Source organism: Lithobates pipiens, unplaced genomic scaffold (genome assembly GCF_037356315.1).
Source record: "Lithobates pipiens isolate NorthernLeopardFrog02 unplaced genomic scaffold, aLitPip1_a1.2 Scaffold_10, whole genome shotgun sequence".
Lineage (NCBI taxonomy): Eukaryota > Metazoa > Chordata > Amphibia > Anura > Ranidae > Lithobates > Lithobates pipiens.
In genome coordinates this window covers 25223018-25361617 of record NW_027507686.1, presented here as the reverse complement: position 1 = coordinate 25361617, position 138600 = coordinate 25223018, and the positions used below count along the sequence as shown (strand labels likewise).

Below are 138600 nucleotides of genomic sequence, written 5' to 3'. Positions count from 1 at the left end.
AATCGATATCCAGCTGTCACATGACCCCGGCTCTCTCCCAGCCTGTCTGCAGGGAAACATAAGCAGGAGGAGCTCGTAGTCCTCTGCTGCTGGTCACGTTAAAAAAGAACAGCCTTTGGAATAGGGAGTTCATCATTAATATCAATAAACTTTTAAATTGTCATACAAATATATATTTGAAATGAAATCTTTATTATATTGTGGCAATAACATGGCGTGGGCAGATTTCTGCAGGTCACATGCTGTGTCACGTCCCTCTAGCCTGTGGATTAGAATAAAGCCCCATACACACCATCAGATTTTCTGCAGATTTTTTTCCTTCAGATTTACCAAAACCATATAATATGAGGTCAAACCTTAGGAGTTTCCCTTTGTTTGCAATCAGGCAGGCCTTGCACTACATGGTTTTGGTAAATCTGAAGATAAAAATCAGCAGAAAATCTGATAGTGTGTATGGGGCTTTAGAGGGAGGTGAAGCCTCCATCAATCTACAAGTAATATTCCACTCCCGTTGTGTTTAGCTGGTTAGTGGACATGGAAGAGGAGGGAGAGAGTCATTGACCACTGTGTATATGCCCACATGTGTGACTCTGTAGTCACATGGGTTGCCCAGATGCGATAGGGAGGAAATGCTCTGCATAGAAACTCACTGAAAACTGAGCATGTGCAGAGCTGCCACCACAGCTGCAAAATCCCTAGTAGCATTGGGGACATGGACAGAAGGGGGAGATAGAGAGCAGCAGGATCAACCAGGAGTTTTGCAGAATGTGGAAAATGAATTGCATAGTGACTGAGTGAGTATGAGCAGCATGTAATACACCATTTATTGATATGTTTTTATGATGTGGATTTAGTGACAATTTAACCCCAAAGAAAACATTTATTACGCTCCCAGGTAGTAAGGATAACTTGCCAAAATGTGTGGCAGTGTTGAATTGAAGTCCTGATAAAGTCCTGATATTCAGTCATTTTTTCAACTTTCCATCTCTTAAATCTTCTGCTCTTGATGTTGTTTTAACTTTGGATAGTAAAATTTTTTTTTTCCAGTAAATCCCTTATACAGCCCACTGCATGTTTCTTGTCTGGTCATTGGCCTAGGCTTATGACATCATGCACAGTGCTCTATCTCACTCTCCTGAGAGTTTGCCAGGAAGGGAGGGGGGATGAGTCATAAGAGGGCCAATGAGAGCTGCAGAGCTGGAGGTGTGCCTCTGTGTGTCTGTGTAAATCCAGGAAGTGAACAGGCAGCGGCTTCAGCTGCCCCCAGTTAAAATGGCTGCAGCCAGACTCAGTGGAGGGAGATTTCTGCAGCATATTTGGCAAGTACAGAATCACAGTATATATAAAATAATATGCAAAGTGGTCGGAGGGAAGCTTCAGAACGGCAAAGATGTTTTTATTACAAATTATGTGAGCGGACTGCAGTTCCTCTTTAAGGCCAGGACAGGTTCTCTTTAAACAATGTAATACACAGAGAGATCTGAAGATTTCACAGTCCCATAGAAGTCTAAAAAAATCTTTAATAAAGAGCAGAGTTTTTTGAACAAGCCATAACACCATATTTTTGGGTTTGCGATACATAAAAATATTCACAGTATTTTACTAGGGGCTTCCGCATGATTCTGTAATTAAGTGACCCTGTCTCTAACTCAAAAAAACTAAAATTAAAATCAACAACCCAATACCACCCTGTGAAATATTAGGGGTAATTCTCACTTTTGGATTTCTGAATCTTTGCTCTCTTAAAGAGCTCTGGGTGCCACTACTCACTGACACCTCCTGGCTTGTCAGATAGAGCGCCCCCTGGATGCTGTGGTTCCTTCCACCAATCACTATGGGTCAGTGGGAGAAACCACAGCATCCAGTGGGTGACGTGCTTTTCGAAAACACTTAAAAGTGCTGGATAGTGGCAACCAGTACCGGGGTGAGAATGTGGAGTGGCACTACCTCCTACACTGCTAACGCATTATGATGTACAATGGACGAATAGATCCTTTCTCCAGCTGCCCACGATTGGCATGGGGTCTTCATGCCAACCGATTGCATGCTTTCTAACAGCTGGGAGTTTTTTATGGTGGCTGAGGCAGAAAAAAGGGGGGTGTTGGAGCCCACCGTAAACACCTGCTGGTTGCCATCCACTGATCTGGAGCGTGCATGGGGAGCACAGCTCTCTATGTGGCACCACCAACACCCCACTCCCATCCCCGTGTGACAGTGCTGTTCCTGTAGTGGCTGCCCCTCCTGCCCACCCCTTACCCTGGCCCTGATAACAACATCCAGACTTCTTCGAGAGAACATTGAGCCCACGTTCACACTGATGTGATGTGGGTAATGCACAAAATTTGGTGCATCACACTACATAGCAACTGCACAGCGTCCATGCGTTCTGCTGCGGGTGTCAATGTTAGATTAACGACACCCCGAAACAGATTGCAAAACGTAGTGCAATTGCCAGAATTGTGAATGCCCATGCAATGCGATTTAGGTGCAGAAAAAAAGGGACCTGCACCATTTTGGATGTGGTGCCATTTGAGTCATACAAAATGTATGGCTCAAATTGCACTGCACATATACGGCATGTGATGTGTGCAGGGATGCGGTGCGATTCCTGTGCAAATCAAGTGCAATGTTCCGCAAGCACTAGTGTGAACTCAGCCTGAACATACCACCTGCCAGAAAAGCGAGTATAAATCTTCTGTCTTTATGGGGTAGCTCCACTTAAAGCGGTTGTATAGTCCTTTTTACAACTTTTACCTACAGGTAAGCCTATAATAAGGTAGGTAACTGTAGGTAACAAAAATATCTCCTAAACCTGGACAGTTTAGGATATTCCCCTCGCAATGCGCCGCTGACTGCAGTGGCGCATGCGCACAGGGGATTCTCGGCTGAAAGTCCGGCACACGCCGGAACCTACCGGGAAGAAGTCTCCCATGCGCATGAGCGGGAGTGACGGTATCGCGGCTCCACTCACAGCGCCGGAGCCGCGATACCCGGGAGACACGCCGAGGGAACATGTCAGCTCCCCCGGCGTTCATCGGGCGAGATGTCGGGGCCTCGTTATAAGATAAGTATTTCATAATGAGCTAGTATGCGGTGCATACTAGCTCATTATGCCTTTTCCCTTACAGGTATGAAAAAAAAAAAAAACCTCAAGGACTTTACTACCGCTTTAAGGACCAGGCCTCTTTCTGAGATTTGGTGTTTACAAGTTAAAATCAGGTTTTTTTGCTAGAAAATTACTTAGAACCCCCAAACATTATATATATATTTTTTCTAACACCCTAGAGAATAAAATGGCGGTTGTTGCAATACTTTCTGTCACACCGTATTTGCAGAGCGGTCTTACAATCGCACCTTTTTGCATTAAAAAATAAGACAACAGTAAAGTTAGCCCGATTTTTTTTTATATTGTGAAAGATGATGTAACGCCGAGTAAACAGATACCCAACATGTCACGCTTCAAAATGCCATGCGCTCGTGGAATGGCGACAAACTTTTACCCTTAAAAATCTCCATAGGCGATGTTTAAAAAATTCTACAGGTTGCATGTTTTAAGTTACAGTGGAGGTCTAAGCTAGAATTATTGCTCTCGCTCTAATGATCGTGGCGATACCTCACATGTGTGGTATGAATACTGTTATCATATGCGGGCGCTACTCACATATGCGTTCGCTTCTGCACGCAAGCTCGGCAGGACGGAGTGCGTTAAAAAAAATATATATATTATTTATTTTACTTTTTATTTTTACATGGTTCTTTTGAAAAAAAAAATTGTGCCACTTTTATTCCTATTACAAGAAATGTAAAAACATCCCTTGTAATAGAAAAAAAGCATGACAGGACCTCTTAACGACTTCAGCCCCGGAAGATTTGGCGGCCGAATGACCGGGCAATTTTTTGCGATTCAGCACTTCATCGCTTTAACTGATAATTGCGCGGGGGTGCGACGTTGCACCCAAACAAAATTGACATCCTTTTTTTCCCCACAAATAGAGCTTTCTTTTGGTGGCATTTGATCCCCTCTGCGCTTTTTATTTTTTGCGTTTTAAACAAAAAAAGGGCAACAATTTTTAAAATAACACAATATTTTGTACTTTTTGCTATAATAAATATCCCCATTTTTATTTTTTTTTTTAAAAGCTATTTTTTTCTCAATTTAGGCCAATATGTATTCTTCTACATAATTTTGGTAAAAAAACAAAACAAAAAACGTAATAAGCGTATATTGATTGGTTTGTGCAAAAGTTATAAGATCTACAAAATATGGGATAGATTTATAGCATTTTTAATATATATTTTTACAAGTAATGGCGGCGATCTGCAATTTTTATCGTGACTGCGACATTATAGCAGACACATCGGACACTTTTGACACATTTTTGGGACCATTGGCATATATACAGCGATCAGTGCTATAAAAATGCACTGATTACTGTAAAAATGTCACTGGCAGGGAAAGGGTAAACACTAGGAGGGCGATCAAGGGGTTAACTATGTTCCCTGGGAGGTGATTCTAACTGAAGAGGGAGGGACTGACTACAGGAAGTGATGGATCGTGGTTCCTAGGTACTAGGAATGCACGATCTGTCACTCCTCTCAGAACAGAACAGGGAAGTGTGTGTTTACACACACTCGTCCCTGTTCTGTGTCTCCTGCTCACGATCGCTCATGGCTGGTGGTCATCGCAACAGTTGGCCACGAGCATCGGCACCTTCACTGTGCAGTGGGCGTGCACGCCTGCTATCCTGATCTCGCGAGCCAACGTATAGCTACGACAGTTCGCGGGATTGTGCCAACCTGCTGCAGTATAATGACGGCGGCTAGACTGCAAGTGGTTAAATATGAGATCTTGGGTGAAAAAGACCTCAGATGTCATATTTAAACTAAAATGCAATTAAAAAAATTTCTGTTTGAAAAAAAAAAAAAGTCCCTTTAAGAGCTATGGGCGGAAGTGACGTTTTGACGTCACTTCTGCCCTGCAGTGGCATGGAGATGGGTGGGGGCCATCTTCCCCTCACTCATCTCCATATCTAACAGGGAGAAGGATCCAATCGCCACCCCAGCTGCCGGCAGCTCTGGTTAGTGGCGGAGGGCACCGGACAGCGGCGGTCGTTTCCACATTTATCGGAAACGATCCAATCTATTTGCTAGCTAGGTCAAGATGGCACCCACTCAGCTCTATGCCCTTGGAGGACCAGAGTTACCTCTGACGTCTCTTCCAGTTTATTTTTAATTTTTTATGTCAGTGTCAGATCTCTCAATAAATGTTATGCTTATTTCTGTTACAAGGGATGTTTACATTCCTTGTAATAGGAATAAAAGTGATCAGAATTATTATTTTTTTAATATAAATAAAGGGACAGTGTAAAAATGAAAAATAAAAAGTAAAATAAATAAGAAAAAAAAAGTAAAGCGTCCCATCCCTCCGTGCTCGCGCACAGAAGCGAACGGATACGCATGTCGCGCCCCCCACATGTAAACGATATTCAAGCCACACATGTGAAGTAGAGCTGCACGATTAATTATTAAGAAATGTTATTTTTTTCCCCCTTGCGATCTTGACAAAGCATTTTCCCGACTCTTTCTATGCAGATAATTCTCTGCTGAAGCCGAAAGCTGTAAAAAAACAACAACAAAAAAAAACAGGCAGTCTGCCAAGCATCACAGCATTCCTCAGCAGCGGAGCTAACTATAAGTGCTCATGCACACGGACGTTTTAAAAAACTGGCTGCAAAGCTAGCTCCGATGCCTGGAAAAATTGTTGTTAAAAACTTGATTTTTACCGCGTTTTGCATTGGCGTTTTTGCGCGTTTTTTAGCGTTAGCGTTAAGTAGCGTTTTTTAAGAAACACATCTCTTGGCTATAGCACTCAGAAAACAAAGAAAATATGTTGCGCGTTTATGCGCGTTTTTGCGCGTTTATGCGCGTTTCCCGCGATTCGCGTTTTTACAGCTCTAGCTCCACGCCACGGAACGCACTGGTCCTGGGTTTTTTTTACAGCTTAAAAACGCCTATGCCATTTGCAGCTCAAAAACGCCTAGGTGGGCATGAAGCCACAAAAAAGCTCAAAAAAGTGGCTGTAAAAACGAGGCCTCATGCACACGGACGTTTTTACAGCCACTTTTTTGAGCTTTTTTTGCAGCTTAAAAACGGCTGTCCATGTTAGTCTATGGCTTCATGCCCACCTAGGCGTTTTTGAGCTGCAAATGGCATAGGCGTTTTTAAGCTGTAAAAAAAACCCAGGACCAGTGCGTTCCGTGGCGTGGAGCTAGAGCTGTAAAGACGCGAATCCCGGAAAAACGTGCAAAAACGCGCAAAAACGCGCAAAAACGCGCATAAACGCACAACATATTTTCTTTGTTTTCTGAGTGCTATAGCCAAGAGATGTGTTTCTTAAAAAACGCTACTTAACGCTAACGCTAAAAAACGTGCAAAAACGCGCAAAAACGCCAATGCAAAACGTGGTAAAAATCACGTTTTTTAACAACAATTTTTCCAGGCATCAGAGCTAGCTTTGCAGCCAGTTTTTTAAAACGTCCGTGTGCATGAGCACTTAACATTGTAACATTTTGTCCTTTAAATTAAGGGAATGAACTTTGGTGTGTAAATGAGGAGAGTTTAACCACTTAAAGTTTTAGCCCTTGTACACACGGTCGGAGATTCCGTCGGAATGTTTCCTATCGGACCGGTTTGTCGGATATTCCGACTGTGTGTGTTCTGCATCGGACTGTTTCCGTCGGAATTTCCGACAGACCAACTTTTCCAACTTGCCGGTAAAATTTTCCAACAAAATGCTCCTATCGGATATACTCCCATCATGTGTAGCCTACTCCGACGGACAAAGTGCCACGCATGCTCAGATCAAATTCCTAGGCCAAAGCTATTGGCTACTAGCCTGAATGTAGTCCCGTCGTAACGAAATAACATCATCACGTTATGTACAATCGGACACTTTAATGAATAAAAAAACAAAACAAAAAACGAAACAGTAAAGCTAGCCAAATTTATTTGTATTTGTCGTGATCTTTATTCTAAGCTAAAAAAAATCATGATTCTCATTTTGCCCAGAATCGTGCAGCTCTACTGTGAAGTCTAGCAATAACTCCAGTGCTAGACCTCCTCTGTAACGCTAAACAGGTAACCTGTAGACATTTTTAAAGTGTTGCCATCTTGCCTATGGAGATTTTTAAGTACCATAGTTTGTCGCCATTCCACGGGTGTGCGCAAGTTTAAAGTTATGTATCCATTTATTCATCACTTTATATCTTTCACATTATACAAAAAAATTGGGCTAGCTTTAGTGTTTTGTTTTAATTCATTAAAGTTTATTTTTTCCTAAAAAATTGCATTCAAAAGACCGCTGTGCAAATAATGTCACGTAAAATATTTCATATTACTACAATTTTATTCTCTAGGGTCTCTTCTAGTAAATATATATATATATATATATATATATATATATATATATACACACAGTGCCTTGCGAAAGTATTCGGCCCCCCTTGAACTTTTCAACCTTTTGCCACATTTCAGGCTTCAAACATAAAGATATAAAATTTTTATTTTTTGTGAAGAATCACCAACAAGTGGGACACAATTGTGAAGTGGAACGAAATCTATTGGATTTTTGAAACTTTTTTAACTAATAAAAAAATGAAAAGTGGGGCGTGCAAAATTATTCGGCCCCCTTGCGTTAATACTTTGTAGAGCCACCTTTTGCTGCGATTACAGCTGCAAGTCGCTTGGGGTATGTCTCTATCAGTTTTGCACATCGAGAGACTGAAATTCTTGCCCATTCTTCCTTGCAAAACAGCTCGAGCTCAGTGAGGTTGGATGGAGAGCGTTTGTGAACAGCAGTTTTCAGCTCTTTCCACAGATTCTCGATTGGATTCAGGTCTGGACTTTGACTTGGCCATTCTAACACCTGGATACGTTTATTTGTGAACCATTCCTTTGTAGATTTTGCTGTATGTTTGGGATCATTGTCTTGTTGGAAGATAAATCTCCGTCCCAGTTTCAGGTCTTTTGCAGACTCCAACAGGTTTTCATCCAGAATGGTCCTGTATTTGGCTGCATCCATCTTCCCCTCAATTTTAACCATCTTCCCTGTCCCTGCTGAAGAAAAGCAGGCCCAAACCATGATGCTGCCACCACCATGTGTGACAGTGGGGATGGTGTGTTGAGGGTGATGAGCTGTGTTGCTTTTACGCCAAACATATCGTTTTGCATTGTGAGCAAAAAGTTGGATTTTGGTTTCATCTGACCAGAGCACCTTCTTCCACATGTTTGGTGTGTCTCCCAGGTGGCTTGTGGCAAACTTTAGACGAGACTTTTTATGGATATCTTTGAGAAATGGCTTTCTTCTTGCCACTCTTCCATAAAGGCCAGATTTGTGCAGTGTACGACTGATTGTTGTCCTATGGACAGACTCTCCCACCTCAGCTGTAGTTCTCTGCAGTTCATCCAGAGTGATCATGAGCCTCTTGGCTGCATCTCTGATCAATCTTCTCCTTGTCTGAGCTGAAAGTTTAGAGGGACGGCCAGGTCTTGGTAGATTTGCAGTGGTCTGATACTCCTTCCATTTCAAAATGATCACTTGCACAGTGCTCCTTGGGATGTTTAAAGCTTGGGAAATCTTTTTGTATCCAAATCCGGCTTTAAACTTCTCCACAACAGTATTACGGACCTGCCTGGTGTGTTCCTTGGTCTTCATGATGCTCTCTGCGCTTTCAACAGAACCCTGAGACTATCACAGAGCAGGTGCATTTATACAGAGACTTGATTACACACAGGTGGATTCTATTTATCACCATCAGTCATTTAGGACAACAGTGGATCATTCAGAGATCCTCGCTGAACTTCTGGAGTGAGTTTGCTGCACTGAAAGTAAAGGGGGCCGAATAATTTTGCATGCACCATTTGGGGGTTCTAAGTTAAAATTAAAATGTAATCTTGTAACCAAAACGTTTTGGAAGACCTCTGCGCAAATACTGTGTGACATAAAATATTGCAATGATCGCCATTTTATTCTACAGGGTCTCTGCTAAAGATATATGTTTGGGGGTTTAACATATTTTTCTAGCAAAAAATACTAATTTAAACAAAACATTTCCGGAAAAGAAAATGCCAGTGTCCTTGTCACTTCCTGTGCACTGAACTGAAATCTCAGACAATTTTATCAGCCTTCCCAGTAACCTTCTGTAAGCAACAAATCAACCTCCTTCCTATGCAATGGAGATGAGAAGAGGGGGTGATGTTTGTAGTCCAATTCAAGGGAGCAGCCTAGGATGACAATGGCACTTCTCCACAGCTACAGTGCACTGAATGAGCATTGTCACCCTAGGACAGAAAGTGTGTTACTGGCAGGATCACCAGGTGAAAAAAAAAGAAAAAAAAAAAGAAAAAAAGAAAACGAATGCTGCCATCACATCTATGGATTGGTAATCTGCAATATATGGCATATATGTTTATACTTTAACTTTTTAAAGCTGAACTCTGGGCACAAAAACTATTTAAATATACATTCCCCACTAATCACAAAGGGTATAAATAGACTTTGCATGCACCAAATGCCCAGATATTACCTTGTAAAAATGGCAACGACATCGTTACTGTGCTGTACATAGCCTGTGCAGAGAGTGGAGCTGTTGGAGGGTCACAGGCTCCGCCCACTACAGTCTGCCTGCAAATAACTACAGAAGGGGGCGGAGACAAGACCAGTCCCTCTGCACAAGGAGAGAGAGCAGCAGTGAGCGGTCTTTTTTATAGGAAGTCTCACACTGAATTACTGCACAGATCTGGAAGAAATAAACAAAAGCACACCAAGATTCAAGAAAAATACACATGATGAATGGATTTAGACAATATTTGCTCATCTCAGAGTTCAGCTATAAGTCTGCGACAGAGTCACTATAATGCACCATATAGAAAGTCAGTTTTAAATCAAGAAAATGATTCCGTTGATACATTAAAACAATTGTAACTAACGAGGAAGTCACCGTTCTGAAACAAAGTATCTTGCTTTATGGAGTCTGCAGTTTGCTACAGTTGTCTACTTGAGACTCCAAACAGACACATTTTTTTACAGGTTCCTGGCAGGATGGGAATATGGGAGCTTCCACTACACACCATGGAGCTAAAACAAGCAGATGCACATTTGGTGTACTGAGACTTCACTGGCTGCATGCTTGATCCATGTCAATGACTCAGCAAGTAAGGATGGAAGGGTAAGGATGACAGCTCATGGCCTTCCAAAAAAACTAAAATGCTCTCCCCTATTTATGTTGAGACATTGAAGCTGGCCATACATGTTAGGATCTGGTTGTTTAAAACTGTCAGAGCCCCATGTGATCTTCTCTACACCAATCAAGTGCTTTAAGCTGAATTTCAGGTATGTCTCATCTTACACAGTTACTATGTTCCAACTTGGACCTATGTACTATAACTATGTATATGACATACCTGTGGGATCCCGGTGGATGCTGGAAATCAAATTAATAGGTACAACTACCGCTACCGTGTCCTGAGCGCATGGATTCCAATGCGGAGGGGCTGTTTTTTTGAAGCACTAATAAGCTTCAATATAGGGTGGGCTCGGGTTCCAGAGAGTGCGCTCCAAGCCCACCCAGGTGTGTTACAGCAGTGAATGAAAATTCGCTGTTGTAATACTGATCCTCCTCCCAGCCAATCAGGAAGCCAGTTTTGACACTGGTCACCCGGTTGGCTGAAAGGACAGGCGATCCTATTGGACACCTAGGATGAGGAGGGGAGGAGCTGGAAGCCGCCATGGAGGAAAGGTCACTGCACCACCCTGCCTGCCACCCGCCGCCGCCAATGGAGTAAGTGCTGGACCGACCGGCAAACAGTGGGGAGGTGGGTGCCGCTGGGGGGGGGGGGGTGCTGCTCAGGGGGTGCCACTTGGGGGGGTGGTTGTTTGCCACTCCCCCCCAAAAAAAACCCAGCCGCCACTGACCACTACTACAGTGATCTCGGTTCCATGTCCTGTGCTGAGCAGCTTCTCTGCAGCATTGTGAACACAGGAGGTCGGCCATTTAGAGGATGCTTTGCATTTTCTTAATAAATGCAAACATTCTCTGATTGGATGAGGTGGGGATGGTGATGTCACCAACCTGTTTCTCCACCTTATCCAATCAGAGAACACTTTGCATTCATTAGGAAAAGCATGCAATACATTCTCTAAATGGCACCTGTGCCAAGTGACCAACCTCCTGTGTTCACAATGCAACTGGGCATCAGCTTGGCATGGGATCCAGAAGCTAGTGAAGATCGGTGTAGTAGCAGTGTCTATACAGTGATTTCCAGCTTCTAGAGGATCCCACAGGCATGGTGCTCAATTTTTGGGCAGGGGGGCAGGAATCAAACCCCCTCACCAGGTCTGCACTTACCCCATCCAGGTCGTGGCTTCCCTGGCTTCTCCTCCAAGCTAATCTGGTCTTAAGATCCGCCTCCTGTACTGATTGGCCGGGAAGAGAAGCCAGAAGACAATTTCGAATATTGATTCGCTAATGTCACACATGGGTGGGTTCGGGGTGCAGTGCTCTGCACTTTGAGCTTTTTGAAGACAATTAGCGCCTCATGCTCTAATCATGTGCTTCAAAAAAAGAAAAGAAACCTATGAGTCCGGCGCCCTGCGTGGAGATTAGGGGGGCGCCGGCCATGCTCCTCTTATGGACTGGCCGCTGCTGCCCACAGGTATGATATATGCATTGTTACATTGCTCCAAGCTACACCAATGTAACTATGTAATAATATCCATACCTCCAATTCTTGTTTAATCATCGTGTTGGAGGGGAATCTCACTATTCCTGCCCGCTGTCATCTTTTATCCAATATTCTCTCATTTATTAGTGGGATTATATTAAATTATATTTAAAGACAAATACATTATCTTTAGGGGGAAGGGGGGTGAGGTTGAAACCTCTGTCAGGAATTTTTTCCTACCTACATCCCATTTGGGAGATTTTCCTTCCCATACCAACAACAAGTCATATTAGTATATCTCTTCAAAACAAAAAAAGTTTGGGGTTTAGACACACCCTAAGCACAGACTGGCACAGAGCATGGTCAATATTATCCGATACACTGTGGGAAGGACGACAGTTGGCTGTGGCTAATGCTAATACCTGTCTCTACTTCAATTACCCCAGAGCAGCCAACTGGAAGCAAACTGTCCTCAATAGATATGCAGACAGACACCTCCAAGGTTCTTCTATGCAGAAACCTACTCCATCTACTTTATATGCACACTTCTGCCCCATCCTGGAAATGTAGGCTTCTAAGCACTGCAGAGTTCAGGGTACTGTAGAGTTCTAGGTACTGAAGGATCTTGGGCACTGTAGGGTCTTAGATACTGTAGGATTCTAAGTATTCTAGGGGCCTAGGTGCTGTAGAGTCCTAGGTACTGTAGGGACCTAGGTACAGTAATGTAAGATCCTAGGTACTGTAGGCTTCTGGGTACTGTAGGGACCTAGATACTGTAGGCTTCTGGGTACTGTAAAGTCATAGGTTCTGTAGGTTTCTAGGTACTGTAGGGTCCTGGATATTGTAGAACTAGGTACTGTATGGTTCTGGGTATTGTAGAGTCCTAGCTACTGTAGGGTTATGTGTATTGTAGAATCCTATGTACTGTAGAGTCCTGTGTGTTGTAGGGTCCTAGGTACTGTAGGACCCTGGGTATTACAGGGTGTGACGTACTATAGGGTTATAGGCACTGTAGAATCAAAGGAACTGTAGGGTCTCAGCTACTGTAGGGTCCTGGGTAATGTAGAGTCCTGGGTACTGAAGAGTCCTAGGTTCTGTAGGTTTTCAGGTACTCTAGGGTCCTGGATATTGTAGAACTAGGTACTGTAGGGTCCTTAGTATTGTAGAGTCCTAGGCACTGTAGGGTCCTAGGCACTGTAGGGTCCTAGGTACTGTAGGGTTATAGGTACTGTAGAGTCATAGGATCTGTAGGGTCCTGGGTACTGTAGAGTCCTAGTTACTGTGGGGACTTGGGTAATGTAGGGTCCTAGGTACTGTAGGGTCCTGGATATTACAGGGTCCTGAGAATTGCATGGTCCTAGGTACTTTAGGGTTATAGGTACTGTGGAGTCATAGAAACTGTAGGGACCTAGGTAATGTAGGGTCCTAGGTACTGTATCGTCCTGGATATTGTAGAGTCCTAGGTACTGTAGGGTCCTGGGTATTGTAGAGTCCTAGGTACTGTAGGTTCCTGAGTATTACATGGTCCTAGGTACTGTTGGATTATAGGTCCTGTAGATTCAAAGGAACTGTAGGGTCTCAGCTACTATAGGGTCCTGGGTAATGTAGGATACTAGGTACTGTAGAGTCCTAGTTTCAGTTGGGTCCTAGATACTGTAGGGTTCTGCTTACTGTAGGGTCCTAGGTACTGCAGAGTGCTGGGTACTGTATTTTTCTCAGAACAAGGTAACAGGACAGTTTAGGCATTTTTCATTTTCACATGCTTGCTTTAAATTTCCAATTTTTCTTGATTTTTACTATTGAATCGTGAATTAATTCCACATCTTTAAGGCTCTTACCATCAAGAAACCATTCCTAAACCTAAGCTATAATTGTTATTCCTTTATGCTCGACTGATGTCTCTTTGTTCTTTGTAAAGTACTTGGAGTAAAAACACATTGTCCTTTGCTTCCGTGTAAATGCAGAAAGTAAATGTTTACTGATGACAAAAGGTAAAAAAAAATGTCTCTAGGAGTGTTTATGAAGTGGCGGTCAGGTGAGTCCACTACTGCTTACCTTTCTAAATAAATGTAATGTTTCCATTGACAACTAGATGAGCAGCCACCCACTCTCATTGAAACAACTTGGCAGTAGTAAATTTGGCTACTGATATAAGCAAGTTCAGGGCCGGTGCTACCACTAGGCAAACTAGGCAGCCGCCTAGGGTGCACTGCTGTCTTGGGGGCGCCCGGCCACGGGTTTCCCTCAGCATCTGCATGCTCTGCAGCATGTAACTAATTCAGTCTCAGGCAGCTGCTCCATCTGGCCGGTTGTTAAAAAAAAAAAAAGAGGTGCAGTGCAACACTGAAGCCAGCGCTAGAGGAAGCAGAGCTGATGCTTCCTGTATAGCACCGCCACTTCTCACATGGGCAGGGCAAAGGGGGTGGAGTCAAGGGTGGAGCCAATGGGGGGAGCAGCAAAATGAGGTTTCTCCTAGGGTGTCAAAAATCCTTGCACCACCCCTGAGCAAGTTGCACCACTGATTCTAAAGGAGGTGCAAGCTTTGTCAGTGGGGCAGTGGGGGGTGAACATTTTGCCATAGCCTACAAATATGTACAAACTCATACCTCCTTCTGTTTTGTCCTCCGGCAATATGAGGTCCAGGGACCTGTCATTGATGCATCTCCCACCACTGCCATCTCCTCTGTCAATTCATTCAGGTCCCACGACGATCATCTTCAACCACTGGGTGGCCACTGATGATGTAACCTTTGCGCACGTGCACAGGCATCACATGATCCCTGACACCTGGCCCATTCCTAGCACTATAATGCGCATGAGCTTTACAGTGTAAACACATACATACCAAAAAATCTTCTAAGAGAAAGTGGAAGGAGATTTTTGACAGAAGAGACTTTCATGTCCCTTCTGCCAAAAATGTCTACCTCAGAGCAGTTTATGAACACACAGGGAGAATATCAGTCTTTTTACAAGTTGGCATAATTCATTTTACAGAGAAGAGGAAAATGCACTTTATGGCCAACAGTTTGTAGTCACCTGACCATCACACCCTTACTATATGGCCAAAGGTATGTGGAACTCCCTCCAAATGATGGAGTTCAGGTGCCTCCACTGCAGGGTACTCTTAATATTGTAGACCACTGTGCTCTTCCAACCAGTTTGGAAAAGACCCTCTTCTGTTCCAGCATGACTGTGCTCCTGTGTAGAAAAGCCAGCTCCATAAAGAGGTGGTGTGACCAGTTTGGTGTGGTGGAACTTGAGTGTCCTGACCTCCACCCTACTGAACACCTATGGGATGAATGGGAACATTGACTGTGAGCCAGGCTTTCTCATCTGACATCAGTACCTGACCTCACAAAATGGGCACAAATTTCCATAAACACCCTCCAAAATCTTGTGGAAAGCCTTACAAGAAGAGTGAAGGATGATAATGCTGAGAAGTAGGATGGGGAAACTCCACAATAATTCCCATGGTTTTGGAATGAGATATCCAACAAGCTCACATAAGTGTGACGGTGACGTGTCCACAAATTCAGGCCATGTAGTGTATCAAAGTAGCAATAATCTTCTAATATAATCAAGCTAAGCAGTAACATCCATTGCAGATGCCCGATGAAGGAGCAAACATGCTCTGAACGCGAGCTTTGCCATGCCCACCTGTCGTTCACGGGCTGAGCTGATCCCCCCCAGCTTTCGAGCCTCGGAAACCACTGGAGCAGCCAGGACTGCAGATCATCCCCATCCAGTTGGACGCAAGGGATTCTCGTTGATAAAATATACACACATGCCTATTAAATCTACTCAAATGTGAGGTGAACTGTATTTAATAAAACATGCTGGTTTAACCCTATGCTACACTCAGATTGGCACCACTCTCTTTTCCTTTCCTTCCACTGCATACAGAGTCATCTTCTTCTCGAATAGCTGGCTGACAAATGGATACCAGTCAGAACCTATTCCATAGGTCTGGCTCTAGTAGCACATGGATCCATTGCTCCACATGACCATTGTTGAACTATTGGACTTTTAACCCAATATCCTGGTTTTGCATCACCAGCTGTGGACCCAGCCCTCTATATACACCCTATCCTTACATGTTCATCAATGTCAGCTTTGGGCAAGTAACGTAGATATTCCCTTAGAGTCATCTTCTTCTCTAATAGCTGGCTGACAAATGGATACCAGTCAGAACCTATTCCACAGGTCTGGCTCTAGTAGCACATGGATCCATTGCTCCACATGACCATTGTTGAACTATTGGACTTAACCCAATATCCTGGTTTTGCATCACCAGCTGTGGACCCAGCCCTCTATTTAAACCCTATCCTTACATGTTCATCAATGTCAGCTTTGGGCAAGTAACGTAGATATTCCCTTCCAGATAAGCCAATAACTTCCCACACCTTCCGCCCTAGTCAAGCTATCTGCCCATCTAACCATACTAAGGACTGAAAATAATACAATAAAAATGTAAACAAAGAAAACAGAAAGTAAAGAAATCCTAAATAACATGAGAAAAAAAAAAAAATTAAGAATTAAAAATTAAGGCAAACCTTCCAAAATCCAGTAAATTATAGGCAATGCCAGATGTGTGATTTCCAATTGGACTGGCAACTTTTAAAATAAAACAGTTGCAAATTACGGTGTTCAGTGCAATCAATGCCACCATCGCAGAGAAAGATAAGCATGCCAGTGGATTTTGTGCCACATTAGATGCTACGTTTTCTTAGGCCGGGGGTAAACTCCATGGTCCTATTAAACAGCCGGCCATAACCTTTGTTGGTAGAATCTTGTAGGAAAAGCAAAACTGGCACAAGACTCTAAATTCCAGGTAGGAAATGAGGACAATAAATCCAGAAGACTAACTACTTGTAGGGACTGCAAGAACATGACAAGTAGATGGTGTGAAGATGAAGAAAGGAAAACCACGAGCTTTCATTCCTTACATTTATATTAATATTCGCTGCCTTTTCTTAAATAGCCGCCTTTCTCAACCAGGGTTTCACCAGAATTTGTTAGGGGTTCCATGAGCATAGATCTCCTGCTTGACTACCAATGTAAAAGGACACTACATTTTTTGCTGTTTGCATTTCAAATTCTGCGCTACAAATTATTTTAAATCATCAAAATATGAAAAGTGAAAAAAGTGTATAGTCCTTATAAATGTAAATGAATAGTCCTTAATAAAGAGGCATAATGAGATATTCTTCTTGCCACAAATTGCAGGTGAAACACATCAGACTCCTTTCACCATAGAGGCTGACCACCGACATAAAGACAAGATGTGTGCTTACCGTATAGCCAGGACCCCCTAATTAAAGGCAGGTCTGGCAAGCTTTGGGGAATCCCCCTTTAAATCAACATTCCGGTGTGCAGTCTTGAAGCAGGGGTAGGTACAGCCTTAAGATAACCTCCACTGGACATCCAGAACTCCCATAAATGTATATGCAAGTAAAAAAAGAAGAATACCGTAAAAGCCTTTCAAAACCGCTAATTTATTCAATAATAAGAAATACACTCATATAGATACACCGAGATTGCGCATATCTCCAAAGAAAATCCAGCAGGAAAACAATGGCGCCTGCCGTCCCTTTCCGGTGAGATGCGATGACGTGACCATGCCGCTCCCCACTTCGTGTTTCGTCACAACAGGACTTCTTCCGGGGCACCTATACCTACCCCGGCTTCAAGGCTGCACACCAGAATGTGGATTTAAAAGGGAATTCCCCCAAAGCTTGCCTTTAATTAGGGATTCCTGGCTATAGGGTAAGCGCACATCTTGTACATATGCTGGTGGTCGGCCTCTATGGCGAATGCAGTTTGATGTGTTTCACCTGCGATTTATGGCAAGAAGAATATCACATTATGCCTCTTTATTAAGGACTATTCATTTGCACTTGGGACTATACCTTTTTTTCACTTTTCATATTTGAGTTTTGAAAAATTATTTGTAGCGCAGCACTTTTTACACTTACATATTTTGTGTGACCAATATCTCACTTATGTGTTTGCAGCTTAGACACTATATTGTTAGCTGACACTAGGTGCAGTATTTTTCACTTTTTTTTTTTGCACTTCTTTACTGAGCGATTTTATTATTAATTTCATTTCTTGATTACTGTAAATAATTTTATTTTATATGGAAGGAGAGTGTTAAAAATATGATCTGCTATGACTGCCATATAGGCTAAATATTCCATATTCCTTATAGTCTTTTTTTTTATTTTTACAATTTGTATGTACAATTTACTGACCATGACATTTAGCAGGGGTTCCCCTGAAAATTATTTTTAAAATTCCTCCATGGTAAAAAAAGTTGAGAAAGGCTGGGTAGAAGGGTAATCCAATTTACTTACGTACCTTCTGCTTTTTTTTTAGATGGAACAGCAATGGACCCCGATGAAGAGAGTGCAAGACTCCCGAAACAGTTTGGGTTCTGCCGTTTCATTTAGGTGTGGAGACAAAAGGAACAAGAGAAGCACCTCTAAGTGTAGACTGTTACATAACTTAAGGTTATGAAAAATCTGCACAGGATTAAACACCTCAAAAGGTACAATCAATACATGAAAATGCCTAAGAGATAGTACTATATATATATATATATATATATATATATATATATAAGAGTTGAATGTTCAGGAGAACAGTAATATAAGGGTTAAAAAAATTCCATCAGTCCATACACCAGGGCTAGCTTAGTAGTGGCGACTTTCAATGAGGATTTCGTAATCGCTAAGCCTTTTAGTCTCTTATATCATATGAGCTGTTCTACCTGTGAATTTATTTTACCATGTAAGTCTACAATCAGAGGTGCTACTCTTGTTCCTTTTGTCTCCACATCTTCAGAGTCGGCTTCTGCTCCTGAGAAAAGCTAGACCTGGTGTACGGACTGATGGAATTTTGTTAACCCTTATATTACTGTTCTCCTGAACCTTCAACTATACCCTCTGGGTCATATATGTACATTGCAGGGATTATAACAAACCTTGTTGCAGCTTCCTACCTTTTTTTGTTCTGAAGAAATCCCTGTGTGTTTGTCTGTGTCCATGTGGTAAGTAAATCTAATGAGAGTGGTTTCATAATTATCAGCTGCTGCAACTGCGGGGCTCTAATGAGGATAATTGCTGGGCCTGCATCTCTTTAGATGTGATTTCCTATTGGGAGTATCCAACAAAAATGACATTTTTATTGAAGGGGATGTCTGGTATGTAATTTGTACTTTAGTGTAGACTTATGGCAAAATCAGTCAGCCAATCCCACAAGCAGGAAATGACATATCTGGGGGGGAGCGTTCTGAACACATTCTACAGAACCCCTCCAGGTAGCCATATTGCATTTTAAGGAAAATTACAGAACTGCAGATTGAAAAGGAAAGGTAATTTTTAATAACATTCAATTACAATATGGCTTGTGCCACAATTGTATACACTATATTATCATTTTTTTATATTTGCTGTTTTTTTTTTTTTCCCTCGTAAAAGTGGAGTTATGCCCCATACACACGGTCGGACATTCCGACCACAAAATCTGTTGGATTTTTTCTGACAGATTTTGGGCCGAAACTTGTGTTGCATACACACGGTCGCATAAACTTGTTGGAAAATCCCATCGTTCTGAACAAGGTGATGTCAAAGACGTACGTTGGGACTCTAGATGGGCCACAGTAGCCAATAGCTTTAGTTTCTTAGTTTATTCTGAGTATGCGTGGCACTTTGTCTGTCGGAATTGTCTACACATAATCGGAATTTATGCAATCGGATTTTGTTGTCGGAAAATTTTAGATCCTGCTCTCAAACATCGGGCGTTGGAAAATCAGACGGAAAAAGTCAGATGGAGCCCACACACAGTCGGATTTTCTGACAACATGATCCGATCGCACATTTTCCTTTGGAAAATCCAACCGTGTGTATGGGGCATAATGCCCCATACACACGGTCGGACATTCCGACCACAAAATCCGTCAGATTTTTTCTGACGGATTATGGCCGAATCTTGTGTTGCATACACACGGTCGCACAAAGTTGTCAGAAAATCCAATCGTACGGAACGAGGTCACATACAAAGCGTACGGCGGGACTACAAAGAGGGCAGTAGCCAATAGCTTTCGTCTCCAAATTTTTTCTGAGCATGCGTGGCACTTTGTGCGTCGGAATTCTCTACACACGATCGGAAAAAGTCAGATCGGATTTTGTTTTTAGGAAAATTTTAGATCCAGCTCTCAAACTTTTTCCGTCGGAAATTCCGACGGAAAAAGTCCGATAGAGCCCACATACGATCGGATTTTCTAGAGCCCACACACAATCGGATTTTCCGACAACATAATCTGATCGGACTTTTTCCATCGGAATTTCCGACCGTGTGTATGGGGCACTACCCTTTCACCGTGTAACCATCTACACTTCAAGCCACTTCTCTTTTATCTCCACAACTTCAGAGTCAGCTTCTATTCCTGAGAAAACCTAGCCCTGGTGTATGGACTGATTGGATTTTGTAACCCTTATATTACGGTTCTCCTGAACCTTGGACTATCTCTTAGCCATTTTCATCTATTAATTGTACCTTTGAGGTGTTTAATCCTGTGTGCCTATTGTCTTGTTTTTTTCATAATCTAAGCCCTTGTACACACGATCGGAGATTCCGACAACCAAATCCGTCGGAGTAATTCAGACGGATTAATTCTGGAAGAGGTCCGGAAGTGATGTTGCATACACACGGTCGGACTAAGTTGTCGGAAAATCCGATTGTACATAACGTGATGACGTTATTTCGTTACGACGGGACTACGTTCAGGCTAGTAGCCAATAGCTTTGGTCTAGGAATTTGATCTGAGCATGTGTGGCACTTTGTCCGTCGGAGTAGGCTACAGATGTTCGGAGTATGTCCGATAGGAGCATTTTGTCGGAAAATTTTACCGGCAAGTTGGAAAAGTTGGTCCGTCGGATATTCCAACGGAAACAGTCCGATGGAGACCACACACAGTCGGAATATCCGACAAAACGGTCCGATAGGACACATTCCGTCGGAATCTGCGACCGTGTGTACAAGGGCTTAGGCCACACAGGTCTTCAGCATTTTTTATGGTCATTTGGAGACCGTGGGAGCTCCACTGTTCATAAGGTTGAGCACACGTGGTCCTTCTTTCTTTATCTTCACAATATTTATTTATTTTTATGTGACAGGGCCATAGATTTTTCAGAATGATTGGTGCCAAACAAAGCAGTGAAAGCTCCCATCTTATATTGCCCTATATTAGTTCCTAATCTGCAGATAATTGCCCTAGTAAGGGTTAAAAAGAGCCTCGGCACTAAGGAATCAGTGACATCACCGGCGGCAAAAAAAAATAAAAAAATGAGGAAGCAACTGGCAACTTCTCCAGTGGATGAATTCACAAAATGACTGCCTACACGACTGCCGCACACATGGAAGGGTCAGTCCTTGTAATGGGTTCATCGTCCTCGCTAGCCTCCCCTCACCATCCTCTATCAGAGTGCCTTTTCATCTTGCTTTTTTTATTCCTGTCGTCGCCTCTGTTTTTCATCACGCAAACGCAAGCAGAGACGCCGGCCACGGTCTTGGGAAGGTCGGACCCTTTCATCCATTTTTTCCTGTCCTTGTCGTAGACTTGAACCATTCTGGAGAATGTGGTGTTCTCCCAGCTGTAGCCACCCAGGATGTAAATCTTGCCATCCAGGACTGCCACTCCGGATTCGCTGTTGGGCTGAAGAAGGGGAGCGATGCGCACCCACTGGTCACACTGGGGACTGTAGCACTCCACGCTGTGGATGTCAAAGCGCTCCATGGAGTTCTGGTTGTCATCGCTCCCCCCTATGGCATATATGCATTCGTCCAGAGTGCACATGCTGTGCCAGCCCCGGGCGGTGATCATGGGTCTCCGCTCTTCCCAGACGTCTGCCCGGGGATCGTAACACAGCAGGTTCTTCCTGTAGGGGCCGATCTGGTAGTCGTGTCCTCCGGATATGTAGATGAAGTCTTTGTGGACGGTGCCTGCATGGCCATACGTGAATCTGAAATATGAAAGAGATATGGCAACATTGTAACAAACTCCATATATTAGACCGCTTCCTGTTTATTGCCCCTGGCAGACCCTACTGCCACTCCCTGTTTATTGCCCGTCATCATACATCTGCTTGCCCACAGTTCCTGCCAGTTGACAGCAGATTATATGACCCTCCCCGCCCCCTTCCCGACCATGGCCAGCAGTTGGAGGTAGACAGAAGCCATCAGCAGAAGAACCCAAAAAGTCTTATTAGGACACCAGTGGGAAGGATGTTTCTTTTGAACTTCTAGATCTGTAATATGAGGAAGAGTAAGAAACTCTCTCAGACAACTGTTAACACTTCCAAGTCTCTTCAAAACTCAAAGAATATGTTACCCAACATTTCCTATTCCTGATATGTGCCTGTTGTACCATGTAGTTGTCTTAAAAAGTTTCCTGTTCTCTCTATACTGCTTTCTTTGTATGAAATTCCTGGAATGTCTTAAACACTCACAAACAGTATGGCTGTTCTTTTGATCTTTTGAGAAACCTCAGCCCCTGTGTCCACCCTCCAGACCTTTACTGACGCATGTGGTTTTCCGCCATACTGTTTGTGAGTGTTTAAGACACATTGTATGTATTGTTTTTTGATAAAATATAAAAAGGATATTTCTGTATGTATGTATGGATCTTTTTATATTTAGCAGCATATGATACGTTGTAATTTCGTTCTGAGGAAGCTACACAATTAGCGAAACCCGTTGACCAGCGGATGAAATACACATACCTCCATATTTTGTAATTGGAGCACATATATAGTAGTAGGAGGTATATGTATAGTGGTCCCAGTTGGAATCCATGTATCATACTGCAGTTTTATTGTTTTTAAAGAGGAAGTAAACCCTGATGAGTTTACTTCCTCTTTCATTCCCTGCAAAGGTAAAGCATAATGGACTACTATGCATCGCATAGTAGTCCATTATGTGTCACTTACCTGACACAGGAGCCAGCGATGTCTTCGCTGTCCCCTGTAGTCCGGCGCATCCATCTCCTCAGTGGGTCTCGCTGCTCCGCCGCTGTCATTCGGTGAAGCCGCGATGACGTCACTCCTGCGCATGCGCACGGGAGCCACCACTCGCCGGCATATCGCCGTTGACCGCGGCGTGCTCAGTGCACCTGCGCGCCGCTGTCTACGGTGCATGCGCCGTAGACAGCAGTGCCTGTCTTTCGGCAAATATCTCCTAAACCGTGTAGGTTTAGGAGATATTTCTTGGACCTACAGGTAAGCCTTAATCTAGGCTTACCTGTAGGTCAAAGTTGGTTGTAAGAGTTTACAACCACTTTAATGAACCATTTACGCATTTGCATGATTTATATATATCTGTATAACAAATATTAAATATATTTTTTATGAATTGGACTCGTGTGGGTGCCAGTAAAGTCCACTAGCAGCAGGACTGGTTCTTGCAAACCATACTTATACTAGAGATGACATGATCACCTACTTAAAAAAGGAAACAAAAATTGTATTTATAATGTTTTTTTTATATCTATACACAAAATGTTTTGCCTTTCATTTCTATTTTAAACTGAATGTGTTCACAAATACTTTAAATAAAAATTATTTAGCTGGAGTTGGGTTCTAAGCCTGGCACCTGTATCAAAGGGTCCCACTCCCGGCTTGCCTTGCTCCTGTGCCGCAGACCCGCACACAAGGCTCCGGCCACTTCGCTCAGCTCCCTTGCACCATAAAAATCATGACACGTTCAGGCACCGCCTCCGCCAGACCGCCGGCGCCACCTGAACACACTGTAGCAGGCACTCACATGGTCTCGGCCAGCTTTGGAACTGCGCAGTTCCAAGCCGAGAGTCACAAACATATTTTTTCCCTTCCAACTTTCTCCTGTCACTGGCATTTACTGGCAGGAGAAAAGTGCCTGTTTTTTACTGGCTGGCAGTAAAAATGCTGACGTTTGGCAACACTGGTGCTTATTAGATTGCACCATAATAGCATTGTAACAGGAAAAGGTTCCACCCCCTTGGGTCTGATTAGGTATAACAAGTCCAGGGCTCTAGGCTTGTGATAGCATCTTGCTTCCTATTTCCCTACCTTGCCTTGCTGTTCCTGCCCTCCTTGCCTGGTCATTGAATTGTCCTGTCACTGAACCCTGCCTGGAATACAGACTAATCTTTCAGACTGCTGCCTGCCTCTGACTTCAAACTGTTCCTGGATTCTGCTTTTCTGCTGCCTGCTCTGACTTCAGGCTGTTTTTGGATTACGCTGTAACTGTTCCTGTTACCCTAAGGCAGTGGTCTCTAAACTGAGACCCTTTGCTTGTCTTTATCTGGCCCCCATTACTCCCACTGATACACAATTGGGCACTATCCCTCTCAGTGACACCAACAATGGGGAACTATTCTTCAAAAAGACACCAACAGTGGGGCACTATACCTCCAATACCAATGACAGGGCACTATTCCCACTCCTACTGACCAGAGGTGCAATGTCTTTTACCACTGAGCAGAAAGTCAGAAGCATTGTTTACTCCCACAGTAGCCAATCCTCAGATGATGTCCTATCATGACGAAACGTGCAGGGAGGAGCTTGTGTTACTGACATCATCACGTTTTCCTCTTCGGAGGAAATGGTTTACAGGGGACAGCGAGCAGAAGAAGTCTTATGAGACGCCACTACTGAGATTTTCTGTGATACACTACGGATAACAAGCTATATTCTGTAAGTGCAATCTTTTTGAGCGTATAAAATTTTACTCAAATACTACACTATGGGAGCCTCTCTTGTTTATGTTTTCTGAGTGTTACCGATCCAGGATTGCTCACACACCAGTATAGGTTTTTTGGGAGCTCGAATTCCCTGGGCTTGGTGAGACCAGCTTGTTGGTCTTTTAAGTTGGTAAGGAGATTATTTGCTCACTTTGGGTGCTCAGCTGCTTGGAGGAGGGACTCTATTTCATGAATCTATGTTGTCAATTCACTCAAGATTCAATATTATTATATTAATAGGACTGTTCTTTTATTTTACACGGTTTAGGAGATATTTGCCGAAAGACAGGCAAATGTGCGCCGTAGACAGCGGCGCGCAGGCGCACTGAGCGTGCCACGGTCAACGGCGATATGCCACGAGTGGCGGCTCCCATGCGCATGCGCAGGAGTGACATCATCGCGGCTTCACCGAATGACAGCAGCGGAGCAGCGAGACCCACCGAGAAGATGGATGCGCCGGACTACAGGGGACAGCGGTGACTTCGCTGGCTCCTGTGTCAGGTAAGTGACATATAATGGACTACTATGCGATGCATAGTAGTCCATTATGCTTTACATTTGCAGGGAATGAAAGAGGAAGTAAACTCATCAGGGTTTACTTCCTCTTTAATTTCCTTTATTTCATATTGGGATATTGTGTGTTTAGCGCTGCACCCGCTTTTTATTTCCACTATTTTGAGTTTTGTATTCTAAACTTTAAGCGCTGGCTGCTTATTTTACTTGATTCTCTCAGGCTTTCACACCTTTTCTAGAGCAGCGTTTGGCCTCTTGGCTGTTTGAAAATCATTGTTTACTCCCACTGATGCTGGGCATTTAATACTTTTGAGGCACCACAGTCCGGTCCCCATAAATATATGAAGGACAACAATCTGGCCTTTTGTTTAGAAGGTTTGGAGAGCTCTGCCCTAGGGGAACGGGGGGGCTGCTAAAGGTGTCAAACTTACCAGCAAAAGCTTCTGACCTTAGCAGTTGGGCAAGCGTTACAGGCCAGATATGGTCCTTGTATATTAGAAAGCAGGCAGAAAAGCATCTGCACAGAGATAGTCCACCAGGACTACACCTATACAAACTGATTCAGTGCGCCCAAACCCCACTACCATTTTATAATCATTGACTAAGCCCTTTGCAAGCATCAACTGTGGTTTACCTGGGGAGCTCCGACACGTAGGTCCAGGCATCCAGTCGAGGGCAGTAGATTTCTACCGAAGACATGGCCCCGTTTTCATTCCTCCCACCCACCGCGACCAGCTTATCACTCATCGAGGCCAGGTAGAAGTCAACTCGAGGTTGGTTCATGGCAGCCACCTAAATGTATGAGATCAATAAAATGTGTTACTTTAGATCAGCGTAAGCAATCGACTCATCTGCAAATTCTTGATTTTTTTTTTACATTAGTCAAATGGGTCGGAGGTCTTTACCATCGTGGGGGGTCTGCAAGGAACATTTTTCCTTTTTTTTTTTTTTTTTTAATTCTCCGCATTTATTTGTTGTGTGTACACATTCCATGGATTTCAGCTGACTCATGGCTGACATTGGAGACTCAGACCTCCCCAGATTTATTTGCTCAGGATGATTCACTTTCAGTGCCATGACCCGGGCTGTGACTTATATACTAGATAGACACTATGCTGAAAAGAAAACTCCAAACTAAACGCCTAAACTCGACTGACGCTAATACCAAGAGAATGTTTTAAAGCTAATAGATTTATAGGACTGCAACTAACGATTATTTTCATAATCGATTAGTTGGCCAATTATTGTTTTGATTAATTGGTTAATAACCTTAAAAAAATAAGGTTCAGAAATCAAGTGAAAATTTCAACCAACATTCTTTCATTCAGCGAATGTACAAAGATTTTTCATCTGAATATTCTCACCTGAAAATTGATCCGTGTGGCCAGCATAAGGCTCGGTACACACCTATGCAGTTTTTTGCTTTTGATCTTTGTTTCTGCAGTGCTTTTTGCTGTGCGTTTTTGATTTTTGCGCACGTGATTTTACTGCAATTTGCGTTTTTTGCATTTATTTGTTTGGGGCAGATTAAAAAACACAAATTGCTGCAAAAACGCATTACATGCTTTTCTGCAGCTTCTCCATTGAAGTATATTGAACCAAAAAAGCACCGATTTGCGTTAAAAGTCCCCGACCCTTTCCAAATATGCAGCGGCTGAAAAAAGCTGTAGTGCGTTTCTGCAAAAAGCATCAATAAACTTATAGATGTGAACCAGGCCTAAGACGTTTAGTAACATAATGGGGTTAAAAAGACAAAAATTTGCCTTTTATAGTACAAAAAAGCAGATAATCACCACTGGAAGGGGTTAATTTTTTTACTGTAGAACAGTGAAAGTAATATTTACAGTGATTAAATATTTGTACTATAATGGGCTAATTTTAGTTTTTTTTTCTAACCCCATTATGTTACTGGCCGATTAATCGATTATGAAAATAGTAATCGATTATTTTCATTATTTTCGATTAGTTGTCGATTAATCGATTAGTTGTTTCAGCCCTATAGATTTATAGAGTAATGCACGCAGTCTTGTGACAACACCCCCCCTCCTCCCCCCCCCCCCCACAGCTTCTCTTATACTGAAGACCTAATAGACTCTGTGTCACCGACCCCCCCCCCCCCCCCCCAAAATTTTTGGACATCAATTGGCCTTTCTCCTCACCACTCTGAGCTCTTCGTGTAAATCTAAGCACCTCTCCCCTACCTGCCATCAGCTTACAGAGCAGCCAGTCCCACTGCGAGCCTGATTTGCACTTGAATTAAAAAGATTTTATGACCATCAGTAGACTACAGAAGTAATCTAAAGCAGTTAAAGCCCAACTCCAACCAAAATGTTTTCCTTTTCTTTTGTTTGTAGGTGGAAAGTGAAGGAGTTTTTATTGTAGTCTGTTTTCCTATTGCTGATACTGATGCTGATGTACAGCAGAAATATCCAAATATCTGGAATTATGTGTGTCCCCGTTGGAAAGCTTTCTCATGGCCTTCTGTCCTGAGGATCGGTTGGCTGTACTTCTCCTGTGGATCACAGGAGTCCAGTTCATTCTGCACACCTGTGATCCGTTTTCAGCAGACAGCGGGCTGAAGTCCGCTGTCTGCTGAAGTTACAGTGCCAATCCAGGCTCGGGCACGATCATGACAATGGAGTCGGGATCCGCCCACATGCCTGGGCGGGCACATGGCCCAGGCTCTCAGCAAAACCGCCCCTCCACAGCCCAGCACTCCAGTGAGCCTGAGGAGATGGGGGGGAGCTGTGAGAACTGAGTGATCAGCGCTGTTTGATCACTCGATTCTCAATCTAAAGCCCCATACACACTATCTGTTTTTCTGCTGAGTTTTCCCTTCAAATTTACCAAAACCATATAATATGAGGTCAAACCTTAGGAGTTTCAATTTGTATGCAATCAGGCAGGCTCTTGCACTACATGGTTTTGGTAAATCTGAAGGAAAAACTCAGCAGAAAAACTGATAGTGTGTATGGGGCTTTAGAGGCGCCGGGGACAGATGCAGAATCAGACTGATGCTGCATCCAGCTAGGTAAGTATGTAAAAAAAAAAAAACACACTCCTCTTTTAAACTGACCACAGTATAATGGATCAGCAGCCATGATCACTGTGGTCAGTACACATAGAGGGACAAAGGAACAGGCAGGATTAGTAAGGTAATTTACAACATAGAATGGGACAAATGACACTGTAGAACAGGGAATTACAAATAGGGGACCTCCAGCTGTTGCAAAACTACAAGTCCCATCATGCCTCTGACTCTGGGTGTCATGCTATGCCTCATGGGACTTGTAGTTCTGCATTAGCTGGAGGTCCGCTAATTGCATATCCCTGCTGTAGAAGTGTATCATGCTTTAAAGGACCAGAAGCTTTTTTTTTTTTTACCTCTTTAATATGTTAATTTCCTATGATCATCAGCTCCATCTAGTGGCAATAATATACATAATTTACTGAATTACTTAAAAGAAAAGTCCAGCCTGAGCTTGTTTGGCTATACATCTCCTATGGATCACTGGAGTGCAATCCGTTTTTCACTCCTGTAACCCATTTTCAGCAGAGAGCGTCATCCCGTCTATGGAGTCTGGATCCACCCGGTGCCTGGACTGACACCCGCGAGCCGCTGAGAGCCTGAGGCAGCCACTTCACCCCCTGCACAGCTCAGCGCTCCAATGAGCGAGGAGGAAGAAGAGCTGAGAGCTGTGAGCCCTTGTACACACGGTCGGAGATTCAGACGGAATGTATCAGACCATTTTGTCGGATAATCCGACTGTGTGTGGTCTCCATCGGACTGTTTCCGTCGGAGTATCCGACAGACCAACTTTTCCAACTTGCCGGTAAAATTTTCCCACGAAATGCTCCGATCGGACATACTCCGATCATGTGTAGCCTACTCCGACGGACAAAGTACCACGCATGCTCAAATTCCTAGACCAAAGCTATTGGCTACTAGCCTGAACGTAGTCCCGTCGTAACTAAATAATGTCATCACGTTATGTACAATCGGATTTTCTGACAATTTTGTCCGACCGTGTGTATGCAACAGTTTCGGACAAAATCCGTCGGACAAAATCCAACGGATTTGGTTGTCAGAATGTCCAACTGTGTGTACAAGGGCTGACTGTCAGGCTCCAGCTCTCTGCTCATGGAGCTCTGAAAACCGAGTGATCTGCGGTGTTTGATCGCTCGGTTTTCAGTGCAGAGGCGCCGGGCATCATGAATGGGGAAAAAGTATGGTAGGTAAGTATGAATGGGGAGAAAAAAAAAATCCTGTACTTCTCTTTATCATCAAAGTATCACGTTATGGCTATCAAATGGAGCTGACAGCCATAGAAAATCAACATATTAAAGCTAAATACAGTCAAAATTAGTTAGGTCTGGGTGAATGCTTGTGACTGTTGTGCAATCATTTTTTTTTAGAGACTCCTAAGTATACTGTGCTTGTGTTGAAATTATAATTTATAATAGTTTTTCTCTGAGAAAAAAAAATGTGTTAGGGACCAGTCTGCTGTCTTCCTAGAATCTTGTTGCCCAAAAACCTGGCCTATTTTTCCAGAAAACCCCCTATCTTTGGTCACCAGCAACAAAATCATCTCACCTGGATCCACTGACCACAGCGAGGATCAAATCTGTAGAGAATGTTGGAGGCTGCGTCACCGCCATCATCGATTGAGAAGCTCCCACCAGCGACATAGATGAAGTCACCCAGGGCCGTGACACAGTGGTGGCTCCTTCTTGCCGGCAGTCGAGTCTCTGAGAGCCACTGTTCCTTCTGAAGGTCAAGGCTGTAAACATCATCGCTGAGCTCAAGGCAGTGTTCAGAGACTTCCCCGCCTATGAAGAGCAGCCTTTCTGTTCCACTACGAAGAGAGCTGCGGATGTTCTGGAGGAGCGGCTGGGCAGCCACATTGGAATGGTAATGGATGGCTTCATCCACCAGGCCCTCGCAGCTGGCGTTTTTTGGCAGGAGCGATGACATGGCAGGTTTCACCCGTTGCACAAGGTCGCTCTTGGAGATAAGTGAGAATCGGATGTTCTGCAGGATCTGATAGGCTTGGCCCTCTCGATCGGGGTTGTGGGTCAGCCACTGAAGAGCGGACTGTAGGAGTTCATGTTCGCTGACGTGCTGAACCCGGTTGCTCGCAAGGTACTGGCACAGCTTCTGGACACTGACGTTCTGCAAGTAGTCATTGGTGAAAGCCATACTGCTGTAATTGTTCAAGATGAAAGAGTCGATGTAAGACCCAAGCCGATCAAGACTGTAAATGGAGGCCATCTCCTGTAGATAGAGGTAATTCTCCTCGCTGACCTCGCTCTCCAGATATTCGCAGCAGAAATCCACCACTTTCCAGACTTGAAGGAGATGGGCCGTCTCCAGAATGTAGTCAATGTTGCCGCCATCTAAGGTCAAGTCGCTGCTGTACAGGAAGTCGACGACAGCTTTGAGGCCAATATAGGAGGCCCCGACCAGCTCCACCTCGGTCTGGTGGGCTTCCTTCATGCCAATGGTGAACATGGAGTTGAAGTAGTCGCTACATGCGGACAGAACATTTCTGTGGGCTGGGACTCTTTGGTCGTCGGCCACCAGGATGACATCACAGAACAGTCCCTTTTGCCTTTGCTCGTCCAGGCTGTGAAGGATTTTTCTGGAGTTGTCAGGCCACTGATACAACTGGAGGAAGAAAAGTCACCATTAGATTGTAAGCTCCTTGAGGGCAGTGAATGTATAATATACTGTATATGTGAAGCGCTGTGTAAACTGACAGTGCTATATAATTACCTATAAAAAACAATTAAATAAATAAGTATTATAATATAACAAAAATGGAAACTGAAGTGCCAGGCTGCTGTTAAAAGGTCAGGATATGACTTTATCTCAATAAAAGTCAGGGGGACAATCCAAGAAATCGCCAACGCATTTCGGGGGTCCAAAAATGCCCCTTCATCAGGGCTATAAGAAGATTAAAGCGGGATTCCACCCTAAAGTGGAACCTCCGCTGATCGGATCCCTCCCCCCCTCCGGTGTCACAATTGACACCTTTCAGGGGGGGGGGGTGGAGATACCTGTCAGGTATTTTCACCCACTTCCGGGCATAGACTCCCGTGGGAGTCTACGGCATTTCCTGCCCTGCCGCGCTGTCTGCTGGGACACACACGGGTCCCAGTGACAGCGCAGAGATTTCCTATTGCGCGGCGCGGCTCGCGCATGCGCAGTAGGGAACCGGGAAGTGAAGCCGATTCACTTCACTTCCTGATTCCCTCACCTAGAATGGTGACTACAGCAGCCGAGAGCCGAGCGATCGATCGGCCTCAGCTGCCGGCATCGCTGGAACCCGGGACAGGTGAGTGTCCATTTATTAAAAGTCAGCAGCTGTAGTATTTATAGCTGCTGGCTTTTAATATTTTTTTTTTTGGAGGAATCCCTCTTTAAGGACATCTCTATAGCCATATCATCATGCTATAGGGTTTGTAGAGGATTCTTTACAGTACCGTAAAGAACCCTCGGTAAGAATGTGGAATTCTTTTCCACGAGCTGTGGTTTCAGCAGGGAGCATGTATAATTTCAAAAAACTATTAGATAGGCACCTAAACAACCACAACATACAAGGATATACAATGTAATATTGACATAAAAGCACACACACAGGTTGGACTTGATGGACTGGAATTGTCTGTACTGGCAACCACTTTTCCCCTTTCATCTTCTACCCTGCACTGGCACATTGAAGGTGATATTGTTCCTGGGGCTGATCTGTATGAAGCCTCTATGTGTACAGAACAAAATGGAAAATGGTTTTTCTTCCTCAACAACACACTATTATCAAAATAAACCCTTCCATTTTCATTACATGGGGAAACACAGAGAGGCCCCAGACTAAGGGCCGGTTCACACTGCGGCGCGAGGCGAGGCGACACGGCTCGCCTCGCCTCGCTCCCGCAAGTCGTCCCCATTGAGTACAATGGAACCGTTCTGAGAGGAGCGACTCGAGTCGCTCCGACTCAGAAAAAAGGTTCCTGTACTACTTCGGGGCGACTTCGGGGGCGACTTGCATTGACTTCTATGCAGAAGTCCTCTGCAAGTCGCCCCTGACCCCCCCTGCAAGTCGCGGCGAGGAAGTCGGAGACGCCTCGCCGCGGCTCGCAGTGTGAACCGGCCCTCAGTGCAGTATGATTAGAACTCAAATTGATTAAAAACAAGACAAATGGCAACTCGCATCTTAGTTGATAAAAAGGGCATGTAGGCAGAGGCGGCTGGTGCTCAAAATTTTTTTGGGGGGCGCAAACAACTGAAAAATTTAACTGTTAGGACTGCAAATAGCAATTTATCAGGTGATTATGTATCATTACTGCTAGATAAAACTGTGCCCATCAAATGCAGCCTCACTGTGTTCGTCATATGCAGCCTCACTGTGCCCACCAATTGCAGCGTCATTGTGCCCATCACAGTAGGCCAATCACATCCACATAATAAAATAAAATAAAACCACTATAATGTGTCCTCATCAGCATTCCCCTTTACATCAGGTGTCCTCATTAGAGTCCCACCATTCACCAGGTGTCCTCATCAGAGTCCCCCTTTACAGCAGGTGCCCCCCTATACATCAGGTGTCCCCATCAGAGTCCCCATATACATCAGGCGCCCCCCTTTACATCAGGCATCCCCATCATCAGAGTCCCCGTTCACATCAGGCATCCCCATCATCAGAGTCCCCCTTCATCAGAGTCCCCCTTAACATCAGGTATCCCCATCATGAGAGTCCTCCTTCACATCAGGCATACCCATCATCAGAGTCCTCCTTCACATCAGGCATCCCCATCAGGGCATTCATTCATTTCATTGCCTAGAATATTAACTTATTCTGGCCATTGAAATTAACTCTCTTAAACGTTTTATGCACCTAGTATTAAAACATGATTACACGTGTTTAGCTATGGCAGGCATTTTTTTAGTAGTAAAACCCTTCTCTTGTTTTTTTTTCTGCCTTCAAATGACACAACATTAACTCCCATCACTGGTGTCAGTGGATGCAATAATAACCCCCAGCAATGGTGTCAGTGGATGCAATAATATCCCCCAGTAGTGGTGTCAGTGGACGCAGTAATAACCCCCCAGCACTGGTGTTGGCGGACGCAGTAATAACCCCCAGCACTGGTGTTGTGGACACAGTAATAACCCCCAGCACTGGTTTTCCGTGGATGCAGTAATAACCCCCAGCACTGGTTTTCTGTGGACGCAGTAATAACCCCCAGCACTGGTGTCGGTGGATGCAGTAATAATCCCCAGCACTGCTGTCGGTGGACGCAGTATTAACCACCAGCACTGGTGTCGATGAACGCAATAATACCCAAAACCTAAAACCCAGCACTGGTGACAGTAGATACAATAATGACCTGAAAAATTTAAGGGTTCATTCACATGAGGGGAGTGCTAAAACCCTGCGGTCAAGCTACATTCTTACCACCCTCAACCTCTCCCTGCTTTTGCAGTAGAGGGAGTGACTGGGGGGAATACACATGCTGCAGCCACTGCAAGAAATATATACCCATTGTTAGCATAGTTTGGCCACACTGAGCATTTTGCCCATCCACGCTGAGCTTTATTACTGAAGGGTGTGTATTGGTATGGAGTGGTGTCCAAAGATGTACATAGGTAGGTGGTTGCAGTGGCATGGCACCCCCTTGTTGCAGGTCTACTACATTGGGCCCAACTTCTAATCTTGCATGCAGGCCCACTCTATTCTGAAAACCCTCTGATATACACACATAAATAAATATGAACCCTGACTCTGGTCAGTCCAGCTTTGCCACACACCAATCAGATTTTCACCACTTTCTTTATGGATAAGACAAGTTCACTTTAAGGACTCCAATATCACACATACGGCTCATACCGCACCTTTGATGATTCGCTGATCTTGTGAGGCCGCGATAACCGGCTTTGCCTGGATCCTTCCATGGTCAGTTCTATGACACCCTTTACCAAAAAGAGACAAAAATAAAACCATATAAAAAATTGTTACAGAAGCTCTTTTCTTCTACAATGCCTTGAAAAAGTATTCATACCCCTTGAAATGTTTCACATTTTGTCATATAACAACCAAAAACGTAAATGTATTTTATTGGGATTTTATGTAGTAGACCAACACAAAGTGGCACATAATTGTGAAGTGGAAGGAAAATGATAAATGGTTTTCAAATTATTTTACAAATAAATATGTGAAAAGTGTAGGGGGCATTTGTATGGCGCCCACCGGAGTCAATACTTTGTAGAACTACCTTTCACTGCAATTACAGCTGTAAGTCTTTTTGGGGATGTCTCTACCAGCTTTGCACATCTAGAGAGGAACATTTTTGCCCATTCTTCTTCTTTGCAAAATATCTCAAGCTCTGTCAGATTGGATGGAGAGCGCCTGAACAGCAATTTTCAAGTCTTTCCACAGATTCTCAATTGGATTTAGGTCTGGAATTTGACTGGACCATTCTAACACATGAATATGCTTTGATCTAAACCATTCTGTTGTAGCTCTGGCTGTATGTTTGGGGTTGTTATCCTGCTGGAAGGTGAACCTCCGCCCCAGTCTCAAGTCTTTTGCAGACTCTAATGGGTTTTCTTTTAAGATTGTCCTGTATTCGGCTCCATCCATCTTCCCATCAACTCTAACTAGCTTCCCTGTCCCTGCTGAAGAAAAGCATTCCCACCACATGATGCTGCCACCACTATGTTTCACGGTGGGGATGGTGTATTCAGAGTGATGTGCAGTGTTAATCTTCCACCACACATAGCGTTTGGCTAAAAAGTTAAATTTTGGTCTCATCTGACCAAAGCATCTTCTTCCACATGTTTGCTGTGTCCCCCACATGGCCTCTCGCCAGCAGCGGCCGTTGGAATTTTTTTTTTGCGGGGAAGGGGGGGGGCGGCAAAATGTATGCCAATCCCCTGGTCAGTCGGTCGGTAGAAAAATAACAAAGCAGGAGAGTATAACATGTTTGTTATTTTTAAAGAGATTTTACCAAAAATATGTAGAAGAATACATATCGGCCTAAACTGAAGAAAAAAAATCGTTTTTTAATGTATTTTTGGGGGATATTTATTATGGCAAAAAGTTAAAAATATTGCTTTTTTTCTTTTTCAAAAGTGTCGCTCATTTTTTGTATATCGCGCAAAAATTAAAAACCACAGAGGTGATCAAATACCACCAAAGGAAATCTCTATTTGTGGGGAAAACAGAACGTCAATTTGGTTTAGGTACAACGTCGCACGACCGCGCAATTGTTAGTTAAAACAACGCAGCGCCGAATCGCAAAAAGTGCTCTGGTCAGGAAGGGGGCAAATCCTTCCGGGGCTGAAGTGGTTAAACCCACAAGTGCTTTTTTTTTTTACCACTACTATTTCTTTATATTGGCTTTTGGAATTTATAAATGCAGCAATTAAGAAATAAGATGAAAACTTTAGTGCTGGAAAACACTTTTTGATAGATAAAAAGTGCATTTTATATACAACTATATAGGTCAGAGATCAGAGGAAAATGAGGAGGAAAGAGGAACAGAGGGACATTGCTCCAAATCAGGGACAGTCGGGAGCTATGTGCTATAATTATATTGTGCCCAAAAAAAAAAAAAAAAAAGGTTGCGCAATAGCATTAGATGCAACCCCTCAACAGGCCATGAGATGTCGCCATTGACACAATCTATACATTCTATTTATGTACAGTTCAGCTTTTCCTGCAGCCATTGCAGCTAATAGCCTTATCCATAAGCGACCCTGAGAAGGAGGATTGACCCCAAATAACACCCTAAACCCTGTCTGATTCCTCTCCAGCCAGATCTCTTCCTGTTGGCATGGCAGGCTGTCACACTGTATTGACACTTGCTGCACTGAGAAGCACTAGCAACACAGTAACATTCTAATGATCACAATGTATCCAATGCCCAGACACAGAGACCACCCAGCAGGATGGCATCTCCCTACCTGCAACAAGGGGGAAGGGGGCTGATCTGGCCTTGCCAGGCTCTCCAGTCTAGAAGATGATGATGATGATGGCTGATTGCTGCTCCAGCTCTCTCTTGCAATGCATTGTCAGGATGCAGCTGCAAGCTCTGATCCTCATGTTTAATAAGCTGGGGGTGCTTGTGATGAGGGCTGGGAGGGGGGAATGGGGGGTCTTGCTCCCCTCATTCACTCCTTTGTGCTCATGTCACAGATTCCCAGTAATGCTTTGCAGCTCTCCATTGCACAGGAAGCAGATGGAACCACTGCAAGAGGGAGCTCCAAGCCAGCTGCTGCCCTCTCACAGGCTGTCATTAGCCATGCAGGCTCCTCCCAGTTTTTGCAGAAGAAGCAAAAGAGGAAAAAAAAAAATAATGACCTGCCCCATCTGCACTCCCAGACTGGCAGTGGAGGGGTTAAATCCCTGTAGGGCTGCAAGCTTCATTCATAGCAGAAGTGAGAAGGAGTGAGGCAGCAGCTCAGTCCTCCTTAAGCACCCCTGGCACCTACCTGCCCTGAGCTGGTTAAAGGATTTAAAGCCAGGACTTTTCTGCAAAGCTGCTGTTTTCTGCCTCCTGTTCAGCCTTTTTTTCCTGCAGCTTAACCGGTCATCACATCATGGCAACCAAGATTGACAAGGAATCCTGCCGAGAAGCTTACAATCTAGTCAGGGACGACACCAATGGCATCAGCTGGTGAGTGGTCCTGGGGACTGGGGGGGGCACCCATTGCTTGAGTTTAGACTTTCTACAGTTCTTAAATTTAGGAGTTTGCTGCTGCACTGCAGTCTAGTCAGTGGCTTGGCCCAAGAGCTTGCAATATGTTAGCATGATACAGTATACATGGCCTAAAGTATAGTAATGAACTTGTAGAGAATGTGGAGCTATAAGTCCCAGCATGCTCGGTCAGTCTCAGTTCAGGAGTTTATGATAATATAGAATGAGAAAGATAAACTCTCCTATTTTTTAGTTTATAGAACTCTGACATGCCACACTGCTGGACATAGTATGATACTACTACATCAGTCTCTGCACCAGAGGAGCTTACACTCAAATGCCCCCACCGCTATTATTATTATACATTTATATATCTCTGAGATATGCTGCAGTGCTGGACATATTATCATTTAACTACTTACATCAGTCTCTGCACCAGAGGAGCTAACACTTTAATGCCCCCACCACCACGACTACAATTATTATACATTTATATAGCTCTGACATATACCATAGTGCTATATAGAGACACATCAGTCTCTGCACCAGAGGAGCTTACTCTCCAATTTCCTACTTACACCAGTCTCTGCACCAGAGGAGCTCACACTCTAATGCCCCCACTACTACTATTATTATAAATGTATATATCTCTGACATATGCTGCAGTGCTCGACATATTATCATTTAACTACTTACATCAGTCTCTGCACCAGAGGAGCTAACACTCTAATGCCCCCACCACCACTTGTACTATTATTATACATTTATATATCTCTGACATATACCATAGCGCTGTACAGAGGCACATCAGTCTCTGCACCATAGGAGCTTACTCTCCAATTTCCTACTTATATCAGTCTCTGCACCAGAGGAGCTCACACTCTAATGTCCCCACTATTACTATTATTATAAATTTATATATCTCTGAATATGCTGCAGTGCTGGACATATTATCATTTAACTACTTACATCAGTCTCTGCACCAGAGGAGCTTGCTCTTCAATTTCCTACTTACATCAGTCTCTGCACCAGAGGAGCTCACACTCTAATGCCCCCACCACCACCACTACTACTATTATTATACATCTATATATCTCTGACATATACCATAGTGCTGTATGGAGACACATCAGTCTCTGCACCAGAGGAGCTCACACTCTAATGTCCCCACTACTATTATTATTATACATTTATATATCTCTGACATATTCCGCAGTACTGTACAGATTTTTATAGCTCTGACATATACCTCAGTGCTGTACAGAGAACACTGAGCCAGTCACATCAGTTTCTGCACCAGAGGAGCTTACATTCTAGTTTCCTACTAGTCACACACTATTATTAAACCACTTTCACACTGGGGTGGTGGGTCTGTTGGCGGTAAAGCGCCGCTAGTTTTAGCGGCGCTTCACCGTTGTTTTAGCAGCTCTTTTTGGCCGCTAGCGGGGGGTGCTTTTAGCGGGCGAAGAAAGGGTTAAAAGTGCCCATGTTGCAGCGCTTCCAAAGTGCTTTTCATGCGCTTTGGATGTGCTGCCCATTCATTTCAATGGGCAGGGGCGGTGAAGGGGCGGTGTATACAGCGCTCCCACACCGCCCCAAAGATGCTGCTTGCAGGACTTTTTTTCTGTCCCGGAAGCGCCGCCCCACCCAAGTGCTTTCACACTGGGGAGGCATGAGAGGCGATTTTTTTCAGGTGCTTTACAAGCACTATTTTTAGCATTAAATGCCTGAAAAGCACCTCAGTGTGAAAGTTTTCTAATTATACATTCATATAGCTCTGGCATATTCCATAGTGCTGTACAGAAGACACAGAACTATTCATATTAGTCTCTATTCCAGAGGAGCTTACACTCTAATGTCCCACCACAGGCACACTATTATTATTATTATACAAATATATTGCTCTGACATATACCGTAGTGCTGTACAGAGAACACTGAACCAGTCACATCAGTCTCTGCACCAGAGGAGCTTACACTCTAATGTCCCCCCACAGACACACATTAGTATTATTAATAGGATCTATAGCTCTGACATATTCCATAGGTCTGTACAGAGAACCCCAAGCCCTTCACATCAGTCTCTGCATCTGCACTTTATAATTTCCTACCACACTATAATATTGTATATTTATATAGCCTTGACATATACTGCAGTGCTGTACAGAGAACACTGAGCCAGGCACATCAGACTGCACCAGAGGAGCTTACACTCTAATGTCCCCCCATAGTCACACATTATTATTATACATTTATATAGCTCTGACATATACCACAGCGCTGGACAGAAAATACTAAGCCAGCTACATCAGTCTCTGCACCAGAGGAGCTTACACTCTAATATCCTCCAACAGTCATACACTATTATTAATATACATTTATATAGCCCTGACATATGCTACAGTGCTGCACAGAGAACACATCAGTCTCTCAGAGTCACATAAGTCTCTGCACCAGAGGAGCTTACACTCTAATATCTCCCTGAGGTCACACACTATTATTATTATTATTATACATTTATATAGCTCTGACATATTCCATAGCGCTGTACAGAGAACACAGAACTATTCACATGAGCCTTTCTGAAAAATTAAAGAGCATTTAGTGACATGTTATAGTCGTTATCAATTGCAATTTGATGACTTTTTTCTTTTTTTTAGGGTAACATTTAAATATGACGGCCCCACGATAGTTCCTGGAGATCAGGGCTCAGACTATGAAGACTTTGTAACTGCCTGCACAGGTAGGTGAAGCTGCCATAGCCGGTGATTGTATATAACGGGAGATATATGTAATGCATGGAATGGCTGTAGCTGTGCGTTGGGGTTGACTGGGTGGGGGCAGGGAGGGGCAAGTTTGGAGCAGGACCTGGGGCTATGGTTTTGGAATGTGCAGCATGATATGTATTGACTTGCCTAGCTCTACCCTAATGGAGAACTGGGCAGCCGCTGACCTAGATGTATCACTGCAATGACTATATCCTCTGTACATGATCCAGGTCATATGCAACCCCAGAATCCAAGTTGGAGCAATTCACTATAAAACATCATTTGATAGAACAACCGTAGACAATAAAATAAGTAAATGATCTGATAAAACTCTACAGGAAGTGTCTGAGGTCAAAAGTCCAATTAATGTACCTTTTAATCTGTTTGTTAAGCTTCCAGGAAGCCAGATTCAGCAGACCTTTCACACTGCTTTTGGATGGGTCGGCAGCATTTCAATGACCCTTTTCTATTGTGCGCTGTCCTAGCCCATTATAACCTGCTCAGCTTTCCACTTTAATGGAGGCACTGCCTCTTGACGCTGTTCTTTCTGAGAGGGCGGAGCAGGAACCAGGGAACACATGGGCTGAAATCCTCAGGACTGTTCAGACAATGAGCAAACTGGTGACCTCATGGCAGGGCTGGGACAAGGGGTGGGCAGGAGGGGCGGCTGCCCTGGGCACTGTAGCATCATGTGAGGTGGGGGGAGGGGGCACCATGAGGAGGTGGGGGAGGGATTTGTGTTGGGTGGGGGTATTCGGGGGCAGCTGGGGATAAGAATTGTTCTAGGAGGGGTGGTGTGGGGGTGGGTGGTAGGAAAGGGGATTTGGGGGGATTTGTGTTGGGAGGGGGAAGGGGATGAAGTGATATGGTAGTGGAGAACTGTGCTGAGAGGGGAATTAGTTCTTTTTTTTTGGGGGGGGGGGGGTAGGGGATTTGTGCTAGTAGAGATAATTGGAGGTTATTTGTGCTAGGAGGGGAAAATGGGGGGGGGGATTTGGAATAGGGGGGCGAGGATGTCTACCCGGAAGGTATATTTGAGGGGTAGAGAATTTGTGTTGGGTGGGGGTATTCGGGGGCAGCTGGGGGTAAGAATTGTTCTAGGAGCGGTGGTGTGGGGGTGGTAGGAAAGGTGATTTGGGGGGATTTGTGTTGGGAGGGGGAAGGGGATGAAGTGATATGGTAGTGGAGAACTGTGCTGAGAGGGGAATTAGTTCTTTTTTTTGAGGGGTAGGGGATTTGTGCTAGTAGAGATAATTGGAGGGTATTTGTGCTAGGAAGGGAAAATGGGAGGGGGCGGATTTGGAATAGGGGGGCGAGGATGTCTACCTGGAAGGTATATTTGAGGGGTAGAGGATTTGTGTTGGGTGGGGGTATTCGGGGCAGCTGGGGGTAAGAATTGTTCTAGGAGCGGTGGTGTGGGGGTGTTAGGAAAGGTGATTTGGGGGGATTTTTGTTGGGAGGGGTAAGGGGATGAAGTGATATGGTAGTGAAGAACTGTGCTGAGAGGGGAAATAGTTCTTTTTTTTGGGGGGGGGGGGGGTAGGGGATTTGTGCTAGTAGAGCTAATTAGAGGGTATTTGTGCTAGGAGGGGAAAATGGGGGGAGGGCGGATTTGGAATAGGGGGGCGAGAATGTGTACCCGGAAGGTATATTTGAGGGGTAGAGGATTTGTGCTAGGAGGAATGATTTTTGTGGGGGGGGTTTGGAATAGGGGGGCGAGGATGTGTACCCAGAAGATATATTTGAGGGGTAGAGGATTTGTGATAGGAGGAATGATTTTTTGGAGGGGGGGATTTGTGCTGGGGGGATTTGAGGAGAATCATAGAACGACGTCAATAGACGCCCTTCCGGAAATGTGCAAGGCCGCTGTAGCTGTCATTCGGCTATAGAGCGGTTGTTGAGAGGTTAAAATGACTTCTAAAGTGACATTATCATTCGATTTTAGTGATCAGAGGTGGGGACAATCTTAATGTGTGATTGCCTGTATAAAGTGTGTAGAAGCTCCTGAGCATGACAACTCAGGAGCATGATTGGGAGACAAGGAGAGAGCGTTGTCACCCTATAGCAGGAAGTGCCTGAACAAGCACCTTCATGGTAGGATCACCATGTATTATTCTAGAAAAAGCTGCAGATTTATGAATATTTTAAATGACTTCTAAAATGACATTAACATGACATTGTAGTGATCACTTGAAGTGGCCATGCCTGTGGAATGGGTGTTGAAATTATTATTATACAGGATTTATATTGTGCCAACAGTTTGCGCAGCGCTTTACAACACGGGGGCAGACAGTACACTTACAATATAAATCAATACAGGAGGGATGCGAGGGCCCAGCTCATTAGAGCTGACCACTTCCTTCGGAAACCCTGTGTGACATGGTGACAACACAGGAGCACAATTGGGAGACACGGACAGAGCGTTGTCACCCTGTGACAGGAAGTGCCTGATCATGAACCTTCATAGCAGAATCAACCTGGTGCTTACTGGTATACCGATTAGAAGAATTTTTTTTTTCCAGGTAAGTTGAGCTCAGGGAGGCAATAAATCATAAGGAAAGGGAGAAAGGATTATTTTATCAGAAGAATGATAGATGGGTATTATAGTGACAGAGCCAACAAAAGGTTCCTGGGCTGGTCGGGTCTGGGAACTCGGATCAGACAAAAGCAGTGAAAGGTGAAGGAAGTGCGAGATTTAGGTGGGGCCAATTGTGGTCATTGTGATTCTGTGGTCTCTCTTCACACAGCGGGGAAGAACGATTGAATGGTTTTACATTCCACATACAGCTCACCTTTCCTGACAGTATTGTTCATTATTTGTAGATATTATATAAACCCTTCCATATAGAGAGTGGCCTCAGGTGTTATACAGAGATTAAACAAATTCTCTTACATAAGTTGTACCTGTTTATCTGCAGTCTTCTCTTCTCTGCATCTGTTCAAAATCATGAATTTTTAAAGCTTGTCTGAGTGTGTAGAAAAAAAGGGGGTGGAGATCAGAAGTTACACTCTGCAGAGCTCAGTGAAAAGAGCTCTGAGAGCTGATTGGAGGGGAGGGCCACCCCACCCCCCCCCTTTACACAGCACACTGGAACAGAGATGAGGCTGTGTCTATGCACCAGAGGAGCTTACATTTTAAAACATTAATAAATAGATATTATTTATATATATTAAAAAAAATTATAAATAGATATTATTTTTAAAAACATAGATTAATCAATATTATGTATAAAACATTGGTAAATAGATATTATTAAAAATATATATAAATACATTTTATTTATAAAAACATTGATGAATAAATATGTATTTATAAAAACATTACTAAGTAGGTATTATTTATAAAAACATTGATAAATAGGTATTATTTATAAAAAAACATTTGATAAATAGATGTTATTTTTAAAACATTGATTAATAGATACTATGTATAAAACATTAGTAAATAGATATTTAAAAAAAAAATTATATATATATATATATATATATATATATATATATATATATATATAATATGTATAAAAACACTAATGAATAAATATGTATTCATAAAAACATTGATAAATAGATATTATTTGTAAAAGTGTTAATAAATGGCTATTATTTATGAAAACATTTATAAATAGATATTGTTTATAAAAACATTAATAATTAGATATTATTTATAATAAAGCGTTACTAAATAGATATTATTGATAAAAACATTGACAAATAGATATTATTTTTAAAAACATTGATTAATCGATATAATGTAAAAAAAATGGTAAATAGATATTATGAAAACAAATATATAAATATTATTTATAAAAACATCAATGAATAAATATTTTTTAATAATATTTACCAATGTTTTATACATAATATCGATTTAATGTTTTTTGAAAAATATCTGTTTATTAATGCTTTTATAAATAATATTTTGAAAAACATTGATTAATCGATATTATGCATAAAACATTGGTAAATTTTATTTTAAAAAATATTTAAATATTATTTATAAAAACATTGATGAATAAATATGTATTTATTAAAACATCAATAAATAGATATTATTTATAAAAAGATTAATAATTAGATGTTATCTATAAAAGTATTAATAAATAGATATTATCTAATAATTATTAATCTTTTTATAAATAATATCTATTTAGTAATATTTTTATAAATACATATTTATTCATCAATGTTTTTATAAATCATATTTATATATTTTTAAATAATATTTACCAATGTTTTATACATAATGTTTTAAAAAAAAAATAATATCTATTTATTAATGCTTTTATAAATAATATTTTTTAAAACATTGATTATATCGATATTATGTATAAAACATTGGTAAATATTATTTATTATGTAAACAATATATAAATATTATTTATAAAAACATTGATTAGTAAATATGTATTTATTAAAACATAAATAAGTAGATATTATTTATAAAAACGTTGATAAATAGGTATTTATAAAATTATTAATAATTAAATATTATTTATAAAAACATTGGTAAATAGATATTATTTAAAAAAAAATAAAGAAATATACATTTATAAGAAAACATTGATGAATAAATAATTATGGAAACATTAATAAATAGATATTACTTACGAAAAGATTAATAGATATTATGTATAAAACATGAACAGTAATGATTAGATTTTGTTTCAGAACATGAAAGTAAAAATGACAAATTGTTCATTTAAGTGGAATAAGAATGTGGTCCTGTTCCAGCGATCTGATTGGTCCATTAATGTGTGCACTGGGGTATGCAGAGTTTGTCTGATAATTAACTGAAGCGTCCCTCAACCAGTGTGCTATATTAATCTCTTCCAAGTACGCACAATTCTCCTCTGCGTCTCCCATGTGACATCATTCTAATGTACCAGAAACCCAACAACACAAATCAAATGTGCAGCTGGATTCTTTTTTTTTCATTGCGGAGTTTAGTGAAAGTGGACCTGTCATCACATATACAGTGCAGAATGCTGAGCAATGTGTTAGTGTTACCCTTGCAGTAATTATTACCTCTCGCAGAGATCACAGTACTGTCCCTGACAAGAAGGACGGCACCATCTTTGCTCAGGCATCATTCAGAGTCACCATCTAATTCCTGTACTGAGATGCCGGTGTTTCATCGGATTTGGCGACCCATCAGATTTTGTAAGGGAAGTGACGTTCTGTCGCCGCCATCTTGCTACACCCCACACTCGTCCACATTCCGCTGCCGCCATCTTGCTACACCCCACACTCTTCCACAGTAAGGATACAGTGAGAAGGCGGCAAACGGACATATTTTTACACCCACCGGAGCCTCTTTCCTCCACATTTGTCCCTCAAATGTAGTTGTATATAAAATGAACTTTTTATCTTTCCAAAAGTGTTTCCCAGAGCTAAACTTTTTATTCAAAATCTAAATTGCTGCATTTGTAAATTTGAAAAGACAGGAGTAGTAAAAAACGCCTTTGTGGATTTAATTAACCTTTTTTTTGGTTAATTCTCCTTTAAGGGGGTGTGGCAGGAGGCGTGTCCTATGCCTACATACGTTTGCTAGTAGGTGTCCCTCATTCCCATCTCAAAATGTTGGGAGGTATAAGATTAGGTGACCCGTCAGATTTTGTAACGGAAGTGACGTTCTGTCGCCGCCATCTTGCTACACCCCACACTCGTCCACATTCTGTCACCGCCATCTTGCTACACCCCACACTCGTCCACATTCTGGTGGCCGCCATCTTGCTACACCCCACACTCGTCTACATTCTGTCGCCGCCATCTTGCTACACCCCACTTTCGTCTACAGTAATGCCCCATACACACAATGAGATTATCGGACGAATCATCGTCCGTTTTTTTTTTTTCATGCTAATCTTACGTTGAACCTGATGAATTTACTAAAGTCACGAAAATTCTAGTACGACACAATATATATTCGGAAGTGATGTCATGTGTTGTAATGCATTTGTATTGCATTTTCGAACGACAGCTGTATCGATCAAGCGAAAATCGTACGATCTGGCATCGTACGAAAAAAATTTCCATGCATGTCCGATAGAATAATATCGGATGAACTGTCCTAATCGGCTCTCGAAAGCTCTGTACTAACGATCTGATTATTTTACGATCAATTCGAATGCGGCATTTTTCGTACAGTTTTCGGATTGTGTGTACGGGGCTTATGGGATACAATGAGAAGGCGGCAAGTGGACATCTTTTTACACCCACCGGAGTTTTGCATTCCACAACTCAGCTTATATAGTGAAATACGGTATTTAAAAATCTGGTGAACTGTTTAGATGTTGAATTTTAAAAGCAGCAGCAAGCCTGCTGATCTCACAGAACACCGCTGCTTTTAAAATTCAACTTTAAAACGGTCAGATGTATTTTTAAATACTAAATTTCTCTATATAAGTTGAGTTTACTGGTAAAAATAAGTGTGAAATGGTGGGTGTAAGAAGATGTCTGCTTGCTGCCTTCTCACTGTATCCTTACTGTGGATGAGTGTGGGGTGTAGCAAGATGGCAGCAACAGAATGTGGAGGAGTGTGGGGTGTAGCAAGATGGCGCCAACAGAATGCAGATGAGTGTGGGGTGTAGCAAGATGGTGGTGACAGAACGTCACTTCCATTACAAAATCTGACGGGTCGCCTAATCTTATACCGCCCAACATTTTGAGATGGGAATGAGGGACTTCTACTAGCAAACGTATGTAGGCATAGGACACCTAATCTTATACCTCCCAACATTTTGAGATGGGAATGAGGGACATACGTTTGCTAGTAGAAGTCCCTCATTCCCATCTCAAAATGTTGGGAGGTATAAGATTAGGCACCCCATCAGATTTTGTAACGGAAGTGACATTCTGTCGCTGCCATCTTGCTACACCCCACGCTCGTCCACATTCTGTCTCCGCCATCTTGCTACACCCCACATTTGCCCACATTCTGTCGCTGCCATCTTGCTACACCCTACACTCGTCCACAGTAAGGATACAGTGAGAAGGAGGCAATCGGACATCTTTTTACACCCACCGGAGCCTCTTTCCTCCTCATTTGTCCCTCATTTTGGTCTGATTTATATAGTTGTATTAAAATGAACTTTTTATCTTTTTTTTGGTTAATTCTCCTTTAGGGGGTGTGGCAGGAGGCGTGTACCTACGCCTACATACGTTTGCTAGTAGAAGTCCCTCATTCCCATCTCAAAATGTTGGGCGGTATAAGATTAGGCGACCCGTCAGATTTTGTAATGGAAGTGATGTTCTGTCACCACCATCTTGCTACACCCCACACTCATCTGCATTCTGTTGGCGCCATCTTGCTACACCCCACACTCCTCCACATTCTGTTGCTGCCATCTTGCTACACCCCACACTCATCCACAGTAAGGATACAGTGAGAAGGCAGCAAGCAGACATCTTCTTACACCCACCATTTCACACTTATTTTTACCAGTAAACTCAACTTATATAGAGAAATTTAGTATTTAAAAATACATCTGACTGTTTTAAAGTTGAATTTTAAAAGCAGCGGTGTTCTGTGAGATCAGCAGGCTTGCTGCTGCTTTTAAAATTCAACATCTAAACAGTTCACCAGATTTTAAATACCGTATTTCACTATATAAGCTGAGTTTACTGGTAAAAATAAGTGTGGAATGCAAACTCCGTTGGGTGTAAAAAAGATGTCCAATTGCCGCCCTCTCATTGTATCCCATAAGCCCCGTACACACAATCCGAAAACTGTACGAAAAATGCCGCATTTCGAATTGATCGTAAGATAATCAGATCGTTAGTACAGAGCTTTCGAGAGCCGATTAGGACAGTTCATCCGATATTATTCTATCGGACATGCATGGAAATTTTTTTCGTACGATGCCAGATCGTACGATTTTCGCTTGATCGATACAGCTGTCGTTCGAAAATGCAATACAAATGCATTACAACACATGACATCACTTCCGAATATATATTGTGTCGTACTAGAATTTTCGTGACTTTAGTAAATTCATCAGGTTCAACGTAAGATTAGCATGAAAAAAAAAAAACGGACGATGATTCGTCCGATAATCTCATTGTGTGTATGGGGCATTACTGTAGACGAAAGTGGGGTGTAGCAAGATGGCGGCGACAGAATGTGGACGAGTGTGGGGTGTAGCAAGATGGCGGCGACAAAATGTGGACGAGTGTGGGGTGTAGCAAGATGGCGTCGACAGAATGTGGACGAGTGTGGGGTGTAGCAAGATGGCGGCGACAGAACGTCACTTCCGTTACAAAATCTGCTGGGTCACCTAATCTTATACCTCCCAACATTTTGAGATGGGAATGAGGGACACCTACTAGCAAACGTATGTAGGCATAGGACACGCCTCCTGCCACACCCCCTTAAAGGAGAATTAACCCCAAAAAAAGGTTAATTAAATCCACAAAGGCTTTTTTTTTACTAGTCCTTTTATATTAGCTTTTAAAATATACAAATGCAGGAATTTAGATTTTTGGATAAAAAGTTTAGCTCTGGGAAACACTTTTGAAAAGATAAAAAGTTCATTTTATATACAACTATATAGATCAGACCAAAATGAGGAGGAATGAGGGACAGAGGGACATTGCTCCAAATCAGGGACAGTCCCTCAAAATCAGGTACAGTCGGGAGGTATGCAATCTGATGAAACACTGGTTTAAGAGACAATACATGTAAATCTTGGCCTCTATGCAGTTCTCGAGTGACACAGATCAGCTCCCCGCTGCATCCTCTCACCTTGTGACATGCTACAAAGTTACAATGTACAGTCTGATCATTAGAGCAGGAGAGACTGAGGAACTGCTTCCTCCTGCCTGCAGCAGACTGATGACATCATCTCAGCCTAGGCAAAGACCCTAGGCCGGAGCTCAAGGACGTCTTTTTAACGAGAAAAGGTGGAGCTTATCTATTAAATAATACTGTTGCTGTATATGTTATCAAGTCAGGAATTTATTCCTACAATCTTGTAAAGTTACTGATCTAGGGCCACTAGATGCGGGGCTGTTCAGAAGGAAGAATGATTGAAGCCACAGAGATTCAGTGAATGGGGGACCCCTGCACAGTAATGAACAATCTACGCCACGCTGCTGGAGGATATTGATTCACCGTTTTCTGTTGTAGTACAGAAGTTGGCGATGTGCAGAGTACGATGTATCCTGTGAGCGAGCAGAAAAAGGAAATGTCATGATGAGGAAATTGTGATATCCGACCCGAGAACTCCACAGGATGGTCCCCTGTGCAAGAGCCCCAGATTATCATCACTAATGGCTCAGTGTTCTCTGTACAGCACTGCGGTATATGTCAGCGCTATAAATAATAATTACAATACTTCTATTCATTTTAAACAGATATAAATGTATATTAATAATAGTGTGTGACTGTGGGAGGGACATTAGAGTGTAAGCTCCTCTGATGCAGAGACTGATGTGACTTGGCTCAGTGTTCTCTGTACAGCGCTGCGGTTTATGTCAGAACTATAAAAATGTATAATAATAGTGTGTAGTAGCAGGAGAATATTAAAGTGTAAGCTCCTCTGGTGCAGAGACTGATGTGACTGGCTCAGTCTTCTCTGTACAGCACCATAGTATATGTCAGAGCTATATAAATGTATAATAACTATAGTGTGTGACTGTGGGTGGACATTAGAGCAGTGGGGGCTGGCACTCCATCTTTTTTTTTTTGGGGGGGGGGGGGCCAAGCCCAACCTTTTTGAAGCCTCCGGCTCTAATCATGTACTTAAAAAAAAGTGGAACTTTTTTTTGCAAAAATGCGCCATGTGGAGATTGGGGAGGGGGCGGCGCCCCTGTGCCCGCTATGAACCAGCCGCCAATGCATTAGAGTGTAAGCTTCTCTGGTGCAGAGACTGATGTGACAGGCTCAGTGCTCTCTGTACATCACCGTAGTGTATGTCAGAGCTATAAATAATAATTACAATACTTCTATTAATTCTAAAAAGATATAAATGTATATAATAATAGTGTGTGTGTGTGTGTGTGACTGTTGGGGGGGGGGGGGGAGGCATTAGATTGTAAGCTCCTCTGGTGCAGAGGCTGATGTGACTGGCTCAGTGTTCTGTGTACAGCACTGTGGTATATGTCAGAGCTATATAAATGTATAATAATAGTGTGTGACTGTGGTGGGGACATTAGAGTAGTGGGAGCTGGTGTTCCATTTTTGTTTTTGGCGCCCGAGCTCAACCTTTTTGAAGCCAATTAGAGCCTACGGCTCTAATCGTGTACTTTAAAAAAAAAAAAAAAAAACCTTGTAGAACTCTGTGCGCCCAGTGCCCCACATGGAGATTGGGGAGGGGTTGGTGCCCCCCCTATGGTCCGGCCGCTGCTGCATTAGAGTGTAAGCTCCTCTGGTGCAGAGGCTGATGTGACTGGCTCAGTGTTCTGTGTACAGCACTGCGGTATATGTCAGAGCTATATAAATGTATAATAATAGTGTGTGATTGTGGTGGGGAGTCTGGGACATTAGAGTAGTGGGAGCTGGTGTTCCATTTTTGTTTTTGGCGCCCGAGCTCAACCTTTTTGAAGCCAATTAGAGCCTATGGCTCTAATCATGTACTTAAAAAAAAAAAAACTTGTAGAACTCTGTGCGCCCAGTGTCCCACATGGAGATTGGGGAGGGGTTGGTGCCCCCCCCCCCCCTATGGTCCGGCCGCTGCTGCATTAGAGTGTAAGCTTCTCTGGTGCAGAGACTGATGTGACTGGCTCTGTGTTCTCTGTACAGCACCATAGTATATGTCAGAGCTATATAAATGTATAATAATAGTAGACTGTGGGGGGACATTAGAGTGTACATTTTTGTTTACATATATATAAAAATAAATAAAAAAAAGAATATGTAAATAAGCAAAAACAAAAAGCTTTACTTCAGCAGATAACAAAACAAGGCTTTTTGTCCAAAAGCATAAATAGAACTATATACAAAGAAACATAATTGTATTAATGGACATTAGAGTGTGAGCTCCTCTGGTGCAGAGACTGATGTGACTGGCTCAGTGTTCTGTGTACAGCACCGCGGTATATGTCAGAGCTATATAAATGTATAATAACAACAGTGTGTGTCTGTAGGAGGACATTAGAGTGTAAGCTCCTCTGGTGCAGAGAATGATGTGACTGGCTCAGTGTTCTCTGTACAGCACTGCGGTATATGTCAGAGCTATATAAATGTATAGTAATAATAATAGTGTGTGACTGTGGGGTGAACATTAGAGTGTAAGCTCCTCTAGTGCAGAGAATGATGTGACTGGCTCAGTGTTCTCTGTACAGCACTGCGGTATATGTCAGAGCTATATAAATGTATAGTAATAATAATAGTGTGTGACTGTGGGAGGACATTAGAGTGTAAGCTCCTCTAGTGCAGAGACTGATGTGACTGACTCATTATTCTCTGTACAATATTTTGGAATATGTCAGAGCTATATAAATGTATAATAATAACACCAGTGTATGATTGTGGGGGGGGGGGGGGGGGTTAGAGTGTCAGCTCCTGTGGTGCAGGGAATGATGGGACTGGCTCGGTCTTCTCTGTACAGTCATTTATGATTCGCACACTTTTACCGCACTGCAAAGTCAGGAAGGTGACTTCACTACATCCTGATTCAGCTTCTTGTCTCTGCTTACTGGACAGGACGGCGAGTCAGAAATGCGATGAACAAATGCGATCCACATAAATTCAAAGTCTGATAAGCGAGTTGAAGGCGTGACACCGGAAGCTGTAAAGCTCAGTTTTAGTGTCACACTTTGCAAATCATAAAACTGGCCAAACAGAATTCTAAATGAAAACAGGCGGAAGATCTCGCATCAGATTACTCTTTTTTTATAAATTTTATTTGCAGCCAGCCCCAGAAAAGGGTGACATATGATGTAGCGTGAAATGTTATTTTGCGTGTCTGAGTGCGGAGAACACTCGTACACAATCCTCATAGACGCAGGCTGTAATTACAGTGATTTCTCTGCGTCTCCTGATCCGTAGGGTGTAATTATCGCACCCCGGGGGAGCAGAGTGGCAGGTGAACGCTGGCGGATAACAGCAGGAGAAAAATGATTTTGTGCCGTGTTTGTGCACCGATGATGTCACCTGTTCGGCCCCGCCGGTGACACCCGCTCACCCCGTCCCCTCCCCCACTCCCATATCCAATCTTTTCACTCTATTGACAGCGTCTCCGATGGGACAGAGAAAAGGACGAATGTCCATTGTCTTCGTCAGATCTTCGCATCACCAGAATGGGAATCGAGTTTCACTTTGTGTGTTTGTTTTATTTTCTGCTTATTGTCGGGAATGAGATCTCCATTTAAAAGCAAACATTTCGAATGAGTTTATGTTATCCATGTCTGAGATTTTCTTGCTCATTCAGGAAGGGGGGGGAGGGGAGGGGTGGGGGGGTGGGTTTAGTTTTATTTTTCAGTGCTGACTCACCAGAGTTTATGTAAACCAAACCAGTCATAGAGAAAAAAATTCAATCTGACCTCCGGCCTTCCCTTCAGTCTTGCAAAGTTGTACGGGCTCCTCTCCTGGACTGAAATGGCTTACTCTGATTTCACCGCACACTGTGAGCTTCTCACAATGTGCATTAGAAGCTGCAGCAAGTCAGATAGAACCCCACCTCATTTCCTGGCTGGAGGACATCCAGCATCATCTAGCCCAGGGAAAGGCAACCTTAAAGAGGTGGAGCTCTACCTGAACAGCACGGGAGAAGTCAAAGATCACCAGGCACAGTGTCACCTTCTCACACCTGATTAAATCGCATTGCACGGCAATCATGGGTTTAAATCAGGCGGTGAGGAGGCAAAATATTGCCTCCTCGCCCCCTGTCTGTCAAACACACTTGGATCACTTTTCAGAGGAGCAGCACTTGTGAATGAGCCCTTAGTTGCATTTAGGAGGAGCACCCTTAAGTTGCGGGATGGTAAAACCTTGCGGTTGATTCACGGATTTACCACCCCATAATCCCTACCCCCTTCAGCTGCTGAGGCAGCAGCCAAATGTGTACACATGCCACAGCAGGAATTTGGTGGGTGCTACCGCCTGTCAATCCCGACCCATTAACCGCTTGCCGACCAGCCACCGTCATTTTACTGCGGCTGGCCGGCATGATCCCGCAAAACCTTCATGGCTATACGTCGGCTCGAGGGATCGGGATAGCAGGCGCGCGCAATGCTTGTGGCTGGCGGTCGCGATGACCACGGCCACGAGCGATCGCGCGCACGAGGGACAGTGTGTGTGTAAGTGTGTGAACACACAAATCCGTGTTCTGTTCTGAGAGGAGTGACAGATTGTGTGTTCCTACCCACAATGCAGGTCTGTGCGTCGTCCTACCCATTGAAACAGTGCACCCCCTGTGTGGATGATCTCTTTTATATGTAGCTGTTTAGCGGGTAGCAAAGCAGTTATACTGAGCTCCCTCTAGTGGCTGATTTACAAACATCTTTATTTAATTCAATAAAAAAAAATATCTCAAAGCAAGCTTGTAACTATTCAGAAAATGTAAACAAAAATAGAAAATATAAACACAGTATAAAGTTCATCATTCAACCTTCATCGTCATATGTGCTAAGTAAAGGTACATTGTAGGTTATCGCTCATCTGAGAATACATACAGAGCTCTGAATAGAATGATATCAAACTGTTGTTACATTTTGCAGAAATTGCTCGCTTGTTCTGCAAATGTTTGCTGTTTAGAGAAGTATTTTGCTTGAAAGATTACTAAACTGAAGCACACTTCTTCATCTTCCAAAACTACATTGATTAACTCCTCCCAGTCGGTCGTATGCATATATGCGGCCTCTCAGCGGGTGGTCCTTAACGCCCAAGAGGCCGCATATATGTGTACCTAAATATAAACAGAGCTGTGCCAAGAGCGTGCGCCCTGCGCGCTCCCCGCACAAGTACCAGCAGCAAACGGAAAGCTCTCAATCTCTACTTGCAATCGGGAGCTTTGTGATTATGTGAACGCTGTGACAGCCAATCACGGCAATCAAATGATCAGAAACCCCACCCTCGCATAGGAAACCCCTGAAAGGGCTGGGAGGCGCTGGCACCAAAGGGATAAGCAGAATTTTGCTTTAAATTGAAGAGATTACATAAATCCATTATCATATAAAGTAGCCATAAACCCTATAAACATTTGCCGTTTTATATTAATAAATGCATCTGAACCGCAGACTGTCAGCAGCCTCTTTGCAGCCACTTCCTGTCTACATGCACTCCAGCATTGGCTGTGTGGCATTTCTCAGGTGGTGACAATGGTGGACCGTGTCTGTGCAATGTGTTGAAATGGCCATTTGTAGTCTCCATTGGAAGCCTAAGGGCCCCTACACACGATCGGATTTTCCGACGGGAAATGTTCGATGACAGGCTGTTGACAGTAAATCAGACCATTTGTACGCTCCATCGACATTTGTTGTCAGACTTTCCGCGGACAAAGATTGGATGGCAGGTTTTCAAATTTTCCGCGGACAAATATCTGTTGTCGGATTTTCCGACAACAGACTAATATATTTTCATTCCTCCTGATTTGGAGGAAGAGTCTTAGCAAAATAAAACCTAATATTGCCATTGACACATCTAGTAGAAGGGTATAGATGAAGAATGGGCGTTCCTATTGTAAATATTATCGGAAACCCTCCATACTCAGCTAGGTATCTATTCAGCCCCCTCCATCCGTCAGAAGGACATATGACTCTCTTAGCCCTTGTACACACGGTTGGACATTTCGATGGAAAATGTCCGATCGGACCGTGTTGTCGGATAATCCGACCGTGTGTGGACTTCATCTGACTTTTTCTGTCCAACAAAGTTTGAGAGCTGGATATAACATTTTCCGACAACATGATCCATTTGGACTTTGTCCGATCATTTGTAGAGAATTCCGATCGGACAAAGTGCCACGCATGCTCAGATCAAATTCCTAGACCAAAGCTATTGGCTACTAGCCTGAGCGTAGTCCCGTCATAACTAAATAACGTCATCACGTTACGAACGATCAGATTTCCCAACAAATTAGTCCGACCGTGTGTATGCAATACCAGTTTCGGACAAAATCCGTCTGAAAAAATCCAACATATTTTTTTGTCGGAGTGTCCGACCGTGTGTACAAGGGCTTACAATAAATTTTGCATTTTATTCGGAGTTCCAGTTTAATCCAGAAGCTGTTTTGCATTAAAAACCAGTTTATGGACTGGGAGACATCACCCGTTATCTCTTAAAATGCCTCGGAGTCCCAAGGGATGTGATCATCCACCGCAGGTTCCTGCCTGTCAGAGCGGCATGCGCGGACTTGCAGCCTCCTTGCTGAGCCAAAGGTTTACATTCTTTCCATGGAAAAATCTCACCAAGTTGAACGTATGAGGGACAGATGTGATCTTCTGAAACAGAATTCTGGAGCCCAAAATCTAGGTGCGCAAAATAGCGAATATTTTCTTCCTTTTTTTACGGGTGCGTGGGTGACCTCGGTTGGATGTAAAGCTTAAAGCCCAACTCTAGGCCAAACTTTTTGTTGAGTGTTGAAGGTTTCAGGCTCTACAGTTCTGAACTTCTGGCATTTTTTCTTTTTTTTTTATGCTGCCCTCATACCCTGGTGGCACAATTCCACCAACCAACTCCAGTGATGGGGCACCATTCCCCCTATTGGTATGTGAGCAGGTGGAAGTGCTTACACACCTGTATTGATTCCCCCTACTGACACCATCAATGGGGCACTATTCCTTCCAATAAAACCAATGATTGGGCACTGGTGGTGGGGCATTTTTTTTTACTCTCATTGGCTACAGTCCGGCCCCTGTAAAGCCCGAAGGATAGTAAACTGGCCCCTGGCTTAGAAAGTTTGGAGAACCCCGAGATGGATGATGCTGGACACCCGAGATGGATGATGCTGGACATCCGCCAGCCAGGAAATGAGGCGGGATCTATCTGACTTGCTGCAGCTTTTAATGCACATTGTGAAAAGCTCACAGTGTGCACTGAAATCAGAGTAATCCATTTCAAGACAGGAAAGGAGCCTGTACAACTGTGCAAGACTGAAGGGAAAGCCGGAGGTCAGATTTAAAGTGTCTGTTACCTAAACATTTAATATTTCTGATATGTTCCTGCTGTCCCATGTACTTGTATGAGAAAGTCTCCTATTCTCTTTGTATTGCAGCCTTTGTGTAAAATCCCTGGTATCCCTGCCAGTCCCTCTGCTTTTCTATTAAAAACTGACCACACTAAGCAGGAGAGCACACTGCGGTCAGTTCTCTAGCTGTGCTGGAAACTCAGTATGCTCTCCTCCAATGATCAGACTTGTCCTGACATGCCCCCCCCCCCCCCCCCAGCCTTTCAGTGGGAAGTTTAGTGTGCTGCTGTTTCTCCTCCCCCAGCTCTTATGCAGCTGAGAACTGAGGGAATGTGATCACTTATAAAAAAAAAGGGAAAAAAGGAATTTATAATGTTTTTTTTTAAATATATCTATACAAAAATGTTTTGCCTTTCATTTTTATTTTAAACTGAATGGGTTGTTTTACAAGGTGATCGTTTACAATCACTTTAAGTTTTGTACTCAGAAACAACCCCCCCCCAATGTTTAGAGGGCACCCTGTGTTAATTTTCCTTACCTTTCCTTCCTGTTCTGCACTGCAAACTCTTGAATATGCCCCTACTTTCAGCTATGAGACAACACATGCCACACCCCTTCAAAGATTTAGGCACCAGTCACCAGGCCTGAGTGCTGCCACGTGGAAGCAAGGGGCGTGTCTAGCAGCATGTAGGTACCTCTAGGGCGTGGCCAGTGCTTGCCTAGAATATTCACAGAGGCTGTAGTAAGGATCTAGATAGAAGAACGGAGCCGTGAAGGCAGGTCCAAGAAAAGGAGGGTTCCTCTTATACCTTTTTGGGGGGTCGTTTTGGGATTATATATTTTTTTGATCTTGGTGAACAGATAGAAATGAAGGACGATTGGAAACAATCATGCATCTCCTTGTAATATATTAATTTTGCTGGATTGCTGGCAGGTTGAATCACGTCCCAGCTTCTTATTGCTCTCCAGTGGATAAATCTCTCCACCAGAGTTCTGGCTCCATCCAGCTGCTGCCTTCGGCCATGACAGAACTTTGAAGTAGACCCTACAAACAAAAAATATCTGTTGATCCTTCATGAAATCCAGTTAGCTGAGAACTCCCATGTTATGGAGATGAGGAGAAGGGGGGAGAGGATCCTGTAGCCCTGAAAGAAAAAAATTATTTAGCATCCATGGGACTTTTTGGAGGTAATCAACACACACAAAATAGCCACCCAATGACAAAGCCCTTGTGGGTGGGGTGAAACGTGTCAGTAGACAAGGTTAGTTGGTGGAGACGTATAGGCTGAAGCCAATCTTCACTTTTTTTGTCATGGTGGCTGGTTGGAAGAGTGGGGTCTCCTCTATCTACTACATTCACTGCTCTGGATGGGCACACTGATACGCCCGTGGATCCTGAAAATTGACCCCCCCCCCAGCTTTGAGTGCCATTCTAAGCCCACATGGCTCACCAAACCACAATATCTTTTGGTGGACTGTTGTCAACACCCCATTTGGAGAAGCCTTTGTGGACCCATGGATTAGTGAGGTGGCATTGGTTTGGTGAGCGATGTGAGCCTGTTTGCCTCTGTTTACTTGTGGTGTCGCTGAGTCCTCCTTTCTCTCTGTTTTCACAACTTTCCATAGTGGTAACCATCTGTTGACACCGTTTTTTTTTTATTGAAATATTTCTACAAAGCTGATTTACACCATGTCAGTAGCATCAACTCCTGAGGAAGTGGATTACTGTTGACGAAACACGCTGAGAGGTGATGCAACCTATCGATCTTTTGAACTGGCAAATTTACTGTTGAACATCTGTTAAAGAGATCTTCTTTAACCACTTGCCGACCGCCTCACATATGAGTGGCACTCCTGTTGCGGATCACATACCTAGTACATGATCCAGCACTTCCGGGTAGGGGAAGAGCTTGCGCCAGCTGTGCTGTAATTAGTCACAGAACAAGACAATCAGGGGGTGCCGGCCAATGAATGACCCACTAATCGGCGAGGAGGAAGACAGGACAGAGCTCTGACAATGCAGACAACTGTCTGCATGAAGTTTGCATGTTCCCCCAGAACTCGTGTGAGTTCTCCTTGGTTCCTCCAGTTTCCTTCCATACTCCAAAGAAATGATGGTAGGTTAGTCGGTTCCTTTATTAATTGGCCCTAGTATGTATGTATGTATGCATATGAGATATAGACCATAGATTGTAAGCTCCTCGGGGGCACGGACTCCAGTTTCCTCCCATATTCCAAAGATATGCTGGTAGGTTACTGTAATTGTCTCCTTTCTAAACTGGCCCTAGCATGTGCGTGACATTTGAGACCTTAGATTGTAAGCCTTTGGGGCATGGATTCCACCTTCCTCCCACACTTCAAAGATAGGTTAGGCAGGCCATAGACAGTGCAAATTTCTTTCCTGCAACCAAATTTGCATGATTCCCCATCAACAAGGACAGTGCAGACAGGGGAAGTCCTCCTGCCGAGCCATTGTCTGCTCCCAGCGGGGGGCGGGCAGGGGAAGACAGTGATTATCGCTAGCAGCCACTAGCGATAATCGCATGTGAATTCGGCAGTCTGGTTGTACTCAAGTTGATCGATCAACTTGGTACATTCAGCCTTCCAACACATGATTCGATTCAAACCATGAGTCTTAATCGGCCCTAATAAATATTATGTACGTGACATAGGGACCTAGATTGTAACAGTGGTGGCTGGTGCTCCGTTTTTGGGGGGCGGGAGACAAACCACCTGCCAACTCCCACCCCAGTTTGGTTGGTCCACCATCAGTCAAACCCCCCCCTCCCCCGTGACTTGCTCGTCCGCCCACCAGCCCTGCACTTACCCCATCTAGGTTTTGGGCAGCTTTGGCTCCTTCCTGCATCTCCTCCTCTGCGGCTTCACCCTGCGTCTCCTCCTCCTCTGTGGCCTCACCCTGTGTCTCCTCCTCCTCTGCGGCTTCACCCTGCGTCTCCTCCTCCTCTGTGGCCTCACCCTGTGTCTCCTCCTCCTCTGCAGCTTCACCCTGTGTCTCCTCCTCCTCTGCAGCTTCACCCTGCGTCTCCTGCTCCTCTGCAGCTTCACCCTGCGTCTCCTGCTCCTCTGCGGCTTCACCCTGCGTCTCCTCCTCCTCTGTGTCTTCACCCTGTGTCTCCTCCTCCTCTATGGCTTCACCCTGCCTCTCCTCCTCTGCGGCTTCACCCTGCCTCTCCTCCTCTGCTGCTTTACCCTGCGCCTCCTCCTCCTCTGCGACCAATACGGTCGCTTCTCCTCTCAGGCAGTCAGGTCTTAAGACCTGCTTCCTGATTGGCCAGGAGGAGAAGCAGGAAGACAATAGTGAATATTGACTATTCTCATTCAACTGGGTGGGCTCAGAGCGCAGTGGTCTGCGCCCTGAGCCCACCCTATTTTTTAAGCCACTTAGAGCCTCAGGCTCTAATCATATGCTTAAAAATAAAAAAACTCTAATTGAAATCCATTGTGTCCAGTGCCCTGCATGTGGATTAGGGGGCATGGATTAGAAGGGCGGTGCCCCTGATGGAGCGGCCGCCACTGGATTGTAAGCGCCTTTAGGACAGAGACTGTGTAAATTGCCATTGCTATATACATGCCTGAAGTAAATCTTGAATGCAAGCTTTATAGCACACATTGCACCTAGATCCAGCAGGCTTTTTATAGTGCCTCCGGGCAAGATGGCAACTTTTACGTGCATCATTTAAGGTTGTACAACCTCGAAGGTGCTGGAACAAGTGAAAGCGTTGGCCTCATTTTCTACTGCTGATTTGGGAAGCCTGGCAATCATACAGATTGACCCACCAAGGACCTGAGCTTTACAAGATGAACGCCCGGATGGTTATAAGACCATAGAGGGGGGGGGGGGGGGCTTACAGGTTTTCAGCTTCAGCCTCCGGTTAAATGCAGATTGTTCCTGATTGACTGCGGCGCACCTTGCGCAGAGCGGTGTGTGGGTGAGAAGGATTCTTTTATCAGGAATGTTTAGCTGCTTAGAACAGAAAACAGCTTGGGTGAGAGAGTTCACACTTTCTTTTATACGTTCACCAGGCAACCAGATCCCGCAACGAATAATACGCCATAGAAAAAAAACGGGTTCTGCGCACTGACACCCTGTCTACCGATTCATCATTAACCCTTTCCCCGGCATCCCCCCCCCCCCCCCCACCAGGCCAAAACCCTCTCTATTGTGTCCTGAGAGGCCTCCAAATTCCCCCGGGAAGTTCCAGTGTCACTCCGCTCCTCCGGGAGAATATTAATTAAATCCTGTTGCTGGCTGTTGTGTCATGCTGCGAATCTGAAGAAAGTCTCCCCAGGCAGGCAGATCACATCTCCAGTCTGTTCCCATATATCTCCCTTCAGAAGCCGCAGAACACTTGTCAGCGGGATTGGAGTGGTTGTAAACCTCAGACATGAAATCTGAACAAAGCATATCCCTCTATAGTGTGTGCTTGTGTCAATCCAGAGCACTGAGTGTCATTTCTGTCTGCTGCTTCATTCCTCTGCTATCAGCATGAATCACTTCTAAGTTTTCCTGACACCAAGAGAAAAATGGTGACAGGGGAGGGCCCTCCAGCTGAATTGACAGCCTCAGCTCTGTTCCTGTGTGCTGTGTGAAGGGGGGTGTGTGTCCCCTTCCTCCAATCATCTCTCAGAACTCTCTCCTGGCCATGCTCTGCAGAGTGTGATTTCAGTTCTCCGCCCCCTTTTTTATGAACTCTCAGACAAGCTTATAAGTTCAGCACTTTGAAAAGTGGCGGCTGGTGCTCAATTTTCTTGGGGGGGGGGCGCTTCCCCAGCCAGCCACGACCTCTAACCAGCTAACCAAACTCCCCTCCCCCACCCCCGGCGCTCGCTCGATTGACGTTCCCCCCCACCCCCATCATTCGATTGCCCATCGCTCACCTGTCGCCCGCCAGGCCACTTAACCCATCCAGGTCGTGGCTTTGGTGGCTTCCCCCCACGTCTCCTCCCAAGTCCCGGCGGTCACTCCTCCTTCAGGCCAATCAGGACTTAAAACTCCCGCTTCTATTTTTCTGGGAGGAGAAACAGAAAGGCATTAGCGAATAATAATTTGTTTATGTCACACAACTGGGTGGGTTCGAGGGGCAGTGCTCTGCGCCCGAGCCCACCCTTTTTGAAGCCAATTAGAGCCTCAGGCTCTAATCACATGCGCTCTGCATGAGCGGCCACTGCTGACTTTGAAGGGATGAAGAGAAGAGAAGACTGCATAAAAACAGGTACAACTTATAGGAGCATTTGTTTCATCTTTGTGGACCATCTGAGGCTAGTCACTTCACTGAGGATATGTAAAGGTCTATGACCACTTTAACTGCCATCTCTTTATCCTGAGAAGAATTCAAAAAGGCCAGGGCCAAAACCAAACAAAGGTCCACGTTAAGATTTTGGGTTAAAAGCCAACCCATTTCAGGGGTAACATTTTTAAGAGTGAGTACTCCAATGCGTTTGAGGAGGGAGCCAAAACTATTTGCATACATTCCAACATGTTTTGGGGGTAAAAATTATAAGAGGGAATACCCAACACCTTTTGAGGGAAAGGATGATATGAGCCAACATTCCAATGCGTTTCGGGGTAAGAATTAGAAGCTTTATAAGCCGGCACCAAACTGGCCAGTCATCCTACATAAATCCTTATGTCAACAAATGTGATTTATGGATTTTCTTCAGAAGCTTGGTGACTTCAGCTATTAAGTGTTTCCTAAGAGCTCCATTTGAAGAGGACTCTTCAGTGTTGGTCCCCTTCCAGCTTTGTTCCCCGGCCTGGACAGTCCTAAAAGAGTGTATTAAATATACATAACAGGACTGCTCATCTATATTTATATCATTCTTAAACCACATGAGGTCGGAGCTTAACAAATGCAGGTTTGATTCTGCCTGAATGTGGGAAAGGTTTGGCTCTTTCACGTGGCTTGGCTCCGGTGGCCGGATCATGAGTTAAAGGCTTTAAAGTTACGGGAGGAGGTTGAAGGATTTACAGTTTTAAACATATTTCCAATAATAGGATAGCCCAAGGCTTTGTAATGTCTGAGCCCTTATCTTATGCAAACGATATTGGTTTTTTTTTGTTACCTTGGATGCTCATAGGGTGAGAGACAGCGGAGATTGGACTATGTGAGTGTGGTGATTTTTACATTGGCTGGTCAGATAGTGAGAGACAGGAAAAGGGGGCCGAACTGCGTGAGAGGCAACAGCAGGAGGCCGAGCTCTGTGAGAAGCAGCACTGGGGAACTTATCTGTGCCATAGGCAGGAGCAAGGGACTGAGCTGTGTAGGAGTAATATAGGAGGCTGCGGATGGTGGCTGAGAGAAAAGCAGCAACAGGGGGCAGAGCTAAATGAGAGGCACCAGCAGGAGGATCAGCTGAGTGAGAGGCAGCAGGGGCAGGCTAAGCAGTATGAGATAGCAGCAGGAGGCTGAGCTGAGTGAGAGGAACCAGTAGGAGGCTGAGCTGAGTGAGAGGTAGCAGCAGGAGGCTGAGCTGAGTAGAGGTAGCAGCAGGAGGCTGAGCTGAGTGAGAGGAACCAGTAGGAGGCTGAGCTGAGTGAGAGGCAGCAGCAGGAGGCTGAGCTGAGTGAGAGGCAGCAGCAGGAGGCTGAGCTGAGTGAGAGGAACCAGTAGGAGGCTGAGCTGAGTGAGAGGCAGCAGCAGGAGGCTGAGCTGAGTGAGAGGCAGCAGCAGGAGGCTGAGCTGAGTGAGAGGCAGGAGGCTGAGCTGAGTAGAGGTAGCAGCAGGAGGCTGAGCTGAGTGAGAGGTAGCAGCAGGAGGCTGAGCTGAGTGAGAGGCAGGAGGCTGAGCTGAGTAGAGGTAGCAGCAGGAGGCTGAGCTGAGTGAGAGGTAGCAGTAGGAGGCTGAGCTGAGTGAGAGGAACCAGTAGGAGGCTGAGCTGAGTGAGATGTAGCAGCAGGAGGCTGAGCTGAGTGGGAGGTAGCAGCAGGGGGGCTGAGCTGAGTGAGAGGAACCAGTAGGAGGCTGAGCTGAGTCAGAGGCAGCAGTAGGAGGCTGAGCTGAGTGGGAGGCAGCAATAGGAGGCTGAGCTGAGTGAGAGGCAGCAGTAGGAGGCTGAGCTGAGTGAGAGGCAACAGTAGGAGGCTGAGCTGAGTGGGAGGTAGCAGCAGGAGGCTGAGCTGAGTGAAAGGTAGCAGTAGGAGGCTGATCTGAGTGGGAATCAGCAGTAGGAGGCTGAGCTGTGTGAGAGGTAGCAGTAGGAGGCTGAGCTGAGTGGGAGGCAGCAGTAGGAGGCTGAGCAAAGTAGGAGGCAGCAGCAGGCTAAGTTGCATGGGAGGCAGCAGTAGGAGGCTGATCCGAGTGGGAATCAGCAGTAGGAGGCTGAGCTGTGTGAGAGGTAGCAGTAGGAGGCTGAGCTGAGTGGGAGGCAGCAGTAGGAGGCTGAGCTGAGTGGGAGGCAGCAGTAGGAGGCTGAGCTGAGTGGGAGGTAGCAGTAGGAGGCTGAGCTGAGTGGGAGGCAGCAGTAGGAGGCTGAGCAAAGTAGGAGGCAGCAGCAGGCTAAGTTGCATGGGAGGCAGCAGCCTGGGGCTGAGTTGTGTAAGATGTGCTCACAGAACCAACAACACTACTGTGTAGGTAGGTAATTTTAATTATTTTACCACCTCTGGAATGGAATCTTCCAGTCCTGGAAGTAGATACTGACTTTGGATGATGACTGAACAAAAATGGCTCCGGCCTTCTATACAGACCAGTATCTAATAGCGTTGTCAGGGGGAGTATGTACACTACAATGGAGTCTACCAGCATGTACCTATACATTTTTTTTTTCTAAAGCACCTCCAATACCCCAAGGGCTGAGAATTTCATTTAGGACCCAATTATCATCAATTATCAATAATACAAATCTTTCAGCTCCAAATCGGAGCCCTAGCCCTTCCTGTCTTCACTGCCCAGCTAATGGTCATTGAGGTCACCCATCGCATTGACCAATGGCTGTGGCACGTTTTTTGATCTCGCTAGCAGCTTTTCGCCTTCCCATTAACAGGTGCAATTTAATCCCGCTATTTATCAGAAATGTACTTCTACTGTAACAGAACACGGCACAGTGTGAGCGTGTGTGGGTAGGCACCTTCACCTTGTCTCTCTGTTTATTTTTAGTGTACCTCCAGAAACTGCGCTATTATTCTGCTGCTGAGAAACTTTTTTTTGGCCTTTTTGTAGTCATACAAAGAGTGAATGTGCTTCATTATCCTCAGACTGGGTTCTTGAGGCGTCTACATGTTCCCCTTACTATCAATATCTGGCCTGCGGCATTTAGGTGGAAAAGCAAGGTTTAGAGTCACAATAAAAAATACCTTTAAATATTTTATTATTATTATTATTATTATAATACAGGTTTTTTATAGCACCAACCATTTGCACAGCACTTTACAATATTAAAGTGTCAGTAAACCTATAACAGTAAAATAAGTCTGTATATGCAGTAAAGCATGCTTGTTATACTCACTGTGGAACCTAAGGGATTAATCCTACGTTTAAAAAGGCTGTTTGATCCTTTCTTCTCTGATCCTCCCCTTCTTCCACTGTCCCCGGTCCATCTCCTGAAAAGACAGAGCCTTTGGAGTCACTCTGCATATGCTCAGTTTGGTGTGTATTGCTAGAGAGTTTTTTTTTTTCTTGGGAGAGTGTATGTGATTCTCACAGGGCCAATCAGCACTGTCCAGACAGAGGGTCAGGGGTCCTACAGCCTTATAGGACAGTCAGAGGAGAATGAAAACTCCTCCTACAAGCTTTATCCAGACACTAGACTTCTATATACTGCTGATGAGAAAAGGTATAAATAAAAATAAAATGATGTGATGTCCCCCCAAAATCCATACCAGACCCTTATCTGAGCTTGCAGCCCGGCAAGTGAGTCCCCCCCCCCCCCCCCCGAACCATACCAGGCCACATGCCCTCAACATGCCCCCCCACCCCAAAGCACTTGTCCCCATGTTGATGGGGACAAGAGCCTCTGCCCAACATCCCTGGGCTGTGGTTAAGGGGGTCTGCAGACCGGGGGGCTTATCAAAATCTGGAAGGCCCCCCTATGTGTGTGAATGTGTCTGGGGTACATAGTATCCCTACCCATTTACCAAAAAAGTGTAAGATTTAATAAAGACATTTAAATTTAGTTTTTAACAATTCCTTTATTAAAAAATGAAAAAACAATGTATCCCGATGTAGATCCATCATCAATCAGCCACCACCGGACCCAAAAAACAAAAAAGAAGAAAGTTTCTGTGGTCTGCCCGCCACATCCATGTGACATTTCTTAAATAGCTACAAGGCACGGGCATCCGGCGACGTCACCTGGTGGCACCACGCCCCCTGTGATGTTGGTGGACCAGCATTCATCAGGTCACTGCCTTTTTTTGTAATAGTGGGCGGAGCCATGCACTATTATTTCTTAATGCCCTCTGAACCAACCGTACATCCAGAATTACTGGATATTAGCTCTGGCACAGCCTAATGTTAAAGAGCTGTCTATTCCAAACTGCATGTAGCTGTTCACAGCTCATTGGCCATCAAATGAAAGAGGAGCTCCAGGCACCCCCCAAAAAAATACTGTAGCTGCTGACTTTTAACATTAGGGCAATTACCTGTGCACGGATCCAGCGGTTCCCTCACCCGAGCCGATTCTTCGATTGGCTATCGATTGCTGGCGCCACCATCTTGATTAAGGGAAACCAGCAGTGAAGCCTGATGGCTTCACAGACGGTTTCCTACTGTGTGCAGTGTGTTGCGAATCGCTTGCAGTCTTCTGGGACCTGTGTTGGGTCTCAGAAGGCTGCAGGGGAAGGAGGGTGGAGTCGAACTTCCAGCTCAGTGTCAAAACCAGGTGCCAAATGTGGCAGTGGAGGGGGGGTATGAGGCAGACAAGCGGAGTTTCCCATTTTGCCATGCCACCATGCCATATTACAGGGGATCTCAACATGTTGCCCTCTAAGCCCTCTGATGTGGCCCTTGACCTCAAACCATGGCAGGGCATTGCCCATGGACGGTGGGTCAGCAAGCTTAGATCTCGATTAATAGGTTGCCAACCTGCCATCCCGGAGCATCACCTGCCGTTGTCCTGCAGATTAGCTGCACTGAGCAATAGACTTACTGTTATATCCTACGGGCACTTTCAGAAAGTGCACCACATCTGCAAAATATATTAGAACTCTATGGCAAAGCGCAGCTAACCCGCAGGGCATCAGTGTGAAAGCAGCCTTATATAGCACTCTGGATAATAAGGGCTCATTTAAGTTTGCGGTTTGGGAGGCGGTAAAACCTCATATATCATTGCGGCCTGCGACTGCTTACCAAATCACTTAAAGCGGAGTTCCACCTGGGAAAAAAAAAGTTAAAAGTCAGCAGCTACAAATACTGTAGCTGCTGACTTTTAATACATGGACACTTACCTGTCCAGGGAGCCCGCAATGCTGTCACCCGAAGCCAATCTTCGGATCGACTCACAGGTGCTGCCGCCGCCATTCCTGGTGAGGGAATCAGGAAGTGAAGACTTTCGGCGTCACTCCTGGTTCCCTACTGCGCATGCGTGAGTCGCGCTGCACATTCAGAATGGTCCCTGCTGTCTTCTGGGACCTGTGTGTCTCCCAGAAGACGGCGGGGGGGGGGAAGGAGGAGGGGCCAGACATGGCATCGTTTTCTGTGGCCATCTATGCCCGGAAGTGGAAGCAAATACCTAGATTTGACAGGTATCTCCCCCCCCCCCCCCTGAAAGGTGGCAAATATGACACCGGAGAGGGGAGGAATCCGATAAGTGGAAGTTCCACTTCTGGGTGGAACTCCACTTTAAGTGGCCCTCGCTCTTCAAAAGGTTGGGCACTCCTGCCATATGACTTTCTGGCACTACCTAGATTTCTCACCACTAGGGGCAGTGCTGAGTCTTAGTTAAATTTTAAATGTTGCAAGCTGGATATGCAGTTTGTGAGTGTTTAAAAAAAAAAAGACATTTATGGCATGTTATGGCTTTTTGTTTAAAATAACCTGTATTTGCATGTTCCCTGAACATTCCTAAACCCATTAGACACAGCCCTTGTCAGCAAATCGTATGCCCTTGAAATGTGCACTGTGGATGTAACTGGCTTCATTGGATACAGGATGTTCTTAATGGTAATCCAGATGTCTTCCTGTCCCTGGATGACCCTTGTCTTGTTTGTGCCTGAACCCCCTACAATGGATTGTCCAAAACACGATTCCTCGCAGTGATAACCTGAATATTTCCTGTATACAAATTCCTCTGCACTCAGGCACAAAACTCCTTTATTTTTTTGCTGCAGTTGCTTTTCTTGCTGAGCTGACAGTGTCCCGGAGACGCTTCCCAACCAAAGTTGCATGACAAGTCCTTCCCAACGTTTTCCAATGATAACCATTCATATATGGGCGACTTTAATCCTCATGCACACTGAAGCTGATAAACGCAAGTCTTTGTGAGTTTGGGCGTTTTTTTTTTAACAGCCCTTAAACTCCTCTCTTTGTTATCCTATGTGTCTATACACACACACACATGGATGTTTTTTGAAGTTTATCAGCAGGGGGGTTTATGGGCTGTTGTCTGAACACCCTAAAATCGTGTTTTTCGCAGTTCTTCTGCCCAGAAAAAACGATGAATGCTAAAAAAAAAGCAGCGTTCAGCATTTTTTACATTGCAGAGCTGAATGTAATCTGGGTGTAATAAAAAAAAAAAATGCTCAAAAACGCGTTTAAAAACGCTATTAAAAGCGTGTTTTTAAAACAGCGTTTTCCTGCCAGCAATCTGACGTCCAGAAATACTTTTTTGAACGTCCTGTGTGTATGGAGCCTAAAGGGGTTGTAAACCCTCAAGGTTTTTCACCTTAAAATGCATTCTGTGCATAAGGCCTAACCTTTGCAACCCCTTTAAAGTTGCAGCAACTTCATAGTAGTTCATGCACTACTACTTTGGAAGGAGCAGAGTCCTCCAGCAGTGCAGAGTGTTTCAGGAGAGCAGAGTTAGATAAAGAAGCAGAGTCCTCCAGCAATGCAGAGCATTTTAGGGAGAGGAGAGTTAGATAGAGGAAGGGGTAGATTCCAGCAGTGAATATTATTTCAGTGAAAGGAGAGGTAGCAGGCTGATGAACTCATGGTTCCGTCACTGTACTCTCTCTTCCTATTGGTTTTTATTTTTTGGGCTATAAACAAAAAAAAAAGCAACAATTTTGAAAAAAAAAAAATATATATTTTCTGCTTTCTGCTATAATAAATCTCCAAAAAAATAAAAAAATAAAAAAAGAAACATTTCTTTCTCAGTTTAGTCTAATATATAATCTATGATATATTTTTGGTAAAAAAAAATCCCAATTAGTATATATTGATTGGTTTGCACAAAAGTTATAGCGTCTACAAAATAAGGGATAGATTTATAGCATTTTTATGAATATTATTTATTTTCACTAGTAATGATGGTGATCGCGATTTTTTTTAGCGGGACTGCGGACAAATCAAACACTTGACACTTTTTTGGAACCATTGACATTTATACAGCGATCAGTGCAATCAAAATGCACCGATTACTGTATAAATGACACTAGCAGGGAAGGGGTTAACACTAGTGGTGATCAAGGGGTTAAAGGTGTTCCCTGGGAGGTGTTTCTTATGCCCCATACACACGGTCGGACATTCCGACAACAAAATCCATCAGATTTTTTTCTGACGGATGTTGGCCCAAACTTGTTTTGCATACACACGGTCGCACAAAGTTGTCGGAAAATCCGATCATTCAGAACGCGGTGACGAATAACACGTACAACAGGACTATAAAGAGGCCAGTAGCCAATAGCTTTAGTCTCTAAGGCCGCGTACACACGCGGGGACTGTTCGCCCAACTTTGTCCGGCAAACAGTCCGCTCAAAATTAGCATGGACGGACATGGCCACACACGACGGACGAACAGTTTGCTGAAACCGTGCGCGATGACGTGAACGGCACGTACGACGGGACGAAAAATACGACGTCCTATACACTGCATTATAACTTTCGGCGTGTAAATCCTTTCTGAGCATGCGCGGAACTTAGTTTGACGAACAAGCCTACACACGAGGGGACTGTTCGCTGAAACAAAGTTTCAGCGGACAGTTTTTCGGAATTTCCGAAAAACCTTGTTCAGCGGACTGTTCGCTGAAACTGTCCGCTGAAAGCCCACACACGAGCGGACTGTTTGCCGAAACACTGTTCAGCGGACAAAGTTGGGCGAACAGTCCCCGCGTGTGTACGCGGCCTTAGTCTATTCTGAGCATGCGTGGCACTTTGTCGGTCAGAATTGTCTACACACGATTGGAATTTAAACGATCTGATTTTGTTGTCGGAATTTTTTTTAGATCCTGCTCTCAAACTTTGTGCGTCGGAAAATCGGACGGAAAAAGTCTGATGGAGCCCACGCACGATCGTGTTTTCCGACAACATGATCCGATCACACATTTTCTGTCAAAAAATCCGACTGTGTGTATGGGGCATAACTGTATGTGGGCTGGACTGACTGGAGGAGGAGAGAGATCGCTGTTCCTAATCACTAGGAACAGACAATCTCACTCTACTCCCCTGACAGAACGGGGATCTGTTTGTTTACACTGGCGGATCTCTGTTCTTCCTCTCTCTGGAGCGATCGCAGGTGGCTGGTGGTGGACATCTAGTCCGCTAGACCAGCTGGTTGGTTCCCCCGCTAGAGAATGGGCCTCTGCCCACAGATCGCCATGTACGTGCCCGACGCACAATGACAGCGATTCGCGCAGCCGAGCCAGCCTGTCACAGTACAACTGGTACTGGTCGGCAATCGTTAGACCTGCCTGGGGTTCAGCTTTAGTCAACACATACCAGAATGAATGGGTGTGTTAGATTTACCAAGCACACTGATTGAATTATCAAGAGGGAATTGTGAAATCTACAATAGGCTTCCTAAAGAGAACCTGTCATCTTTCATCAGATAATGGACATATCTCAGTGACAGAATGCCCTGCTTGGTTCCCAGACCACCAGTGCCCCACACAGCCCCAGGAAGGAATGCCATGTGGAATTCCCCTTTAATAAGAACGATACCAGGACCCTTTCCTCCTGACACTAAGCTGCTTTCCTGGCCTTGGATTCTTGGCAGGAGATTGTAAAGATTTAATACAACATGTGCCGGTTGTGTAATTCCGAGCCCTGGGGTCTGTACGGCTGCAGAGGGGAGGAGGCCTGCGTTGGCCGACGATCCCCTTTTTTCTTTTTTTCTGAAACATTTCTGCTTCACTGCCAGAAGCGCAATGTTAAAAAATATCACTGAACATTCTCTGCCAGGGGTGACGCTTCCATCATGGCTGCACTCACCCCAGATTGGTGCCAGATCTGGGCAGGGCCCGTGGCTCCGCTTGTACCAAAAGGATGGAAAGATATTGTATAAGATCTAATGTTATTCCAAAGACTGATTTAGATGCCAACCCAGTCACTAAAATAATATATAGTCTTTGGGATGTTAATGTCATTTTCAGTCTTTTTAAATCTGCCTTGAAATAATTCCTGGTGATCCTGCCATGTAATTAGTCCGTATGTTATCACTTCCGCATAGGTGACAACACTCTGTCCTTGTCTCCTAATTTCACTTCTGCGTTGTCACATTGGCTCATAGGTGTGCGCAGCTTATTGCATTAGGGTGTGCACCCCAAAGCTCAAAAACACATGCACAGTAAAGCAGAGGACAGTGTCAGTAGAGCAGAGGACGGTGTCAGTAGAGCAGAGGACGGTGTCAGTAGGGCAGAGAACGGTGTCAGTAGGGCAGAGGACGGTGTCAGTAGGGCAGAGGACGGTGTCAGTAGGGCAGAGGACGGTGTCAGTAGGGCAGAGGACGGTGTCAGTAGAGCAGAGGACGGTGTCAGTAGGGCAGAGGACGGTGTCAGTAGAGCAGAGATTGGTTTCAGTAGAGCAGTGGATGGTGTCAGTAGAGCAGAGGATGGTGTCAATAGAGCAAAGGACGGTGTCAGTAGGGCAGAGGACGGTGTCAGTAGGGCAGAGGACGGTGTCAGTAGAGCAGAGGATGGTGTCAGTAGGGCAGAGGATGGTGTCAGTAGGGCAGAGGACGGTGTCAGTAGGGCAGAGGACGGTGTCAGTAGGGCAGAGGACGGTGTCAGTAGGGCAGTGGACGGTGTCAGTAGGGCAGAGGATGGTGTCAGTAGGGCAGTGGACGGTGTCAGTAGGGCAGTGGACGGTGTCGGTAGGGCAGTGGATGGTGTCGGTAGGGCAGTGGATGGTGTCGGTAGGGCAGTGGACGGTGTCAGTAGAGCAGAGGACGGTGTCAGTAGAGCAGAGGATGGTGTCAGTAAAGCAGAGGACGGTGTCAGTAGGACAGAGGACGGTGTCAGTAGGACAGAGGACGGTGTCAGTAGGGCAGAGGACGGTGTCAGTAGGGCAGAGGACGGTGTCAGTAGGGCAGTAGACGATGTCAGTAGTGCAGGGGACGGTGTCAGTAGGGCAGAGGATGGTGTCAGTAGGGCAGTGGACGGTGTCAGTAGGGCAGAGGACGGTGTCAGTAGAGCAGAGGACGGTGTCAGTAGGGCAGTGGACGGTGTCAGTAGGGCAGAGGACGGTGTCAGTAGGGCAGAGGACGGTGTCAGTAGGGCAGAGGACGGTGTCAGTAGGGCAGAGGACGGTGTCAGTAGGGCAGTGGACGGTGTCATTAGGGCAGAGGACGGTGTCAGTAGGGCAGTGGACGGTGTCAGTAGACGGTGTCAGTAGGGCAGTGGACAGTGTCAATAGGGATAAGATTGGTGTCGGTCGTTTTTTACTTTTATTAATTAATAAAAACTTTTATAAAATATATAAATAAAAAATTAAAACTGCATCACACAAGGGGATTAGGGTGTGCCCAGGCCTGTGCACGCCTATGCACTGGCTTCAGATGGAGACTATAAGTGGCGGTTTGAATATAGATTGCATTGCCATCATCAGGAAACCCGCCCTGAGAAATGCCATGATGCCATTGCTGGTACCAGTGCTGGGACAAAGTCATCCAGTACCCAGTGCTAAGATTCCAAACTGCACCATCCCCCCTGCTCATGATGTGCAAGCTTAGGGGAACCTACACCCTGCATTCACTTGCTTGTCAAAACCACTACCACTGTCACTACTCCTGTCAGCCTTGCAACAGAAGGAAGGCACCCCTAGTAAACCATTGTGCCCAGGGCAGCTGGCCCTCCTGCCCACCCCTCATCCTAGCCCTGGAGTAATGCGATGTTATTAAGAACAGCCTTCCCTTCTCAGTCTGAAGCCGATATCATTTTCTAAAATTGCTTAAAAGGTTTTGCTTTATTGCATCCCTAGCAAATCATGGACTGTTTAATAAGTTATTTAGTTACATAGTAAAAAAATAGATACATGTCTAGCAAGTCTAACCAACAGCAAAAAATAAATAAATAGACAATCTCCATTATCAAATCTCTATGCCGACTGCTGTGAAAAAATACATGTGGATCCTGCCAGAAATCTTGAGAATAGGTAACTTCCTGCCTGATAACTGCCTATGCTACAGTCTTAAAGTGATATTAAAAGCAAAAAAAAATGCCATATATACCTGATCTGTGTAGTGGTTTTGCACAGAGCAGCCCCGATCCTCCTCTTCTTGGGTCCCCCGCCAGCACTCCTGGCCCTTTACTGCTCCCAAGGGACCAATAGCAAGCAGCTTGCTATGGGGAGCACCTAAGCATGCCCGCTGCTCTGTGTGTCCATTCAAACATGGAGCATGACTCGGTCCCACCCCCACTCCTCATTCCTCACTGGCTGTGGTTGCTGTCTCAGCCAATGAGGAGGAATAGACCCAGGAGAGCTGCCGCTCTTGTGTACATTGCTGGATTGAGATGGGGCTCAGGTAAGTATAAAAGGTGGGCTGGGGGGGGGGGGGGGGCTCCACACAGGTTTTTTTTTTACCTTCGAGCATAGAATGCAAGAAGGTAAAAAAATCTTGCTTCTTTACAAGCACTTTAATTAGTCAGCATTGTTATCAGCTATCTCTGTGGGCGGCAGAACATCTCCCCTGTGTTATGGAGAAGACAGGGGGTAGTTCTGTAGTCCTGCCCTAGCTTGACAAAACTGCTCTGTCATATATATTCAATGCACTGAGCAGGGATGAGCTCGGCATGTTCACATACCAGTTCAACTCAATTGAGCTGTCCAGCCAGGAAGCTGCCACTATGCACCACCAATTAAACATCCGAGGCATTGTGCTGGGAAAGGAAAATTTCGGGGATGGCAGGATGTAGGAATTGTTCTAGGAGGACAAATTCGGCGTGGTGGGCTAGTAGTGGTGATTTGTGTTGGGACGGGGGATGGGGGAAGAGGATTTGTGCTAAGAGGGGGGATTTTGTTTTTTTTTACTATAAAAATAAAATGGTAGGGGAAATATTTTTGGGGGCTACCCGGGCTAGGAATTTGTGCTAGTAGGGATGATTTGTGCCAGGAGGGGAAATTTGTAGGGTGGGGGATTTGTGCTAAGATCAAGGATTGGGGGAGGGGAATTTGTGCTGGAATGGGGGGATTTGGAGTGGGGGGGAAGAGGATTAGTGTTAGGAGGTGAAATTTGTAGGTTGGGGGATTTGTGCTAGGATCCAGGATTGGGGGAGGGGAATTTGTGCTGGAATGGGGGGATTTGGAGGGGGGGATTGGATTTGTGCTAGGAGGGGAAATTTGTAGGGTGGGGGATTTGTGCTAGGATCAAGGATTGGGGGAGGGGAATTGGTGCTTTGTGCTGGAATGTCGGGTGGGGGGGGGGGGGGGGGGGTTGGAGTGGGGGAAAGATGATTTGTGCTAGGAAGGGAAATTTTTAGGGTGGGGGATTTGTGCTAAGATCAAGGATTGAGGAGGGGAATTGGTGCTGGAATGGGGGGGGGGGGGGATTTGGAGTGGGGGGGGGGAAGAGGATTAGTGCTAGGAGAGGAAATTTGTAGAGTGAGGGATTTGTGCTAAGATCAAGGATTGGGGAGGGGAATTTGTGCTGGAGTGGGGGGATTTGGGGGCTTTTACTATAAAAATAAAATGGTAGAGGAAATATATTTTGGGGGGGAAGGCTAGGAATTTGTTCTAGTATGGATGATTGGGGGGTATTTGTGCTAGGAGGGGAAATTTGTAGGTCTGTTCTGTAGGGTGGGGGATTTGTGCAAAGATGAAGGATTGGGGAGGGGAATTTGAGCCGGAATGGGGGGGTTTTGGAGTGGGGGAGGCAGAGGATTTGTGCTAGGAGGGAAAATGTGTAGGGTGGGGGATGTGTGCTAGGATATGCTGGAAAGGGGGGGGGGGGGGGGAATTTGGAGTAGGGGAAGATGATTTGTGCTAGGAAGGGAAATTTGTAGGGTGGGGGATTTGTGCTAAGATCAAGGATTGGGCATGGGAATTTTTGCTGGAGTGGGGGGATTTTGGAGCTTTTACTATAAAAATAAAATGGTAGGGGAAATATTTTTTTGGGGGGGGCTAGGAATTTGTGCTAGTAGAGATAATTGGGGGGTATTTGTGCTAGGAGGGGAAATTTTTAGGGTGGGGGATTTGTGCTAAGATCAAGGATTGGGGAGGGGAATTTGTGCTGGAAGGGGGGATTTGGAGTGTGGGGGGGCAGAGGATTTGTGCTAGGAGGGAACATTTGTAGGGTAGGGGATTTGTGCTAGGATCAAGGATTGGGGGAGGGGAATTTGTGCTGGAATGGGGGGGGGTACCAGTGGGGGAAAGAGGATTTGTGCTGGGAGGGGAAATTTGTAGGGTGGGGGATTTGTGCTAAGATCAGGGATTGGGGAGGGGAATTTGTGCCGGAATGGGGGGGGGGGGTTGGAGTGGGGGGAAGAGGATTTGTGCTAGGAGGGGAAATATGTAGGATGGGGGAATTTGTGCCAAGATCAATAATTGGGGGAGGGGAATTTGTGCTGGATGGGGGGGGGGATTTGGAGTGGGGGAAGAGGATTTGTGCTAGGAAGGGAAATTTGTAGGGTGGGGGGTTTGTGCTAAGATCAAGGATTGGAGGAGGGGAATTTGTGCTGGAATGGGGGGATTTGGAGTGGGGGGAATAGGATTTGTGCTAGGATGGGAAATTTAAGGGTTAGCAGATTTGTGCTATTAGGGGGAGATTTATTTGCGGATGGGGGGCAAAGATTTGTGCTGGGAGGGGGGATTTGTAGGAGGAGAGGGGACTTTGCTTAGGGGGCGAGCATGCAGATTAGTGCTCGATTTCTTTATTTTTGGGGGGTCAATTTGGCATGTTCGCCCTGGACTCTACATGACCTTGTCCGGGCGATGGCTGCATGCATACCCACCCCTTGTATAAGTGTGACTACATAGTGGGGATTGGCTCGCCCGCTTATGATTGGTGGATAGTGACAGCCTCTTGCCTGGATAGTTCGGGTTCAGATTAGGATCCGAATGCCCCTCAGTGTGTCCCTAGCAGTGAATGAGCGTTGTCACCCTAGGACAGGAAGTGTGTTATTGGCAGGATCACAGGGTAAAAAAAGCCAAAAAAAAGAAAAAGAAAATGAATGCAGCCATGACATGAAAAGATTGCTAAGCAGAAATCTGAATTTTGTTCTTGGGTTTGGATCCACTTTATCCCATTTGCAGGGTGCTGAGGATCCAATTTCTTGGTATTTTTATGCTGGGACTGATTCTAATCCCCTGATTATGGCAGGCTCGCTCTCCCACACAGCTCTCTGCTCAGGGAGGTAATTGTAACTTCCTGTCTCAATATCTACAGAACACAAACGGGTACAAATCTGGAACGTTCTGGCTGGAAATACACTTCCGTGCAATATGTGAACTCTAAGTATGGCAGATTATTTTCTCAGCAAGAGGAATTTGTATGCTGGAAGTCCGCTATAAAGTAGTCATTGGAGCTGCTAAATGCTACAAATGAACAAACGTGATTCCTTTTACTTGGAGGAAATTTGTATTTTTCGAAACTTTTGAACAAAATGACTTCTTAGGGTTTGTAACTTCTTCAAACATTGATAATCCGCCGGCACAAAATATCATCCATAGAAGAGAAGGAAGACCTGATTGAAAAATGACCATGGACTTTATATACTCCTCTGTATCTAAGTCATATTACATATAAACAGAAATAGGATATACAGTAGCTCTTATTTTTATATTATAATAAACACGCGATAATGAGTATATCTAGTACAGGGGTCTCCAAATGTGTACTGATTGAGGAATAAGCTCAGAAGATGTCTATGGTGGTCTTCACTGCTGATGTAAGGGGGAACGCTAATGGAGACCATGGTGTAAGGGGGATGTAGAGCAGGATGGGAACTGTCATGTAAGGGAAGACTCTGATGGGGTCTCTAATGTAAGGAAGACTCTGATGGGGTCTCTAATGTAAAGAGGACTCTCAGGAGGTCTCTGATGTAAGGAAGGCTCTAAAAGGGGACTGATGTAAGGGAGGATTCTGGTGCAGACCCTGATGTAAGGGAGGGCTCTGATGGGAACTGTGATTTAAGGGAGAACTCTAAAGGGAACCCTGTTGTAAGAGATGACTCTTATGGGGTCTGTGATGTAAGGAGGGCTCTTATGGGAACTCTGATGTAAGGGGGGCTCTGATAAGGACTCCGGTGGGGTCTCTGATGTAAGGAGGATTCTGATGGGGACCTTGGGGTAATCTGGACTCTGCTGGGAACTCTGATGTAAGGGAGGACTCTGATGGGGTCTCTGATTTAGGGATTACTCTGATAGGGACTGTGATGTAAGGGATGGTCCTGATGGGGACTGTGATGTAAGGGATGGTCCTGATGGGGACTGTGATGTAAGGGATGGTCCTGATGGGGACTGTGATGTAAGGGATGTCTCTGACGAGTACTCTGATGGGGCCTCTGATGTAAGGCAGGACTCTGATAGGGACTTTGATGTAAAGAGGACTCTGATGGGAACTGTGATGTAAGGAGGACTCTGATGGGAACTGTGATGTAATGGATGGCTCTGATGAGTACTCTGATGTAAGACAGGACTCTGGGATCTCTGATGTAAGACAGGGCTCTGATGGGGATTTTGATGTAAGGCAGGACTCTGATGGGGATTTTGATGTAAGGCAGGACTCTGATGGGGATTTTGATGTAAGGCAGGACTCTGATGGGGATTTTGATGTAAGGCAGGACTCTGATGGGGATTTTGATGTAAGGCAGGACTCTGATGGGGATTTTGATGTAAGGCAGGACTCTGATGGGGATTTTGATGTAAGGCAGGACTCTGATGGAGATTTTGATGTAAGGCAGGACTCTGATTTGAACTGTAATGTAAGGAGGACTCAGAGGGGTGTATACAGGGGAGAGTATACAGAGGAGTGTATACAGAGGGGTGTATACAGAGCAGTGTATACAGAGGGGTGTATACAGGGGAGTGTATACAGAGGGGTGTATACAGAGGGGTGTATACAGGGGAGTGTATACAGAGGAGTGTATACAGAGGGGTATATACAGAGGGGTATATACAGGGGAGTGTATACAGAGGTGTGTATACAGAGGGGTGTATACAGAGGGGAGTATACAGAGGGGTGTATACAGAGGGGTGTATACAGAGGGGTGTATACAGAGGGGTGTATACAGAGGGGAGTATACAGAGGGGAGTATACAGAGGGGTGTATACAGAGGAGTATACAGTTCGCTGTATTCTTTCAAACCATTGTCCTCCTTGTTTTCTGAATATTTACCTAAACTTCCTGGTAATCAGGGGGCTCCTCGGTAGAAGCTCAGCTCAGCAGGCACAGAGGACACCTCCCATCCTTTTGTAAATGTCAGTACAGAGGTTGGAAAATGTCAGTTGGGTCGGTCACCATGTTCTGCCACTTAGCAGGAACTCATCGCTTGAAATGTTCCGATGCGTCTTGTGACTGCACAATGGCTGGACGGTGCTTGTAGTTCGGTCCGTCCTCCGGTCACAGTGACCCCATAAAACACCATCATCTCCCTGTCCATATACTGTATACCAGTGGATGTTTGTAGCACCTGCTTCATATAAAGTGGATTATGTGTTTATATATTTATTTATTCTTATTTATTATAGAAAATCTAGCAATATTTTTTGTTATGGTTTATAGTGATTTTTTTTTTAAGGCGATCTCTGACCGACCGTCTCTTTCTGTTCGATTGCAGATGATGTCAGACTGTTCGCTTACGTTCGATTCACCACTGGAGACGCCATGAGCAAGAGGGTCAAGTTTGCCTTAATCACGTGGATCGGAGAGAATGTTGGTGGCCTACAGAGAGCCAAAATCGGCACAGACAAGTCGCTGGTGAAGGACATTGTGCAGGTCAGTTCTGGACCGTGAATGGTCAATCAAAGCTTATTGTTATCATTACCATAATGGAGCTCACATACACCTCAATGTTCATCGATCGAATTGCTCCAGTCAGAAACCCAACTATGAGCAAGAAGCTCATACTTCAGTCCCAAACCGCAGGACACAGTTAACCCCATCCACAGTCCTCCCCCCGGTGACTGGACTGTCCCACCAGACCCCAAACCCCTCCATCAGAGTGGCATTCCCAACCCCCCCCCCTCCAAATATGCCGGGACCGCCCATTTGTTGTCACCAATCGCTGTATCAAAAGCCTTATTTAGTTACTTCTCAAGTGAGGGTGACACTGAGATTCCGGGACATGGTCCTGGACACAGCGTCATCGGGACTGAGAATGAAGATGCAGGACTGTCCCGACAAATCAGTGACAGTTGGCACCCATGGTAGCTTTCAGTCAGTCTCAGTCTATTTTTTGACACTGGGTAATAACCAGCCAGGAAATTTGCTGGTTTTTGTAAAGGTATAACAGCCTATCTAATCTGGGGCTGCAGTAAAAAAAAGTCAGGTGACATAATGTCAACACTGTGTATGTGAGTCACACAGTGTCACAGCCTGGGAAACACTATTAAATATAACCTGTGCCCCCTCATATCAGGTGTGCCCCGTTACATCAGATGTCCCCATCAGAGTGCCCCCTTACATCAGGTGTCCCCATCAGAGTACCCCCTTACATCAGGTGTCCCCATCAGAGTGCCCCCTTTTATCATGTCTCCCCCATCAGAGTGCCCCCTTATATCAGGTGTCTCCATCAGAGTGCCCCCTTATATCAGGTGTCCCCATCAGAGTGCCCCCTTACATCGGGTGTCTCCATCAGAGTGCCCCCTTACATCGGGTGTCCCCATTAGAGTGCCCCCTTACATCGGGTGTCCCCATCAGAGTGCCCCCTTACATCGGGTGTCCCCATCAGAGTGCCCCCTTACATCGGGTGTCTCCATCAGAGTGCCCCCTTACATCGGGTGTCCCCATCAGAGTGCCCCCTTACATCGGGTGTCCCCATCAGAGTGCCCCCTTACATCGGGTGTCCCCATCAGAGTGCCCCCTTACATCGGGTGTCCCCATCAGAGTGCCCCCTTACATCGGGTGTCCCCATCAGAGTGCCCCCTTACATCGGGTGTCCCCATCAGAGTGCCCCCTTACATCAGGTGTTCCCATCAGAGTGCCGCCTTACATCAGGTGTTCCCATGAGAGTGCCCCCTTACATCAGGTGTCCCCATGAGAGTGCCCCCTTACATCAGGTGTCCCCATCAGAGTGCCCCTTTACATCAGGTGTCCCCATCAGAGTGCCCCTTTACATCAGGTGTCCCCATCACAGTGCCCCCTTATATCAGGTGTCCCCATCAGGGTGCCCCTTTACATCAGGTGTCCCCATCACAGTGCCCCCTTACATCAGGTGTTCCCACCAGAGTGCCCCTTTACATCAGGTGTCCCCATCAGGGTATCCCTCTTAGATATGATCAGTTATCCCCATCAGGGTGTCCCTATCAGAGTCCCCCTTTACATTGATTGTCCCATAAGAATGCTTGGCCAGTCCATCACCTTCACCCTCAGCTTCTAAAGCAAGGCAGTGGTCATCTTGGAGGTGTGTTTGGGTTATTTATCATGTCGGAATACTGCCCTGCGGCCCAGTCTCTGAACGGAGGGGATCATGCTCTGCTTCAGTATGTCAGGTACATGTTGGCATTCATGGTTCCCTCAATGAACTGTAGCCCCCCAGTGCCGGCAGCACTCATGCAGCCGCAGACCATGACACTCCCACCACCATGCTTGACTGTAGGCAAGACACACTTGTCTTTGTACTCCTCACCTGGTTGCCACCACACACGCTTGTCACCATCTGAACCAAATAAGTTTATCTTGGCCCCATCAGACCACAGGACATGTTTCCAGTAATCCATGTCCTTAGTCTGCTTGTCTTCAGCAAATTGTTTGCAGGTGACCCCCATGTCATTTTTTTGGTGGGTGGGTGGTGGACGAAGCCACAACCGGGCACCCACAGTTACAATGCCGGTGCTGCAGAGAGGAGGGGGAGACGAGTAAGGCTTCGCCCCCCCCCCCCCCCCCCGCATCGCTGAACCCTGGGACCGGTAAGTGTCCAATTATTAAAAGTCAGCAGCTGCAGTATTTGAAGCTGCTGACTTTTAATTTTTTTTAGTTTTTTTTTAAGCGGAACTCCGCTTTAAGCCCGAGAACCGGAAGTGGTGTCGGAGGTCGCTCTGGTCCTCCAAGGGCATAGAGCTGAGTAGGGGCCATCTTGCCCTCACTCGACTTTCTGCCTATCTAGCAAATGAATCGGATTGTTTCTGGGTTTACGGGCGGCTCCGGTAAACGCGTAAATGACCGGAAAGCAGTGAGAGGCGGGGGTGGGGGCACCTCTCCCGCCGCCCCTAAAAGAAAAAAAAAAGCTAGCTGCTGCCATAACCTGGTATTAAATGTCAAAGTAACGATGTATATATATATATATACTGTGGGCGGTCAGCAAGTGGTTAAGCAAAGTCGCTGGATTGGAGCTTAAGGGCGGCTTTTTATTTATGTATAGGAACCCAATGCACACTGTGCACTTATCCTAACTATACAATGATTACAGAGGCCAATACATTGTTTCATTGTTTTTTCCTCTAAGCCCTGATGAAGGGGGTGGAGCTACAGCCCACAAAATGCGTCGGGTTTGTAAACAGTTTGCCATTAAAATAAACTTGTATCTGGGTTGGAATATCACAGTGGTGGCACAGCAATCGTAGATTCACATAACAATGTATCAGAGCCATTGGAAAGCCCCCAGCAGCCAGGTCCGCATTCCGCAGCTGGCATTCCTTCTTTGTGACGAGCGTCCGGCGCTCTCTCCTTTGGCACAACGAGCCCGCAGGTCAGAGTGAGTGGGACAAGAGGGCCGGATTCATAATTAAACCTCTCTGGCATGGCCGGACCTCAATAGCAGCCAGTGTTCCGACGTGAACAAACAGGCGCTTGTACTGTGTCCGCGGAATGCATTGTTGTGTCCGTTGTGTCAGGCTTAACGCCGATCTCACAGGACAAGCTGCCCCGCTTTTATGTCTTGCCATTTAAAGGGGGACTCCAGTCTGAGTGAAGAAGCAGGATACTATTTTAGCATGAAGGTATTCCAGAATCAATGACTGTGGGGGTGATTTACTAAAACTGGAGTGTGCAAAATCTGGTGCAGCTGTGCATGGGAGCCAATCAGATTCTAACTTCAGCTTGTTCAATTAAGCTTTGCCCAAAAAAAATAAAAAAAAATGGAAGCTGATTGGCTTCAATGGAGAGCTGCACCAGATTTTACATGCTCCAGTTTTGGTAAATCAACTCCTATATCTTCTTCTAATTTACTAATTTCATTTTTCGTCTTCTAATTTTTTCTTCTAATTTACTAAAACACGGCTTCTCTAGTATTTTTATTATAGCATTTTTTATTTTATTTTTTTGATGATGGAAAATAAGGATTTATCACAGCTGAATTTACTACATGGAGATAAAATACCAGTCCATACAAAATAAAGGTGTCAATAGTTAAAGCTCAAATCCACACAAAATGTTTCAGTGTTGGATAGAGTAGAGAAGGATTAGATCCTCTGTCAGCTTTTTTTTTCTTCCATTGGCTGTGTCCCTATTGGGAAAATTCCCTTCACTTCCTGTCCAAGTGATTTTGTCATTTGTCATTTTGACAGCTGGGAATTGCTGTAAGGTGCAAGGGGGGAGCAGCATTGGGGTAAAAGCACAGGATGTGCTACATATGCCCTGTGTACTTTCATAAAGTTTATTTGGGGCATTTGTAACACTCCCAGTGCCCACTACTGGTTAAAGCGGATCTTCACTGCATCTGAGCAACACAAATCAAAACACTATTTAATACCTCACCTCTTGTCACAGTGACAACCAGAATCACGAGGTGCCACAGGGCAGATAATGTAAGGAAGAAATCTCCCCATTGCAGACACATGAGAGAAGCCCCAATCCTTCCCCATTCTACAGTGCCTTGAAAAAAGTATTCACACCCCTTGACATTTTCCACATTTTGTGATGTTACAATGAAAAAGCGTACATTTATTTTATTGGGATTTTAAATGATAAATGGTTTTCAATTTTTTTTTACAAATAAATATGTGAAAAGTGTGGGGTACATTTGTATGGTGCCCCCCGGAGTCAATACTTTGTAGAACCGCCTTTCACTGCAATTACAGCTGCAAGTCTGTTTGGGGATGTCTCTACCAGCTTTGCACATCTAGAAAGGGACATTTTTTTCCCCATTCTTCTTTGCAAAATATCTCAAGCTCTGTCAGATTGGATGGAGAGTGTCTGTGAACAGCAATTTTCAAGTCTTGCCACAGATTCTCAATTGTATTTAGGTCTGGACTTTGATTGGCCCATTCTAACACATGAATATGCTTTGATGTAAACCATTCCATTGTAGCCCTGGCTGTATATTTAGGGTCGTTGTACTGCTGGAAGGTGAACCTCTGCCCCAGTCTCAAGTCTTTTGCAGACTCTAACAGGTTTTCTTCTAAGATTGTCCTGTATTTGTCTCCATCCATCTTCCCAACAACTCTGACCAGCTTCCCTGTCCCTGCTGAAGAAAATCTTCCCCACAACAAGATCCTGCCACCACCATGTTTCACAGTGGGGATGGTGTGTTCAGGGTGATGTGCAAAGTTAGTTTCCGCCACACATAGCGTTTTGCTTTTAGGCCAAAAAGTTCAATTTTGGTCTCATCTGACCAGAGCACCTTCTTCCACATGTTTGCTGTGTCCCCCACATGGCTTCTCACAAACTGCAAACTGGACTTCTTATGACTTTCTTCCGCCAATGGCTTTCTTCTTGTCGCCACTCTTCCATAAAGGGCAGATTTGTGGAGAGACGACTAATAGTTGTCCTGTGGACAGATTCTCCCACCTGAGCTGTGGATCTCTGCAGCTCCTCCAGAGTTTCCATGGGCCTCTTGGCTGCTTCTCTGATGAATGCTCTCCTTGCCCGGCCGGTCAGTTTAGGTGGACGGCCATGTCTTGGTAGGTTTGCAGTTGTGCCATACTCTTTCCATTTTCGGGTGATGGATTGAACAGAGCTCCGTGAGATGTTCAAAGCGAGGGATATTTTTTTATAACCTAACCCTGCTTTAACCTCCCTGTTGGTATTCCCAAGTGTGGCTCGGGGTGAATTTTCAGTACCAAAAGCGGTAACCCCGAGCCACAGTCGGGATCACATCACAGGATCCAGGTACAGCTTAATTACCTTTTCCCCAGGATCCTGCAATGTCTCCCGGCTCTGTGTGCGAGCCGCGTCTCCGCTCGATTCACCACAGCGCCGAGCTCTGTTCCCTGCGAGCGTTGCGGCGCACGGGGACGGAGCACGGTGCCAAATTCAAAAAGTGAAAAACGTACAGTACACGGTGATCTTACAGATTACATTACTTTATCACATTATTTCTCATCCCTTTTGTCCCTAGTGGTTTGTCCAGTGCCCTGCATGCAGTTTTATATTATATAACAGTCATGGCGAACCATGGCTCTCCAGATGTTTTGGAACTACATTTCCCATGATTCTCTTGCACTCTGCAGTGTAGTTGAGCATCATGGGAAATGTAGTTCCAAAACATCTGGGGTGCCAAGGTTCGCCATCACTGTTATATAATCTGTTCTTTCTGCCTGGAAGCTGGAGATTGTCCATAGCAACCAAAAGCATCCCTTTACATCAAAAGTGGTTTCAGACCAGCTAGAAAACAGCGATAATAAATTATAATCACTTGCAGAATTGAGCGATAGCGATTTGTGGGGAGGTCCGTCATCAAACACTAAAAGTAATGACAGCGACAATTCTGCAACTGAGCAAATTTCAGTGTTTTTGATTTGATTACATTATTGAATCATTTTTATTATTATATATTTGTTTTAATTATTTATAATATTATAATTTATGATTTCGTGTTTCAAACGTTATCATACCCAGGGTGTCTACTAGACTCTTGTTTGGACAGATTTAAGCGAGTTATTCCTAAGAATTACAGGCCTACAATATAAAACGCCAAATTTCAATGCGAAACAACGTACCGCTTGAAGCATCAAAAATCTGAAATAATCATACCGCCAGGGAGGTTAAAATTCTCCACAACTTTATCCCTGACCTGTCTGGTGTGTTCCTTGGTCTTTATGGTGCTGTTTGTTCACTAAGGTTCTCCAACAAACCTCTGAGGGCTTCACAGAACAGCTGTATTTATACTAAGATTAAATTACACACAGGTGGACTCTATTTACTAATTAGGTGATTTCTGAAGGCAATTGGTTTCGCTAGATTTTAGTTAGGGGTATCGGAGTAAAGGGGGCTGAATACAAATACACAATAAACTTTTCAGATATTTTTTTTGTACAAAAATTTGGAAAAGCATTTATCATTTTCCTTCCATTTCACAATTATGTGTTGGTCTATCACATAAAATCCTAATAAAATACATTTACATTTTTGGTTGTAACATGACAAAATAGGGAAAATTTCAAGGGGTATGAATACTTTTTCAAGGCATTGTATGTAAAGCCCCATACACACTATTAGATTTTCTGCAGATTGTTGTCTTCAGATTTACCAAAACCATATAATATGAGGCTAAACCTTAAGACCCCTTTCACACTGCCACACCCATAGCGTCGGCGATAAAACGCAGCTATTTTTAGTGGCGTTCTACCGTCGGATTTTCAGCGCATTTCGGCCACTAGCGGGGCGCTTTTATCCCCCCCCCGCTAGCGGCCGAGAAAGGGTTTAAACCGCCTGCAATATCAGTGTTTTGCATTGCAGCACTGCCCCATTGATTTCAATGGGGAGTAGCGGTGGAGGAGCGGTAAACACACCGCTCCAAAGAAGCTGCTGGCAGGACTTTCCCTGATGTCCTGCCAGCGCACCACTCCGGTGTGAAAGCCCTCGGGCTTTCACACAGGAGACAATGGTGCAGAAGTTTGAGGGCGGATTGCAGGCGCTATTTCTAACGCTATAGTGCCTGCAAAACACCCCTCGTGTGAAAGGGGTCTAAGAGTTTCAATTTTGTCTGCAATCAGGCAGGCCCTTGCACTCAGTGGGGGGACAAGGTCATCCAGAGCCCAGGGCAAACATGCCAAACTGCACCCCCCGCCCCCAAGGTGTATGGGCATTATGCGTCATCAAACCCCCCCCCCCAAAAAACTGAGCACTAATCTTTTTCACCCCCCTAAGCATAAATTCCCCCTCCTCCCAGTGCAAATCTTACCCCCCCCAAATCCCCCCCAATTCAAGTGCCCCCCCCAAAAAAAATCACTCCTCCTAGCACAAATTATCTACCCCTAAGATTACTCCTCCCAATAACCCCACTGCAAATCCCCCTTCCAGCACAAATGCCCCAATCATCCTTCCTCGCACAAATCTTCTTCCCCCATTCCTTCTCCCCCTAAACTTTAGCATACCCCCCCCCAAATTTCCCCTCCTAGAACAATACTTCCTGCTGCCCCCCAAATCCCCCTTTCCAACACAAATCCCCTCCCCCCTATTTCCTTGTGGTGCCCCCCCCCCCCCCCCACCGCCCATGATACCACAGTGCCCAGGGCAGCCGGCCCTCCTGCCCACCCCTTGTCCCGGCCCTGCTTGCACTACAGGGTTTTGGTAAGTCTGCAGACAAAAATCTGCAGAAAATCGAATAGTGTGTATGTATTTAGTTTATCAGACTAAAAACAATAATGCTGGCAGGAAATATTATGTTGGTGAAAAACATATTTACAAAACCCAAAATTATTATTTTTTTTTTTATCTTAGAATTTTGCCAAAGAGCTGCTCATCACCGAACGCAAAGACCTGGAAGAAGAATACATCAAAAACGAGCTAAAGAAGGCCGGAGGTGCCAACTACGACGCCCAGGCAGAATAATCTCACCGCGCTGCTTTTTACTAGAAGACCAAGAAGTCGACCGCAACAAAGACAACCGGAAAAACCGACAGAAGCTGTGATAAAAGAAACTGGTTATTTCTTTGCATATTTCTCTTCCCCCTCCCCCGCCCCGTCTGGACTCTTATATCTCGGTCACAACATCTCAGTTGACATTATCTTGGCGGTCACGCTGGTTTATCAGCAGACGCGCGTCTGAGCCTACGGCCTTTGCGATCGACAGCTTCGCCGCGGGTTCTGCGACTCCAAGACAAAACACAACGAACTCCTGAAAAGATTATTTTGAATTTTCTCTTGACTCTCCGGGGGAATCGCCATTTCCGCAGACTGATCGCCGCTTGTTCTTTTTGTTTTCTGGAATGTTTAAAATCTTGTTTAAAAAGTTGCAAAATTCTCCATGATGGATTGATCGTTGTTTTGGGAACTTTTAGTAGCTAAATAGAGCCAAACCGGTACCTAAGATCCCCACACACACTGTTAGATTTTCTGCAGATTTTTGTCTTCAGATTTACCAAAACCATGTAGTACAAGGACCTGCCTGAATGCATACAAAATTGAAACTCTTAAGGTTTGACCTCATATTATATGGTTTTGGTAAATTTGAAGACAAATCTTCAGAAAATTTGAGGCTTTAGGCTCACCATCCACATTGCAATCTAAGCATCCAATCAAATTTAGATCTAAAACTATGCAATATTAGGACCTGCCTGAACCATCTAATCAATAGACATGTGTACTGACAAAAAATTTGTTTATTTTCATTTCATTTATTTTTCTTTGCTTTTTTCGGAAATTCAAAAATTCTGAATTTTCGAATTTGCAAATTTTCCAATTTCCAAATTCCGAATTGTCAAATTTTCAAATTTTCGAATTTCCGAATTTCCATATTTCCGAGTTGTCAAATTTCCGAATTGTTTTTCAAATTTTCAAATTCGGAATATCGAATTTTTGAATTCTGAAGTTCCAAATTTTTGAATTACGAATTTTCGGAATTCGAAAATTTGGAAATTCAGAAATCTGAAAAAAAAAAAGAGGAAAATCAGTAATATTCAAAATAATAACTAACTAATAATAACTACTATTAAATTATAGGCATTGGAATTTCCTTTCAAACTTGGCTGTTTGTGAACGTAACGAACTTCTGAATTTTGAATTTTTTGGAAATTTAGAAATTAAAAATTTGGGAATTTTCAAATTTCCGAATTTTCAGATTTCGGAATTTTCAAATTTCGGAATTTTCAAATTTCGGAATTTTCAAATTTCCGAATTTTCAAATTTCCGAATTTTCAAATTTCCGAATTTTCAAATTTCCGAATTTTCGAATTTTCAAATTTCCGAATTTTCTAATTCTGAACTTCCGAATTTTCTAATTCTGAACTTCCGAATTTTCTAATTCTGAACTTCCGAATTTTCTAATTTTTGAATTCTGAACTTCCGGAATTCGAAAATTCGGAAATTCAGAAATCTGAAAAAAAGAAAGGAAAATCAGTAATATTTGAAATAATAACTAATAATAACTACTATTAAATTATAGGTATTGGAATTTCCTTTCAAATTTAGCTGTTTGTGGACCTAACAAATACAAAATTTATCTGATGTTATGAATTATCCGAAATAACGAATGCCGCATCTAAACAAATGGAATGGAACAAATTAATAATAAATAATAATAAAAAAAAAGGTTTTATTATTATGTTAGTTGTTATTATTCGATCGTTACGTTCCATTCGTTTAGATATGGCATTCGTTATTTCAGATAATTCGTTCAAATACGTTCACTAACAGCCAAATTTGAAAGGAAATTCCAATACCTATAATTTAATATTTATTATTAGTTAGTTATTATTTCAGATTTTCGAATTTTCAGATTTTCATTCTTTTGAATGTTCAGATTGTGATCTGAATTTCCGATGTCTACTAATCATTTTATATCCAATCAGCTAGGCCCTTACAGTACATAGTTGGTAGACTAAAAAAGGAGGTTGTACAATCAGATTGTATTGTGTATGGTGAGCCCAGAAGAGCTCACTGTACAGACGTCCTACGGGGCTGCAGCACCTGTTTCCTGCGCTGCAAATGGGTGGGTACCTGTGGGTGGGTACCTGTCAGGCTGCCATCCAGCAATACATCTAACGCCACAGGTACCCACCTCTTGTCAGAGCACAAAGTAAATGGAATCATGTCAATCGGGCACCAGTGCAGAGTCCAAAGCTATACATTAAAGTGGGACCTATCATCAGATATATTTTTCATGCTAAGTAATGAGTCGGTGTAATACTTCCAGGTGTTCATTCCCTCTCACAGAGATCTATAGGCGTGTGCACAGGGTATGCCAGGTGTGCCTGTGCACACCCTAATCATGCTGGTGGTGCAGATTCCCCCTGCCCCCCCCCCCCCCCACAGAGCTGCTGGCTTCCCTCCTCTCCCCCTAGCTGCTGTGGGGGGGGGGGGGATGTTTCAGGATGGGAAGAGGGGGAGGGTCATTTACAGTCCCTTCCTTTTCCGAATGAACACAGTGAAGGATCTGTAGCAATCACTCACTGTGTTCATTCATAACTGAAGCATAGTAAACTGTGTTTACTATGCTTCCGTTTGTGAATGAGCAGGAGTCCGCTCAGCGCAGAGCACTTCCCATCTTAGCTTTGGGGTGCCCACCCTAATGCAGTGATGTCGAACCTTGGCACCCTAGATGTTTTGGAACTACATTTCCCATGAGGCTCATGCACTCTGTGGTGTAGTGGAGCATCATGGGAAATGTAGTTCCAAAACGTCTAGGGTGCCAAGGTTCGCCATCACTGGCCTATTACATTAATGCAGTGATGGCGAACCTTGGCACCCCAGACTACATTTCCCATGATGCTCAACTGCACTACATGCAAAGTACATGAGCATTATGGGAAATTTAGTTCCAAAAAATCTGCGGTGCCAAGGTTTGTCATCACTGCATTAATGTAATAAGTCACTGATGGTGAACATTGGCACCCCAGACATTTTGGAACTACATTTCCTATGAGGCTCATGCACTCTGCGGTGTAGTGGAGCATCATGGGAAATGTAGTTCCAAAACGTCTGGGGTGCCAAGGTTCACCATCGCTGCCTTAAAGTGGTGTTGCCACCAAAAAATTAAAAGTAATTAAAATTCATAAAAAAAATAAATAAAAATAATTGACAAAAAAAAAATTTTTTACTCACCTCTAAATACCGGTTGCTAGGGGGTCCCTCGTAATCTGCCTTCCTCATTGCCCAGGCTGGTGACATCACTTCCCCTCGCGCCGCACATTCACCTGGGACCTGTCATGTGTCCCAGGTGACTGTACGGCGTATCACGGCGCCCTGCGCCGCTCGCGCATGCGCAGTGGGTGCCCGGCTGTGAAGCCACAGCCGGGTGCCCACAGTATGCATGACGGCGCCGCGAGCGGAGCGGGGAGCGAGGGGGGGGCTTCGTTCCCCCGCATCGCTGGACCCTGGGGCAGGTAAGTGTCCGATTATTAAAAGCCAGCAGCAGCAGTATTTGTAGCTGCTGACTTTTAATTTTTTTTTTTTTAGGGGGTACCCCACTTTAATGTAATAGGTAAATAGGCTGTGCACAACTATGCAGACGTCACAGCCTTCACCTGCTTTTCTCTCCAGAATGACAGCGCCATCTTTTGTTCGGGCATCATCCAGGGTGACCGAGTTGCCAGCTCAGAAGTGACACAATCTCGTAAATCCCCTGGCTGCGTTCACAAATGACTGACACAGTTCAGCCCCTTGATGCAGCCTCTCACCTTGGGACTTGTTAAAAAAGTTACAATGTTGCAGTCTGACCACTGGGGGAGGGGTGTGGCAGACTGAGGAAATGCTTCCTCCTGCCTGCAGTAGACTGATGACATCAATGCAGCCTAGGGAAAAAACACTGGACTGAAGCTCAAGGACGGCTCTTAATAATAAAAAAAAAAAGCTGAAAAATGATCGTGTTGCTGTGACATCGATCGTGCAGACTTGTGAAGTTGATGACAGGTCCACTTTAAATTCTATAATATACAAACTTGGCAATTTTTACCCACTAAACTCCCACTAAAAGTGGACCGACCCTTTAAGTTAAGTCCATGGAGCACAATTTGAAGTGGCCACATTATCATTTTACAAAATCGATACAGTTTTCATGTTGCCACCCCGCCCCCGCCTCTAATTGAATTGACTGGTACACGTCATTTGACTTTTATTTTGCACATTTATAGAAGATTTGCGTGTTGATTTTTTCTTGATTTACTTTGTCTCTGCGGCCCGAGAGTCTGAGTCCAGAGGACAGCTTGATTTAGCCGTGTCGCCTGCCACACTGTCCTCCAGCTCCTGAGTTTGCATAACTGTATCATATAACTGAGCTCTACTATGGCGGCACGTCTACGCATGCGCAGAGGCACAAGGGTGGAAACAGCACAAATAAATAGCATTCATTAAAAAAAAAAATCCAAATTTAAGAGAAGGAGGCGGGGCAACATGAAACCGTCTTAACAGTGAGGGTTTGCTTTATGGAGATCTCAGCTCTTTGCGTAAGTCGGGACTGGTCCTCTTAGAGAAGGAAGTGTCACCAGCACACCAGGATCTCCAAAATTGGGTCCAAAATTGTAATCACATAGTATCAAAAAAATTAATTGAAGCCACGTTTCAGAGTCACCCAGGACCCCTTCATCAGACATGTGACCTTACTGATGAAGGGGTCCTGCGTGGCTCCGAAACGTGGCTTTTATTCATTTTTTTGATACTATGTGATTACAATTTTGGACCCAATTTTGGAGATCCTGGTGTGCTGGTGACACTTCCTTCTCATGATTGCAGTCGGTTCCATCCGTTGGTCATTTTGGCGCCCAATTTAAGATACAGCCGTTTGTGCAGGTAGGTGTGCGTTGGGAGTATTGCATTGGTGGTCCTCTTTTAGGGGATGAGGACCAAGGAAAAAATGTACAACATATAATCCAATCCTCATCTTAAATCACTATCCTGCTTCTCCCCTGGAGCTCTTTAATATTTCTCGGTAATCTTCCAGACAGGGGGCCTCATTAGTATTCTGAACACGAAGCCCCACTCGATCGTTCCGTAGTAACACGACCCTCCAGGTAGACACTTGACTGACCCCGCCGCTCTTGTCCCAAAATTGTCCCCTTTGTTTACATGGAAGAGTCCCAAAAATGTGTTTTCTTACTTCTGAACATTCCCATACAACCAAATTGCCAAATTGTCCTAATGCTGCACATAGCTAGGTCCGTGTACCTACCTGTTCTACAAACCTGCTCCTGATTGGTACATCGCAAGGTCACATGATGCAGCATTTTGCGGGGTTTTCAGCTCACAAACCTGATTTTGGCTCCTCTGAGTGTGTGGCTTTATGTCTGTAGGTCCTACAAAACTCATTCCATTTGTGCTTGAAGGGCCAACCCCAGTGCAGGAGAACCAGGGGCTGTGTGGGGTCCGAACCCTTCACTGAAATCAGCTGGATTTATAAAAATTGGCTTTGGAAGCAATACCCCCTCCATGGTCACTTACAGTACTGGGTATCTAATGGAGCATCTCTTCTAACAACCGCTCCTTTCAAGCTCAGCTGATTTTTAGATTTGCCACAGCCCCTCATTGGTAGTTAACGAGCCGAGATCTGTAAATTGGAGACTCAGCTTCACGGCCCCTCAATGGTAGTTAACGAGCTGAGGTCTGTAAATCGGAGGCGCAGCTCCTCAATGGTAGTTAACGAGCTGAGATCTATAAATCGGAGCCACGGCCCCTCAATGGTAGTAAACGAGCTGAGATCTATAAATCGGAGCCACGGCCCCTCAATGGTAGTAAACGAGCTGAGATCTATAAATAAGAGCCACGGCCCCTCAATGGTAGTTAACAAGCTGAGATCTATAAATCAGAGCCACGGCCCCTCAATGGTAGTTAACGAGCCGAGGTCTGTAAATTGGAAGCGCAGCTCCTCAATGGTAGTTAACGAGCTGAGATCTATAAATCGAAAATCGGAGCCATGGCCCCTCAATGGTAGTTAACAAGCTGAGATCTATAAATCGGAGCCACGGCCCCTCAATGGTAGTTAACGAGCTGAGATCTATAAATCGGAGCCACCGCCCCTCAATGGTAGTTAACGAGCTGAGATCTATAAAATCGGAGCCACGGCCCCACCACGGCCCCTCAATGGTAGTTAACGAGCTGAGATCTATAAATCAGAGCCACGACCCCTCAATGGTAGTTAACGAGCTGAGATCTATAAATCAGAGCCACCGCCCCTCAATGGTAGTTAACGAGCTGAGATCTATAAATCAGAGCCACCGCCCCTCAATGGTAGTTAACGAGCTGAGATCTATAAAATCAGAGCCACGGCCCCACCACGGCCCCTCAATGGTAGGTAACGAGCTGAGATCTATAAATCGAAGCCACGGCCCCTCAATGGTAGTTAACGAGCTGAGATCTATAAATCAGAGCCACGGCCCCTCAATGGTAGTTAACGAGCTGAGATCTATAAATCAGAGCCACTGCCCCTCAATGGTAGTTAACGAGCTGAGATCTATAAAATCTGAGCCACGGCCCCACCACGGCCCCTCAATGGTAGTTAACGAGCTGAGATCTATAAATCAGAGACACGGCCCCTCAATGGTAGGTAACGAGCTGAGATCTATAAATCGAAGCCACGGCCCCTCAATGGTAGTTAACGAGCTGAGATCTATAAATCAGAGCCACGGCCCCTCAATGGTAGTTAATGAACTGAGATCTATAAATCAGAGCCACTGCCCCTCAATGGTAGTTAACGAGCTGAGATCTATAAAATCGGAGCCACGGCCCCACCACGGCCCCTCAATGGTAGTTAACGAGCTGAGATCTATAAATCAGAGCCACGGCCCCTCAATGGTAGTTAACGAGCTGAAATCTATAAATCAGAGCCATGGCCCCTCAATGGTAGTTAACGAGCTGAGATCTTTAAAATCAGAGCCACGGCCCCTCAATGGTAGTTAACGAGCTGAGATCTATAAATCAGAGCCACGGCCCCTCAATGGTAGTTAATGAGCTGAGATCTGTAAACGAGCTGCAGCTTCTCCATGGTAGTTAACATTGGTGTGTGCAGCCTATAGCCCTAGCCCCCCAGAGCACAAATACACACAGGTGGGTGTCAGTACAGCAAGATTGGTGGCAGTAGGGCAGTAGAAGGTGTCAGTATTTATTTTATTTTTATATCATTTTTGTTATTTTTTAAAAATTTTTTAGTAGCCTCGTTGTGTTGTTTTGGTGTCTAAACAGACCCCTGATGTCTCACTTTTGCAACAGAGAAAAAAAAAAAAGAGGACAGTGATTCTCCAGTCCCTTTTTTTGCAGCCCGCAGTAAACACATTTTACTATGAATTAGGAATGTAGGCAGCTCCTTCCCTGGTCCTGAGAAGAGAGGAGGGGATCTGGCAGCACCACAGGGCAGGGAGATAGGAAACAGGGAGGGATTGGTACCTCAAGAGGTAATTAGGGTGTGCCCAGGCACATCCGGCACACCCTGTGCGCACGCCTATGGTAGTTAAGGAGCCGAGGTCTGTAAATTGGAGCTGCAGCTCCACAGCTTCTCCATGGTAGTTAATGAGCTGAGGTCTGTAAATTGGAGCCGCAGCTCCTCAATGGTAGTTAACAAGCTGAGATCTATAAATCAGAGCCACGGCCCCTCAATGGTAGTTAACGAGCTGAGATCTTTAAATCAGAGCCACGGCCCCTCAATGGTAGTTAACGAGCTGAGATCTGTAAACTGGAGCTGCAGCTCCACAGCTCCTCAATGGTAGTTAAAGTGGTAGTAAAGTTGATGTTTTATCAAAAGGCTGTCAATGCTTGGTTACTTCTGCCATAAATGCATCCTTCTGCCTGTCAGCTGTCATGTTCCCTGAGCCGTGCATGCGCAGCTCAGCAAACATTTACAGCCCCGATCGGCCCCCAATCTGTGCCATGGGGATGTGACTCCCCATGTGCATACACCGGAGTGGCGCCATCGCATCCTGGCAAGTGGCCGAAGACCAGGCGAAGATGGAAGCGCCGGGGGCCCACAGGATCGGTGCCAACGCTGCACTGGAGGACACCATATGACAGGCAAGTCTGCCATAATATATTAGTATGCACCCACCTGGGGGGAGGCCTTAAAAAAATAATAATAGCGGACTTTACTTTTGCTTTAATGAGAGGAGATCTGTAAACTGGAGCTGCAGCTCCACAGCTCCCCAATGGTAGTTAACGAGCCAAGATCTGTAAATTGGCTTGTGTGGGTAAGAGGAGAGAGATTAACTCCATACACCAAACATATCATATGTAGTTCTTTTAATGTTACATGACCTGAATAAAGGTCACTTTACGAAAGGTGATATTTTATTTTTTTGTTTTTGTTTTGTAACTAAATCTGAATGTCCGAGAAGAACGAAACTGGATTGATTCTTGTTTACATCCTAAGTGACTCCATTTCTGTTTTGTACTGTGAGAATGCGGATTGACTCTGCATTGAAAATTGAAAATGTTTTTGGGGTCATCTACTAAAGCGCAAAAGGAATCAGATTTCTGTCTCGGTTGTGTCATTTGTGCTTTTTTTCTCTGTTTCTTTTGTTGTTTTATAAATCTAATGGCAAACTACAGGTACATCTGTAATATGATCATGGCAATCAGGAAAATCAGGTAAGGTTTGAGTAAAGTCAGAGAATCCACTTGGGGCACATAAAATATGGTGAATATTTAGTGTCAGAGACAGCAGATGCACAACAAGATATAGTCAAAGACTATTGGCATGATACAAGAGGTTTTCAGAGATTATAGACATAATAAAAGAGATGGTCAGAGACTGCAGACATACTACAGGAGATGGTTAGAGACTGCAGACATGATACGGGAGATGGTCAGAGACTGCAGATACATACTACAAGAGACTGCAGACACATCCTACAGAAGATGGTCAGAGATTGCAAACATACTACAGGAGATGGTCAGAGACTGTGGACATATTACAGAAAAAGGTCAGAAACTGCAAATATAATGCAGGAGATGGTCAGAGACTGCAGACATATTACAGGAGATGGTCAGAGACTGCAGACATATTATGGGAGATGGTCAGAGACTGCAGACATGCTACAGGAGATGGTCACAGACTAAGGGCATTTTACAGGCGATAGTCATAAACTGCATCTTACTACAGGAGATGGTCTGAGACTGCACACATACTACAGGAGATGGTTAGAGACTGCGGACATATTACAGGAAAAGGTCAGAAACAGCAAATGCAAACATACTACAGGAGAAGATCAGAGACTTAAAGTGGTTGTAAACCCTAGATTAAGGCTTACCTGTAGGTCCAAGCAATATCTCCTAAACCTATACGGTTTAGGAGATATTTGCCCGAAAACGGCGCGCAGGCGCACTGAGCGCGGCCTTTCCAAGAATGGAGCTGCCGCGCGTGTTGACTCCCGTGCGCATGCGCGGGAGTGACGTCATCGCAGCTTCACCGAATGACAGCAGCGGAGCTGCGAGACCCCACCAACAAGATGGATGCGGCGGACTACAGGGGCAGCGGCGACTTCGCTGGCTCCTGTGTCAGGTAAGTGACACATAATGGGCTACTATGCGATGCATAGTAGTCCATTATGCTTTGCCTTTGCAGGGAATGAAAGAGGAAGTAAACTCATCAGGGTTTACTTCCTCTTTAAGCCCCATACACACTATCAGTTTTTCTGCTGAGTTTTTCCTTCAGGTTTACCAAAACCATGTAGTGTAAGGGCCTGCCTGATTGCATACAAATTGAAACTCCTAAGGTTTGACCTCCTATTATATGGTTTTGGTAAATCTGAAGGAAAAACTCAGCAGAAAAACTGATAGTGTGTATGGGGCTTAAGAACATTTTACAGGTGATGGTCAGAGACTGCTGACATACTACATGAGATTGTCAGAGGCTGCAGACACAGATATACTACAGGCTATGGTCAGAGACTGCCGACATACTACAGGCTATGGTCAGAGACTGCCGACATACTACAGGAGATGGTCAGAGACTGCCGACATACTACAGGAGATGGTCAGAGACTGCCGACATACTACAGGAGATGGTCAGAGAATGCAGACATACTAAGGGATATGATCAGAGACTGCAGACATAATACAGGAGATGGTCAGAGACTGCAGATATACCACAAGAGAGGGTCAGAGAGTGCATCAAACTAGAGGAGATGGTCAGAGACTGTAGACATACTACAGGAGATGGTCAGAGACTGTGGATATGCCAAAGAAGTTGTTGGAGACTGGGGACATGCTTCAGGAGTCATAGACTGGAGACTAATGGCCAGTTCACACCACATGCAGTCCAGTGCGCTTTTTTTCTGCATCAAAAAACGCATGGAAAGTAGGTTATATGGTTTTCAATGGCATAGTTCACACCAGTGCTTGCAGTTCCAGTGCGTTCTAGTTCCAGAAAAAAAAAGTAGAACATGTTGCATTTTTCCTGCACTGGACTGTATTGGAACGCTGTAAAACACATAAAAAAATTCACTCAAACGCACCAAAAACGCACTGGAACACACATCCTTATTTAGGGTTGGAAAAAATAAGGGGAAAACAAGTATTGGACTGCATCAAAAACGCAACAAAATCGCACTGCAAATGTATCAAAAATGCGCATTCAGAAAAGCATCTGGAATGCATCCGGACTGCGTTTCTATGGTGTGAACTGGTCCTAAAAGAAATCATTGCTATTAAAGAGCAATAAAGAACGACTGATGTGCCTGCAGGCCTCCAAGGGACGCACAAAAGGAGACTGCAGACGACTACAGGAGATGGTCACACAATTCCTCCCAGTGACACCAGCGATGGGGCACTGTTCCTCTCAATGACGCCAACAATGGGGCACAACTCCTCTCAATGACACCAATGATCAGTGGCGGCTGGGGGTATATTTTTACTGGTCGGTTGGGTCACCCGCGCATACCAGCCCCCCCAGTTGGTCACCAGCCTGGCACTTACCCCATCTATTGGGTAGAGCTTCCTCTGGGCAATTGGCGGTGGCTTCCCCTGCGTCTCCGGCGCATCACATCGGCTTCAATCTCCTCCCTCCTCCTCCTAGACGCCAATAGGATCGCTTCTCCTTTCGGTCCAATGACCCACTTCCTGATTGGCCGGGAGGAGAATTAGGAAGGCAATAGCAAGTATTAATACGCTATTGTCACACAATTGGATAGGCTTGGGTGCAGTGCTCTGTGCCCCAAACCCTCCCTTTTTTAAGCCAATTAAAGCCTCTGGCTCTAATCGTGCTTCAAAAAAAAAAAAAAACCATTGGAATCCAAGCAATCGAAATGCCACATGTAGATTAGAAGAGCTCCCAACTGTCCCTGACTTCGAGGGACTGTCCCTGATTTGGAGCAATGTCCCTCTGTCCCTCTTCCCCCCTCATTTGTCCCTCATTTTGGTCTGATCTATATAGTTGTATATAAAATGCACTTTTTTTCTTTAAAAAAAGTTTCCCAGTGCTAAACCTTTCATCCAATTTCTTAATTGCTGCATTTGTACATTTTAGAAGCCAATATAAAGGAATAGTAGTGGTAAAAAAAACTCCTTGTGGATGTAATTAACCTTTTTTGGGGGGTTAATTCTCCTTTAAGGGGGTGTGGCAGGGGGCGTGCCCTATGCCTACATACGTTTGTTAGTAGGTGTCCCTCATTCCCATCTCAAAATGTTGGGAGGTGTGGTTTAGGGGGACGGACGCATGGATGGGGGGGGGGGGGGCCTGCGCCCTGCATTACGGTCCACCACTGACAACGATGAGGCACATTTTCCCCCAGTGACACCAGCAATGGGGCCCAATGACATCAATGATGGTGTCAATTCCCGACATGCACAGAAATGAGCTGCCTTTTAGCAAATGTGTGATTGTGCCATTATTTACTAATAGCACCCCACGCATCTGCTAATGCACACGATTTCAAGCACCCCAAAACGCATTGGTGCTGCAGTATCATGTGGTTCAGGGGCAGCACAATTTTGCAAAAGGGTCAGGGACTTCTTTTGCACACTCCATGCATGCAGGTCAGCGCAATTGAATAGGCTTCCCTAAATTTGATGCGTGAATACGTACGCACGCTGAGTCGCACCTGCATAGTGTGAACAGAGATTTATTACATTGTGGCTTCACTTAGTAGAAAAGTGACAGTTATGGCAATTGTGTATCATTTTGGAGTAAAAATCGCATGAAAGCATTTTATCTGGAGCACTTCCGATAGGATGAGAAATATATGGAGCGCTGTACACAGGTCGGCAGTGTGTGTGCTCAGTAGATGTTAAGCACACATGGCTGAGCCCAGTTGGTAAACAAGCAGCACTGTAGCTGTTATCTGATGATAAGAACTCAGGTAAGACATGAAACATTCCGCTACATTGTATCTGTGCCTGGGCTGCACCATTGTTTGCTCAGAAAGAAGAGCTGACGCCCAGCATTGTTCTATGGTGGAGCCTGCAGCAGGTTTTATATGAATCCAACTGAAGCTCTGATGAGAAGACCTTAAAATGTGAAGTTCCTCCTGTGATCTCCTCCCTCTGCTCCATATAGTGGAAGGCAGAGGACTCTGCAGTGATTCCATGGAGGTGGCACTGCATTTTCAACAGGTGGTATCTGCAGCCTCATCAGGGGTCCATGGGCGCCACCCCCCACTCCCAATCCATGCGCCTAATCTCCATGCAGGGCGCCGGACGCATAGATTTCTATAGATTTTTTTTTTAGAAGCACCTGTTCAGAGCCTGGGCCTCTACCCTGTTTCCCCGAAAATAAGACCTAGCTTGATTGTCGGTGATGGCTGCAATATAAGCCCTACCCCCCAAATAAGCCCTATCCCGTTTCCCCTAAAATAAGCCCTTCCCTGAAAATAAGACCTACAAGGACTTTAACTAGGGCTTATTTGGGGGGTAGGGCATATATTACAGCCATCACCGACAATCACGCTAGGTCTTATTTACGGGGAAACAGGGTAATTGGCTTAAAAAATGTCTCAGCACCCACTTCCTGATTGGCCAGGAGAAGAAACAGGAAAACAGTCACGCAAAAGGGTGGGCTCAGGGTGCAGAGCTATGTGCCCCGAGCCCACCCTTTGGCGTGACTGTTTTCCTGTTTCTTCTCCTGGCCAATCAGGAAGTGGGTGCTGAAACTCCATTGGCCAGGAGCCCTAAGACCCCATTGGCCAGGAGCCCAAAGACCCCATTGGCCGGGAGCCCAAAGACCCCATTGGCTGGGAGCCCAAAGACCCCATTGGCCGGGAGCCCAAAGACCCGATTCATACCTCCCAACATATTGAGATGGGAATGAGGGACACCTACTGGGAAACGTATGTACGCCCACCCCGCCACACCCCCTTAAAGGAGAATTAACCAAAAAAAAGGTTAATTAAATCCACAAGGGTATTTTACCACTACTATTCCTTTACATTGGCTTTTAAAATATACAAATGCAGCAATTTAGAAATTGGATGAAAGTTTTAGCACTGGGAAACACTTTTTGAACCATAAATAGTGCATTTTATATACAACTATATAGATCAGACCAGAATGAGGGACACATGAGGGGGAAACAGGGACAGAGGGACATTGCTCCAAATCAGGGACAGTTGGGAGCAATGCAGATTAGCTGGGAGGAGAAGTGGTGGGTGGGACATGGAGGAGATGGAGGGGGGAAGCCGCCGCCACAGCTGTGACCTGCACAAGGTAAGTGCGGGGCTGACGGGGGCCTGGCGGGCAAGCCAGCAAATGGTGGGTGGCAGTGGTGGACCATCTATTGGGGCGTATGGGCACCACCTACCCATCCATGCGTCTGGTCCCCTGATCTACATACAGGGTGCCGGACTATGGATTCCAATGAGGGGGGTGTTTTCTTGAAGCACGTGATTAGAGCCAGAGGCTCTAAGCCCTTGTACACACGGTCGGAGATTCCGACGGAATGTGTCCGATCGGATCGTTTTGTCGGATATTCCGACTGTGTGTGGTCTCCATCGGACTGTTTCCGTCGGAATATCCGATAGACCAAGTTTTCCAACTTGCCAGTAAATTTTCAGACAAAATGCTCCGATCGGACATACTCCGATCATGTGTAGAGAATTCCGATCGGACAAAGTGCCACGCATGCTCAGATCAAATTCCTACACCAAAGCTATTGGCTACTAGCCGGAACGTAGTCCCGTCGTAACTAAATAACATCATCACGTTTTGAATGATCGGATTTTCCGACAACTTTGTCCGACCGTGTGTATGCAACAGTTTCGGATTTGGTTGTCGGAATGTCCGACCATGTGTACAAGGGCTAATAGGCTTCAAAAAAGGGTGGGCTCGGGGCGCAGAGCACTGTGCCCCGATCTCACTCAGTTGTGTGACAATAGCAAATGAATAGTCGCTATTTTCACACTGAATCTCCTCCCCGCCAATGTGGAAACAGGTCGTGAGACCCGTTTCCCGATTGGCCAAAATGCCAGGCAATCCTTTCGGACGGTTAGTGCCTAGGAAGCACAGAAAAAGCCACTGTGCTGGAGATGAGGACACCAGAGCTGCTTCCTGCAGCCCGGACCCAGATGGGGTAAGTGCTGGACCGACCGGCAGACAGCAGGTGGGTGTGGCTAGTGCTACCGCTGCCCGAGAGGGGGGGGTAGTGTGCGGTGGTGGGCTTGAGTGACAACAGGGGGGGGTGTCTGTGGTCAGGTCTGTCTCCTGCCCCCCGACCGATGGAGCACTATCTGCCACTGAACTTGAGGATCACAGAGAAATCTTCCAGTGGGGACAGCTGTTCCTGGTAACATCGGAACATGAGGGATCTTCATGTTCATAGCACAAAGAGCTCTGTGTTTTTAGTGTGTGATTGGCTACAGCCAATCAGCTGATTTCAGCAAACATCATTGGCTGCAATCAGCTGCTAAACTTGTGCTGTGTCCAATCACAGCACGGGTTCGGCAGGGGGGAACCTGGAAGAATCTTACGTCGCCCAGCCTGGAGCTGCTGCCCGCTTGCAGTACAACTACTATGGGCAGGCGGCAAGCAGTTAAAATAATAAAAAAAATTAAAAATAAAAGAAACTTAAAGTGGATGTAAACCCACTCTCATCCTTTGTAAACTACTGCAATATTGGTTATCCAGAAGGATATACATGCCTCCTGCATGTATACTTATCTGTAAAATGTCTCCACTCTGTCTGCTATGAGACCCGAAAAGCTGCAGATTTTGTGGGTGGGTCTGTTTTCCAGGGTTTTCCGCCCACCTCTACACTCCCCTTATCAACATGCATTTTCTCCTGTGTATTTCTTACACTGAACTTCTGCTATGATCACTAACATCCAGTCAAAACCTAGAAAAGTCCCCACATGACTTGTGGATGTAATTAACCTTTTTTTTGGGGGTTTGTGGAGGTGTGGAACAGCCAATCCTTGCTGAGCAGCAGAAGAAAGAAGTGGGAGGGAATTAAAAAATAATGCATGATCAGAATTCCGGCCAGAAAAAGACTGATGAGAGCTTTTCAGCACAAAATGCAACCGTGTGTATGCTCCATCGGAATTTAGCTGTTCAAATTTCCGCCAGCCAAAAATTGATATTCTCCATTTTCCAGACGGAAAACTTTCTATCGGAAATTCCGATCGTGTGTATGCAATTCCGACACGCCAAAAATCACGCATGCTTTGATTCAACTAAGAGAGGCAAGCTATTGGCTACTGGCTATTGAACTTCCTTTTTCTAGTCCCGTCGTACGTGTTGTACGTCACCACATTCTAAACTATCGGAATTTGGTGTGTCCGTGTGTAGGCAAGACAGCTTCAGCGGAATTCCGTCAGGAAAACCATCAGAGCTTTTTCCGACGAGAATTCCGTGTGTATGCAGCATCGGGCTAGTGCACGAGATATGTAAATCACCTGTCAATCACAGGAAGGGGGAAGAACGGACAAAGATTTCACAGTTTGTCCATTTTATTTCACTAAAAAAAGATATGAGGATCGCTCAGAGCTGGATTAACTCTTTGTAGCAAGACTGGGCACAGCTGATCTGAAATCCCATACTCTATATATTGTGCCAGATAAAAAGAAAAATTGGATTTAAATCCACTTTAGGTAAAAGAAGTTTGTATTGCGGTTATAGAGTAATTGTGTGCAGGAATACTAAACATTATCTCATCATATAAAATATTTTTTTTTTACTGGCTACTACACCATCTCTTTTAGCACTTGCTTTCTACAGGGGTGGAAGGGCTTATAGAATTTACACTGAGGCCCTGAGATTTGAGATGCTGAAAAAAACAAAAACGAAGGGAGCTAATGAGGACAAAGCGATTAGCTGGAAGTTTAAGGTTAAACGTTAATTCTCTGCACTGCTGCTCTTCCTGACAACTCTTGTCCACATCTCCACTCCACTGACAGCTCCCCTGCTACCGGTTCCTGATTTAGAAATACTTTATGCCAGTGGCAGGCTGGTGGTATATATTTTGAAGGGGGTGGCAAACATTGCACCTACAGACCCCCCCCCCCCCCAGCACTTACCCCATTTAGGCTAAGCGCTACCTCCTGGCGGCATGTGGCGGTTTCCCCTGTCATGCGTCTCTTCCCTCCTCCTCCTCCTAGGTGGCTATTGCTCCTCCTCTCAGCCAATCCTGTGACGGGTCTCGGAAACCCACTTCCTAATTGGCCAGGAGGAGAATCAGGAGGACTATAGAGAATATTTATTTGCTATTGTCACACAACTGGGTGGTGGGCCCACCCATCATTTTTTTTAAGCCAGTTAAAGCCTCAGGCTCTAATCATGTGCCTCTAAAAATGAAAAAACCCCATTGGAATCCATGCGTCCGGCGCCATGCATGTAGATTATGGGGGCAGTGCCACTGCGCCTCGTATAGATGAGCTGCCACTGCTGCTAAGATCAATGACAGTAGGGAGGTCACGAGGGGGGGGGGGGGGCATCAAAATGTTGCAGTTTGGCAGGTGGCTACAGCGGCCATGGATAGATTCATGCTATCCATTCTACATAGATGGGTTGGCGTGACTGAGGGGGCAGCACCCCGTGCGCCCCTAATGGATGGGCTGCCCTTGGTGGATGAAAGAACTTGTATAAAACAAAATCTAAGAGTGTATGACCAGCTTTATTTTTAGAGTTGTCATGAGAACAAGAGGAAATTGTCCAATACGGGAGCGACGTCACTGGGGTTAGTGTCACCTGGTCTGGTAATCAGGGCACCTGATTACCGCTAACCAGAGACACCATGTTTACTGCAGACACTAATAGAAGTCACAAGACTGCTATATACTGCTGCAGGGCCATCTTTAATATTGATTGAATCCTGGGAAAAAATCAGTTTACTGTATCAGATCAGGCTGCAATTGGTTGCCAGCGGTTACAGCATATCATTACTGCTTATTGACTGGTTGCTCGAGGTTACAGCACACATTACGGCTCACTGATTAGTTGCTAGAGGTTACAGAAAATGGTTTCTGCTTGTTAATTGGTTGCTAGAGATTACTGTACAGTATTACTGCGCAGCGATTGGTTGCTAGAGGTTACAGCACATCATCTCCTCACTGCAGGGGGGCGTGATATACATATGAATGCCGCCTTTATTTACATATCAATGCCGCCGGCCGCAGCTATTTGCTTATGAATGCTGGTTATTTACATGTAAACACAGGGTCTGCAGGTGAGTCATCTGTACACAACAATGGAGCAGAGCTGGGCAGCATTAGTGGCAGCACTTCACACTGAGATATTGGGACACAGCAAGTATGAGGCAGCTGATTTGGGCCCCACAACAATGACAGGACCCAGGGCAGCCGCCCCTTTTGTCCTGCCTTAAAGACGGCCCTGTACTGCTGATGAGAAACGGTATGTAGCAGTATATATTTACTAATATAATTGCATTTCCATGCCCGGTGTACTGTGGGAGACCAGAAATAGGGAATGCAGGCTCCTGGGTTTTAAACCTTCCCCTTTCTGTCCAAAACTATAAAAAAAAATTATAGAAACATTTTCATTTTATCAAAGATTCGCAACCAATTCATGTTAGCCATTGTACACACGGTCGGACATTCCGACGACCAAATCCGTCGGATTTTGTCCGAAACTGTTGCATACACACGGTCGGACAAAGTTGACGGAAAATACGATCGTTTAGAAAGTGATGATGTTATTTCGTTACGACGGGACTACGTTCAGGCTAGTAGCCAATAGCTTTGATGTAGGAATTTGATCTGAGCATGCGTGGCACTTTGTCCGATCGGAATTCTCTACACATGATTGGAGTATGTCCGATCGGAGCATTTTGTCGGAAAATTTTACGGGCAAGTTGGAAAACTTGGTCCGTCAGATACTCCGGCTGAAACAGTCCGATGGAGACCACACACAGTCGGATTATCCGACAATACGGTCCGATCGGACACATTCCGTCGGAATCTTCGACTGTGTGTACAAGGGCTTAGACCTATTGGGCTCGATCCTGCTCCGTCATCTGTATCTATAGTCAGTTTGCTGGAAATGAAGATGTTATCCTAATGAGCTCATTTTGTATGGTATGATGTCATTTTGATGATGTCATTCTGTATGATGTCATTCTGTATGATGTCATTCTGTATGATGTTATCGCAGTACCACAGATCCTGATAAGCGCCAGGAGAATCAGGGCAGAATGTCAGACAATTAATGAACTTGTATATAGAAGTCATCATATAACTGTTTTATTATACCAAGAATATAATAATATAATTGCTATTATATTACAGTGCTGTGTAGAATGTTCAGCTTTCTCTGAACCTTTAGCATCAGTGCCAGTGCCTGAACAATGTCACCTAGAGCCCAGGGCGAACATGGCAAACTGTGCCCCCCCCCTCCCCCAAGATGTATAAGCATTATGTGTCAACAAACCCCCCCCCCCCCCCAAAAAAAAAAAAAAATTGATTGAGCGCTAATCTGCATGATTACCTCCTGAGCATAAATTCCACCTCCTCCCAGTTCAAATCTCTGCCATTCCTCAAATCACCCCAGCACTTATGCCTGCATCCCCTAAAAAAAATAAAAAATAAAATCACCCCTCCTAACACAAATCCCCCTTCTGAGTACACATTCTCTCCCCCTCCTTCAAATCCCCCCTACTAGCACAAATATCCCCCAACCCCCCTCCTAGCTCAAACACCCCCTATCATCCCTACTAGCACAAATATCCCCCAACCCCCAAATCCCCTTCCTGGCTAAAACACCTCTTATCATCCCTACTAGCACAAATATCCCCCACCCCCCCCCCCCCTCGGCTAAAACAACCCCTATCATCCCTTCTAGCACAAATCACCCTCCCCAAAAAAGTTAAAAAAAATCTCCTCTTAGCACAAATCCCCTCCCCCTCTGCCATTCTGCCATATCACCTCTTCTAGCATCCCACCCCCCCCCCCAATAGACCCTCCTAACACAAATCCTCTTCACCCATCCCCCCCCAACACAAATCCCCATAAATCACACCTAGCCCCACCCCCCCCCCCCAAATTTCCTCTCCTCAAACAATTCTTACCCCCCCCCCCCCCGATGCCCTTCCAAATTCCTCCTCCCAACACAAATCCCCTCCCCCTTGCCTTTAATGATACCATGCTGCCCAGGGCAGACGTCCCTCTTGCCCCCCCCCCCCTCATTTCCCAGCCCTGGTCAGCACCATAATGCTTTCTCCTTGTCAGGCGTCTGATCTCACCCTGCGATTGGGGGATGAGTAATCCATTACAATTTAGAGGTCTCTTTTCAGATCACCGATACAGGAGAGGCTTCAGAATAATAACAGGGAGTAATTAACCTACTTAATTCACAATCTCGTTTCGCCGAGCTTCATCAAACACCTCAGCGCCTGCCCTGATTAATAATTCTCATAAAAAATCTGCATATATAGCTGTATATCGGTGGTGGCTCCGACAACTGCCCTTAGCTGACAAGGAAGGGATCCTTGTGTGGAACTACAAGGATGACATTTGACTGGATGCTGGGACTTATAGTTCTACTCTAGGAGATCAACAGCTTCCCAGAAAACTACAGGAGTAATATTCTTCAGATTACCCGTCCCTTAATGTGGTGGCTGTATTGGGGGGGGGGGGTTCAATTTGTTTGTTTTGCCCTTATTATCACCTGGTGATATTGCCAGAAAAACACTTCCTGTACTAGGGTGACAACTTGCTACACTATATTATCAAAAGTATTGGGACACCTGCCTTTACACACACACATGAAATTTAATGGCATCCCAGTCTTAAGCCTCGTACGCACGATCGGATTGTTGACCTACAGAGCATCAGACTTTTGTCAAAAGGGCATGTGCCTGGATCATGTCTTGCATACTAACAGCACACAATTGTTGGCCAACAGACACGAACGTAGTGATGTACTACGTGAAATTTCAGCTCTTGAGCGCCCCCATTTGGGCACCTTCTGCTAATGTCGTGTTTGGTGAGCATTGATTCTGAGCATGCGTGTTTGTACTTTGGACTTTTGTGTGAAGGACTTGTGTACACACGATAGGAAAATCTGACAACAGACCGTTGTCTGCCGAAACATTTACTAGCCTGCCATCCAACATTTGTTGGCTGAAAGTTGGACAACAATTGTCTGAAGGAGCGTACTAAGGGTCAGATTTTAGGCCAACAGTCTGTCATCACACAATCCCCTGCCAACAATCGGATCGTGTGCATGAGGCTTTAGTCCATAGGGTTCAATATTGAGTTGGCCCACCCTTTGCAGCTATAACAGCTTCAACTCTTCTGGGAAGGCTGTCCACAAGGTTTAGGAGTGTGTCTATGGGAATGTTTGACCATTCTTCCAGAAGCACATTTGTGAGGTCAGGCACTGATGTTGGACAAGAAGGCCTAGGTGGTTGTCTCTGCTCTAATTCATCACAAAGGTGTTCTATCGGGTTGAGGTCAGGACTCTGTGCAGGCCGGTCAAAGTTCCTCCACCCCAAAATCGCTCATCCATGTCTTTATGGACCTTGCCTTGTGCACTGGTCCAAATCACTTGGTGGAGGGGAGGGGGGGTTATGGTGTGGGGTTGTTTTTTAGGGGTTGGTCTTGGCCCCTTAGTTCAAGTGAAGGGAACTCCTAAGGCGTCAGCATACCAAGACATTTTGGACAATTTTGTGTGCTAAACTTTGTGGGAACAGTTTGGGGATGGCCCCTTCCTGCTCCAACATGACTGCGCACCAGTGCACAAAGCAAGGTCCATAAGGACATGGATGAGCGAGTTTGGGGTGGAGGAACTTGACTGGCCTGCACAGATTTCTGGCCTTAGAGCTTACAATCTAAGAGATACTTTAAATATTTGCCAGAGTTCAACTTTAAGGAAATGAAGAAGAAATCACATCCAAGCAGGTTTAACAAAGATCCCTTTGTATAGTGATAGTGTGGTATGAGGAAACGTTTGTTATTTTTATCTCAGGGAAGTTACACGGGTTGTGTTGGACTATCCTGTATGTACATCCGGGCAGATAGTAAGAATACAGAAAAGGGAGGTCCAAAAACATCCCAAAACCAGAAGGAAAAGAAAAAAAAAAAAATAACAGTTCAGCAGATTTTAGACGGAAGGTCATTTATACTCCAGTGATTACGGCTTTTCTTACAGTTACCAAACAGCCAAAGTGCAACTCCAGGCATTCTGTAACCCAAAAATTATCAGGAACCGCGCTAATATCATAAAACCCACTCATTCCACCCTGTGGTGGACCTTTCAGTAAGAAATCTGAATCAATTCCTGACAACATGCAACAACAGTATCATTTTTCAGAAACGGCACCTTTGCCTTTGTAGGCAAAAATCGCGCCAGCCCTGCGTCCTACTGATTCCTGCACTCTGCTCTACCTACTTCTTAAGCCATTTTAAATAGAGCTGCGCTAAACCACAAACATAAGTTGTGATGGACTAAATAACCATAAATAAATAAATAAAATAGTCCAAATTGTGAAGGTATCCGGAAAGTATTCACAGCGCTTCACTTTTTCCACATTTTGTTACGTTTCAGCCTTATTCCAAAATGGATTAAATTCATTATTTTTCTCAAAATTCTACAAACAATACCCCATAAAGATGACGTGAAAGAAGTTTGTTTGAAATGTTTGAAAATTTATAAAAAAATAAAAAAACAAAAAAATCCCATGTACAGAAGTATTCACAGCCTTTGCCATGACACTCAAAATTTAGCTCAGGTGCCTCCTGTTCCCACTGATCATCCTTGAGATGTTTCTACAACTTGATTGGAGTCCACCTGTGGTAAATTCAGTTGATTGGACATGATTTGGAAAGGCACACCCCTGTCTATAGAAGGTCCTACAGTTAACAGTGCATGTCAGAGCACAAACCAAGCCATGAAGTCCAAGCCCTTGTACACACGGTCGGACATTCCAACAACCAAATCCGACAGATTTTGTCCGACCGATTTTGTCCAAAACTGGTGTTGCAAAGTTGTCGGAAAATCCGATCGTTCAGAACATGATGACATTATTTCGTTACGACGGGACTACGTTCAGGCTAGTAGCCAATAGCTTTGGTCTAGGAATTTGATCTGAGCATGCGTGGCACTTTGTCCAATCGGAATTCTCTACAAACAATCAGACAAAGTCCGATCGGATGATGTTGTCGGAAAATTTTATAGCCCAGCTCTAAAACTTTGTTGGTTGGATATTCCGATGGAAACAGTCCGATGGAGCCCACACACGGTCGGATTATCCGACAACACGGTCCGATCTGACATCTTCCATTGGAATGTCCGACCGTGTGTACAAGGGCCAAGAAATTGTCTCTAGGCCTCCGGGACAGGATTGTATTGAGGCACAGATCTGGGGAAGGGTACAGAAAATTTTCTAAAGCATTGAAGGTCCCAATGAGCAGAGTGGCCTCCATCATCCATAAATGAAAAAGGTTTGGAACCACCAGGACTCTTCCTAGAGCAGGCTGCCTGGTCAAACTGAGTGACTGGGGGAGAAGGGCCTTAATCAGGGAGGTGACCAAGAACCTGATGGTCACTCTGACAGAGCTCCAGTGCTTCTCTGTGGAGAGAGGAGAACCTTCCAGAAGAACAACCATCTCTGCAAGACTCCACCAATCAGGCCTGTATGGTAGAGTGGCCAGTTTGAAGCCACTCCTCAGTAAAAGGCTCATGACAGCCCACCTGGAGTTTGCCAAAAGGCACTTGAAGGACTCTCAGACCAGCACAAACAAAATTCTCTGGTGTGATGAAACAAAGATTGAACTCTTTGGCCTGAATGCCAAGCGTCATGTCTGGAGGAAACCAGGTACTGCCCATCACCTGGCCAATACCATCCCTACAGTGAAGCATGGTGGTGGCAGCATCACCCTGTGGGGATGTTTTTCAGAGGCAGGAACTGGAAGACTAGTCAGGTTCGAGTGAAAGATAAATACAGCAATGTACAGAGACATCCTTGATGAAAACCTGCTCCAGAACGCTCTAAACCACAGACTCGGGCAAAAGTTCATCTTCCAAGCAGGACAACGACCCTAAGCACACAGCCAAGATAACAAAGGAGTGGCTACAGGACAACTCTGTGAATGTCGTTGAGTGGCCCAGCCAGAGCCCAGACTGGAACCCAATTGAACATCTCCAGAGAGATCTGAAAATGGCTGTGCACCGACTCTCCCCATCCAACCTGATGGAGCTTGAGAGGTCCTGCAAAGAAGAATGTGAGAAACTGCCCAAAAATAGGTGTGCCGAGCTTGTAGCATCATACTCCAAAAGACTTGAGGCTGTAATTGGTGCCAAAGGGGCTTCACCAAAGTATTGAGCAAAGGCTGTGAATACTTATGTACAATTTTTTTCGTCTTTTATTTTTAATAAATTTGCAAAGAATTCAAACAAACTTCTTTCACGTTGTCATTATGGGGTACTGTTTGTAGAATTTTGAGGAACATAATTAACTTAATCCATTTTGGAATAAGGCTGTAACATAACAAAATGTGGAAAAAGTGAAGAGCTGTGGATACTTTCCGGCTGCCCTTTAAAATAACTGTCCTTAATAGACAATCAAAAATGAGTGTTACACCAAGAGTGCAAGCAGTGATGAGGAATATGAAAAGTCCAAATTAAAATGAAAAGTGTCCTTCCAGTGATACGAACACCATTCAACACCGCAAATCAAGTGCATCCTCCACCATAAAGAACGCACGCTTACCAGCTTACATTGACCTCCTATCATGGGAGGTCTATACCCATGCCTCCCAACTTTTTGAGATGGGAATGAGGGACACCTATCACCAAAAGTATGCGGAATAGGACACACCCCTTGCCACACCCCCTTAAAGGAGAATTGTACAAAAAAAAAAAAAGAGATTGGTTAAACCCACAAGTGTTTATTTTACCACTAATATTCCTTTATATTGGCTTTTGGAATTTACAAATGCAGCAATTTAGAAATCAGATGAAAGGTTCAGCTCTGGGAAACACTTTTTGAAAGATAAAAAGTCCATTTTATATACAACGATATAGATCAGACCAAAATGAGGGACAAATGAGGGACAGAGGGACATTGTTGCAAATCAGGGACAGTCCCTCGAAATCAGGGACAGTTGGGAGATATGTATACTGCTTGTGGCTAATACCCAGGCAGGGCCTTTATCCGTACAAGAGGGGTATCAAGATGGCAACTCCCACCGTATATGTATATGGGGGAGGTTAATTAATTTACAATGGTATTTGTAATATGCAACGTGGAGGGGGGTAAATGTACTCACTGACGCATAAGTGACCAATGGCAATTAATTAACCCCTCTGCATTAGTGGTGGTGGCACCATCGGTGTTAACCCTTTTTATGCTGTAGCATGAAAGAGTTTATAAACACTGACACTGGTGCCACTAACGCAGCACAAAGGGGTTAATTAATTGCCACTAATGACTAATGTGTCAGTGAGTACATTAACCCCCCTCCATACTGCATATTGCAAATACCATTGTAAATGAATTAACCTCCCCCACCCCAAAGAGTTAAAGTGGTTGTAAAGACTGAAGTTTTTTTTTTTTACCTTCTTGCCTTCTATGTATGAAGGTAAAAAAAACTTCTGTGTATTGCTCCCCCTTCAGCCCATCCTAATACTTACCTGAGATCAATCCAGTGCTGTGCATAGGAGCAGTGGCTCTCCCGGGCTTCTCCTCATTGGCTGAGACACAACAGCGGGAGCCAATGGCTCCCACTGCTGTCAATCACAGTCAGTGAGGGAGTGGTGGCAGGGCCAAGCCCCGGCTCTGTGTGTCATAGATAGCGGCTCGGGAGTGAGCACACACAAGTGCCCCCCATAGAAAACAGATTGCTATAGAAGGCACTGGTCGGGGGGGGGGGGAGAAGCCAGTAACGCCAGGGAGGGACCAAGAAATGGAGGATCCGTGCTGCTCTGTGCAAAACCATTACACAGAGCAGGTAAGTATTACATGAAACCGGTAGTTGTCATTATTTGTAATTTGGTTTGAAAGAAAAAAAAAAATGGGCTGCTTCGCCCTAAAATGCCCTGGCCTATTTTTCATTCCAATCTGGGCCTGGAGGACACTGATAAGTAGGAAGTGATATCCAACTGCGATGGTGTACCCAATGACAGAGCATGGATCGGTGCGCCGACACCGACCGCATCATTTACAAGGGCTGGTTTGGGGTGTGGCCCATAACCGTGTGCTGCCAGCCCAAAACCTAGCCTGCAGGCATGACAGGAGGGGGAGGGGTGACACCATGTTTTACCGCACCAGGTGACACCAACATACCTCCCAACTTTTTGAGATGGGAACGAGGGACACCTGTTAGCAAATGTATGCAGGCATAGGACACACCCCTTGCCACGCCCCCTTAAAGGAGAATTATACAAAAAAAAAATATTAGTTAAACCCACAAGTGCTTTATTTTTACCACTACTATTCCTTTATATTGGCTTTGACGTTTACAAATGCAGCAATTTAGAAATCAGATGAAAGGTTTACCTCTGGGAAACACTTTTTGAAAGATAAAATGTGCATTTTATATATTGACTACTGGCCCGTTTATAGTCCCGGCGTACGTGTTTGACGTCACCTCGTTCAGAACAATCGGATTTTCTGACAACTTTGTGAGACCGTGTTTGCATACAACACAAGTTTCGGCCAAAATCCGTCGGAAAAAATCCGACGGATTTTGTGGTCGGAATGTGTGTATGGGGCACAGGGAGAGGTTTGCTGACGCCACTGCGTTGCCAGAATTTTAATGTACATGCCTTTTATGTCTTCTCACACGTGAGTACCCATTTTTTATTGAATAAATGTTTTTTATATAATGGTAATACACTATGTGGCTCCATTTCCTCCTTTTTTGGTATATGTAACCTGGGAGAGACTCACAGTGCATACCCAGGGCCGGTGCTACCACTAGGCAAACTAGGCAGCCGCCTAGGGTGCACTGCTGCCTAGGGGCGCCCGGCCGCTGGTTTCCCTCCACATCTGCATGCTCTGCAGGCTGCAGCATGTAACTAACTCAGCCCGAGCGGTAGTGTAATGAGAGCTGCAGCGCAGCACTGGAGCCAGCACTACAGGAAGAAGAGCCAATGCTTCCTGTATAGTGATGCCTTCTGTCACATGGGCAAATGGGATGGAGTCAATGGGGGCGGCAAAATTAGGTTTCACCTAGGGTGTCAAAAATCCTTGCACCAATGCTGTGTATACCTGGCTACTATATTTCAGATCCCTTTACAATCCACATATGGAAGAGTCTAATTCAAACGTCTGATGTGTATGGAAGTTCGGAGATATAATATCTCCAGGTGTGATTACACCGTTAAGCCCTAATGACTCAGTGGGCATAAGCCTAGTTGGGTCCATCGCTTCCGGTAAGCCTCATTCCATAAGGTGGTGGTTATCTTCAGACAAATCACTTGTCTTTCCAGTATCTACGACACTCTTTGGACTCTTCGTGGACTTATAGGATTTTTATTTTTTTTTATTTTTTTGCACCATTGCTTTCATTTCGGTGGATAGTTTTAGTGTCACCACCCACTTTTTGAGTTTTTACAACACCTATTTGGATTGTCTGTGTATAGATGGGACGTAATATTCTTTGTACAACATATATCATTATTGACTATTGTTTAAAGAGGAAGTAAACCCTGATGGGTTTACTTCCTCTTTCATTCCCTGCAAAGGCAAAGCATAATGGACTACTATGCATCGCATAGTAGACTAGTGATGGCCGAACGGTTCGCCCGGCGGTCGTTTCGCGGCGAATTTCCGACATTCGCGGTCCGCACGTTCGAACGCCTTTTTCCGTCGTTCGCCGCGGCGGACTTACGTGTTTAATGTATACAAGAACTTTAACCTTTGGTGACACGTTTATCATGTGATACAGGACAGCCAATTGAGACATGACAGCACATGGACACTTGTACATTCCCCCTAACCTATAAATACACCCGATCCGGTGGCCATTTTACATTCTTTCTTCTGTTACGATAGGGACAGGTTCCTGTGTGGAGTAGGGAGAGATAAACCACTAGCTATTTGGTACACAAAAGTTCTTTTCAGGACTGGTATAGGTGTTAGGTGTTGATAGGTTTGCTGTGCTGCTGATTCTTGCAGCAGCCTGAGTGTCTTTTGTTAGTTTAGAGAAAGGGAAAGGACGGTGTATGCTACAGGGACAGCCAGATTAGTCTTTCATCATCATCATCATCATCATCATCATTAGCTGTTACTATCAAGGTCCACAAAAGAGCTGTTCCAGTAACCACTAATCGTTCTCTTTTTTTGCCAATTTGTATAGGGACAGGAAGGAAGCAGTGTTGTCAGGCAGTGAGGGTAATTTTAAAGACTTGCTGTTATTATTAGTTCCACAAAGGTTCTTTTCAGGACTGGTATCAGTGGTACAGTAATAGGCTTGTACATGTATAATATTCTTTCTTCCAAATATAGAAAGGATATTATACTTGACTGCTGCCCTTCTGCTGCAGTCTGCTAAACATTCACAACTCACTTGTTCCACAAAAGTTCTTATAAGGACTGGTAACTTGGTATAGGGTGCTACGGTACATAGGCTTGAGTGCGGTACAGTCTGCTGTTCTGTAAGGACCGCTATCGGTCCACAATAGATAGGGTTGACGTGCACCACTGCTGACCGCTGCCCTATACTGCAGCAGTCCTTCAGCGGTATAGGGACTGACGTACAGTCTGCTAAACACTAATACACAACCTGCTTGGTCCACAAAAGTTCTTATAAGGACTGGTAACTTGGTATAGGGTGCTACGGTACATAGGCTTGAGTGCGGTACAGTCTGCTGTTCTGTAAGGACCGCTATCGGTCCACAATAGATAGGGTTGACGTGCACCACTGCTGACCGCTGCCCTATACTGCAGCAGTCCTTCAGCGGTATAGGGACTGACGTACAGTCTGCTAAACACTAATACACAACCTGCTTGGTCCACAAAAGTTCTTATAAGGACTGGTAACTTGGTATAGGGTGCTACGGTACATAGGCTTGAGTGCGGTACAGTCTGCTGTTCTGTAAGGACCGCTATCGGTCCACAATAGATAGGGTTGACGTGCACCACTGCTGACCGCTGCCCTATACTGCAGCAGTCCTTCAGCGGTATAGGGACTGACGTACAGTCTGCTAATCACTAACACACAACCTGCTTGTTCCACAAAAGTTCTTATAAGGACTGGTAACTTGGTATAGGGTGCTACGGTACATAGGCTTGAGTGCGGTACAGTCTGCTGTTCTGTAAGGACCGCTATAGGTCCACAATAGATAGGGTTGACGTGCACCACTGCTGACCGCTCACCTATACTGCAGCAGTCCTTCAGCGGTATAGGGACTGACGTACAGTCTGCTAATCACTAACACACAACCTGCTTGTTCCACAAAAGTTCTTATAAGGACTGGTAACTTGGTATAGGGTGCTACGGTACATAGGCTTGAGTGCGGTACAGTCTGCTGTTCTGTAAGGACCGCTATCGGTCCACAATAGATAGGGTTGACGTGCACCACTGCTGACCGCTGCCCTATACTGCAGCAGTCCTTCAGCGGTATAGGGACTGACGTACAGTCTGCTAAACACTAATACACAACCTGCTTGGTCCACAAAAGTTCTTATAAGGACTGGTAACTTGGTATAGGGTGCTACGGTACATAGGCTTGAGTGCGGTACAGTCTGCTGTTCTGTAAGGACCGCTATAGGTCCACAATAGATAGGGTTGACGTGCACCACTGCTGACCGCTCACCTATACTGCAGCAGTCCTTCAGCGGTATAGGGACTGACGTACAGTCTGCTAATCACTAACACACAACCTGCTTGTTCCACAAAAGTTCTTATAAGGACTGGTAACTTGGTATAGGGTGCTACGGTACATAGGCTTGAGTGCGGTACAGTCTGCTGTTCTGTAAGGACCGCTATCGGTCCACAATAGATAGGGTTGACGTGCACCACTGCTGACCGCTGCCCTATACTGCAGCAGTCCTTCAGCGGTATAGGGACTGACGTACAGTCTGCTAATCACTAACACACAACCTGCTTGTTCCACAAAAGTTCTTATAAGGACTGGTAACTTGGTATAGGGTGCTACGGTACATAGGCTTGAGTGCGGTACAGTCTGCTGTTCTGTAAGGACCGCTATAGGTCCACAATAGATAGGGTTGACGTGCACCACTGCTGACCGCTCACCTATACTGCAGCAGTCCTTCAGCGGTATAGGGACTGACGTACAGTCTGCTAATCACTAACACACAACCTGCTTGTTCCACAAAAGTTCTTATAAGGACTGGTAACTTGGTATAGGGTGCTACGGTACATAGGCTTGAGTGCGGTACAGTCTGCTGTTCTGTAAGGACCGCTATCGGTCCACAATAGATAGGGTTGACGTGCACCACTGCTGACCGCTGCCCTATACTGCAGCAGTCCTTCAGCGGTATAGGGACTGACGTACAGTCTGCTAATCACTAACACACAACCTGCTTGTTCCACAAAAGTTCTTATAAGGACTGGTAACTTGGTATAGGGTGCTACGGTACATAGGCTTGAGTGCGGTACAGTCTGCTGTTCTGTAAGGACCGCTATCGGTCCACAATAGATAGGGTTGACGTGCACCACTGCTGACCGCTGCCCTATACTGCAGCAGTCCTTCAGCGGTATAGGGACTGACGTACAGTCTGCTAAACACTAATACACAACCTGCTTGGTCCACAAAAGTTCTTATAAGGACTGGTAACTTGGTATAGGGTGCTACGGTACATAGGCTTGAGTGCGGTACAGTCTGCTGTTCTGTAAGGACCGCTATAGGTCCACAATAGATAGGGTTGACGTGCACCACTGCTGACCGCTCACCTATACTGCAGCAGTCCTTCAGCGGTATAGGGACTGACGTACAGTCTGCTAATCACTAACACACAACCTGCTTGTTCCACAAAAGTTCTTATAAGGACTGGTAACTTGGTATAGGGTGCTACGGTACATAGGCTTGAGTGCGGTACAGTCTGCTGTTCTGTAAGGACCGCTATCGGTCCACAATAGATAGGGTTGACGTGCACCACTGCTGACCGCTGCCCTATACTGCAGCAGTCCTTCAGCGGTATAGGGACTGACGTACAGTCTGCTAATCACTAACACACAACCTGCTTGTTCCACAAAAGTTCTTATAAGGACTGGTAACTTGGTATAGGGTGCTACGGTACATAGGCTTGAGTGCGGTACAGTCTGCTGTTCTGTAAGGACCGCTATAGGTCCACAATAGATAGGGTTGACGTGCACCACTGCTGACCGCTCACCTATACTGCAGCAGTCCTTCAGCGGTATAGGGACTAAGAGTTTTGTCACAGGGTCATTTAAAAAATGACATGCAGAGGAAGAGGCAGGCCCTTCCGCAGGGGTGGTAGGGGTAGGGCAGGAGCAACAGGCTTGAGCCAAAGTGGGAAGTTGCAGAAGGTGCGTTCAATTACTTTAAAGGATGCACCAGACTTGGTTGAGTGGCTCGCTCAGCCTTACTCTTCTGCACCCTCCTCATCCTCTCGATCTGCACCCTCTTCTTCACTCTCTGCTATGTGCACCCCCAAAGACACTACCACCAACAACACGACCACCACCACCACCACCACATACCTTCCGCTTGAGTCACTGGAATTATTTTCCGATCCATATCAAGAGGACATTTCTGATGCGCAGCCACTCTTGGTATTGGATCAGGAAGAGGAGGTAGCAACAAGCGCTACTCAGCAGTCTGACGCCAGTACCCAGATCAGCCCAAGGAGGAGGTTGGTCCCCGGTGTTGCTGCCTACTCCGAGATCTCTACTTATAGCGGTGGGGAAGGTGACGTTGATGATGACGTGTCTAGTGATGTCACGTGGGTGCCCACAAGAGAGGAAGAGGAGGGGAGTTCAGAGGGAGATATGGACCAGCAGATAGGGAGGAGAAGCAGCAATGACTTACATTGCACAGCAGGGACAAAGCAGACTGCAAATGTATCAGGAGCGAGTCATCGACCATGTACGGTCACATCTGGCGCTCCCAGGACACCGGCACATGGCTCCGCAGTGTGGGCTTTTTTTAACGTGTCCGCTGCTGACAATAGCGTTGCCATCTGCAATCTTTGCAGTCAACGCGTTAGTCGCGGTAAGCCCAATACTCACCTAGGGACGACCGCCTTAAGAAGGCACATGAGCAGCCATCACCGAGCCCAGTGGGAGCAACGGAACACACAAAGCCACACTGCAGGCTCTCACCGTCCAGCCTCGTCTTCTACTTCTCCTTCTCCTCTCTCCTCACAATTGTCCTCCACTCCACCTTCCATCACGCCAAGCTCACATTTTTCTGCAAAAAGGCAGGCTTCCGTGGGCCTAATGTTTGAGCGTAAAAAAATGATGATGCCGGATAACCCTCTTGCCCAACGGTTGGCGGCTGGCTTGTCAGAACTCATAGCCCGCCAACTACTGCCATATAAACTGGTGGACTCGGAGGCCTTTCGCAAATTTGTGGCCATTGGAACACCACAATGGAAGGTCCCAGGAAGGAAGTATTTCTCAGAGAAGGGCATCCCAGAGCTATATGGCCATGTTCAGCGGCAAGTGAATGTATCTCTGGCACACAGTGTCGGTGCCAAGATACATCTGACCACAGACACGTGGTCTAGCAAACACGGGCAGGGAAGGTATATCAGTTTTACTGCCCACTGGGTGAACCTTCTGACGGCCGTCAAGCATGTAACCCGTGGCACCCGTGTAGATTTGGTTTTACCGCCACGGATTGCATGCAGGCCTGACTCTTCTTCTCCTCCTCCTACTCCATCCTCCTCCCTCTCCTCCTCAGCTGCCTCCTCCTTTTCCGCTGCTAGCGTCTCTTCCACTGCACCGCCCAAGCTCCCCAGAACCTATTCCACATGCCAGGTGAGACGTTGCCATGCCGTGCTGCGTCTGTTGTGCCTGGAAGCAAAGAGCCACACTGGCCCGGCACTCCTTTCAGCTTTGCGTTCACAGGCAGATGAGTGGCTAACACCGCTCAATTTGACAGTTGGTAAAGTGGTGTGTGACAACGGTGCCAATCTGCTTAGCGCATTGAAACAGGGCAAAATCACGCACGTGCCGTGCATGGCACACGTCTTAAACTTGGTCGTGCAGCGATTCCTTGTCAAATACCCTGGGGTCCAGGACATCTTGCGGCAGGCAAGGAAAATCTCGGCCCATTTCAGAAGATCTTACACGGCCATGGCTCGCCTTGCTGACATTCAGCGGCGACACCATCTGCCGGTCAGACGTCTTATTTGCGATTGCCCGACGCGATGGAACTCAACCTTCTATATGCTTGATAGGCTGCTCCAGCAGAAACGTGCAGTTAACGTCTACCTGTATGAACTCTGCGAAAGAAACGGTTCTGGGGAGCTGGGTTTTTTTTCACCGCGCCAGTGGCTGCTCATGCGCGACACATGCAGACTTCTGCGGCCATTTGAGGAGATCACCAAACTGGTCAGTCGCAGCCATGGCGCCATCAGTGACATGGTACCTTATGCCTTCTTTCTGGAGCGTGCATTGCGTCGTGTCATTGATCAGGCTGTGGAGGAGCAGGAGCGGGAAGATGAGGAAGTCGCAATGCTGGATGAATTCCCAGGGGGGGCTACTCTATCTGAGACAAGTCAACAACAGGAGTCTGATGAGGAGTCAGAGGAGGATGGTGCCGGGGCGGATGAGCAGGAGCAAGAAGAGCATGCTTTAAACCTTTCTGGGATCCCTGTTGTGCGTGGATGGGGAGAGGAGAATGAAGAGGACGACATTATCCTGGATGATGAGCAGGAGCCAGGCCACCACACCGCTTCCACTTTAGTGCAAATGGGGGCCTTCATGCTCCAGTGTTTTAATAGGGACCCCCGTATAAAAAGCATGAGGGTCAAGGACCAGTACTGGGTGGCAACGTACTTAGACCCCCGGTACAAACACAAAATGGCGGAAATGTTACCGCCGTCGCAGAGGGCTGTCAGAATGCAGCACTTCCAGGCCTTGCTTCGAGAAATGCTGCATTCTGCTTTTGCGTGCGCTGGCAGAGGAGCAATTCCCACTCCCAGAGAAGGATTTGCGGGTACCAATCCAACAGCGCCTGCAAGAAGAGGCCGGTTTGAAGATGTGTTGGTGACTTCGGATATGAGGTCATTCTTTCAGCCGACCCATCGACAGGTGTCATCCGGATCCAGCATCAGGGAACGCCTAGACCGTCAGGTGTCCGACTACATTGGGTTAACGGCCGATGTGGACGCTCTGAGGAGTGATGAACCCCTAGACTACTGGGTGGGCAGGCTTGACCTCTGGCCAGAGCTTGCCCAATTTGCAATCGAACTGTTGGCTTGCCCCTCATCCAGTGTCCTGTCCGAAAGGACGTTCAGCGCAGCAGGGGGGATTGTGACCGATAAGCGTACTCGCCTAGCTCACCACAGTGTTAACTACCTCACATTTCTAAAAATGAATGAGGCATGGATCTCGGAGGAATTCAACACATGTGACCAGTAGACCATGTATATGTCTATAAACTATTTTTTTAATCAAGCACACAGACCTTCTTAATTCATTTGGCTCACTTCCTTGACCCAAAAAAGCACACCGTACTATATGCCCCTACCCTCCTCTTTGAAGAGGTTGAGCGGTGTCATATTTCTACTGGGGCTGCTTATGATATCCCTGTGCTGTGCTGACTTCCTCCTGGGGGTTCTTATTATGAAGGGATCACACTATCCCTGTGCTGTGCTGACTTCCTCCTGGGGGTTCTTATTATGAGGGGATCACACCATCCCTGTGCTGTGCTGACTTCCTCCTGGGGCTGCTTACGGTGCTGCTGTCAGCGCTGTATGTCACGGTGCTGCTGTCAGCGCTGTATGTCACGGTGCTGCTGTCAGCGCTGTATGTCACGGTGCTGCTGTCAGCGCTGTATGTCACGGTGCTGCTGTCAGCGCTGTATGTCACGGTGCTGCTGTCAGCGCTGTATGTCACGGTGCTGCTGTCAGCGCTGTATGTCACGGTGCTGCTGTCAGCGCTGTATGTCACGGTGCTGCTGTCAGTGCTCTGTATTACGGTGCTGCTGTCAGATGCCTCTATCACGGTGCATGTGTCATTCCGGTATGTCACGCTGCTGGTGATCATCTCCTGCACCCTCTTCTTTGCCTACCCTGGTCCCTGACCTTCCCTCTCCTCCATTGCCTTCATTAGCTCCATAGTCCTGAATTGTTAGAACAATTTCCCAAATAAAATAAAAATGCTTGTAGTTATCGATCCCAAATTCACCTCATACATGTATTATGTCATTGTCCAGATGGTGGGACTACGTTTTACCCCCTAATAATTACCACGTGGCCGCAAATTCGACATGAAGGTTTGCAAAGTTCGCCTCCCATTGAAGTCAATGGGGCCCGCGGCGAACGTTCTGTTTCGCGAACGTTTGGGTCCGTTCGCATTTCGCGTTCGCGAAACGTCCCGTCGGAAGTTCGTCCATCACTATAGTAGACCATTATGTGTCACTTACCTGACACAGGAGCCAGCGATGTCACCACTGTCCCCTGTAGTCCGGCGCATCCATCTTTTCGGTGGGGTCTCGCAGCTCCGCCGCTGTCATTCGGCGGAGCCGCGATGACGTCACTCCCGCGCATGCGCATGGGAGCCGACACGCGCGGCAACTCCGTTGTTGGAAATGCCGCGCTCAGTGCGCCTGCGTGCCGCTGTCTATGGCGCAAGCGCTGTAGACAGCGGTGCCTGTCTTCGGGCAAATATCTCCTAAACCGTATAGGTTTAGGAGATATTTCTTGGACCAAGACCAAGGCTTACCTGTAGGTCAAAGTGGTTTGAAAGGGTTTACAACCACTTTAATTAGACCCATATTATGACTATCACTGTTTATATTTACACAGATACTTTGTTTATTAGGATTATCACAGTATATATATTTATACAGATAGTTTGTTATTGCATACAGTCTTTTATTGGTTGTAGCACTTTACCTATATTTCATTAACAGCGCCGCACTTGACCATTACTTCATATTGCTTTTACCACATAGATTTTCCATCGTGCAGGCAGCTAATTGCGGTTGTGTTTTTTTAGACAGCGCGGTTTTGTCTTTTTATTTTCTTCTCTTGTATGGGGCACAAGACTGGGATGTCGTTAAAGTTCATGTGCATGTAAAGGCATGTGTCACAATACTTTTGGTATTATAGTGTATAACCAAGCCTAATGTTTGGAGGGGTAATTTTCTAGCAAAAAATATTGATTGTTACAAAAAATGTAATATTTGTAAACAAAAGATGTCAGAAAACACCCGGCCAGAGTGGGAGTGAAGGCTTTTTTTTTTTTTTCCCCTTATTATTTTTTTTTTGTTATTAACATGAGGTTCTCATGGTCAAAGAAAAAGAGAAGTCATGTTCTGCTATAGAATTGATCACAATGGATATTTTGAGGAAATTAAAGCGGAGGTCCACCCTAAAGTGGACCTTCTGCTCATTGGATTCCTCCCCCCCTCCGGCGCCACAATTGGCATCTTTCAGGGGGGAGGGGGGTGCAGGTACCTGTACAGTACAGGTATCTGCACCCACTTCCGGGATAGCTCTCTGCGGAAAGGAGCGTAGATTACGCCCCTTTCCGAAAGTCCCCCGCTGCCTGCTGGGAAACACACAGATCCCAGAGGCAGCGGGTCCATCCTTATTGCGCAGCGCGACTCGCGCATGCGCAGTAGGGGACCGGGAAATGAAGCCGAAAGGCTCCACTTCCTGATTCCCATACCCAAGTTGGCGGCGGCAGCACCCGAGAGACGATCGAGAGATCGGCTTTGGGTGCCGACATCGCGGGCGCGCTGGACAGGTAAGTGTCACTATTTTAAAAGTCAGCAGCTGCAGTATTTGTAGCTGCTGGCTTTTAAAAAAAAAAAACGCGGACTCCCGGCGGACTCCCGCTTTAATACTTGCTTAAGATAATGCAGAATGATAAGGTAATGGGGTTGTGATATAGATAGATGGTAATGTCAAAGTGATGTTATAGTGGGGTGATAAATGCTTTTGATAATTCTATCATGATTTCTATGAAAATAAAGAATTTTATAAAAAAAAAAAAAAAACACCGGCCTGGAAGTGGTACAACTAAATTTGAGTGATCTTTGTCATATTTTTTGTGTATCACATTTGGCGGTCTTTTAAACCATAAAATACTGAATTATGTTGCAGCTCACCGACATGCAGCCATCTATCAAGCCAAATGACGTCCTAAACAACTCAATGAGACCCATGAAAATATTTCTATGATTCATGAGATGTAATCAGAACTGTCTCCCGTCTACGACTTTTATCAGGCCTTTAAATAACGCTGATCAATTTCGCACGGGTCAGCGCACAATACAAGCCCGGCGACATTTGCATTTTAAAGGGAATTCAATTTTTACAGCGGTAATATCTGGTGGGGGGGGGGGGGGCGCCCAGTGCAATTGGCAGCTATTGATCCACAACAAATCTATATTGCATTAACTCATGTGGCGGCGGCGGCAAGGGTACGGGCGAGCCATTTCAGCGTTCGATAGGTTAATCCACAACTTCACGCCCATCAATAAAACGCAAATAAAATTAAAAAAATATTCCGCCGTCATAAAATGAGGTAACTGACATTTCATTTGTAGTGTGCGTCGAGCCGCGCCGTTAACTTCATTTTTTTTTTATGTGCGAAGCAAATTGTTGCAGCTTTGAGATGAAAGCTCCGGGAGAGAAAAAACAAAGAAAGGAGATGATATATTTCTGACGTTAGATAGAACGGGTCATTTAAAACAACGCACAATACGACCACGCCCGCTAATCGCCTGATCGGCGGAAAGCAGAAGTGTCTGTTTCTACACCGTAAGACATCAAAGATGCTTTAAATATCTGAGGGAAGTTAGAGGAGGAAGGAAGCAGATTTTGAGAAACGCAGAAGTTTGCTTTTCATAATTTGGAGTTCAGATATTAAAGGGGTTGTAAAGTTAATTTTTTTTTTTTTTTAAATAACAAACATGTTATACTTACCTCCACTGTGCAGCTCGTTTTGCACAGAGTGGCCCCAAACCTGCTCTTCTGGGGTCCCTCTGCGGCTGTCTCTGCTTCCGCAAGTACTTCTAATGTTAATGCGAGCTCCCTCGCATTGGTGAGAAGCACTGCGGGCGCGCTCACGTGATACAGCCGGCGGCTATAGCCACTCGCTGTATCACTCGGCCCCGCCCCTGGCGCGTCACGTCATTGGATGTGATTGACATCAGCGCGAGCCAATGGTTGCAATGCAAATGCTTTCAATCCATCCACTCTAGCCAATCAGCGGCCAGGCTGAGCGGCGAAGAGGATGTCGGGGGCGAGCGCGGGACTTTCGAGGGGTCAGGTAAGTAAAACGGGGGGGGGGGGGCTGGGGGCGCCGGCACTGTCATAGAATGCATTAAGGTAAAAAAATATTTACCTTTACAACCCCTTTAATAATGCGTTAAATGTTGGCAGGCGCCCCTTTGCCTGCTGGTGAGAAGAGGTCATTGGGGTCACTGTTGGCAGAGGCTTTTCGTGGCAGATCCACGACTATGTTTGGGGTTATGAGTGGTGAGGGCTCATTTACACCTACCACGCTGAGCTGCCTTCAACACCTGTTCTCATAGCTCCCAACTGTCCCTGATTTGGAGCAAAGTCCCTCTGTCCCTCATGCCTCCTCATTTGTCCCTCATTTTGGTCTGATCTATGTAGTTCTATATAAAATGTCCTATGCCTACATACATTTGCTAATAGGTGTCCCTTGTTCCCATCTCAAAAAGTTGGGAGGTATGCCAAACCCTTCCCCCGGAGAGGAATCGAAGGTGGTGCAGGCCCCCCCCCCCCCCCCCCCCCCAGATACCAAGCAGGAGACGGAGGGGAATCTGAGGTGGTGCAGGCTCCTGGAAGCTGTCCCTGGCCCCCTCGCTCGCACTAAGCCCCCCCCCCCCCCGCCGTCAGGATGGGTCGATGGCATCCATGTCCTTACCTCAGGAGGTGGTGCTGGTGATCAGGAGTAGGAAGCTTCCCCTCCACCTGCTGAAGCTTGCCGTGGCCCCCTGGCCATTGCTTCTTCTCCTGGCTGAAAAGGAAGTAGGCCCTCTTTGGCCAATCGGGTGTCAGGCTAGTCCAAAAGGATCGCCTGACGTTTTGGCCAATTGGGAAACGAGTCTCACGACCCGCTTCCTGATTGGGTAGTGGAGATTTAGTGTGAAAATAAATATTCATTTGCTATTGTCACACAACTGAGTAGAATGGGGGCGCAGTGCTCTGTCCACATGATGTAAAATAAAACATGATTCATCAGACCAGGCCACCTTCTTCCATTGCTCTGTAGTCCAGTTCTGATGTTCATGTGACCATTGTAGAAGCTCTTGGCTGTGGACATGGGTCACCATGGGCTTCACAGCTCCATACACAACAAACTGCGATGCCCTTTTTTTTTTCTGCTTTCACCACATCAACTTCATGGACAACATGTTCACTTGCTGCCCAATATATCCCACCAATTTTCAGATGCCATTGTAACAGGATATTCCCTTTATCTGTCAGTGGTCATAATGTTATGGCTGGTTGGTGTATATTCTAAAGCCTGGTTGTGTTCACAAGTGTCTGACACAGGTCAGTCCCTGCTGCAGCCTTTCATCTTGCAATTTGCTACAAAATTACAATGTTGCGGTCTGATCATGGGAGGAGCAAGGAGTTCAAGGTTCACCGGAAACAAGATATAAAATATGTGTTTCTAATGCCGCGTACACACGATCGGACTTTCCGGCAGACTAGAACCGACGGCCTTCCCGACGGACTTTCGGCAGAGTTCCGATGGACCTTCCGAACGAATGGACTTGCCCACACACGAACAGACTGAGTCCGTTCGAAAGTCTGTTCATTTTGAACGTGATGACGTGAGACGGGACTAAAAAAGGAAGTTCAATAGCCAGTAGCCAATAGATACCCTTGCGTCATATTTGGTCTGTCGGACCAGCATACAGACGAGGAGGGTCCTAACACATTGTAAAAAATAAAAAAAATGTAATTTTTTTTTATATGTAGCATTAACCCCCAAAGGAGCTGCTGGTTAGATTTGGGCTTATCGTTACCTCCTTTTTTCCTCGTTGTACGTCTGGGGGTTCCCATGGTAGATGGCCCAGTAACTTAAAGGGATTGTAAAGTGAATTTTTTTATTTTTTAAAAATAACAAACATGTTATACTTACCTCCACTGTGCAGCTCGTTTTGCACAGAGTGGCCCCGAACCTGCTCTTCTGGGGTCCCTCGGCGGCTGTCTCTGCTTCCTCCCGCAGGTACTTCTCACGTTCATGCGAGCGCCCTCGCATGGTGAGAAGCACCTGCGGGCGCGCTCCCGTGATACAGCCGGCGGCTTTAGCCGCTCGCTGTATCCCATGCCCCCCCCCCCCTGCGTCAGTGGATGTGATTGACAACAGCGCGAGCCAATGGCTGCGCTGCTTTCCATCCCTCCACTCCAGCCAATCAGCGGCCAGGCTGAACGGTGGAAAGGACGTCGGGGGACGAGCGCGGGACTTTTGAGGGGTCAGGTAAGTAAAAGGGGGGGGGGGGCTGGGGGTGCAGGCAGTGTCAGATGTTTTTTCACCTTAATGCATAGAATGCATTAAGGTGAAAAAACATTTACCTTTACAACCCCTTTAAGCACCTGACCAGACCATAGTTCCATGCCTGCCAGAAGAGACAGTGCCCCCTGTGGCCAGGCTGAACATCTCACGGTCCAATCAGACTGATGCTGAAGTCTAATTTAGGCAATTGTACCCAAACCAAACTGCAGTTTAGGCAAAACTTTAACTTTGGAAAAATGCATAGCACAAGCTCTTCAGGAGCCGCCGCTTCATATAAAATAAAATAATAATAACTACTGACACTGATCTAAATCCCTACTGACACCGTCCTCTGCCCTACTGACATCGTCCTCTGCCCTGCTGACAACGTCCTCTGCCCTACTGACACCGTTCTCTGCCCTACTGACAACGTCCTCTGCCCTACTGACAACGTCCACTGCTTTACTGACACCGTCCTCTGCTCTACTGACACCGTCCTCTGCCCTACTGACACCGTCTTCTGCCCTACTGACACCGTCTTCTGCCCTACTGACACCGTCCTCTACCCCACTGACACCGTCCTCTGCCCTACTGACACCGTCCTCTGCCCTACTGACACCGTCCTCTGCCCCACTGACAACGTCCTCTGCCCTACTGACATCAACCTCTGCCCTACAGACACCATCCACTGCTCTACTGACACCATCCTCTGCCCTACTGACACCATCCACTGCTCTACTGACACCGTCCTCTGCCCTACTGACACCGTCCACTGCTCTACTGACACCGTCCTCTGCCCTACTGACACCATCCACTGCACTACTGACACCATCCACTTCTCTACTGACACCATCCACTGCTCTACTGACAGCTTCCTCTGCCCTACTGACACCATCCACTGCTCTACTGACACCGTCCTCTGCCCTACTGACACCATCCACTGCCCTACTGACACCATCCACTTCTCTACTGACACCATCCACTGCTCTACTGACACCGTCCTCTGCCCTACTGACACCGTCCTCTGCCCTACTGACACCGTCCTCTGCCCTACTGACACCGTCCTCTGCACTACTGACAACGTCCACTGCCCTACTGACACCATCCTCTGCTCTACTGACAACATCCACTGCCCTACTGACAACGTCCACTGCCCTACTGACAACGTCCTCTGCCTTACTGACACCGTCCTCTGCCCTACTGACACCGTCCTCTGCCCTACTGACACCGTCCTCTGCTCTACTGACACCGTCCACTGCCCTACTGACACCGTCCTCTGCCCTACTGACACCGTCCTCTGCTCTACTGACACCGTCCTCTGCTCCACTGACACTGTCCTCTGCCCTACTGACACCGTCTTCTGCCCTACTGACACCGTCCTCTGCTCTACTGACACCGTCCTCTGCTCTACTGACAACGTCCACTGCCCTACTGATACCGTCCTCTGCACTACTGACAACGTCCACTGCCCTACTGACACCGTCCTCTGCTCTACTGACACCGATCTCTGCTCTACTGACAACGTCCTCTGCCCTACTGACAACGTCCTCTGCCCTACTGACAACGTCCTCTGCTCTACTGACACCATCCTCTGCTCTACTGACAATGTCCTCTGCCCTACTGACAACGTCCTCTGCCCTACTGACAACGTCCTCTGCCCTACTGACACTGTCCTCTGCTCTACTGACAACGTCCACTGCACTACTGACAACGTCCTCTGCCCTACTGACACTGTCCTCTGCTCTACTGACACCGTCCTCTGCCCTACTGACAACGTCCTCTGCCCTACTGACACTGTCCTCTGCTCTACTGACAACGTCCACTGCACTACTGACAACGTCCTCTGCCCTACTGACACCGTCCTCTGCTCTACTGACACCGTCCTCTGCCCTACTGACACCGTCCTCTGCTCTACTGACACTGTGCTCTGCACTGCTGACAACATCCACTGCCCTACTCACAACGTCCTCTGCCCTACTGACAACGTCCTCTGCCCTACTGACACCGTCCTCTGCTCTACTGACACCGTCCACTGCCCTACTGACACCGTCCTCTGCCCTACTGACACCGTCCTCTGCCCTACTGACACCGTCCACTGCCCTACTGACACCGTCCACTGCTCTACTGACACCGTCCTCTGCTCTACTGACACCATCCTCTGCCCTACTGACAACGTCCACTGCCCTACTGACACTGTCCTCTGCCCTACTGACACCGTCCTCTGCCCTACTGACAACGTCATCTGCCCTACTGACACCGTCCTCTGCCCTACGGACACCGTCCTCTGCCCTACTGACAACGTCATCTGCCCTACTGACACCATCCTCTGCCCTACGGACACCATCCACTGCTCTACTGACACCGTCCTCTGCTCTACTGACACCATCCACTGCTCTACTGACACCGTCCTCTGCCCTACTGACACCGTCCACTGCCCTACTGACACCGTCCACTGCTCTACTGAAACCGTCCTCTGCTCTACTGACACCATCCTCTGCCCTACTGACAACGTCCACTGCCCTACTGACACTGTCCTCTGCCCTACTGACACCGTCCTCTGCCCTACTGACAACGTCATCTGCCCTACTGACACCGTCCTCTGCCCTACTGACAACGTCATCTGCCCTACTGACACCGTCCTCTGCCCTACGGACACCATCCACTGCTCTACTGACACCATCCACTGCTCTACTGACACCGTCCTCTGCCCTACTGACACCGTCCCGGGGGGGGGGGGGGACTGAGAAAAGGCTTCCTCCTGCCTGCAGCAGACTGATAACATCACCTTAGCCTGAGCAACATCACCGGGCTTGAGGTCAAGGAAGACTTATTGTTAAAAGGTGGACCTTTTCTCAGAAATAATACTGTTCCTGTATATTATGTCAGGAATTTATTAATGGAAACTTGCAAAGTTATTGAGCGGTCATATCCGTCATATCAATGTATGGATTGGCAGCCTGTAAACAGATGTCTCAGGGATCATAACGAGACTGCGGACGGACAAAGAGGGTCTTCAGTGACGGCTTTTACTGGCTCTGATCATTGTGGGTGACAGATGTGATATGGGGACCTGTAAGGGGAACAGCGATGAATGTTACACCCCGGGGTGGGTGATGTCACACAACATATGTTCAATGCAGTCATTAGTGAAGGGTGAACGCTCACCAGACAATTGAAAGTACCAACCATACCAGGCTGACAATAACATGGTGCCACAGGGGTTCAAAGAGCGTACATCCGTGTAGAGCATAATAACTCGGCTCATAGCCAGGTGGCATTTTGAGGGTGTTCTTGGTGCTTACTAGCCTGCTTATAGAAGCCAGGTTTTAAGACAATAAATGAACACATCAGATCCATATGAAGGTTGTTACAGTACACACTACATTACCAAAAGTATTGGGACGCCAGCGTTTACACACATGAACTTTAAATTACATAGTAAATGAGGTTGAAAAAAAGACACAAGTCCATCAAGTTCAACCTATGTGTGTGATTATATGTCAGTATTACATTGTATATCCCTCTATGTTGCAGTCGTTCAGGTGCTTATCTAATAGTTTCTTGAAACTATCCATGCCCCCAGCTGGGACCACCGCCTGTGGAAGGGAATTACACATCCTTGCTACTCTTACAGTAAAGAACCCTCTACGTAGTTTAGGGTTAAACCTCTTTTCTTCTAATTTCAATGAATGGCCTCAAGTCTTGTTAAATTCCCTTCCGTGAAAAAGTTTTCTCCCTATTGTGGGGTCACCAGTACGGTATTTGCATATTGAAATCATATCCCCTCTCATGCGTCTCTTCTCCAGAGAGAATAAGTTCAGTGCTCGCAACCTTTCAACCGTTGTCCCAATGGCCAGGGAGCATCCATCTTCGCCCCCCTTCCTTCCGGGGCCGCAAACTCCGGCTCTGTGACTGAGCTTTAGGTACGTGGGGCACATTTTTCCTAAGCTGCACACTGATGACCATCATTTTTTAAGGGGCACTCTGATGGCCATATTTTGTTAAGGGGCACACTTATGGGCATAATTTGTTGTGCCCACCAGAGTGCCCCTTAACAAATTGTGCCCATCAGCATTCTACTTATTTTATGTTAAGGGGGACTCTGACGGCCACATTCTATTTTAAGAGCAACACTGATAGGCACATTTTATTTTCAGGGGCACGCAGATGGGCATATTTTGGTGTACCCATCAGAGTGCCACTTAACATAAAATGTGCCCATCAGCATGCAAGCTTAGTTTATATTAAGGGTCATGCTGATGGGTATATTTCATGTTAAGGGTCATGCTGATGGGCATATTTTATGTTAAGGGGGACTCTGATAGGTACAACAAAATATGGCCATCTGCGTGGCCCTTAACATAAAATATGCCCATCAGTGTTGCTCTTAAAATAAAATATGGCCATCAGAGTGCCCCTTAACATAAAACATGTCCATCAACATGACCCTTAACATAAAATAAGTAGCATGTTGATGGGCACATTTTATGTTATAGGGAACTCTGATGGCCATATTTTATTTTAAGAGCAACACTGATGGGTACTCTGATGGGCACAATTTATGTTAAGGGGAAACATATGGGGACATCTGATGTAAGGGAACAATGACATGAATACCTGATATACGGTGGCACTGTGATAGGGACATCTGATGTAAAGGGGCCCTCTGATAGGCACACCTGATGTAGGGACACCTGATGTAAGACGGCACTCTTATAGTGATAACTACTCTAAGGGGGCACTCTGACAAGGACACCCTATGTAAGGGGGCACTGTGATGGGGAACCTTATATGATGGGGACGAATGATGACTTGAGATTTGGAACTCGGCTCGAAGAAAATTTTAGCGACCGGACCTCCTTGAACTTTAATTCAAGACCCCTGCGATAGACCAACACAAAGTGGCACATAATTGAAGTGGAAGGAAAATGATAAATGGTTTTCCAAATGTTTAACAAATACATATGTGATAAGTGTGGGGTACATTTATATGGTGCCCCCCTGAGTCAAAACTTTGTAGAACCGCCTTTTGTTCCAATTACAGCTTCAAATCTTTTTGGGGATGTCTCTACCAGCTTTGCACATCTAGAGAGGGACATTTTTGCCAATTCTTCAACATAGCTCAAGCTCTGTCAGATTGGATGGGAAGCGTCTGTGAACAGCAATTTTCAAGTCTTGCAAAAGATTCTCAATTGGATTTAGGTCTGGACTTTGACTGGGCCATTCTAACACATGAATATGCTTTGATCTAAACCATTCCATTGTAGCTCTGGCTGTATATTTAGGGTCATTGTCCTGCTGGAAGGTGAACCTCCGCCCCAGTCTCAAGTCTTTTGCAGACTCTAACAGGTTTTCTTCTAAGATTGCCCTGTATTCGGCTCCATCCATCTTCCCATCATCTCTGACCAGCTTCCCTGTCCCTGCTAAAGAAAAGCATCCCCACAATATGATGCTGCCACCACCATGTTTCTCACGGTGGGGATGGGATGTTCAGAGTGATGTGCAGTGTTAGTTTTCCGCCACATATACCGTTTTGCTTTTAGGCCAAGAGGTTACGTTTTGGTCTCATCTGACCAGAGCACCTTCTTCCAGATGTTTGCTGTGTCCCCCACATGGCTTCTCGCAAACTGCAAACGGGACCCATGGCTTTCTTTCACCAATGACTTTCTTCTTGCCACTCTTCCATAAAGGTCAGATTTGTGGAGAGCACGACTAATAGTTGTCCTGTGGACAGATTCTCCCACCTGAGCTGTGGATCTCTGCAGCTCCTCCAGAGTTACCATGGGCCTCTTGGCTCTTCTCTGATGTTCTCCTTGCCCAGCCTGTCAGTTTAGGTGGACGGCCATGTCTTGGTAGGTTTGTGGTTGTGCCATACTCTTTCCATTTTCGGATGATGTATTGAACAGAGCTCCGTGAGATGTTCAAAGCTTGGGATATTTTTTTTTTTATAACCTAACCCTGCTTTAAACTTCTCCACAACTTTATCCCTGACCTGTCTGGTGTGTTCCTTGGCCTTCATGATGCTGTTTGTTGACTAAGGTTCTCTAACAAACCTCTGAGGGCATCACAGAACAGATGTATTTATGCTGAGATTAAATTACACACAGGTGGACTCCATTTACTAATTAGGTGACGTCCGATCGCAGTCAGTTCCACAAAATTTTAGTTAGGGGTATCAGAGTAAAGGGGGCTGAATACAAATGCACCCCACACTTCACATATTCATTTGTAAAAACATTTGATAAACCATTTGTCATTTTCCTTCCACTTAACAATTATGTGCCCACTTTGTGTTGGTCTATCACATAAAATCCCAATAAAATACATTTACGTTTTTGGTTGTAGCATGACAAAATGTGGAAAATTTCAAGGGGTATGAATACTTTTTCAAGGCACTGTACTTTTGGCCATATGGTGTATTTGGTGCTGACCCCGTTGTACAATTTCCCTTTAAATTAGAAATGTTGACATCATTGAAAATAACTGCTATTCTTTTTTCAAAAAAAAAAAAAAGTATCTGCAGGGCCAATGATAGCACACCCAGAAGAATCAATCTATCGATATATGGTATCTGAGATGCCCGCTGACCTCCTGCGGAGGGTTGGGTTGGCAGGGAGGGGTGCTGGACAGCCAATAATAATAGTAGAAAATAGCACATTCAAAGGGGAACTGGGGAGTGGGGGGGGGGGGGGGTTGTGTAATGTGTGTGACTTCACTTCCCCACACACCACAGCAATATATACCACAGGCAGCAAAAATACACCCTGAGAAATAAAATGAGACAAAGGTGCAGAGCTCAGTATGCACTAATTTGTGCAATGGATCTCTAAATTGAACACAGCGGCAGGGGAAGGGACTTCAATAGTTTCCTGACATGTCACAATATACAGTAACAGGCTCATTCTCCAGAAAAACTACACCTTTTATCATTAAAAAGCCGTCTTTGAGCTCCAGTCAGTGGCTTTCCTAGGCTGAGACAATGTCATCAGTCTGCTGCAGGCAGGGGGAGCATTTCCTCAGTCTCCTGTCAGAGCTGGTGCAAGGATCATTTTGCCGCCCCCCGGCTCCACCCCTGACTCCACCCCCTTTGCCCTGCCCATGTATACTCCACCTTTTTAATGAAGTGCCCATCAAATGCAGCCTCACCAGCGCCCATCAAATGCGGCCTCACCAGCGCCCATCAATGAATGTTGTCTTGCTTCCATTCATTCCGGAGTCGGGACACAGACACAGTCCCCCGCCACTGCTGTGCCTCTGGCATTATGTGCGAAAGGAGCGGCGGCTGCCTGCTGAGAATTAGTTGCTTGCTGCAGAAGAGAAGAGAGTAGGAACACCAGGGGCCAGGCGCCCTAGGCAACAATGCGCCCTAGGCGGCTGCCTAGTTTGCCTAGTGGTAGCACCGGCCCTACCTCCAGTAATCAGACTGCAACATCATACCTTACAAATTTTTGAGATGGGAATGAAAGACACCTATCAGAAAAAGTATGCAGGCATAGGACACACCCCTTGCCACGCCCCCTTAAAGGAGAATTGTACAAAAAAAAAAGATTGGTTAAACCCACAAGTGCTTAGTTACCACTACTATTCATTTATATTTGCTTTTGTGTAGCGGCCATAACCCGTTGCAGGACGGCCTTGACTTGATGTTCTTACCGGTTACCTTCTCTTGGCCTGCTCTTCAGCATCTAGGGGTTCCCAGGGTTGATACCCAATGACTTGTACACTGACACAGATAAAGTCCTTTCAAAAGGTTTTATTTTGCAGTAGAACTTTCACAAAACACAGTCTCTTAGGGAACAGAAGGCACAGGTGAAGAACTCAGGCACCTTGAACTGCAGGTTTAACAAAGTCTCTACTTCCACCCAGAGAGTAGCCACTCGCAGCTGGGCACTTCAAGGCTGAACAGACCTCTAGCCAGAGATCATGGCAGTCAGCACGTTGACTCAAAACTTGAACAATCAACTGAAGATAAACAGGAACCTTTTTCCCAACCGTACCTGGAACGTTTCCCGCTTCCTTTGAGGTACTGGAAATGTGTGAACTCAGCAATCTCCTTCCCAACTCAGTAACCAGGCACTTCTCAGGATGCCACTTGCCGGCCCTCCTCCGAAGAGTCCATCCTTCCACGAGCTGCGGTGCCTATCCAAGCCGAGAGCACACCCGGACACCTTGACTCCTCCCTCAGTTACCAGCAGGTTCCAAGACTCTGGAACAGACGGAGGTAGGGACCCCAGACCAAGCAGGTCTACCAGGGGCCACTGACAGGAACATGTTGCGGGATGTCAAACACCCCGTGACCGGGACCCCTCACGGGGCTACCCCAGGCTTGGAACCAGAACAGACCACATGGGTCTCTGGAACAACTCTGGAACCCCGGACACGTGACCCACACCTGCTTAAGTACCCCCTCCCAGACTCCTCAGCCGGCCCAGCACTCCCGCTGATTGGCTTCGAGAGGGCCGATACCCAAACATCCAATCAGGCCTGGTTCTAGCCTGTCATGTTGTTGGGCAGCACAGTGGTGTAGTGGTTAGCACTCTCACCTAGCAGTAAGAAGGGTCGCTAGTTCGAATCCTCAACCACGACACTACCTGCCTGGAGTTTGCATGTTCTCCCTGTGCCTGCGTGGGTTTCCTTTGGGTACTCCGGTTTCCTCCCATACTCCAAAGACATGCAGGTAGGTTAATTGGCTTCTGTCCAAAATTTACCCTAGTATATGAATGGGGACCTTGGATCATGGGCTCCCTGAGGGTAGGGACTGATGTGAGTGTGCAATGTACAGGGATAGGGACAATTGTAGACACTCAGGTTGAACTGGATGGACTGGTGTCTTTATTCAACCTTACCAACTATGTAAGTATATGTACCTCACCAGGCAGTACCGTAATTTGTCATTCCTCCAGTGTGCACAATTTCAATGTTAGGTATCTATTTACTCAGTGTAACGTCATCTTTCATATTTTACAAATATTTTTTTATTAATTAAACTGTATTTTTCCCCAAAAAATTGCACTTGAAAAAATGGTGCACAAATGCCGTGTGACATAAAAAAATTGCAACAATCGCCATTTTATTCCCTAGGGTCTCTGCTAAAAAAAAATATAATGTTTGGGGTTATATTCTAAAGCGCTGCGGAAATTGTTGGCGTTATATAAATCATGAATAATAATAATAAAATATTTTTTTTAGCAAAAAATACTGATTTAAACTTGTAATTAAAAAGTGTCAGAGAAAAGATCTGGTCTTTATTGGGTATAACAGGGAAAAGAAAAACCCTGCAGTCTCACAATTATGTCATACTCTTCTGACGGAAGCAGTGACACATGTCACCTGAGGACAGCACCCGGGGATGTACTTTGCTCCCAGCTGGTGGGACCATTCACACCCAGTCTCAGCGTTCCATCTCTGCTTGGCACAGCAGCCTGTAGTTCACCCGCTCTGATTGTTTGTGGGAGAGGAGGCTCCTGTGAGTGAAATCATACAATGTGCATCAAATTGCAACAACACGTATCTCAGGTGTTGAAGGCGTGGGATTAGCATGATAATCAGGCAAATAATGTTTTCAGATAGAGGTTGGCAATGGTCAGCTTCCATTTTTTTTTTCCATATCAGGTTCTAGAGCACAGGTCTCCAAATTTTCTAAAAAAAACAAAAAAAAACCTTCTGACTTTACGGGGGCCAGACCATGGCCAGTAGAAGTAGCAAATGTCACAGTGTCAGTTGGAGTGAACAATGTCTCAGGCGTGGTGGTCAGTATGAAGAGGAACTGTGTCCTATCATTGGTGTCAGTGGGAGGAGTAGTGTCCCATCATTGGTGTCAGTGGAATAATGCCCCATTATGAATGGAATAGTGCTCCATCATTGGTATCAGTGGGAGGAATAATGTCCTATCACTGATATCAGTAGGAGGAATAGTGCCCCATCATTGGAGTCAGTGGAAGCAATAGTGACCCATCATTGGTGTCAGTGGAAGAAATAGTGACCCATCATTGGTGTCAGTGGAAGGAATAGTGACCCATTATTGGTGTCAACAGAAGAGATAGCACCTCATTACTGGTGTCAGTAGAAGAAACAGAGTTTCATCATCAGTGTCAGTGGGGGAAATAGTGCTCCATCATTGGTGTCAGTGGGAGGAATAGTGACCCATCATTGGTGTCAGTGGGAGGAATAGTGCCCCATCATTGGTGTCAGTGGGAGGAATAGTGCTCCATCATTGGTGTCAGTGGGAGGAATAGTGCTCCATCATTGGTGTCAGTGGGAAGAATAGTGCCCCATCATTGGTGTCAGTGGGAGGAATAGTGCCCCATCATTGGTGTCAGTGGGAGGAATAGTGCCCCATCATTGGTGTCAGTGGGAGGAATAGTGCCCCATCATTGGTGTCAGTGGGAGGAATAGTGCCCCATCATTGGTGTCTGTGGGAGGAATAGTGCCCCATCATTGGTGTCTGTGGGAGGAATAGTGCCCCATCAGTGGTGTCTGTGGGAGGAATAGTGCCCCAAGCCGGAACAATGTAACTATGCAATAAAATCCATACCTGGAGTTCAGCTTTGTGGTTCCTATGCCCAGCTGCACCAGGTTCTTTGTCCTCCAGGTTTAGTAAATCCCCCATTATATCAAATATTCTTTAGGTGTTTATAAGTAAAAGTCATGAAAATGTCTCAAATGCATAATTGTAAATAAACAGCGAAGAAAAACATTTCCTGCTGCGACTCTCAGTGACTATGTGCTGTCACCATACCTGTTCACCATAATGACGGGTCCCTGGGGGCCGCAGCTATTTGCAGCCAGTATTACCTGTGGCGATCGCTGCGGGATGCTCACAAAATGCGTTTAGCAGCGGCCAACACAGGTAATACTGGCTGTGCAGACAGCCATGAATAGATGTGGCTGCTGGCCAACCCTTATTATGGTGAATGGGGCCGGCAGCCGTAACTAGCCGCAGAGAGCTGCAGCAGGATTCAGAAAATTCCCGTAGCTTCAGGTCGCAACCGGCCTTGATCGCTGGTGTCAATGTAGCCTAAAATTGTTCTAAAGTCTAAAGGTTGTTTAACTTAAAGTGGTTGTAAACCCTTCCATAGACCCAGTGAAGTGACATTCCTCATGCGATACACAGAGATTAAAAAAATCCTCACATAAGTTGTACCTCTTTATCTGCAGTCTTCTCTACTTCCATTCAAAGCACAGAATTTATAAAACTTGTCTGAGCTTTCAAAAAAAAAAGTTAATTGAGAGTGAAAGTTACACAGTGCGGAGCTCAGTGAGGAGAGCTCTGAAAGCTGATTGGAAGGAACAGAGCTGAGACTGTCAATCAGCTACATGGGGGCAGACACAAAAGAACAGAAGAGGTGGAGCCAAGATTACTGGCAGGGGACACAAGAAGAGTAGGACTGGGGCCACTCTGTGCAATACTATTACACAGAGCAGGTAAGTATGACAAATTTATTATTTTAATAAGAAAAACAAATAGACTTTACAACCACTTTAAGGCCGTCGTGCGCCTTTATAAGCCACACACACACACACACACACACACACACACACACACACACACACACACACACACACACACACACACACACACACACACACACACACACACACACACACACACACACACACACACACACACACACGGAAATAATCATGTAACCAATAAACCTAAGAGCTGCTATTAATACACTGAACTCAATAAATTATTTACGTGAACAGCTGCTCACATCTGATGACACTCTCATATGTGCAGAAACAACTTAAAAATATTAATTGGCGTAGTGTTATACAAATAAATAACATTTCATGTTATAATAATCGTAAATGAAAAACATATATCATACGCGGAAAAAATATATTAAAAGGACAAGGCGCTAGTGATGTTCAGTGAAGCAAAAAAAAAATACAAATATTCAAAATATAGCAAGCTTAACCACTTGCAGTCCGACGCACGCCGATGTACGTCCCTACTTTGGGGACGGATATCATTGTTATGGCAGCAGCTAGCATAACCCCAGTATCCCTGCGTTCGGCCGGCTACAAGATAAAAGTGGTCTCTGCAGCGTATTCGCCACGAGATCACTTTTATCGGCGGCGAGAGTGGGCCCCCCCCCTCTCCCGCCACGATTCGGTGCCCTCCGCCGCTGCCGGTAAGCGGCAATCACGTCTGTCTCCTTGCAAGGTATGGAGACTAGTGACGGGAAGATGGCCCCCACCCGTCTCCATACCATAGCAGGGCGGAAGCTAGGTCAAAACGTCACTTCCGCCCATACGTCTCAATGGCACATTTTTTTGCTGTAATTTTTTCAAAATTTTTTTTTTTTTCTTTTTGCATTTACAAATATGAGATGTGAGGTCTTTTTGACCCCAGATCTTATACTTAAGCGGTCCTGTCATGCTTTTTTTCTATTACAAGGGATGTTTACATTCCTTGTAATAGGAATACAAGTGACACAATTTTTTTAAAAATTAAAAATAAAAGCGAATATAAATATAATTTTTTTTTTTTTTTAAATGCGCCCCATCCCGCCGAGCTCGCATGCAGAAGCAAATGCATACGCAAGTAGCGCCCGCATATAAAAACGGTGTTGAAACCACACGTGAGGTATCGCCACGACCGGTAGAGCGAGAGCAATAACTCTAGCCCTAGACCTCCTCTGTAACGTAAAACATGCAACCGGTAGTATTTTTGACGCCTATGGAGAATTTTAATGCCGCGTACACACGATCAAACAATCCGGTGGAAAAGTCCGGCAAACTCAAGTCCGCCAAACAATCCCCCTGTGTGTAGCCTCCGGCATA

General features: G+C 45.5%; 2 protein-coding genes and 1 long non-coding RNA gene across 4 annotated transcripts; 2 read left to right on the top strand and 1 right to left on the bottom strand.

Annotated features, from left to right (window-relative positions):
- Positions 1-17197: 17197 nt before the first annotated feature.
- Positions 17198-40017, bottom strand: KLHL36 (kelch like family member 36). 2 transcript variants are annotated; one of them, XM_077452990.1, is made up of 5 exons: positions 39855-40017; positions 33909-33986; positions 29610-30683; positions 25650-25807; positions 17198-21746 (listed from the first exon to the last, which is right to left on the bottom strand). In XM_077452990.1, exons 2-5 carry the CDS (start codon positions 33966-33968, stop codon positions 21191-21193), a joined length of 1848 nt encoding a protein of 615 aa, XP_077309116.1. In that variant the 5' UTR covers positions 33969-33986; positions 39855-40017; the 3' UTR covers positions 17198-21190. The 2 variants fall into 2 exon arrangements, with proteins under 2 accessions (XP_077309116.1, XP_077309106.1); XM_077452980.1 differs by lacking the exon at positions 39855-40017 and adding an exon at positions 35982-36300.
- Positions 36404-86164, top strand: COTL1 (coactosin like F-actin binding protein 1). Its single transcript, XM_077453002.1, has 4 exons — positions 36404-36694; positions 39375-39457; positions 77658-77815; positions 85640-86164. The coding sequence occupies exons 1-4, from the start codon at positions 36618-36620 to the stop codon at positions 85748-85750; spliced, it is 429 nt and encodes a 142-aa protein (XP_077309128.1). The 5' UTR covers positions 36404-36617; the 3' UTR covers positions 85751-86164.
- Positions 86165-87044: 880 nt separating this feature from the next.
- On the top strand, positions 87045-88026 carry LOC143928248 (uncharacterized). The gene is made up of 2 exons (XR_013262385.1): positions 87045-87877; positions 87928-88026. It is a non-coding gene; the product is annotated as an uncharacterized LOC143928248 (long non-coding RNA).
- Positions 88027-138600: the final 50574 nt, after the last annotated feature.

What these genes read in the sequence shown, in the direction of transcription:
- COTL1 (XM_077453002.1), top strand. Translation starts at nt 36,618, where the DNA reads ATGGCAACCAAGATTGACAAGGAATCCTGCCGAGAAGCTTACAATCTA. An exon ending in GACACCAATGGCATCAGCTG is followed by an intron (nt 36,695 to 39,374) that starts GTGAGTGGTCCT and finishes TCTTTTTTTTAG; the next exon opens with GGTAACATTTAAATATGACG. An exon ending in TGGTGAAGGACATTGTGCAG is followed by an intron (nt 77,816 to 85,639) that starts GTCAGTTCTGGA and finishes TTTTTATCTTAG; the next exon opens with AATTTTGCCAAAGAGCTGCT.
- KLHL36 (XM_077452990.1), bottom strand. Translation starts at nt 33,968, where the DNA reads ATGGAAGGATCCAGGCAAAGCCGGTTATCGCGGCCTCACAAGATCAGC. An exon ending in AGATCAGCGAATCATCAAAG is followed by an intron (nt 30,684 to 33,908) that starts GTGCGGTATGAG and finishes TTCTTCCTCCAG; the next exon opens with TTGTATCAGTGGCCTGACAA. An exon ending in GCTGTGGTCAGTGGATCCAG is followed by an intron (nt 25,808 to 29,609) that starts GTGAGATGATTT and finishes TCATACATTTAG; the next exon opens with GTGGCTGCCATGAACCAACC.